This window comes from Xiphias gladius, chromosome 5 (assembly GCF_016859285.1).
Source record: "Xiphias gladius isolate SHS-SW01 ecotype Sanya breed wild chromosome 5, ASM1685928v1, whole genome shotgun sequence".
Lineage (NCBI taxonomy): Eukaryota > Metazoa > Chordata > Actinopteri > Istiophoriformes > Xiphiidae > Xiphias > Xiphias gladius.
The window spans coordinates 14,252,383-14,396,561 of NC_053404.1; the positions used below are offsets into that span (position 1 = coordinate 14,252,383).

The 144,179-nt window shown below is 39.3% G+C and overlaps 9 protein-coding genes across 12 annotated transcripts in view; 4 read left to right on the forward strand and 5 right to left on the reverse strand.

The window, feature by feature from the left end:
- csrnp1b (cysteine-serine-rich nuclear protein 1b) overlaps positions 1-1,378 on the forward strand; it is a 12,566-nt gene extending 11,188 nt beyond the window's left edge. Inside the window, exon 5 of the mRNA XM_040126684.1 lies at positions 1-1,378. This exon is cut by the window's left edge and continues 1,837 nt beyond it. The gene's annotated coding sequence lies outside the window, so the exon portion shown is untranslated.
- A 1,875-nt stretch (positions 1,379-3,253) lies between these two features.
- On the reverse strand, positions 3,254-5,622 carry LOC120790200 (chymotrypsin-like elastase family member 1). The gene is made up of 8 exons (XM_040127548.1): positions 5,539-5,622; positions 5,313-5,407; positions 4,831-4,937; positions 4,552-4,680; positions 4,092-4,228; positions 3,792-3,937; positions 3,363-3,512; positions 3,254-3,271 (listed from the first exon to the last, which is right to left on the reverse strand). Exons 1-8 carry the CDS (start codon positions 5,570-5,572, stop codon positions 3,254-3,256), a joined length of 816 nt encoding a protein of 271 aa, XP_039983482.1. The 5' UTR covers positions 5,573-5,622.
- A 1,551-nt stretch (positions 5,623-7,173) lies between these two features.
- Positions 7,174-11,942, forward strand: LOC120790260 (Golgi reassembly-stacking protein 1-like). Its single transcript, XM_040127655.1, has 9 exons — positions 7,174-7,412; positions 7,916-7,996; positions 8,942-9,145; positions 9,481-9,567; positions 9,681-9,811; positions 9,940-10,078; positions 10,177-10,294; positions 10,407-10,529; positions 10,968-11,942. The coding sequence occupies exons 1-9, from the start codon at positions 7,347-7,349 to the stop codon at positions 11,207-11,209; spliced, it is 1,191 nt and encodes a 396-aa protein (XP_039983589.1). The 5' UTR covers positions 7,174-7,346; the 3' UTR covers positions 11,210-11,942.
- A 21,465-nt stretch (positions 11,943-33,407) lies between these two features.
- slc35g2b (solute carrier family 35 member G2b) lies at positions 33,408-36,373 on the forward strand. Its single transcript, XM_040127331.1, has 2 exons — positions 33,408-33,504; positions 34,715-36,373. Exon 2 carries the CDS (start codon positions 34,742-34,744, stop codon positions 35,990-35,992), a length of 1,251 nt encoding a protein of 416 aa, XP_039983265.1. The 5' UTR covers positions 33,408-33,504; positions 34,715-34,741; the 3' UTR covers positions 35,993-36,373.
- A 2,126-nt stretch (positions 36,374-38,499) lies between these two features.
- On the forward strand, positions 38,500-65,846 carry nck1b (NCK adaptor protein 1b). 2 transcript variants are annotated; one of them, XM_040126550.1, is made up of 5 exons: positions 38,500-38,751; positions 49,909-49,961; positions 50,462-50,702; positions 61,422-62,176; positions 62,293-65,846. In XM_040126550.1, exons 3-5 carry the CDS (start codon positions 50,477-50,479, stop codon positions 62,491-62,493), a joined length of 1,182 nt encoding a protein of 393 aa, XP_039982484.1. In that variant the 5' UTR covers positions 38,500-38,751; positions 49,909-49,961; positions 50,462-50,476; the 3' UTR covers positions 62,494-65,846. The 2 variants fall into 2 exon arrangements, with proteins under 2 accessions (XP_039982484.1, XP_039982486.1); XM_040126552.1 differs by lacking the exons at positions 38,500-38,751; positions 49,909-49,961; positions 50,462-50,702 and adding an exon at positions 54,529-54,613.
- Positions 65,847-66,298: 452 nt separating this feature from the next.
- On the reverse strand, positions 66,299-70,614 carry bdh1 (3-hydroxybutyrate dehydrogenase, type 1). Its single transcript, XM_040126553.1, has 5 exons — positions 70,391-70,614; positions 69,786-69,896; positions 69,177-69,318; positions 68,910-69,062; positions 66,299-67,982 (listed from the first exon to the last, which is right to left on the reverse strand). The coding sequence occupies exons 1-5, from the start codon at positions 70,601-70,603 to the stop codon at positions 67,516-67,518; spliced, it is 1,086 nt and encodes a 361-aa protein (XP_039982487.1). The 5' UTR covers positions 70,604-70,614; the 3' UTR covers positions 66,299-67,515.
- Positions 70,615-72,217: 1,603 nt separating this feature from the next.
- Positions 72,218-85,014, reverse strand: LOC120789831 (glycogenin-1-like). Of its 3 annotated transcripts, XM_040126887.1 has the most exons (9): positions 84,902-85,014; positions 82,760-82,895; positions 82,452-82,626; positions 82,164-82,326; positions 74,934-75,060; positions 73,606-73,822; positions 73,205-73,270; positions 73,008-73,046; positions 72,218-72,735 (listed from the first exon to the last, which is right to left on the reverse strand). In XM_040126887.1, exons 1-9 carry the CDS (start codon positions 84,906-84,908, stop codon positions 72,580-72,582), a joined length of 1,086 nt encoding a protein of 361 aa, XP_039982821.1. In that variant the 5' UTR covers positions 84,909-85,014; the 3' UTR covers positions 72,218-72,579. The 3 variants fall into 3 exon arrangements, with proteins under 3 accessions (XP_039982821.1, XP_039982822.1, XP_039982823.1); XM_040126888.1 differs by lacking the exon at positions 73,008-73,046; XM_040126889.1 differs by lacking the exons at positions 73,008-73,046; positions 73,205-73,270.
- Positions 85,015-86,388: 1,374 nt separating this feature from the next.
- cpb1 (carboxypeptidase B1 (tissue)) lies at positions 86,389-91,036 on the reverse strand. The gene is made up of 11 exons (XM_040126885.1): positions 90,972-91,036; positions 89,999-90,074; positions 89,526-89,650; positions 89,293-89,392; positions 89,104-89,205; positions 88,909-89,013; positions 88,707-88,817; positions 88,484-88,574; positions 87,994-88,196; positions 87,019-87,103; positions 86,389-86,716 (listed from the first exon to the last, which is right to left on the reverse strand). Exons 1-11 carry the CDS (start codon positions 91,034-91,036, stop codon positions 86,529-86,531), a joined length of 1,251 nt encoding a protein of 416 aa, XP_039982819.1. The 3' UTR covers positions 86,389-86,528.
- A 388-nt stretch (positions 91,037-91,424) lies between these two features.
- On the reverse strand, positions 91,425-97,828 carry agtr1b (angiotensin II receptor, type 1b). Its single transcript, XM_040126886.1, has 2 exons — positions 97,669-97,828; positions 91,425-93,543 (listed from the first exon to the last, which is right to left on the reverse strand). Exon 2 carries the CDS (start codon positions 93,435-93,437, stop codon positions 92,346-92,348), a length of 1,092 nt encoding a protein of 363 aa, XP_039982820.1. The 5' UTR covers positions 93,438-93,543; positions 97,669-97,828; the 3' UTR covers positions 91,425-92,345.
- Positions 97,829-144,179: the final 46,351 nt, after the last annotated feature.

A 144,179-nucleotide genomic window follows, 5' to 3' on the forward strand; every position in this document is an offset into this window, starting at 1 on the left:
CCTACTTTCACTCAAGAAGCACTGTGGTTTGATGTTTTCACCTGAAAGTGCAATCTTCCTTCCTTTTTTTCCATATCACATTTAGGCATTGTTGTGTGAAATGGGACCACAAGTCCATCAGAAAGTATTTAATATCTATTCTCTTATACATATAACATTTTTTGGTAACTTATTATGTTGTTATTTCATTAGTTATTTAAGTTAAGACATTTTGGCAATAAAATGGGCTGTTGTGAAGTTTACTGGATGTGCCTGCTTCCCAGGGGAGCCATACCTGCCAATGGTGTGTGCACAGTGCTGCCATTTAAGCTTTGGGACTGAAAACTGTGGAATCTCCCTAATCACTGAAACTAAATTATCGGTCTATTGTATTACTGCCTATAATGTAACCATAGAAAATTACACTAATATTTTGTATCTAATTTATGTAGGTTAACAAAAGAATTCTAATCACTGAAAAATTGAATATTTTACTAAGAAAGCAAAATGAGTAATTTTCAATCTGGGACGACCTTTGTAATATATGAATTATAGAGAAATGTACTTATGAAGGTTGTCACTCTCCAGCATTCTGAAGTATTTTTCATAGGCAGTCTTATGGTTAGATATCTTAGCAAAATGCCACTAAAACTGAGTAAACTGCAAAGATCAATTTGATTGTACTCTGAATTTTTTGGAAGTCTGTGACTTGGGTTACAACATGTTATAAATTACACATGTAAAGGGATTTGTGGATAAAAACTGCATATATTATACAATTTTTATCGCACACACAAACCCTGAAAATTGAAGAGTTGCCTCATTGATTACAGAACAAGACCTTTCAAAGGTGATTGTGCTGTCACCTGTGTTGAGGGACACTAGAGAGTTGATGTACATATCTCACCCTTTCTACAACTGTTTCAACAGCCTTTCCGGACCCTTTAGAAATTATGCATGCAGGTCCTGTTTGTTAAAACTTGTTCTAATTAATTGTATACTTTGAAAAGTGCAGAGTGCACGTTGGAAATGTATTATTCGCTTTTTGCCTTTTTGATTACTTTGAAATCCATCCAATATATGTTCTAATGCCATGAAGAGGGCACTGATTTTTGCAAGCAAACATTTGTTTCTCTTGTACAAAACATCAATTCTCATGAAGAAATGGCAACAGTGAGTGTTTATCAATGTAATGTATTACAGTACAGCTTTTAAAATATTATTTTCAAAGAACGTGTCTTACTTTTTGCCTTTTGTGTTGTACATATTTCTGCTTGAATGGTCCTGCAGAGCAAACAAAGCTGCTTTATTTTTTACATATTCACACTTTAACCTGCTGTTCAAAAAACGTTTCTTTCATCTAAGCCATTTTGACAGCCTGTCCCTCCAAATAATAATTAAAAAAAAAAACATTTTCTAAATGCTTGACTTTGTTGTTTGTCATGTTTTGATTTATTATTTGCAATGGTGGAAGAAGTATTCAGATCCTTTACTTAAGCGAAAACACCAATACCACAAATGACTCAATTACAAGTCCAGGTCCTGCATTGTAAATCCCACTTAAGTAAAAGTAAATAAGTATTAAAGACTAAATATATTTTAAGTATAAAAAGTATGGTAAAACTTACCCTGTGACTTTAATAATTTCATATACAATAATAAGAGCATTACTTTTAAAAAATAATGTATAAGAAGCATTTAACTGTTGTAGGTGGAGCTAGTTTTAACCACTTTATACAGTCTGTTGTTTAGTCCAGTGACCTAGAGGTCAGTCCCCCAAAAGGCTCACAAGATACTATAAACCTGAGAGGTCACAAAATGATTAATGGAAGGAAGGAATGCAAGAAAGAAGAAAAAACAAAACAAAACACTGATTATCTAATCTTTGCTTTTTTGTGAAATATTGGATAACTTGTCCTCTTTGGGTCTTTGGAAATCCCTATTTGATGGAACTGCTAACAATTCACAGACTGTCACTGAATGTGACAAGGGGTCCCATCCAGTCACTGGTTTTTGTAAGGAGTCACAAGCCAAAAAAGTTGCAATCCACTGGTTTGATATTTTACAATGCACTGTATTTTATAAGCTTATCATTTGTTATTCATGTAAAATCTTAACCTGAAAAGTAACTAGCAGTTGGAGCTGTCAGATAAATGTAGTGGAGTATAAAGTACAATACGTCCCCCTGAAATGTAGTGGGGTAGAAGTATAAAGTAGTATAAAATGAATATTGTCAGATGAAGTACAAGTACCTTAAAATTCCAATTAAGTACAGTACTGGAGTAAATGTACATAGTTACATTCCACCACATAATAAACCTCTGCTGCATTAATGAAGTTTAGATTAAAAGGCAGAGGATAAGCAAATGTGCCCATACAGCTGCTTTCGTTGATTATCTTATGAGTATTTTATTGCAGTCTTAGCTTCCTAACTGGAAAAAAGAGAAAGGTTTCCTGGCCTAGAATACCAAAACTCTTATATTTTCTATACCACTAAAGACAAAATACAGTTCACACTGGATGCTTGGAAATGGCATTCTTTTTGTGTTTTTCGTGTAAACCACTGGAATTCATCTGTGGTTTCTGGAGAAAGAACACCCACTTTATGTGATGTCATGCTGTAGCCTCCTGACTACCACCACAAACATATGGCCAGAGATTCCAGACAAGGAGGAAATGTCGGGTCTGTGACTGCATATAGCTCACATTTGGCCACAATTAAGACATTTTGATTTCTGTCAGGGCATAGTCTTTAAGTGGATGTTTCTAGAGTTCTCTTTGGCTTTCTCTGATACATCAAAAAAAAATTACTTCCATGCTACTTAAGCCTTTTCGGCTAATGGAGGTCCAGTCCCTTTGGTGTTTGATTTAAAACATCCATAATAACATCTTTAGGAATTTTCCATCATCTGGGGTTGTATGTAACTTGAAAGGTCAGAGCAGTAGGATTGTAACCCTTCCTACTTAAATTTGTATTCACCCAGTAACCCTTTAACTGTGACCCTGTTTGCAGATATGCTGGTTGTAAGCAATGTACGATAGAGAATGCATCCAATAAGAAATACACTTATGAGAATGAGAAAGTACAGGGGTTCCAAGAAATGCATTAAAGCTTGAGTGCTGCTTAGTGTAAACATGAGGCACTTACGCCACCCTTTGGCTGAATTGAGAACTACAACCAAGCACCCACAGCTTAGTAAAAACAAATGACTGAGGCTTATATGAATTTTATTTCACAGGTTCCAGTGAGAGTTTGGGGAAAACACTGTTCCATCTAAAGACTCTGTATAACCTGAAGAAAAACATACAAAGAAAGAAAAGTCAAAAAACTGAAATATGGTGACATATTCAGAATCACATCACGGATATTACAGGAGGCTTACTGAAAAGATCCAGTCTTGGAAGGAAGAGACCCCGGTGAAGACGGTGGGTTTAGTCACTTGGTTGCAAAAGCCCGATGGACCATAGCTGACAACACCGAACACTCTCCAAGCTCCGTCAGTGAAGCAGTTCAGGGGACCTCCAGAGTCGCCCTGAGACAGGTAGCGATAAGAACAGATAAAAGAAGAGAGTATGAAAACCACGCAGTGAGAAGTAGGACATTACCTCTTACTCAGCCTCTTTTATACAGCTTTTCCTTAGCCATTTATCTCCTGGGTGGCAAGGATAATTCCTGGTAAAGTTGGTATTGTTGTCAGAATGATAAACTCTGATAAGTAAATATATGTGCTTTCAGTTTTGGGGTTGAGGCAAACTGTATTCATGACAAAACTGCTATTCACGAGGCAGATGAACAAATTTGTTTACTGTACCTGGCAACCTGATACAATTCCATCCCCTCCTGCACACACCATAGTTTTCAGAGCAATGCTGCCCCACCAGTTAGGCTGGGAGCAGACTGAATGTGATACCACATTGATGGGAGCCACCTGTAGGATGGCAGGGATGCTCCCTACGTCTGTGAAAACAGATGACAGGGAAGATAATAAATGTACAAATGTACAAATGTTAAAATCTAAACGTGTGTGTGTGTGTGTGTGTGTGTGTGTGTGTGTGTGTGTGTGTGTGTGTGTGTGTGTCTGTCTGGTGTGTGCGTGTGTGTGTCTACTCACAGTCCATAAGCCCCCAGCCGGTGATGTAACAGGTGAAACCATTAGGCAGTATCTGGCCAGGGTGGGGAAGTTCAGCGATAGCCACGTAGCCATTGTCATACACAGGATTAGCCAGTCTCAAGAGAGCAATATCATTTCTAAGAGAAATATAAAAACACATAATTGGATCATGTTTTTAGCAAAATCATGAGTGTAAAAAAAGCTTGAGTTGACTTTTTTGCTGTAATTAACATGTGGTAGCCCTGTGGCTGATGAAGCACTTTTAAAATGGACTTGGAGGTAGAAAGATACAGTAGTTCTGTTCCCATCCACTTGTGAGGGAGAGTGATAATACCAGATTTGCTCCAAGTTGTTGATGAAAATGCAGGTGATGTCCCCACCCCTGATACTATTCCCTAGGGCCAATGCTGTCAATAAAAACTAATTAAATTGGGGCTGAATAAAGAAGTGGTCCCTTTACCCTTTGGCAAGATCTCCATTCCATTTAGGATGGACAGTAATCCTCTCCACATGGATGAACTGCTCGCTGCCGTCATACTCATACAGGTTATAATCACCCACCACCACACGGTACAGACTAGCATCCATGCTGAGAGGGACATAGGAAACAAAAATACACCATGCTTACTTTCAATAATTTGTCAAGCATACATTAAGATAGACGTCTAGATGTTACATGTTCAAATGTACAAGTGATAGGTGTATACTGATGCCAATAAGGACTGTTCAGTGCCCCAACCTGAGGATACAGTGAGCTGCAGTCATGACAAAGAAACTATCAACAATTGTGCCTCCACACATGTGGTAGTATGAGCCGTCATTGTATGAGTCAAACTGCAGAGAGACCTAAGAGACAACAGGGACCAAATACATACAGATAAGGTGGAGAATTTCATGTTATTTCAGAGATTCAATATGATCCGGACTAGAAGCTCAGTGAAATTGATTTGCTCAATAAGAAATAAGAAAACTCCACAGCAAATAAAAAATTGAATAGCCTAAACATTATAAACAAAAGCATTGATGGTAGCATACTGGCATAATTTTGTTATCTTATACAGAAGTACATCAAATGCTGAATATAACTGAAATAGGCAAATGTCATCACGTTAGGTTATGTTCATTACATTTGCACATTTTTCCTTTAAGCAAAAACACCTCATTTGTACAGAATCACTGTAAAAAAAAAAAAAAAAAGGTGCAAAAGTTTACAAGGTTTACCTGCCATTTCCAGGTGTTGGGTTTAGCATCATGGCCTCCTATGACCCTCTGATTGTGGACATTATGGTTGAAGGGTGCCTCAGCACAAATCAGCCCTTTGGTTTTCACATGAACATGAACACAGAGTACAGTGGTAACATTGTTGTAATGTTTACAAAATCACCAACAGCACTTAAAAAATGTCTATTTTTTATGAAAATGTTGATGTACTTCTTAAAAAGCATACCGATGCAGGACAGGACAGCCACGAGCCAAATCATGTTGGAACAGTGAGGTCTAGATGCAGTTTGCTTTTATCTATATATATCAGTTTGAGACTGGAAGACCTCCAGCAAGTATTGGGCAACCATTAAGTTAGCTACCAATATCAGCAATCCATCTGGATTATTCCAGCCTGAATGTTAGGCTAGCCTACGTCATGTTTTCCCTGGAACAAGTTGGAGAAGTGTGAGATTTCTTTACAGGTAGTCAGCAACCATATACAATATATCTCTCAAAAAAAAAAAAAAAAAAATCCCCCCCAAAAAAAAAAAAAAAAATATATATAGTTATATGGCCTATATATTAGCATTTTTATCCAGTTGGGAATTGGATCTAAAAACAAGAGCTCACACTTCTTATCATGGTGAGAAAAGTTAATGTACATTCACGTGAAGCCAAAGTCAACAAAACCATCTGTAAAGAGCGAGGCTTGAACATAAATTTTCCCAAAGATAACTGTCTAAACTGATCAGCAGCCAATGAATAGAATAAAATACTCTACAACCTGCTAATGGTGTCCGACTTCTTTCAACCCCATATTGTGAACAACAGAAATATTCTTATTCAGTCAAAGATATAGATGTGTAATTATGTTGTACAAACCTAAATAACTATATACATACAAAGTTACATATAGAAATATCTGGAGGTAGCACTTTATAAAATCAAATAAATATAAATATCTAAAAAAATATAACCCATCTAAATGTAAAATGTTTCTAGTTATCTGCTTAACATAATTTTTAATCCTTGTTTGTGACAATTTGGCTGCATCCCATATGGTGAGTGATTTCAATGGCGGATGTGTGACTAACACTTAACCCTGACAATAAAGGTATGCCAGAATACATAAGATCTGTGTCCAGATGAGAGGGCAGTCCATATTCCTGACGGTACTTTCTCCTTCCACATATTCTAAGCAAATTAATACATTGTCATAATGTTCAGTATCTAAATGTGAAATGCTCCCTGTCCTTTGTGTTAGGCTGGGATAGGTTATTATCCTTGGAAACCAATTAAATATGGGAAATATTTTGCTTTCAGATAATGTTAAAGCAGTAACAGTAAACAATTTAAGCTAGCTAATGTTGTAGCTCTCCTTTGGAACATAATTATTCAACCCAAAAGGTGAGCTATCGCTATTTGAAAATCACTCTGAAAATCTCTGGAAACTAATTTACCAAAACAAATTACAAGTACTCCTGCAGGCTACTTGTATTAATTTTTATTAATTGTTTTTATCTTCTTCATTGTAACCTGTTAGCTATCAGGCAAATTCAAATTCAAAGCTAAATCATTCTCTATGTGAAATCGGTTTTAACAAAGCAACAGTGATTTTTTTTTTAAACAAATATGTTTGATAATCCTTCTCTATGTTAGGCTACAAACCTTCAAATCTATTTGTATGTTCAGCATTTTTTAAATTAAATATCCAAATTCATCATGCATAATGTCATTTTTTCATGAATGAGAATATTCTCATAATTGAACGTTGTCCGTTGCTAGGCAACCGCGTAGCGCATACAGTCAAGGACAGCTAATCGAACGTAGATTGCGTGATATCATCATGGAGCTCAACCCCAGATCAACATCAATTTTTCTGGGATCTCTATTTATTAGCTTTGCCTAGCCCTCCAGCGCCTGCTGTCAACCTGCCCCAGCTGTTGGCGGTAGCTAGCCTGAGTCAGCTGTGTAGCTTTTAGTAATGCCTTCTATCATTACTCTACCTCAGTGACATTTAGTCGGTGCCAGTAAAACGTATTATTAAAGGCAATGGGGCTACCGCAGAGCACGTTTTTGTCGGACGGTGGAACTAATAGTGGATATCATGTCCATGGGGTACGTTGTCGCTAGCGCAGTGCAAGGTTATACCATGGGTTATACCACAGCCCTCGGTTCGTCCCTACAGCTCATTTTTTGAATCTGGGTCACAGGTGCTAACTATGCTAGTCCTGAACAGATATGGCAGCTGTAATAGCTGGTTGGCAACTGACAGGTTGTTCTGTAACTGTTGTAACTCGTAAAACTGTGGTGAGCTGAAGCGGTGTCCACCCACGATGAGGTGGCATTTGGCAAACGCCCAAGCTAATAAGCTTTGCCAACGACTGTAATTGTTTAGTTCTCACTGCAAAAAAAATGAAACTGCTTCTAGTACTAGTACTGATACTAGTTACACATCAGCCTATTGCTATTGAAGAACACCTGCTGTGCAATATCTCACAATATCTCGCAACGATGAGCCCCAAATTCTGCCCACTGCAAAATCTTTAGTTGACACATGGGGGAGACTGTAACGGTGTACTCTATTTGAAATCAAATCAACTTAATCTCAAATGTTTCAGGTTCAAGAGGACTCACCTGCTCAGAAGGCTGGTCTGGAGCCCTTCTTTGACTTCATCCTCTCTATAGGCAATACCCGACTTGTGAGTAGAGTCCTGTGATGCTAAAGTCAAGAGTAGCTTTGGTATGTCCCCACGCCAAATCCAAACTATTACCAAATGATAAACGTTAGGTTCCCCGAATGGGTAGAAATCTTTGTGCTTACAATTATAAACTGCATTGTAAATTAAATGCACAAGTTGAGGACTAAAAGAGTAGCAGTTTAATGGCTGATTGAAAACACAGAAACTGGACACCTGGTTATATAACAAAAATGGTCATGTGATGTGATGATCTGAGCAATTTTTTGCTGAGAAAATTTGAACAATAGATATTGGTGTAAAATTTGTGAATTGCTGTCAACCATTTACATAACTACGACCTTTTCTGTGATCAGTTTTGGCTTTACAAGTTTATTCAGATGCAGAAGGCATGATCCTTTGGAAATATGCCACCAAGTAGGTATTATTTCCTAAGGTGTTTGCATAATGGTCAGTTATCATGTAAGTCCTATCCCTGAAGAGGAATTTTGAGCCCTTACCTTTAGGCCACTGTGAGTATGGTCTACCTCAGTAGCACAAGATGTTTGTCAACCTTATTAAGTCTTCCAGTAAAAAACAAAGATAAACTTATTGGCTTTTGGCCTTCTCCTATTAATTAATTTTGGACTGTTTAAATGTATATTGCAGTGAATTCCTGTAGGTTTTTTTTTTTTTTTTTTTGCTTTGATATGATTTTAGATATTTTTTAACATTGTTTAATAATGAGGCATGTGCCTCTGTGCTTTGTTTTACTGCAAACCAGACTTGACAGCTAATTTTTCACTCCTCACAATAAAATGTAAACATCACGCCTGTTATATAGCCTCAAGAAGAAGTGGCAATATGATCTGCTGCCGTAGTCTCATTTCATGTTCTTTTACATGAAATTTGGCTCGCCATCTCTGTGCTGTCACCGCTGGGCTGTTCAAAATTTCTTTGTGTCTCCAGAATAAAGAGAATGACTTGCTGAAAGACCTCCTAAAAGCCAATGTAGCAAAAGCAGTCAAACTTGAAGTGTACAACTCTAAAACCCAGCGGGTGAGGGAACTGGAGGTGACACCCAGTAACATGTGGGGTGGTCAGGGTCTGCTGGGGGCTAGTGTTCGCTTCTGTAGCTTTGAAGGAGCCAATGAGAACGTGTGGCATGTCTTGGTAAGTCAAGTCTATCTTTCTTTGTTTAAGCTGTATCTGGTAACCTTTTGCTAGCCTTGATATAAAACAGTGTACTGACAATTGTGAGGTAATAGTAAGCACATTCTCTTTTAGTATTTTGTTTTAAGTTAGAAGAAATTTGAAGACAAAGGAGTAGTAGGTTTCAAACCCAAATTTACTTAATTTTGTGCCAGATTTCTAAGGGAGAGTAGGTTGATACCATCTAATTTTTAGACTAATGAGGTGTTATATCCTCAAACATAAATTCCCAAATAACAGAGCCTTCTTAAGTATTTTAAATAAAAATGTGTTCATAACATTCTTCCCCTTTTTAGGACGTAGAAGCTAATTCTCCTGCGGCATTTGCTGGCCTTATTGCTCATGATGACTTCATTGTGGGAGCTGACCAGGTGTTACAAGATGTAAGCTTTCTTGTTTTTTGCTCTTATTCATTATAAATGGGTATTTAAAGACAGGCATTCTGAACAAAAAATTCTAAAAAATTTTTTTTTTTCCTTTTCCCTAATCCTGGCAGTCGGAGGATTTCTTTTCATTGATTGAAGCCAATGAGGGGAAACCTCTGAAGCTGCTGGTGTACAACACACAGTTTGATCAATGCAGAGAGGTAGTGGTGACTCCCAATGGAGCATGGGGAGGAGAGGGAAGGTAGGCATTTATTTTGTCCTCAATCAAAGTGTGTGTTAATAACATATGGCCATTTTTCATTATTTCACTTGCATGTATGCAGATGCAATTAACATGAATAACAATGTCTTCTTTGTGTTACATTTTAGCTTAGGCTGTGGTATCGGCTATGGTTACTTGCACAGGATCCCAACTCGTCCAGTTCAGCCTAAGAACCAGAATAAAAGTGTTCAGCAGTCCATGGTTGCTGGCAGGAGTGAAGAGCTCGTTGCAAGTGACCACTCTGAGGTACAGGTTATCACATCTTTCTTTGTTTTATTTATTAAATGTTCTTTGGTAGAGACTTTTGTTCAGTCAAGTCTGAAACATTAGTTCTCTTTGTTCAGGTGCCTTCTGTGGCTGAATGTAGCCCTTCTAGTGTCAGTGAAACACGCTTCAATCAAATCGAAGGAGCTGTCCAGGACACGTTTGTAACCTCACCAACAGAGACCGCTGTAGACTTAGGTAACCAGATCTAATTTTAAGAAGCATTCATTTGTTTTCAGTCTCTGGTCTAGGTGCTTTGCTGTATGTTTTCACACAAAATAATGGGCATTTTTTTCTATGCGAATTGCAGATATTTCCAACATACCCACAGCAAGGACTCCAGACTTATCAGACAGTGTCTCCACCAGTGACATTGGCCAGAGCTCCATGCTTGCTAATTATGGAGATGACTCTGGTGACCAGTGTAGCTTGGGTAAGTGCCTTTACACCCTCTACAAGGGACTGTGTGAATTGTGTAGCTGAATCGAGCAATTAAATGTTTTCAATGCCATCTAGCTTGAAAAGAAAAACAAAAACGGTTGGATCTAGCTATTGCCGGCATGCCTCGGATTTCTGGGTTCATTTAATCACTTAGCTAGTGCATTATTTTCAATTCCTGCAGGATATAAACAGTCAGCCAAATGAAGAAAACATTATCTGTGATGAGATGTATGCAACACAGCTAAAATAGCAACATCAGAGGATTATTAAACAACCTAATAGGGCATAAGAGAAAACTAAATCTAGTGTTTCATTATCTAGTAACCTCTACACATTATAAATTGATGGTTTAGAATTTTGTATCCTAAGGAGGATTTTTCCTTTGACTATGATTTTTTTATTTATTTATTTTTATTTATTTTTTTAACAGATAACTCATCTGTCTATCAAATACCTTCATCTCCAGAGAAGGAGGAAGAATCCGACATCCACAAAACTGACCTGATAACTGCAACTTCTCCAAAAAGAGAGGTTGCAGATGACCTTGTTGGCCTTGAAGTCACCACAGAAAACCAGTGTGACACATGTATCCCAGAGATGCAAGATGCTAATTCTGAGCCCTCACTCTCAGCCAATATTATGGCGGAGGAGCCTGCTGTGACAGACAATTAAGAGGACTCCTGTACCAGAGAATAAGTAACTTGTTTAACTCTCAAGCTGACTTGCATAAAAGATTAAGAGTACACCATGATCCAGAAAAGCTTCCCCATGTGATTGTAAGTTGCTTCACTTGCACTATTTTTAATTTAAAAGAGTTTTATTTATATACAAGTGCCATTGCTGCATGCTTAATTGCACATTTAAGAAAGATGGCACATTGAGTGGAAAGCTGGTCAGATAGTTATAACAATAGGAATGTATTCTATAATTTAGACATACTGTATGTCTCCACATCAAACAGAATGAATTGAGTCTTCATTGCTGTTAAAAGTCATCCTAGTTTGCACTAAAAAACCAAAGTTGAATGAAATACGGTTTTGTTGCTTTTAATGTTATCAACTGCTCAATAGTATGAAACACTGTTAGAAAAAGAAAGTTTGATTTCACACAGATCCATCATGTGGTTTTATTTTTTAGAATTTTGGAATTTATGTTTAGGGGGTTTATGTTTTTATTTTCCTGTAAGGTTGAGTTTTTAGTTGAGTATACAGATTTTTTAATCTCAGGCATTTACCATTTAAGCCTTTTTGCCTTATGTCTCGTTTTAACTATCCTTTCCTAATGTGTAGGTTTGACTTTTGATCGGTGTAAATGAGTGAACCACATGTGATGCGGCGCTCTGATTGACTTCTGTGTCTTCTCTTTATATAGATTATATTTGGATTATGTTTATGATTTTTATGGATGGATGTAAATATTCAAATATTTATAAAAAAAAAAAAAAGATGATCAAGAAAAACCTGCAGCAGTTTACTTGTCTTTTTTGATTCCACTAGGTGTGCATAGTTACAATGCAGAGTCTCATTATTTTCTGTGTTTTAACAACACTATTGTGAAAGCTCATACCGGTTCTTAATCAAAACACCTAATGCAATAAGTGTTTCCATTTGATATCAGTACCAGTCATTCACAGAGAAGTGAGTTCATGCTTTGAGACAGCAGGTGTCAGCAAACACCCCATAATAGATCTCAGCTGGAAAGCTTTGGTTTTTCTGCTAATGCAGCTTCAAAAATTATGTCAGATTAGGTTTTCTGTATCACATTTGGTACTTGAAGTGTTTCTACAAAATTTTCGCAAAAATCGCATCTCTTCGGACTCTTCAGTACAATTATGGGACTTGATCAAGCACAACAGTAGTATCTTGCATTAGTAGGGGAAACTTAACAACACTGATGCCATATTAATATAATTTATATAATTCAATGCTGCATATTTGGTACCTGGAAAAGGTACCATATGTCCAGAACTGACCATATATATTATACCAGACTGGGTTGGCCAACCCAGTTGGCATTAAAAACTGTCTTCAAAATGAAATCAGGAGCAAATAGGGGACGTCGAGTGTTAAATTACAGCTACATACTGATGTAAAAATGATAGTTCTTTAGCTCATTATATGGGGACCTATGTTTGTATTTGTTTTTTCTATTTGATCCAAACCCTGAGGATCCTTGTGCTCTGATACATAGGCTGTATGCAGCATCAACCATTAATCATTACATACAATACATTCTCAATCTCTCCATTTGCAAATGAGAATAACCAAAAATTTGGGGGGGGGGGGGGCAGCACAATTGAGCATGGAAGCTACGGTAGCAGAGGGGGAATATGCCTCAATTATTTACCAGGGCACTCTTCAGTTGAAGGGGGGGGATGGGCATTAAGGGAAAGAAAAGACTGTGTGGGGGAAGAAACACCAGAGGGAGATGGATTTGTCTTTATCCACTAAAGAGTGAGGCATGTTCTTAAGGAAGCTTTCCTCTGACACACCACCTGTGTGTGTGTGTGTGTGTGTGTGTGTGTGTGTGTGTGTGTGTGTGTGTGTGTGTGTGTGTGTGTGTGTGTGTGTTAAATAAGGATATTTCTAAGATGAATATGTAGTAGCTCAGGAGCTTTGGCTCTGCCTACACACTGAAATTTATTAGTAGCCATGTTGAAATTTTAGAAAAATAAAAACCTCAAGCTTGTTAAATCTACACATATTCGGTACAGCGTTGGATGGTGTTTATGGTTTTTCACTCGTGACCTCAGGGTGATGTTTCAGTGCCTCCATTATAAGTTTGCAACATCAAGATAGCATTATTTGAAGTAGCAGCCCGAGGCAAAGGCCAGCAGCTGTGTGCCAGGAGGAGCCCAGGGGTGAGGTGTAAAGGGGGCCACCTCTGGAGGAACATGCCTTGCCTTCATTTTCTCCTTTTTCTGAGAATGTTTCAAAGGACACTGTAACACAGCTGAACCCACTTGTCAGCTTAGCTTTATCTCAACCCCTGAGAGGCTCACAGGCATCAGCATAGTGCCCATTGTCTCAGCATGTCTTTGCAGCATGACAAATTTTGAAATAGCATAACTATGGAGAAAATGAGGGGGGGGGGGGGGGGGGAAGTATGAAAAAAGTATAGAAATAAGGCTTAAGAGAGCTTTGAAAAATGAGCGAGTAATTGCTTCAACCACTGTGGTCACACATCTCCACATAAAATTGCATCTTGCTTTTTATCCCTTGGCTGATGTGAATGTGCTGGGTTGATTCTATGTCACTGGAAAACAGCTAGATTGACATATGTGGGTGCTCAAGTGAAATAAAATTTAATATAGCAATTCAGTGACATTTTTATGGCATGTATGAATGAGATGAAACCCTATAAACATCCACTTTTCTGTTCATACGTGTTGGCATTAATCCACACCACACTCTCATAGTCCCAATTTCATTTTTTAACCACAGATATCTTGCCGCAAGTTGCCCTATATTGAGCTGTATTTGCATACAAGCGTTGTGCAGTGTTCTTCACAGTGTGCACACCAGGGCCTGGGAATAATCTCAGTAAGTGCCCATCTGCATTAGACCATCAATGTACAGGGTGTAATTATATTCATCCATGCAAGAGGACTGTCACTCCGCGGGGCCTGAATTCCCTACCTCCACCAAGGAGGTTATGTAATCACCCATGTCTGTTAGTTGGTTTGTTTTTTTGTTTGTCAGTAGGATTACGCAAAACGTTCTAAACCGATTTGCACCAAATGTGGTGGAGGGATGGGGCATGGGCCAGGGAAGAACCCATTAAATTTTGGGTCATATCCGGATCATTTACTATGAATTTGAATATTTTCCTCTGAAGTCTAGTGTACAGTATGTTTCCTTGACACTGGCCTTGGCGAAGGTCTGCACTCTACTGAGTGCGTTTTCTAGTTAGAAAGTTCTTTCCATCTCCTGTAGTAATTATCAGCTGGCTATATGTTTGCTTCTGTTTGTACAGGAGACAGTCATTTGCTCCCGGTAAATATTACAGTTTATTATCAAATTGATCTTGAATTATAGCACAACACATGCTGTAGATCTTTGGAATATGAAGCAGTCTTCAGTACACAAGCGGAATATTGTGCAGCCTTAGTTATCCTATACGGTGCGTATCACCTGTCTGTTAGAAAACCAACCCAAGAAAACCATTGTTGGTGGGGAGGTGAAAAAATAAAGTCCTCATAACTCGATGACAAAATAGAGTGTTTGTCAGTGTCTTACAAAATGTCCCATTTGACCACTTAAAAAAAAATTCATATGAGGATTTTTGATCTCCCTCTTCTTTGGTTGAGGTCTGGTTAAATTCAGGCGCCTAAAACTACATAGTTACGGTTAGGGAAAGATGGTTAAAGGAAACCTACACTATAGGTGGGAGAATGGATGCAAACTGTGGTCAAAATTGTCAAATAAGAAACTATATAGGCCCAACCATCCCTAGGACTTCTTCCCTAAGAGGTTTTGTGGCACTATAACACCATCAACTCCCACCTTGCTCTTGAGAGAGGACAGTCATTATTCACATAAAAAACAAAGGTCCTTTGTTGATTTTCTTAAACATTTGAACAAATGGTTAAGTCTGTTCTTTTTCTGGTAAGGACAGTCTCCCAGAAAAAATGTTGTTGTTGTTGTTGTTGATGATGATGATGATGATTCTAGGTGCCCACAGTTGAACAAGACTAAGAGACTACAGCCATGCTAGCAGCTCTGTGGGGTTATAATTAGGCACTGTTGTGCTCTGAGCTAAATGCTAACAATGGTATGGTAACATGCTCACAGTAACAATGCTCACATGCTAAAGTTTAGCAGTTATAAGGACATGTTCTCCATCTTACTTTTGCATATTATCGTGCTAACAATTCCTTATTAGCACAACTTAAAAGTCATTAGTTTTGCAGGTATTTTGTCATAAACCAAATTATTGGACAAATGTGAAGTCTGACCTAGCTGAAACGTTAAGGGGTTGCCAAGGTGATTGCAGTTCATCCTGAGGGGAACACAAATGTCCAAATCAAATTTCATTGCAATCCATCCAATAGTTGTTGAGACATTTCACTTAAAATCACAAAAGTCAGCCAGAGGTGCCAGAGGAAAAGTGATCAGGACACATCCTCTAGGAACCATGAATGTCCAAAGGAACTTTTGTTCCAATCCATTTAGTAGAAGTTGAGATAGTTTGCTAGAGGAAAGGTAAGGGGGTCACCAAAGTTGTTTCATCCTCTGGGAACCATGAATTTCTGGACAAATTTTCATTGCAATCCATCCAATAGTAGCTATTCTAGAAAGTGGAGGACTGACCAACCTACATTGCCATCCTTAGAGCCATGTCGCTAATTTTGCTAAGAACGCTACCAAAAATCTCCAACGTGATTATTTTATCTAAAAATTGGCTGTTCCAGAACTCTTGGTTCAGCCCCTATCTTACCTAATGCTCTCTAATCTAGCAGCAAAACTACAAAAAATAAAATTTAAATCTTGTACAATTGTGCTGGTTTCCAGGTGACAACGGAGCAAGAGACAGGACAAATAGGAAGCAGGACCAAATAAGAAGGCTAAATGTGGGTGCCCTGCTTTATTTCATTCAGCAGGGGTCGAAGAGCTGGCCACACAAGACCTGTTCTACTGTCAAGATGACCCTGCTGATGTCAAGTCTGCACCCATCTGCTACTGCCCCCCCTCACACCTGAAAAAGATGACTTCACTTTTATACATCCAAGGCATGTAATTTGTCAAAATCAGACTGCCTCTTTAATTAACATCGCATATCTTTCATTCCCTCAGGTACTTTCTTAATTTTTTTTATTATAGGAGGCCAATGAATTTGATGTTTAGCCATGAGCTGTTTTCTGGTGGATGCTCATTACATTTCTTTCCCAAATAGTCTGGAACCAAGGTTATGCTGTGTCCTGGAGGCATCTCTTTGAAATGATATAGTAATGTTAAAAAGAAGTATTCCTACTGAATTACTGTTGCATGGCTGCTGCTTTCATCATGGCAGAACAAAAACAAGAAAATAGGTCTGTCTCAGCAGCCTTTTCTATTTATTATATACACAATTTGCTCAAAAAAAGGTGCTACAACTTCATAGAGTCTGCTGTGTTTTTCCTCCCAATTTTCTCACTCTTTTTTGTCCGACTGATCAGGATGCCCTTTTATTTTGGTGAGAAGCAGCAGATGAGACAGAGGGATAAAGGTTTGGCTCAGCCTCTCCCGATGAATAGAGTAGATGGCTAAAAAGGACTCAGTACATTCCCAGCTGTTTTCCTGTGTCTGTGACATATTTGCTGTGACATCCCCACCACTACCCAGGCTTGGTTTTGACCCGATACGGAGCTGTCTCTTAGAGTTAACCTTATTTACCAGTTAACCATTGCCCCACAGTGCAATGGATGCCTGGCTTTGGCCCTCCTCAGTCAACATATATAAACATGCACACGATATAGCATGCTATTCACTAACGGACCCATAAAGCACAGAACACTGAATTTCGCAGGATTAACCTATATGTCAGAAATATTGGTTTATTGTTTTTTGTCATCTAGAAAATGTCAGGGTCATCGTTAAGTAAGACTGTGAAACAGTAGCAGGACACAGTGTTCATGTAGGATGTCTGCAGTTTCCTAACATTGCAGCTTCAGTGCTACAGACATATTATTATGCTCTCTTTTTGCAAAAATCCTAGTTTTGAAGTCAGTGTTCTGCAGCACATCTAACCCCATCAAAATTTTGAAATAGGAATATTGGCCACATCATGTTCAGGATGCATTCTGGCCCAGAGAAAAGCCTTAACACAAGTGTACAATTTTTCTGCTGTCGATGAGTAAAATCCTCCGTCACATGATTTATCATCGACTTACACAAACAGCTCCGGCACTTATTTCCAATTGTATCTCCTTCAATCAGCTTTGGCTCTGCTCTGCATGTGTGTGTATGTATGTTCATGAACAAATGACAGCCTGAATTTGACAACACAACATGTGCCACTCTGCTCCTGTCCGTGTCAAGACAGAAAAACACCGATCTACCTGATAGCCTGAAGAGGTGTGTTTCTGCATGGTGGCACTGTCAGTATGGTGGAGGGGAATGAACTGTGTCAGCTTTTCAGAACAAAATGGAGGCACCATCTCATGGCGCCGGAGAGAGGGGGATTAGAGCGAACGGTGGCGCAGACAGATAAAAAAAATGGAGAATAATTATCCACTAGAGCTTTAAGAGGTGTGCAGATGGGAGGGGGGAGAGAGGTTGTGAAAAAGGTTTTTTTTTTTCTGCCTGTTCTTGTGTGAATCTTTCATGTTTGAAGATCTGAAATAAACACATTTAACTAGTTCACTTCACACCCATGAAATATGTAACATTCTTAGATATTTATTTTACTACAGATTGATAGTACCTTTAATCTGGTCTACACATATGTTGAATATAATCAGAGATACCATGAATGCAAATATACTCAATATGATTGATAATCTAACTGCAAGACTGTGAATTTGCTGTGTTCTCCAGTCAGCTATGTAGAATCAAAAATCAGAATATACCAATAAAAAAACCTCATATCAGAGTCATACATGACTAATATTGGAGTATCTGAAGGCAAGTAATGGCTATGTAAGTATCTGAGGGCTGACAGAGGTAGATTTTGCTGCTGTGCCTCTGTGTACACATTACTTTGAAAAAACATCAGTCCCCCTAAGACATGGAGGGTGTAATAATATTCAAACAGAGTCAGGAGGGGTTGAAAATTGAGAGGTGACACACAAGAGAGCAAATGAAAACAATAGCCAAATTAAGAGTGACTCAATGGAAAATTATGTGTGTGTTTGGGTGAGTGGAATGTGTACTAAAGTGAAAATGTGCTGTTATCAGGTTAGGGCAGAGCCACATTCTCCAACAAAAGCTGAAATGCACAAACACTCAGCATCTCCCTTGAGATTCCCTTTTTTTTGTAATTACATTGCAGAGCAGGAGTCGGGGGAGAAGGGTGCTGTCCTTTTCTCCTGCTGTCTAAAAGCCTTATGTTCCTCTTCACCCTACTTTTAAATGGTCTGGCTTCTGTTAAGAGCTTTCCAATTCAGCCGTCATCCATGTTACTAATGCACTCTTAAATGTGGCATCAAATGAGGGGCCATTTGTAATGAAAGTCATTAAATTGCTATTAGAGTTTACGTGAAAAGCTATCAGTTGATGGCATTAAACATCTATCATAATTATAGTGATTGTATGAAAGGGCAGACTCTGCATAAGCAGATGGTGTAATTCAGGCTTGCTTTTTCCATGGGGACAAGCAGATGTGGCAATGTCTGTGTTTTAGTACAAAGCCAACACATGAAATGAAGATTTTATTTACCTAGTGAGAGGCAAACAGAGAATGCCAGGTGGGTCTGAGCTGCTGCCTCCACCTTTTAACTGCAATTACTGTGATAAATTGAGATCAGAACACTCAGGTGACTCAGATATGACTGATTTTATCTGGTGGTGAGTCATCAGTGGCTCCCACTGTCAGCACTGGTCCATCAGAGACAAGAGTTGGAGGGAGCATTGTGTATACGAATGCATTTGGACGTGTGTGTTTGTGTGTGTGTGTGTGTGTGTGTGTGTGTGTGTGTGTGTGTGTGTGTGTGTGTGTGTGTGTGTGTGTGTGTGTGTGTGTGTCTGTGTGTGTTGATCTGTGTTTGTGTGTGTGCATCTGCATGTGTGTGGGAGGCTTTCAAATTGCTGATGGCAAGTTTCCACTGCGGTCATCTAGAGTCCCCTGACAATGTGACTGTGGTCTCTTCAGTTTTCCAGCTCTGCCTGCAGACACATCATGTCACACAACCATATGGATGAGGACGCAAGGCACGGGAAGGAGCACTTCACTGATTTAGATGTTAATTTCCCTTCAGTACATGGTGTTCCCTGTATGCACTTCACCTCTGTGGGCAAAAGTCCATCACATATGGAAGGGTTTACAGTTGTACTGAGGATGGAGAGGTTAATTAATGTCTTTGTATTAACTGAAACATTATTTGTCATCTAAATGAGTCGTTCTGCCTGCCATACTTTGAAATTCATCTTGATAATGTTAAACTTCAAAAAATGAAAACGAGTGTTTTCTGCGTTTTTGATTCCAGTTTTTTAGACTAAGTGCAGCTTTCCAGTGCAAAAACACTATAATAATCCTCTTTTTTGTCATAGTAACAATGTTTTTTGCCTTTAATCTTTTAAATAATTACTTAAAATTTTTTGTCTCCTGCAGACCAACCTGTTTGGTTTAATGATTGTATTTTCTCTGTCCCCATGGCAACTGGAAATTACCATGAGGGAGATAATTACAGTGTGCAACAAATGCCTGAAAATTCATAAAATCATCTCTTTTCTTTGAACTTCCCATTTTTGTTCACCTCCTCCACTTATTATCTATTCCTGTAATTCTTGGATTGATTTATCAGTTGATTTTTGAGGGGCCAGCTATACTAAGTTACAGCTGCAAAGGGCACAGGATTCTTAAATACCAACATTGGCAGAGGGGCAGGGCTGAACCTAAAAGTGTTCCTGGTGTGCAGTGACAAATGATTGAGGCTTTTTCCCCAGTAACACCATAATGTTGCTTATCATGTAGGCGTAACTACAGCAGTGTGCCCTCAAGTTAGCCAGCTGGCAGCTGCTGATTCTTCTCTTCCTTTCCACTGTCATTTCCCCAGCCCATTATGACATTTCAGGCAACATGCAATTTCAGTAAGAAATGGGAGAAGAAAATCTGCACTCATGTTTACAGCGTAGTTAATATAACCTTCTGTAGCATTTACAGTGATAAGATATGTTCATACTTCTGTCAGACACCATCTGTTATATTTAAATTCAGAAGTGCGGTTGATTCACACATTTCAATACAAACAAAAGAGCGGATTAGCAAAAATCATTTTTCCTCTGCCATGGAAGCTGGAAAAATAACAGAAAATCCCTTTCCTCTTCCCTCAAACATAACACCTCTGTTCCACTTTTGATCCCCTCTTATGAATTCAGAAATCAAATTTAAGACAACCTCTCTTCAAAATACTGTATGTTTTCAAATTTAACCCTCCAAAGACATGGAATAATGTACAATGTAGAATATAGCTTCCACCAGAGTACCAAACTATATGTGCTGCTTTATTAGAAATAGATAGTATTGCATTTCTAATCCCATCCTTGACCACAATTGCCATTGCACTGTGGTTATCTCTCCTCCCATTCTCTGCCAACCCATTGATAACCTCTATGACCTGCCTGTGCTCCAGTCAGAAACAATCAATTGATCAGAAAGCCTCAGTAAAATCCATTTGCATCCAAGTAATGGCTTCTGTCAGATTACAGCGGTCTTAACTCTGCATGTTCCTCAGTGGTGAGATGCTTTTGTACAAGAAATGAACAGGATGAAGCTGCATCAAACCATGTGTGAAGGTAACAAAATCTTCCTTCCAGAAATGCTGAAGCTGATTAAGTAACACCTCACATCTTGTTTGTTTAATCCATAAAATTACAATTTATTGGGTTTTACACTTCAGTACAAATTATACAAACAAGATATAAACTGTTGCTTAATGAGCTTGGCTACCAGAGGTGCTGGTAGGTGGTTTTTGGTACTTTTGGACGGAGCTAGACAACAGTTTCACCCTTTTTCCAGTCTTTATGCTAGGCTAAGCTGACCAGCTACTGGCTGCTGGCTGCTTTCTATTAAACATAGAGACATGAGAGTGTTGTCAAGGCCTGAGCGTATTTTTCACAATGTTGAACTATTCCTTTAAAGTGGTTGCTTTCAAACTAGCATTCCAGCGAAAAGAGTTGAAATATTATACTACATACACAAAGAGACACACAGTCACTTTCCTTTATAAGATCCAAAAAGACATTTCTGAGCCTCAGTCAAAACAATTGGCTCTCATTTCCCTGATGATACAAATATGAAGTAAGTAACAAGTAACAAGTAATTAGATCTACTCAAAATGAGAACGTATTAAAGGCATTTTTAATACAACTGAACCATTGAGTCTGTTTTCGATATTTAATCTTTAAACACTGCAAACAGACAGAGATATTACATTCTAATCTCTAGAAGTTATGATCTTTAAAATAGGTACCTCTATCAAGCACTGAGCAGTTATATTTTTATTTACAGGTGCAAGAATATCCAGTACCATCTTTCCAGACCGAGTTATTAGTCATTTGGAACATATCAACAGCAAGATCATTAGAAATTGCTCCAGTTATGCCCAATGTGGACATTGCAAGTCGGTCAACTGTACAACCTAATTTAGAATTTGGCCATGCTCAGTCTCTTTACATTTAGATATGCACCTGGGTCAGTGCCAAAAAAACCCCCAAAAAACATCCGGACAAAAGTTATGTTTACTAGTTTATTAGTTAGTCAATAACTTTGTGTGTCTGCCATCTAGTGCTAGTAGTGTCCATGTAGTGTATAGTGGGTTTATCAAAGCTTTTCCTCTGAAAATAACTGGTGCAGCTGCTGGAAATAAGGTTGATGTACGTAGAGCTGAGGGGAACTGCTGAGTCAGAGTAATTCTCTGTTGGTTCGTACCTGCGAGTGGCTGTTTTTACAATATAAATAGAAATTTGACCCACTGTTCCTATAAAAATATTGATACGAGCAGCTTTAAGATTTTCAGTAATTGGAACTAAAAGGCCTTGCTAGGGATGTCCACGTACTTTTCTCTGGCTGCCTGCAGCCTCTGGGTCAGTGATTATATGATATGGGTGCTACTTACCTGACCCATCCATCCACGTCACATTTCAACATGACTCATGCCTCATTTTGTCGTGACTATCTATCAGTTCTCTCCCGCTCATGCTCCTCCTTTTGCTCCCTTTCTCACTCTCCCTCCCTTTCTTTTCTCATTGCGTCCCTGTGTCTCACAAACACATTTGTAAACACATTTCTGCACACATCAACACACACACATATACACTCTCTCCTCCCATTTCTTTTTCATCATACAGCCACAGAGAGCTAGGGCACAACAAAATTGTAGAAAATACTGTAGATGTACTTAAGTGAAATTATGACAACTGACACCTTCAGAGAGACAAGGTGACAGCATGACCTGATTACACATCCACTGTGCGTTTACCCTGTTCATTATGTGGCATGACTTATTCTCCACTGAGCATCATTTTTGTATTCTGTGAAGTCCTGGAAATAACATTTCACATATCAGGCTCCTCTGCAGTCTACCAGGCTGTCCTGTTGACAGCTGCCTGATCCCATAAATAGGATTCCCCAGGCCAGACCCACAGAGATGAAGAAGAGTGACAATGAGAGACAGAGAAACAGAATGAAAACAGTTGTTAGGGCGTAGATCTGTCTCAATTTAACATGTTCTCAGGTCGCTTCATGATACCAAAAGGAGGTGTGCCAGAAATAAGGGCAGGCACAAGTCCAAAAACCTCTTGAGTAAGGCCCAACACTTTTTTGTGTTGTAAGTCGGTATGAGGAGAAAAGTCTCTGCCAGAGAAGAATTTTTGGATGAAGTGTTGGACAAATCAGTAAATCCTCTCATAAACAGTAGACACTGCTATGGTGGCTCTAACAATAACTTCAGAAACAATGTTTCTTCCTGGGTTTTCCTTCTGTCAGAAGTCCTTAAACTTCTTCCTAGGTATCCATTCATATTTAAAAATCATTTTCCCAGTGATAACAGTGTCAGGCAGATAGTACTCCATCCATGATGCCCTGTGAGTAGTCTTTGCAATCAGTGGCTGATTTTATGCAAGTAGGAAGGAATCACTTTCAGAAAGGACCCCACATTGTTTGTCAGTTCATTAAGTGCACATTAAATAATAATCTAGATAACCCAGCAATAGTTTGCTGGATTATCCAATAAAATTGACACTATATGTAAAATTACCACATCCACCTATGATTTAACTATCTAAATTGAATTTAATGTGTTTCTTACACTTCTGTGTATTACAGTAATGAATATTTTCACATTCACTTCTCTTAGCTTAGGAGGTCTTTTTGTCCCTTACTTTTAGTAGGAACTTTTGGTGCCATTTAGGTGGACTCTTAGTGGTAAAATAAGATCCTTTGTGAATACGGCTCCTGATTTCTTAATACCAGCAGCTTTGTAAGGCTGTACTTAGGCAAAGTTGGTGCTTTGAGCTAAGCGCTCACGTTAGCATGCCAATGTGCTAAATAGCACTAAACAGTTTTTGGTCATAGAACATGGTATTGATAAATTCAAATTTTGGCCTGATGAGGGTGCTAGATGGAAAGAAGATCGCAAAACATCTGTACCAAATTTCATGGCAATCCATCCAATAGTTGTCAAGAGAAGACGCTAGGGAATCACCAAAGTCATTACGGTTCATTGTCAGAGAACCATGAATGTCTGTACAAAGTTTTGTGCTGGCTCATCTGGTAGAGATACAGTATTTCACTGGATAAATGAAAACTTTGACTTGCTGGTGGTGCTAAAGGTAATGTCAGGGGCTCACCAAAATCCTTAGAATAGATCCTCCGGGTACTATGCATATATGTACCAAGTCACATGGCAATCCATCCAATAGTTGTTGAGATAATTCAGTCTGGAACAAAGTGGTGGACTGTCTCACCAAACTGACCAACCGACCATCTACTTTCACTGCTATCTTAGTGGAAAATCCCAAACAATACTCCCTATATGCCTGGGTAATGTAGAGACTATCTAAACTAATCTTAAATAGACTGGACAACATACTCCCTTGAAGAATACACCTAGACTAGTTACGCTTTGTCAAGGTCATCTGCAGATAATTTGAGATGGCCTCTACATACTGTATAATATGGAGAAATATGGATAGCCCTGACCCTGCTGTAGCCCTATCACTTGTGGAGGAAGGCCTCAACAGGGCTAAATGGGGCTTCTTCTACATGTTGAAGAAGTCTGGTTTAGGCCAAATCATTTTGAGCATGGATCAAGTTATTATATACAGACCCGATAGCTTCAGTAATGAGTAATGACATCATATCTTCTCAATTTCAATTAAACAGAGGCACAAAACAAGGGTGCCTGCTCTCCACTTTTATTTTTGTGATTCCCCTTAAGCCTCTGGCTATTTTACAATATGAAACAACTTTAATATTAGGAGCATAACGTATTTACATCATTATTTATTATTATTATCTGTATTGTGTATTGGAGACAGGGATGTGTAGAGGGGGTAATGGGTGTAAAAAATTAAAAATGTTCCAAGAAATGTTGGAATTCTGTTATGATTAAACTCTTGGTAGAAATATAAACACTAAAAAGACACAGAAAACAATAAGAAACAGTAACACCGGGAGGTAGCTGTTTTGTCTGTTTCCATCACAGGAGTCAGGATGATGACAGTTCAGTGGGCCATTGTTTCGTGTCATTTTGGATGTGCACCTCCTCAGGATGTGACCCAAATCATATCAGTCCTTTTCTAAACATATAATTGCCCAATGTCTATTTTCTCCTTTTGTCATTGTGTTGCCTAGTTGCACATGGTCAGCAGGCCCCCACCCTTTAATTTCTGCATCCTCACTCCATGTGATATCACCCATCTCCTCACGGTCCATCTGTTCACACAAAGGAGGTGTATGAGGTTGTTTTGTGTGCCAATGCTGACCGACTCCATCTGGTAGCAAGGCAATAAAGATAATAGCCACCGGGAGAGGTAGTCAGTCAATAAGGGCTATAACTTGGTCTGCGTGTCGATGAGGTTTTCTGCTGTCTCTGAGACAGAGGTGTGGGAACAGTGACAAATTACTTCCATCACTGGAGGGCTCCAGTGTAAATTTATTTAGACTCATTTAATGTACAGATATTGATAAAGTCTTTCCTATGACACCTTTATTTCAAACTGCAGTTTCAAATTCACTTGCCAAAATTGCCAAGACAACCAGGAATCAATTAGTCATGGGGTAGTGTTGTTGAGACTGTCCAAAACTCACCTATTTTTTGTCCCATTAAAACATACTGGCAGATATGCTCTTCCAAGAGTTTTTATATAACATGCTGAAACTTTCTCAAATTAAATTTGCTAGTACTTTGTGTACGCTGCTATTATCTAGTGCTTTATTAGCCTACTAACATTTACTCAGTATGATTTATGTCCTTCCTCTCATGACATTATACGCTGATTGAAATGCATCAGTGCACAGTGCTATTATAATCTGTTTCAGCTTGACATAGTGATGACATTTGTGGCTGTATGTTATTACACTATGTTATGCTATCGACATCCCTGACAAAACAGATGTTACACGTTCCTGCCATGCCTGATTGAAACGTTTCTGTTTATTTTGGCTCTATTATCGCACACCCTTTACCTCCTCTTCTCATTCTCATTATCTGATTTTTGTCAACCTTTTCAGCTTTTATGTCACGGCAACTGTGTTTAATAGAGATAAATGTAATGGGGTGACCTGACTGCTCAAATCAATAATCTGTAGTATCTAGCAACAAATAAGTGTTTGAAGAAAATGTTTCATTCAGCCAAAATCAAAACAAACTGTCCTGACTCATGGTCTAATATACTGAGAGAACCTGATGATGAGCATTTCAAGGAGGAACTCTGATTGCATAATGTAAAATGCAGGCAGTCTTACATAATTCAAAAGCTGTATTGAAAATGTGTGTAGTCAGAGGTAATGAAGAAATTACATACTACAGTTGTTCTGATTGACACATTTAAAGGATAGGCCTGGCACTATTCTATGTTTTTTTTATTATCAGCAAATACCATCCCAAGCTCATTTATTCCTACTAAATCTTTAAAAATATTTCACAAATACAGTTTAATTTTTCAAGGCTCAGTTATTATCTAAAACAGCTGGGCACTATAGTTTTTTTTTGTTTTTTTTTAAACATGACTCAAATGGCTAAATAACACAATTATTGGGAGGTATTTTCAGCTGTGGGTTAATACACATGTTGTGTGCTAGGGATGGTGTACATGGAAATAAACTACAGTGCCGATGACCATGGTAATGAAACAACATTTCACCAGATGCAAAGGTGTGGCCCAGTTATGTAATTTAAGCTATGGTACTGGCATGGCTCTAGGAATGGCTATGTCAATCACTGGCCCACTGGATGCATGGAGTGCCATGAAATTTTGTACAGACTTTCATGGCCCTCAGAGGATGAAGCCCACTGATGTTGGTGATCTGCTGGCTTTTCTTCTGACACCACCATGAGGTTCACATGTGTAGTTTTGTGAAAGTGAAATGTATCAATAACTATTGTATGGATTGCCATGAAATTTTTTACAGACAGTTATGAGAATCAATGGTAATAACTTTGAAGAATCCCCTGACATTTCATCCACTATAGTGCCATTATTAGGCCCAAATTTTAGTTCCTTCAAAACTTTGGTTTATGACTGAATTGTTGTATGAATTATTTGGTTTTAAAAAGTGTACATGTTTCCATTAGCATTGGGTTTGCGTATTGGATACAGATACCCTTTCTTGAGCCACCTGCTGACTTTATGATCAATACCACTATTGATGTAGATGCATCTAGTTTGAACTGCAAGTGTGTGTGGCTGATTTACACCATCACACTACAGCCTTCGCAGCACTTACTGTGATAAAACACTTTGATCAGTGTTGTTCTTGTTCTGTGTTTCTACAGCAACACTGATCAAAGTGCTATAGCCTGCAGTGCACTCTCACACAGCAAGAGTGTGATTTATTCAGTCACAGTTCGGTTCATTTTGCACCTTGTAATTTCTCTGAAGCATCATTCATGGTCTCATTCATATAACAGTATGAATGCATCTCGACTATAAAACATGCTTTTGTACCTGCCACTGATGACAGTAACAAAACACAGCTACTTCTTGTGTTTTCATACGGTCTACAATCTTTATATGTCTCTATCTAGCTTTAAACTAGTACCGACAGCACTTACAATAAACTAGCGTCCATGGCAGCATAGTGATCCATTGAGACATTTGTATAATTGCATATGTAATAAATTGAGCAGAACATTTATTTGTGGATTGGGATCAGAGGAGGTGCAATGTTTTAATGTGCAGGCAGATGCAAAGAAAAGGGCAGTCTCATGAGAGGAGGCGTCTAGTCGAAAGCGTCAGATGCATTATGGATCAGCACACGAACACTCGCACTCACACAAAGGCTGCCGTATCAGACCTTGTGGGCGCATCTTTTTCAGAAATCTGAGCGGGTTGAGGCACAGGCTAATCAAAACCAGAAATGGCCATGTCTTAATCACAGACTGACGTAAGATTAAACCACCTGGGGCAAAACTGGATGTTTCTGTTCCAGATGGTCCTTCTCATGTTATTTTAAGATAGAGAAGAGGGCACGATTTTAGATTTCTTGTACAGTACACAGTATGTAAGGAAACATTTTGTCTCAAATGTGGTAGTTTTTCTGTGATAGATTTTATTTTATTTCATACAGCATATATAAGGGTCTCCAGTATAACAAGGGATAAATATTCACCCTGTTGAACAAGAACAGAGGTGCAGTACCCATGGTTACTGACTCACATGCTTGACTTGACTTAACAGTGTTTATTCATGGTGAAAAGTGAAGACTTTCTCATCCACTTGTATACTCTCATATGATGCTTTTCGAGCTTTATAGTTGGGTTTGTTTGGAAATTACAGCAGACTACACAGCTCACTGTCATTCCAAACCTCTCTACCTCATCTGAAAATGTCACTCAGCAGAGCCCTTTCAACTTGAATCTCAAGAAAAAAAAGTGTTGATGGCAATGTGCTACACCTGTTCATACAAACTGTCACCTATCTCATGTGGCACAGTAATGCTGGAAGACATCTGAAAATAATGATGGTCCACACCAAATTCTTCCCACATGGTGCTGTGTCTCAAAACTCCCTCAGAGAGAAATGATAAGCTTTACTAACTATTGAGTTATGAAGCGTTCTCACAGGCACAGTAAAGGCTCAGAGCAAAATAGCAAAAAAGAAAGAAAGAAAGAAAGACAATGAACAGCTGCAGGAGCTTCAGGATCCAATTATAGGTGCAAGTTTGATACATAGTGTGGAAAGGATGTTTTAAAGATGTGGAAAAGTGCTCTCCTTAATAACGAGCTTGCGACAGTCTAAGTGGATTGATGTTTTTGAGTAAGTGTAGGATAAATAATTGCTCAGTTATGTGATCATGATAATTATATTTGACTTAGAAGTACACCTTTTGATCATTCAATTAATTTTAGTGTACTTTGATTACAGAAAGCCTTGTTGATGTAGCAGAATTTAGGGCAATAATCTTCAGAGGTACACTATGTGTTCCGTCATCACTGTCTTGTCAGATTCAAATGGATGAACCATACGGTCAATTAACTTCTCCATGTGATTGTCTTCCTCTGGTGGATGTTTGGGTTCTAGTCGTGGTAATACTTGTGTGTAATAAGAGTTTATTTTGAGTCATACTTTGAGTTTATGTGATACCGTAACTATTGTAAGGACTTATGAAAGTTCATTTGCTTCAATATTCCTCATAGTTTTCCACTTAGATTTATTTGGATTATGTGTAACTGTTTAATCTTTCGTTACCTGCCTCTAATCCTGCAGCAAATGGAGGCTTTTGGATGTCTGAGTTCATAGTTTATAGTGGGTTTACTTTTGAAAACATTCATTATGGTTCACCAACAATTTTAGAGTTACTTGGTGAACTAATACATTTAGATTTAATACAATTTGTCTCTCTTCACAATATCCTTAGCCATGCTAGCAGCAGCAGTCGGACCGGCACTTCGATCCAGACAGACGGAAATATCTAATCAACTATTGGATGGTTTATGACTACCTGTACTTTGTGTTTCATGATAATTAGCAAATGTTAGCTTGCTAATGTGCCAAACTAAGCTGGTGACCATGATAAACATTATACCTGCTAAACATCAGCATATTGGCATTGTCATTGTGAGCATATTAGCATGCCAACATTAATATTTAGCTATTCTAAGAGCAATGGTTGCAGGTAGCATCATGCTGGAGAAAGTTTGGCTTGGTCTTTTACAGCTGGCCAAATATTAACTGTGTGTTCTCTCAGATAAAATAAAGTCAAAAAGCCTTCAGTTCTACCTGAATGATCCTTGATACTTTCAGTGTCAATCCACAGGAAATTACCTCTGTAAGAAAAGTATACTGTAAATCAACCTTTTAAACAACAGATACACTTACTAAAATTACTGTTAATGTGTTTATAAGTATAAAGTATATATAAATATTATGTGTTACATTAAGCATGTACATATGCACTGGTCTAGCTGGTTAATAAGAAAAATGTCATGCATGTTTGATCATATTCACTGTGGTACATGGTTTTCTCAGCCCAAAAGGTGAGTAAAAAGAAGAACACCTATTCTCTCACCACCCACACACAAATTGCCTATTTAAGCCACCATCTTCCATTTATTCCACTTTATTTACTCCATGTCTGGACACCTTCTCTAGTCTCCAAATCCTTAAATTGCTGTATAAGCCTGCCAGTCAGTCTGCTGATAGAAGGGATGGTATTTTGTCATTTTCTGCTCTCCTGCCAATGAAACGGAAATATAACTGCTTAATCAATGACAGATGGTCTAATCCCAAGGCGGAAGATAAATAAGTAAAATGTTCATCGTGGCAGCTTTTTAGAGGTACCAGACAAGTTGGGGTAAAAAACACAGGTGATCAATACAAAACACACCCAAGGCTCTCCTATTTTATCCATTATGCTCATCAAAAAGCCAGCAGGGGTAACACAGAATTCCATTTTCAGTAGAACAACTCAAGAAAATAAAGAAGATATTAAGAAACATATGAGGTAATGGTTTCAGAGACAGGTAAGCAATTACAGGTTGTACTCCTTTGAGTGACTAGGCTGCAAAGGTTTTACCACCACTGAAATATGTGAAAGAAAGAAAACAGCTTGCAGATATAGGAATGAAAGAACTTGAAATGTCAACCAAGAAAAGTCCACAAAATCCCTAAGATCACGAAATTTCTAATTTCTGTTTCCAAATGTCGCAGGCTCTGAAACAGAATTGATTAGATGACCCATTGAGCTCAACTTCTGGCTTCTGTCTTTGAATTCACGAATAGAAATTAATATATTGATGTTGCTTTTGTCAGTCAGTGCACAACTTCGTGAGTGGGATTCCTCAAAGGATAAAAATATACAAAGTTTACACACGACTTGAGATTTTTCCACTGATTAACAACATGTTAAAAGTGCAGTTGGAGTGTTGTTACTGTGCACAAAATTCTCAAATGACCAGTTATGAATGCTGAATTTCGATTTTCTTAAAATCCATTAATTAGCCTTCATTATATGATTATGTCTGTTTTAAAATGTCCTTATCCACACATCTAGCTGAATTCATTACAATCATGGGAATTTACAGGATGCTCTAAGATTAGACAATATGACATACACAAGCTACTTATATGTAAAAAGATTGCAAATATACTTTCTATACTAGCTGACTACACAATACAATCAATATGCTTTTATTATAAGGATAGCATTTGCCAGGGGAGCCTCTGCTAAAGCTGCCTGACATAAAATTAGTGTGGTCAGGATTATGGAAACTTAACGTGTTGCTATCTCCCTAGAGATATTTAATAGAGCAGATTCATCCCCGTGTTAAGTGTGATAATAAAAATCCTCCAGCATCTCTCTTCATTGAACTCCTCTTCAACAGGCTGAAATTTTCTTCAAGTAAATCATGAAAACCCTCCATGGATTTCTTATGGTGTGATTATGGCTCCTGCATGGTAAAATGAGAAGACGCTGCCCTTTTGCTCCCCAGTTTTCATTCAATCAAATGTGAGGAAGTTTAGAGTTAATGGTGTTTTTTTTTAACAATTTTTCATCCCTCAACTTGGAAGTCAGATGTTGACGTGTTCCCTTATTAGCTTTGGAAAAAAAACCAACAACTTACACCCAGCTAAAGTTAGAGAAAGGACTATTTAAGATACAGATGATACAGATTTTAAAAGAATTGTTCAAAATTTTGGGAAATTCACATAATCGCAAGTGTTAGATAAGAAGATCAGGATCAATCTCATGCCTGTCCATTAAATATGAAGATACAGCCAGGAGATACTTAGATTAGCTAAGCTAAGCATTAAGACTGAAGGCAGGGGAAACAGATAGCTTCCCTCTGTCCAAAGATTAAAAATTCTACATATGTTAATGAGATATAACATGTTAGTTAATGAGCCTTATAGATGCCGGTAGGTGGAGTGTTTAACATTTGGACAGAGCCAGGCTCTGAGCCAGGCTTTTCTCAGTCACAGCAATACATTTTGTGAGAATGGTAAACATGAATAGATGTTACTAAAACTATAATTACATAACATATAAGTATGACAAGCCCAAGTAGTTAATAAATGCCAGCAATTCTAAGATTTCCATCCATCATGATAGTCAAATGTACTTACACAATCACTTTAGCTATGTAATTTGACAATTCTTTATTCAAATGTATGTTGGAAAGCCAATGTGTCCTCAACACTGCATTATTTGCTTATATTAAAGACCCATTATCTCTTTATCTTCAGTAAATTTGACTTGCTCACTATGAATTTGTTCATACGATAATAAAATACTATAATTTTTGCACACTTAATAGGTCAAAATATCCCTTAAATTCATATTCCCTGTTGTCAGATTTATGTTGAGTAGCTAAATGTAAATGTTGACACAGAGTTAATTGCCACAGCATCACAAATCACCATCCATGGTGGTATTAGAATCACAGTCATGTTACAGAAGCAGTGGCATTTTGTGGCAGTATGATATATATCACCAACTGAGGTTCCTGTTGCTTTGCCTGGGGGGTAAACTCAACAGTCTAATTTCAGTGCTTTCAACTTCCCCCATCTTGAAGTGGCTGTAAATTTATGCCTGTCTTTCATCAACCTGCAGTCAGCATATGCCCCCCCCCTTACTTTTTTTTGACATTGTTTTACAGCAGTACTTTTGTTGATCCATTTGGGTTCCTTATCCATGTATTTAGGGTATGAAATTGATTTAAAGAGAGACAGAAATGTATTTTTCTTGGGAAAGAGACTGTCAGGAAGAAGAAGTGAAATGAGTACTGGCACATAAGCATGAGCAAACCTCATGAGAGTCTTCCTGGTGCAAATGAGAGGATTCCAGAGAGGATTAAGGGAACCCCAATCACTTCAAGCTCTGACACCAAATTAAAGAAATAGTCAGGTTCATTTAGTAGCTATTAGTATCCATAGGCTAAACAAAGATGGTGCAACCATGCCTATACATCAGAAATCTAGCAGGGATGTAATCCCTACACTTTAACCATGACTTCAGTATACCACAATAACACAGTATATGACATATAAAGTGCAATTAAACTGATGCATGATGAAGCTGGGAAACAAAACCAGAACATGGTCACAATCTTCTGTCTCATTGCAGCATAATTAATTCAGACAGGAAAATCAAATCTTCCTCCTAAAGTGGATGGATTGTAATCTTATGAACATGATGAGGATGATGATGAAAACGACTGACCGACGCACATCCCTTTCCCTTCTGAGAGATGACGAATATGAGCGGAGTCTAGGTGGGATGCAGTGTTGGGGAGGAGGAGCAAGAGGACAAATCACTGACTGTGACAGTGACAGTTGCTTCTCTCCCCGGCTGCCCCCCACCCCCCACCCCGCTTCAGCTTCATCACAGCCATCATCAACATCATCATCAGGCTCAGTAACTGCAGCTTCAGCTCCATCCTCAGCAGAAGCAAAAGCAGAAGCAGTGGCAGGAGCAGCGTCTATTGATAGCTTGGAGAACAAATAAACAGCAGACATCTTCAAGAGGCGCTCCACTCGAGGGGGAAGATGGGGAAATGGCAGTTGCACTTGACCAAATGTATGAATCAAGAAATCCAACGAGACCTTCATTTATGACAAAAACCCGGGTTTATATATCAATAGGAATTATTTAAAGAACAAAAGGTAAGATATTTGACGATATTTGCTCTATTTATCTTGCTGCACTCAGTTAATACTACAATGCAAACGCCTTAGATAGGAGCGTCCTAAAAATTATGAGTTTTTAGTTGCAATTTTACCCTAAATTAAACCGGATTTCCAATTCACACTAAATAATTATCCAAATAAAAAGCTGTTAGTTTTAATCTTTATTTTCGGGCTGAAATGCACCGTGCCTTCCTGAAAATAATCACTTTGTCTGGTCTTGTCAGCTTAAAATATTAAGCCATTGTTAAATCGGCTGTAATCGACGTTTATTATGTTTATTGTGTTTGTTATGTTTTTCTTTTACACCAATATTAATGTCGTTTATTATGAATGATCAAGTTATATTAATGTAGCTATATTTCAAAAGCGAGGAGCAACCGCATGCAAAAGGAGAGAAGGCGAATAAGATTACCTATCTGCCCCCTTGTGGTTTTGATTCATACTATGCCCTATGGGATTGACAAAATAAATGTGATTGTTGAAATAATCCTGAACATTTTTAGTAATAACAATAGTGATGTAGTTATTTTTCATAGATTTTTCAGGGTTTCTTTTAAATTATTTATTCCGTTTTAAGGAATTTTGTTAATCTCATGTTTAAACCAAATCCCATTGCTATTTAAAAGAAGCATCAGAAATATTTCACGGCAGAAGGAACCATTCAAACTATTCAACAGAATTTAACCCTTACACACAGTCCTTTTTCCAACGCTGCTAATTTATGTTGTGCAACTCAATTCATCTCTTAAGTGGCCCACATTCATGTATCATCCCCTCTGTGGTTTCCTGTTATGTAATTTCATCCCCATCAGACTGCATCAGCCTCAGAATGTGTGCTGCTTGGCTTATATGACCTAGCATGGGTTTTATGTATATATATATATATATATATGTATAGCAGTAGCTCAACACGAGTGTGAGGCTAGGCAGAGCAAAAAGGTAAGTGAGATAGGGTTGATAAGTGTGTGCTTTATCTGTGTGCATGCATGTGTGTAAATGTGGCAGCACGTGTGTATTTTAGCAGCGTGTGTGTGGATGTGGAGGGTGGATACTGAGAAAAAAAGTTAAAAAAAACCCCAATGTCTTTCTTGACTTTTTAGGAAAAAACAAAATCAGACCACAAGGCAAGAATATTTGAATGTTGTTTTAACACAACTACACTAATGATTTTCACCTAATTTTTCAGATTACCCCTTCTGACGCCTAAAGAAAAATGGATGTATCTTCATCCTCGCTCCAGTACGGATCAAAAAAGCGAGTTAAGATTCACCCAAACACAGTGACAGTGAAATATGCCACTCACTTTCCCCAGCCTGGTGATGAAGGGTATGATGATGCACCCTCTTTTGAGGACTTTGGCACCTTTGCAGAAGCTAATGTGGGGAATAGACTGGTTACAAACAGTAAAGGTGGCAGGACTTTCTTTGGAACCATGGACACCCAGTCTAAGCAGCCAAGTGTGCAAAGAGAAAAAGGGGTCGGCGGCCAGCTGGCTAGCTTCGGTGAGGCGAATGTGTTGGCCTCCAGGGTGACCTGGATGGCCTTGTTTGGGGCCGCGGTGGCTCATGGTTGTGTGGCACTGATTACTCGTTTAGCAGCCGACCGCTCTAAAGTGCCCTCCCTCGAGCTGCTCTTCATCCGCTCTGTAATCCAAGTGCTGTCCATCCTGGTAGTCTTCTACCACCACGAGGCCCCCTTTGGCCCTAAGGGCTACCGCTTGCGTCTCTTCTTCTATGGCGTCTGCAACGTAATCTCTATCACATGCGCCTACACCTCTTTTGCCATAGTACCCCCAAGTAATGGCACGATCATGTGGCGTGCCTCTACCACAGTCTTCAGTGCAATATTGGCCTTCTTGCTCCTGGATGAAAGGCTGGGCTACACAGATGTGGTCACAGTGGTGGGAAGTGTGTTTGGTCTGTGCCTGGTCATGGTGCCAAACGTAGCAGACGAGGAGAAGTCCAGGCTGGGCTTTTGGAAGGAGGCCTTTGGCTACACAATGACAGTGATGGCCGGTTTGACAGCTGCCCTCTCCATGATCGTCTACAGAGCCATTAAGGAGCGTGTCAGCATGTGGACGGCACTCTTTACCTTCGGCTGGACGGGTACAGTGTGGGGGGCCTCCACCATGTTTATCATGCAGGAGCCCATCATTCCTCTAGATGGGGAGACCTGGGGCTATTTAATTGGGATCTGTATCTGCTCCACCGTGGCATTCCTCGGAGTATACTATGCCCTAAATAAGTTTCATCCTGCCTTAGTTAGCACTGTGCAACACCTAGAGATCGTGGTGGCCATGTTCCTCCAGCTCATTGTTCTGAGGATGATCCCATCTGTTTACGATGTCGTCGGAGGCCTGGTGATCATGATCAGTGTTTTCACCCTAACAGGAGTCAAGCTGTACAGGGTGAGCAAGGCCATTCGGCAGGATTATCAAGAGATTCTAGACTCACCCATCAAATGAGTTTAGAAATGTCAGTCTATTTGTTTACAATATTGCTTGGTTGTGCAATTTAAAGAATGTTTGGATCTTCATCTGATGATTTTGTATTGTTGTGTTGTTGGAAGAGTGCCAGTTGTGTAACTAATGTCTTAATATTTGTGTGTGAAATAAAAGCCAGATATAATATGGTGAACATTTCCCCATGATAATACTACTTTAATGTCCATTTGTGTCCAAGACTGAAATGTCAGCAAAAAAATAAGAATCAGTTTTAATTTTTGTGGTTTCATTTGCTCCAACATTTAAAATCATGTTGAATCAGGTCTTGTGAGTGGCAGTGTAAGATAATTTTAATGATATGCACCTTTTATAATCATAACGAGGTGTGTCGTATCCCTCTGTTGTCACACTGCCACGCTTATCACACTGTGTAAATGTCAGCCTAGAAATCATTCATACTACATACAAGGAATGAAAGAATAAAAATAAATACCACCCACTGTTCATAAAATAACTGGTTCTGATTTTCTTAGCCTTAACCTGTTGCTTGCCAAGACCTTGCTTGCCCAGATCTGTTGATTGCCCCTATATCCTCCCATGTTCATGGAGGAACATGGGAGGATATGTGCTTTATGTGCTGGGATAGAGACCTGTCCAATACATTATATCTGAGTTTGTTCTTATTAAAATTTAACCTAAATTTACAAGTAGACTCTTCAAATCTCAGGGAGATCAAATACTTTTTTGACCACAGGAAAACAAGCAATCTGTATTATTACATATACTATTTTCTCCCATCAATATTTTGTGCACAAACTGCACCTTTCAGTGTATTTTTACTGCTTCTCAATTATGTTCTGGTCCCAGCTGCTGGTTGATATTTAACACTAGTGATTATATCCCTGGACGCTGCTTCTGCTTTCTTTCAGACACACATCAAACTAATGCCCAAAGGCAGGTGCGCTATATTGAATTAAAGTCCCCTTTAACAACATGAGACCATCTGCTTTTTCTGTAGTGGACGACTCAGTGGCTCAACGTTTTCTTTCTCTGTGGCCGATGCAGTCAGTCTCTGCGTTTTTCCTGGGGCAAAGCAACAGTGATGGAATGAAATAAGGACATAATGATGATGCAGAATGGAGGACAGAGGAAATGTTGCATGGTCAAAACGGACACAACATGTATGTTACACTAACAGCCCAGCAGGGGGCATTCACAAACCACTAAATTACTCAGACAGCAGGATTTAGGAGAAGTAATACTTTATCATGGTACATTATGAAGGTAATCAGTGGTATATAATAAATATATGTCCAATTATACAATAAAGTAACAAAGTAATTTATGATACTCTGTTGAAAGTGTAAGATATTTACACAGAAACTGGAAGTAATCAGTCTTATAACATATAACAGAGGTATTGATGAAATAAAAACAATTACTTGTAATGACAATGTTATCATTGATGTCACAGTAAATAAAATGGTGAGTAAAGTACAAGCTCCAGTCATTTACAACCAAAAGGTGAGCAACAACCGTCATAAACCAATAATAATGTGAAATTGTCTTTTACTTTGAAAAAACATTCTGTCTGTTGTGTCACATTTTCTTTTAAAACACTATGGTCAGTAGCCAGTCACTTTATCCTTAAACTAAAACGGTGAATAAACTGAGAAAAAGTAGGTTTACCTTCCACCATACATGCTGTATTATATTGTTTTGAGATGGGGTTTTGTGTGCAGAAAGCAGAATAGATGTAGAGGCCCATCTGTTCGAGCAGGAAACAGACTGCATCCTGCGGAGGGCTGCACAACCTTCCAAATTACTCTGCAACTCTCTTTACCACAGACATGTGTATTAGAAGTATCAGCATTTCCCGGGAGGGGCCTGAATGGAATTTGATGGTGAGTTATTGTATGTATTTTTGTGTGTGTCTCTCACTGTGTGTTTTGCAGATGACAGAGCACTTTTATGAAATGCTCATTAACACCAGGATAACAAGACTTCTCGTGCATTTTATAAATTCACAATTTAAGGCCATACTCGTTTAAGCATGGAACTGCACAAAATTGTTGTCAGGTACAGCCAACATTTATTATGAATTAGGACAAGTAGGTGCAATTTTGAAAATGTTTTCCGACTTAATTTTTATGTGAATGTTTTATCTGATTGTCCACACATTTTTACTTTTAAAATTATACAGTTTAGTTTACTTTTTATATTATACAGTATGAGGCCTGTGCTTAAAGTCCCACTCAGTGCTTAAGAGGCTTTTATTCTGGACAGCTGACTCTGAGACAAATTAATAAGTTATACTAAACTATACAATAAACACTAAATAATAAGACGTATATCGCTCTGTGTCTCTTCAAACACATGTTTAATTTCTAGTGGTGATGAGATTGATGCTTCGGCCTCTAAAGACGAAAAACATGATGGATGCTTTCGGGAACGCAAAACATCAGCAGCAGCAGTGTGATTGACTGACTGTCCAATCAAAAGAGAGTCGATTCATCTGCAGCCAATTGAATGCGAGCGGGAGGGACCTGGAGTCTGAACAGCCTGTGTAGCTGCTGCTAGCTAGCCTGGCTGTGCTGCTGAGCAATGACATGCTTTGACATAGAAATGCTATTCCAACGGGGCACAGCGTCTCATCAGCTAGGTTAGCTTGTTGGAGTGGAAAAATAACTGGCTGCTAGCTAGGAGTCTAGATAGTGTGACGCTTCTACAAATTAAATATTTCCCAAAGGAAATAATAAAGGGTGGCCATCAGCAATCAGGTAAGACGTGGTATGACTGAGCGGGGTATGAATCTGAGCTGCCACTGACGGTGAAGCTATGTGATCCAGGCTACTACAGTACGTCTCTCACGAGAGCTACAGGCTAGCTCTTACTATCCTTGAATTCACCGAGTAACATTAAAACTCACGTCGGCTAACAGCTAACTGTGAACGCAGACAAAACCGTCTATCTCCGTGCCAACATGGCCAATATACTGTTACACAGCTGGCCGACGGTTAGTGTGGCTATAACCGAGGTATTTTTAACGATAAAAAGCATTTTTTCTCAGTTTTTCTTAGCCAGGTTAACGTTAGCCAAGTTAGGTAGCGTGACACGCTGTCAAGCTTAAGTTAGAAGTTACACGCTCAAATAAAACTGCTGCACAACCTTTGAATGTGGCTACACTTCACTTCGTACAGTGCACCGCGTTAACGCTTTTATTTGAGACTGAAAATGGAGAGGACGCCTTAACGGTATCCACAGTAAACGGTTTACAAAGCAAATCTTCTAATCTACTGCATTCACATTGACTTATTGTATTTTCTGATGCTTGAGCTCTGGTTACACAAAAAACACAAGTTTAAGTTACTGTATGTTTTGCACTGATTGGACACAGCTTGGTAATGGTCACGATGCAGACATTCCCTAACTTACCTGTACTTGTTTTAAAGAACCATAAATGGTAATTGGTGTCAGTCTGTCACCTCGTTTGCCCACTAATATGGCCTTTTGTTGATGCATTGGCACCAGGTATCATTTTAATTATTGATTTATCTATGTATTATATTTCACAATTATTGAGCAATCATTTAGTCTATAAAATGTCAATGAAAATTTCCATCAGTTGTCAAAACTGATTTTATGATTTTAATAATTTTATAATTGCACCCTCTGTTTATCTCCTAACATTGTTTCTACCTTACACAACCAAAGCCAGACTGAATGTCATGCTTCAGTAGCACAATGGGCGATAAAGCTATATAATCATTAACTAGCGCTTGTGGCTTATGTATGTGAGACCTGTTACAAAACCTGAAACAATTGGCAGAGTAATATGACTTGAGCATTTTATCTCTCTGTTATTAAATTAAAGATATGTGGTTAGTTAAATTTGAAGGATTTTAAGAGGATAGCACGTGTGTCTTTCCGAATGCCAAAGTGGTTGTTTGCAGCTGCTGAATAGTACAGTTTCTGTAATTATTGTCACACTGACAGACCTCTTCACAGTCTATCATCAAGGTTTCAGGGAGGTGAGAGGAGGAGAGACATTTGGTTTGTTGTAGCTCTGATCTCAGTGGGAGTCAGATGGAGGGTAGCTACAGTTTGCAGGGACAGAGATGGTGGAAACCTGCTTACCAGCCTATGATTTGTTTAAAGGCTGATATTATATTTCACTTAAGCGTTAAGGCCAATTTGTGAGATGTGAAAATGGCCATTAGGAGACCTACGGAGGAAATTTGCGTCTATCAGCTTCCAGGTCATGAGCTCATGTTAAGGATTGAGGACTCCCCCTGAAGAAAAGCTTGATATGGCCCTATTTACTTCTTCTGTGTCCTATTCTTAGCTCCTGTTGAGTCAGATGCCCTCTAATAGCAACCTTGTTTTCAAAGTTATGAAAGTATAATCTTATGAATATAAAGTCACAAGTTCTTTTTGTAAAAGAGAGTGCCTGGCTGCAGCTACCAGTGGCCTCCAGCAGCCAAATCTGTCCCTACAGCCTAGAGGAAAATACCAACTGTGCATTTTCATGATAGGCAAAAAACTAATGTGGCTGAAAATTTCCCTGGTAAAATTACAAGCTCAGAAATCTAGTCTATTAAGTGGCTTTAGGCTTCTAAATAAGGTTTAGAAACAGGGATTTTTTTTTCTGCAATCTCATCTTCTTTCTTTTTATCTCCCTAATCTCAATTATTGCTCAAGCTCTTTTCCATTTCCTCATTTTCTTCTTTTTCTGTCTGACATGTTTTCCTTTGATTGCTGATGCATGTAGGCATATTTGAACAGTCAGTGACAAAGGTACTTTCTATATGTTAATTTAGGTCACCTGTTGCAGGAGACGCAACAGGTTTTTTTTACTTTACTGTTATCAGAATCAAGGAAACCTGAAAACATAAAAAGCTCTGTTCAACTGTTAATTAATGCAAAAGCAAAGTCATCAAGCAAAACACAGTTAGTGGTGTTTGATCTGATGACATTCCTCCCTGCTTCTGTAAAACTTTACAGTTTAGAGCATGTGTGGTCAAGGTATTTGCTAACATTTCTGATTAGGAGGAAGTTGGATTTCCTCATGTAGGAGAAAAGAAGTGTGCAGTTTCAGTGGTGTTTTTCTCTATTAGCTCATTATGGTTCGGGGTTTTCGTTCACTGAGTTTGGCAGAGAGAAAATGAGGATGTGTGCACTTGAAACCGCAGCTGTGATTGTGATGACTGAAGTTGTTGTGTATCCATGACTAAAAAAGCAATATTGTCAAAATGTGTTCTTAGAAATGGTAATTTTTCTCATGATGAAAGTAGACACTTACGTTTTCACTGTGATTCACTGAGGCTATAATTAGTCTCTCCACCTCTAGATACTTTGTGCGAATTTGTTGAACCAACAGTAGTGGTAGCCTACAGGTCTACTGCACTTTGCCACTTTGTGGCCTGTAATGATCAACTGACCGGCAATAACGTGGCTGCTCACATTTAACTTAACCCGGTTGGTTTTGTCCATTTATGCTTCCAGCAAAGTTTAAGACGGTCGTGTCCTCAACAATTTTGACAAAAGAGAGAAGGTATTATTACTTTGTGCAGTTCTTCTTTGAGTAGAAAGTAAGAACGAAAAAAGAAAAATGGAGCTGCAGACTGAAAGATGCAGACAGTATGGTATCTATTATTCAGTGAAGTTCAATTTTATATGTCAGCATACTCAGTCAAGACTAGAGTTTTAGCCACAACATGTAAAAACAAGCTCAACCACAGTTTATAACATTTTTTTTTGATAAAAGCCATGTGGAAAATTGGACTGTGGAACTGCTCAAACTACAAGAAAGCCGACCAAAATTTTTGACATACCAGAAATCTAACTGATCATCTAGGAGCCTGATCGCTGATTGTTCATGGATGGAACTGATCAAGCGTCATGATGCCCCTAAAGCTGTACGTCAAATGACACTCAGTCTGGGAAAATTGTAAAATTGGTAAGGATCGAGCAGTTCCGGGCTAAAATTGGCCTTAACACGTATATTGTCTTCCCAACAAACTGTCAGTTTCAAAATCATTAAGAAATTGATTCTTAAAACCAATATGTGTAGATTTTTTTAAAAGATGATTATAGCATCTTTCAGATTATTTTGATAGAAACGTTTTTTTTTTAGAAAACTGCAGCCATCTTGGTAAAAATTTGTTTTGTCTTTGCAAAGCCCTCATTCATGTCATTGTCCCTGGTTCTATCCCCTGGAGGGGTTAATAATATGCATTGTCGTTGTCATCGCTTGGGGGTGTCAAAGCTGAAAATTTTCTAGCTGTGCACATGGGGGCTTTAAGTAAAATGGCACAAGAACTAACATTATACTCTCAATACAGTATTGTAAAAGAACTCCCAGTTTCATGAAGAACACTCCTCCCAGTGTTTAAAATGTGTGTAGGCTGTCTCACTCAGGCCTCACAGAGGTGAGGGTTTCTGTGGAAAATATTTTCTTTCTTGTCTCTCTTCTATCAAACATCTTGTAGATGTTGTTGATTTGCGCAGACCCCAGATTTTTGTGGCATCACTATGCAATCTGGAATGCTTCCTGCACTCAAGATGCTCATACACAAGTTCCAACACGTGGCTCTCCCAGACTAATGTCCCAAGTGGCTTGTTAAGTCCTATTGTGACAGCACCCCATATTTGCCAGGAGGTACAATGACTAAGAGGAAGCTAGCGTATCCATTTTATGTCTCACAGACACAGGCTGTCTGGAATTATTTTTTTGTAGTTTACTGATTATCTGCTATTTTGACTGCAACTATAGCTTTTTCCAGAAGGCTGCAGTTGCAACGAGGTATACAGCCTACAATACATTGCGCATCATCTGCTTTACTGACTCCTTAATGCTACTAATAGTTTTAAATAGCCTGACAGCACACAAGACCAACCACAAACAGCTTTATCATAGTGTACTACTTGATGTTAGGAATCCCTCTGCTTTGTAAACTTGGAATAGTCATTGGGAAATCCCCTGGAGCTCTCAGACTTGGTGAGGTAACCTGAAGGTTTTTTTCGCTGTTGCCTTGAACCCAGATTGCTTGTATGTGGCCATCATTGGACCTGGTAGCTATAAGAAAATAGGCCACCCAGAACAACAACTCGCAACAGCAGGATGTGGATGTGGATGTGGATGTGTAGGCTCTACTGATGTAGGTGAAATAGATCCTTTCTTACACAGAGGTATTATGTTCTGGTGGGTATCTGTTTACACAGAGGATGTAAGTATTTTCATACTGGAAGACCTCCACCTAAGGGCAGCTGTAGACCATTAATTTACTAGAAATAATTAAAGGTAATAATTAGTTAATGTGTTAGCCTGGCTAATGTTCAGTTTATTCTTGCAAATAGTCGTGCAGTGATATTATTTCTATATTTTTACTGTTCTACAACGTTGTAGGCTTCTTACAAGCACTTTGGTTATGTAATTTACTGTAGTATATGATAAGGATGCTTTGATCAGACTATTCAGGGCTGATACAGATCAGTCATTTATTTTCCAGCAAGCACCCACATAAGAGTCCCTGTGAAAGCCACTTTTTTTTTTCCGCACGTTTGTGTCATTCCCTTTTATGTGGAAGTGTTCTCACCATTCAAGAATAGTAATATGTTTCTCTACACTATTATTTACTATAAATGTTTCATTTGGTACTGCATTTGGTACAGCCCCCTCACACTGGGGGTCTGTTTTAGCATGTTATGAACACAAAACTTTGCTTTTTCTACAGAGAAAAAGACTTTTGGATGCATGCATTAGATATTTGTAGGTCCACTGACATTTTGATAGAATTGGACTATTATCAGCCACTTCATGCTGTGTGGCATCTCATTCTGTTTTCCGGGCACAAAAATGGCAAGTCAGTTCACCAATGCCATCTCTCTGTGGGAGTGACAGTAACATTTGGCCTGAGGCTTGTGAAGTGGAGAATATGCAGTCCTAATGAACTGGGAAGTGAAAATAGGGAAGTGGAAACCCTTTTGAGTAATTTTTTATCCATTTGATGATCAGTTTTTATCATTATTTATATATAGTAATGAAAGTCCTCTGATATGTGATGGTGCTCAATCCATTAGAAGACTAAATTTGATAAAAGCTCGATTCCACAGCTTTGTATAAATAAGTCTGTAATTAAAGTTGAGTACACTTAGCTTTAGAACAATAAAGGAGGTATTAGGTTATGCATATGTTTTTGCATGAGATTCCCCTAAGCGTCATAAAAATTACTCTTGTATTTTTAAAATAATTTATCTTTATAGAAACTTAGAATGGCCTGGCTAGAGACTTTGCATTTCGTGTCTTAATTGCTATGCAACATATTTCATCAGTGACGTTTGTGTACGCTTCTCACAGATTTGTTTTGAGTGTAGAGTGAGCCTCTTGATGTGAAGTTGGCCTAAAAGAAAGCTTCAACTTTTGGTGTTATTTGTTGCTATGAGAGTATCTCTGGCAATTCTCAAAGGACATTAGGCATGGGTCTATTTTAGGCCATTCCCTACTGCCAAGGGTGATCCCGAGGGGTGGATAACCAACTGCTTTCACACAGTCATGAGCATATATGGTTGGCCCAAATCACTGGAGGCCCCTCTGTCTTTAATTAAGTTTTAATATGATACAGGAACGATATAGTTTTCTAATATAGAAAAGCGTGTGTTCTCCCAGCAATACTAGTGTTAAAGTTTAAACTGGTCCTGGACTTGATTGCTCATCTCTTAAATTAGATAGATTACATGCATCAACGCAAAGCAAAGATAAGTTATCTGAACTCATCTGATCCAAGGATTCAAGACTGCACTCTGTCAGATTGCATCACTTTCCCATCATCCGGTCACCCTTGTGTCCACACTTCCTGTCTCACAGCTGGCCTGCCAAGTCTCCCATGACCCTTTGCTGCTATGCTCCTGTTTTGTTTTGAGAGAATCTAGGACAGCTGGGATGAGTTGCAGTCTCAAGGGTTTTAGATGCCTGGTTTGATGTGAAAAAAGAGCACAAGCATGTATTCAGCGGTCCGTTGCTGTCCTGCACTGTCCGTTTGTGAAGCAGACCTGCTCTTTGGCTAAAATGTAAGTTTTGGTGTAAGTTGGAGGAAGTGCAGCCGTGCCAGAGGGGCTGAGTGAGCAGTGAGCATACAGAGCACATTCCAGAAGGCAGCAGAGCCCTGTGATTTTAGAAGGCTGTCACAGGGATTAGGTTACTCTGTCTGACTCTGTGAGCTCATGCTGTTGCTGTCCCAGTGCCTCAGCAATCCTGCAGAGCAGTGGTACATTATTTGCTCTCACAGCGAAGAGAGACGAGGATCCACGATTGTTCTCTTAGGCTTGTTTAGATTATACACTATCCAGTTGTTGTGACTTCATTCTTACCAATGTCAGTCTGGCAAATAAAGTCATGGCCATTCACAAAAATCCATGCTGAACACTAATACTATTCCAAATCTTTTCTTTTCGTGCATATCTCTAGTATAGTGTCCTTGTATCATGCATTACCAGATAGATCCAGAGCACAACCAGTGGCCTGTGTGTGTGTGTGTGTGTGTGTGTGTGTGTGTGTGTGTGTGTGTGTGTGTGTGTGTGTGTGTGTGTGTGTGTGTGTGTGTGTGTGTGTGTGTGTGTGTGTGTGTGTGTGTGTGTGTGTGTGTGTGTGTGTGTGTGTGTGTGTTTTTTTTTTTTTTTTTTTTGCAAAGACACAAGGAATTGTGGCAGCAGCTGTAGACTGCAGGATGTGGTTAACTCATGTCACTGTTGTTTCAACGTAACATAAGAACTCGCTAAGTTGCACTCTGCATCTCAGTCACACCAATGATGTGCAGTTGTTGTGGTTTGTGAGCTACAGTGTTGCTTCTTTATTAGAAATTTATTTCTGAAAATCTAAGTAGACAATCACTAACCTTTAGTTAACAGTGCTAGATTAGGGTTAGTGGTCTTCTGCTGATGGGAAACAGTTGTGACCATTGTTGACACACACAAGACATGAGTGAGTTACTGATTGTAACAGTGGTTGACCTGTAACTAGCCCAAACTGCTGCTATGGCAGTAAATAAGATGAACCCTCTTTATCAACTTGGTATTTATTCTTGTGGTATTGTTGCCACACATAGACCTCAACCTTTTGGTTGAGATAAAACATAAAAATTAGGCTCAAATGATTATTTGATCAGCAGGAAATTAATCGCCAAATCTGATTATTTTATTGATTAATTGCTTAATTTTTTTTAAGCAAAAATACATAACATTTTCAGGTTCCAGCTTCTCAAATGTGAGGATTTGCTGCTTTTCTCTGATTTTATATCATTTAAATATCATATCAATTTAAATAATTTTCGGTTTTGGACTGGTGATCAGACAAAACAAGCAATTTGAAAATATCACGTTGGGCTTGCCGAGTTAAGTTCCCCTACCATAGTGATCGGGTGGGTGGGCCACTCATTAGCCTTGTAATGCGAGTTGTAATGAAGTCTGCTGCTGCTGTTCAAACTGCTGGTGTACCACTGGAAAGTTCTTATTGTAAAGCAGCTACAGGATGCACTGCCTTAAATTACTTTCATTTTTTGTTCAGTTAAAGACAATATATTAAGAATTGACAGTATTTTGTTGCTTTTCTGTCAGCAGATCAGTTTTAAAAATTGCAAGGAAGAAATGGTTCAAGAGGTAGTAGCCACAGTGAGCCTGGAAAATCCTGCCACCAGATTTGACCACCTGTCTACCATTCCATGCAGTCCAGTCGCCCTTGTTCACAACCACAAAGCTTGTGCATACAGATCCTGTTTTTGTTTTATGTCTGGCACCCATGTTATTTTCAGAGTTTAAGTCACTTCTTCAAATTATCTATATGAGCAGTTATTATAAAGGTCATAGGCTATTTGACTGGAAGCAGCGATTCATGACATCATTACATCTGTGACAATCTAGTCCACAAAATATTTCCAAATCAGCAACAAAGTCCTGCATATCTTCAATTCTGGATATCCCCCGCCCAGTTTTCTGCATTTCTTGTTTGGTTAAAGAGAAATATTTTTACAGTGTAAAAGTGAAGACAAATGGAATTGCAAAACAATCAAGATTTTGGTCAGACTGGTAAACTGTGCTTTAAATAAGACCATAGTGTGCTGTAGGAATGATGATGGATCAGGCTACCTGTTAATTCTGACAGGCAGCAGGGTAAACCAGGATCCACAGTTTATGTGAATGTAACACCATTTGAGCAGTTTGACCTGTCTGACGTTGTGTTTAGTGCTTTGGAGTGGCAAGTGGCCATGACTAAGTGCGCAGCTGCGTGATTAGCTCAGATCATCTGTCGCCTAACTTTTTGATCCTCCCTCACATCTGCATTGTCGTAAGTCACTGCAGTGTTAATGTGCACTTAGTGCTCAGCCATCCTAGACGTGGGGGTAGATGGCAGCTAAAAGAAGTTAGACTGGCATGCGGTGTTTTTTCTGAAAATGAGAGATAACTGGGAAACGGAGAGTCCCACACTGATGATACTGTTATGCACTGTTAGTGAGAGTGGGCAAAAAGATAGTCAGGGATGTTGTAAATAGAGACAGAGCACATATACACACTACTCAGTCTCTTTGGCAGCCAGTTATCCAGCCCAGCTCAGGGAGTGGAGAGATTGTTGCCTTTGTCTTGGTGAAAGAGACAGCACTTGAGGAGAGTAAATCAGCTCTTTGTTTTTTGTGTTCCGCTCCCAAACATGTCTGCTAGTGTTCATTAAATTAATTAGAGTTGGAAAAGGAGCAGGCAATAACATGCCATAAGATAAAGCCACACCCTAATGTTTTTAGGTAAATTAAGTCAACAACACCCCACATGCAGAATTATAGCCCAGACCACAGGTGCGCCCTATCGAGATGTGGCACTGTCATTCACTAGCTATATTTGTTTTATGAAAGGACGAGCCATCTCATCAACATCTTGACTCTTCCTGAGAAGAAGCTTCTTCCCAGCTCGCAACTTATGCTCATTTATTGTTTATTCTACTCCTTTTGGTGCTTTTGAAAGGTCAGCTTGGCCTCCCTATCCTCCTCATGTTTACAAAGATCAGGTTCTGGGCCTATCTCAGGGCAAACTATAGCTGAAACCTAGACACCATCACTTCAAATACAAACTAAGAGCTCTCAATCAATGAGGTCAGTGTCTCCTCCCTAAAGTCGGGGGGGGGTTGAAACTCCATCCACTTCCATGACATCAGAGCAGCTAAGCAGTTCCTTCAGTGTAGCCTAAATGTGCTGGTGTCTAGATGGGTCATAAGACCAGTTGTTGTGAATGTGCTCATTGCTGAACATGAATGCGTATGTGTGTATGTATATGTGTGTGTGTGTGTGTCTATGTGTGTGTGTGTGTGTCTATGTCTCTGTGTCTATGTGTGTGTGTGTGTGTGTGTGTCTGTGTGTGTGTGTGTGTGTGTGTGTGTGTGTGTGTGTGTGTGTGTGTGTGTGTGTGTGTGTGTGTGTGTGTCTGTGTTTGTGTGTGTGTCTGTGTGTGTGTGTGTGTGTGTTTGTGTGTGTGTCTGTGTTTGTGTGTGTGTTTGTGTGTGTGTGTCTGTGTTTGTGTGTGTGTTTGTGTGTGTGCGTGTGTATGTTTGTGTGTTTGTGTGTGTGTGTGCGTGTGTTTGTGTGTGTGCGTGTGTATGTTTGTGTGTGTGTGTATAAATGTGTGTGTGTGTGTGTGTGTGTGTTTGTGTGTGTGTATAAATGTGTGTGTGTGTATAAATGTGTGTGTGTGTGTGCACTCGTGTGTGTGTGTGTGTGTGTGTGTATAAATGTGTTTGTGTGTGTATAAATGTGTGTGTATAAATGTGTGTGTGTGTGTTTATATGTATGTATGTATGTATGTATATGAGTGCTTATGTGTATGTATGTATGTATATATGTGTGTGTGTTTGTGTGTGTGTGTGTGTATGTGTGTTTGTGTGTGTGTGTGTGTATGTGTGTTTGTGTGTGTGTGTGTGTATGTGTGTTTGTGTGTGTGTGTGTGTGTGTGTGTGTGTATAAGTGTGTGTGCGTGTGTGCGTGCGTGTGGGTGTATAAATGTGCGTATATCTGTGTCTGTGTGTGTGCGTAAATGTTTGTGTGTGTATATGTACGTATGCATATGTACGTATGCATGTACATGTGTGTATATATGTGTACGTGTGTGTACGTGTATGTACATGTGTGCGTACGTGTATGTACATGTGTGTATACGTATGTACATGTGTGCGTACGTGTATGTACATGTGTGTGTACGTGTACATGTGTATGTGTGTACATTCATGTGTATTTGTGTATGTATTGTGTGTGTATATATATATATGTATCTTTTTTGTGTGTGTGTGTGTGTGTGTGTGTGTGTGTGTTATATCCTATATCATTAGTGCTCAGTGAGTGCTTCAATCCCTGACATAGCCACACTACTGACGCACGTTGCCCCTTTTCTTTACTTCCCTTTTACAGTAATATTTGCCATCTTGCTGACTCCCAGGTTCATTTTTGATTTTGACTACACAATAGACAATTGTTGGACTGCTGCTGAGAGGAAATCATCCCTTCTGTAAATTCAGGAAGAATGTGGATACTGAGAGATTAGCTCTATACTCTCTGGCAGCATGCAGTGTTGATGGCTGAAAAGAATAATCATTTATATCTGTTATTTCAAAAATACAATGGGTCGGGGGGGGTTATATCTGAAGAAACTAAACTGTGGAAATAGAAGCTGGCATTTGGACATAGTTCTGGCCTTGCTATATTATATTTGGAAAACACTGTCCATATCTTGGCATGAATACACTATTAGGACATTACTACATAAACAGCGGCTTGGTTGTGTTAAACAGTTAAGACACAAAAATGACAGTACAGATACAAGTTTTACGAGTATTAATGAGAAATCCTCTAGAAAATTTTGAGGAGTCAGTTTGTAATTCCCTAACATTGTCTGTGTTCTTTTTCTAGGTCAACAGAGACGTGTCAGAGACCTTGAAGTTCTCAGCTTTGATGCAGTACAGGTATCTATCTTTTTTACAAACACAGTTTCTAATTTTACTTTTGGCGTGCTTCTTACCCAATCATTGGGTCTGGAGCAAACGGGAAAGTCAAAGCTCAAAAAGTGTATGAAGGCTGTACAGACAGAGGGGATCCAGAAAGTTTTAATCCATAGTTTACTTAATTTCTTATTCATATTAGTGTAATTAGGTTTTCTGACTTGTCATTATTGCAAAACAACATGATTAAAAAATCAGCCTTGCACACCACCTACGCCAACCAGTTTCCTGTATTGTTGTACTACAGGAGAAAGTGTGCCACTGTGTTTTCTCATCATTCTAGGTGGTAGAAACTGAGGCTAACTTTATCACCACTACTAATCCTCCTCATTGGCCAACATTGGCCCAGATTTCACTGTGTAGTAGAAACTTGATGCTGATCAATTACTTGAAATTGTTTCTAGTGAAAAATGTTCACTCTAGCCTCTCTGATGTCTTTTTGTCTTCTTCTCTCTCTCCATCAGTGTACCTAGTACAAGATGACGGAAGAGGTGATTGTCATCGCCAAGTTTGACTACATGGCCCAGCAGGACCAGGAGCTGGACATCAAGAAAAACGAGCGCCTCTGGCTGCTCGATGACTCCAAGTCCTGGTGGAGGGTTCGAAATGCCACCAACAAAACAGGCTTTGTGCCGTCCAACTATGTGGAGAGGAAGAACAGTGCCAGGAAAGCTTCTATTGTCAAGAACCTCAAAGATACACTTGGTAAAAAAAAACAGTTATAGTTTCTTCAAGTTTAAAAGTTGGTATTGAATTCACTTTTGATAGTTTAATAATCATTGGCCAGAAACCATGTTAACGTTTACTCTCTCCCAAGTCCTTGTTTATTTCTATTTTAGAAGCTCACAAGATTCCAGTTAAATTACTTAAAGATATTTGCGCTCAAAACATTTATGTATCCTCATAACATCTTTTTGACCCTAGGCTGGCTGAATTTGTGTTTCATACACAAAGTAGTGTCACAGAGCATCTTTTATCTAGGCCAGTTCTACCTCAGTTTGTTTTTGACCACACTGCTGTGGTGTCTAATGTGCTGTAACAACCTTCGCCGGAAGATGGTCTCAGGCTGATGTCTGATTGGTTGAAACGTTTTAAGCTACTTTTTTTCTCACAGTGCACTCAAAGTGAAGATTTAGTGTCTGGCAGGAGTGTCTATAGTGCAGTTTCTCATATTTTTCCATTTTACCTTCAAGCATTTGATCAGGTAAGGCAGTAATATGTTTGTCTTGATTTCAAATGTTCATTTAAAGTTAAAATACAATTGTGATTTTGGTTTTACAACTGTGGTACTTAGAAAACTGGCTAATCTAAATATCTCCACTTTTTGTTTGTGTGTAAGCAATCACAACAGAGGAGTACCTCCTTTTCTCTTATCATGACCGGTTTGATACGGCACAGGTGTTGTCTCCACTATCAACACAACAGTAATATTTCTGGGCACTGCCATTTGCCAAGGGCTTTTTACTACCAGGAGCAAGCCAAACGTAACTATGTATGTAAGCCAAGGTTACCATTTGTCTTAGCTTAATTCTTCTTGATGACAGACATTCATGAAAATTTGGGATACACTCTCTGACCACTGGCATCCAGCCTGTAAAACAGCCAGATAGCTTGGCATTCGTTTTGCCTGTGATTTCACTGTTTGATTATTTCTCTTAACTGTTTGTATAAAATGTGAAGGTCTTGTTTTTAGTTTCTGATTTTTGTCATACTGTAATCTCCAACCTGTCCTCTTCTACAGGGCATCAGTGTCTCAATTAAGAGCATGATAGAATAACGATGTTTGTTTGTTTACATCAGCCACGTTTGTTTGGTCTGGATCTCATTAAATTCGGTTAAATGTTGTACACCAGCATTTGCCACTGTGGAGACTTAAGGCAGACTAAAACAGGCCTGTATTATATTGACAGTAAATTGTGTTGACCTGTGTTAGAAACGCAATGGGTTGTTATTGTTATTGTAGTTTTATCTAATTTATTGTAAAGCTGAAAGATAAAAAGCCAAAGCCAGCATCTGCCGTTTATGGGCCCATTTGACAACAACATAACATCAAACCTCATCTGTGAGATGGAAAAAAGAGGTAGCCTTATGTCCTTTGCTCATCTTTGATTTAGTGATCACGATACGCTCCTGCATAGGGTGACCTCTGCGAGGAAGCCCTTGGCCCAGACGTGGCTTTTCCCTTCAGACACGACTGAAAGAATGGGGTGTTCTGGGTACTGCTAACCAGAAGTGTTTCATGAATTTATAACTGTATCACAAACTGCAGTGTTAAGTAACACTTATCTGTTGGACCCGGGAACTGTGTCTTCCTGTTAGCTGCACATAGTTTTTTTTCTGTGTGTGTGTGTGCGCTATTGTTGTGGTTAGAAGAGACTGGTTACATTCAGGCAGCGCTGTGTGCTGAAATCCTCTGATGAAAAATGATATTAGACAAGGAAGAGGTCTCATGATGGTTTTTATACAAAGCTCATCAATGCTTTTCACTTTGTCATGTCTCTGATAAAGCTGACATTAATTTACAAGTAGGGATGGGCGATCTGACGATTTTATATCGTGATCATTCTTGAAGATGTCCACAATCTACTTTTCAAGCGAATTGTAGAGTTTGTGACATTTTAGCATTGTATCAATTGTACTTGGTCTGCCATCATAACATGAATCCACACTACGTTCACAAACTAACAGAATGATTGCCTACTAGATGGCTGTGCTGATTGGTAATTTATTTCACGTGTCTCTAACATAGGGTCTCTTTCATGTGTGACGTATTGGAAGAACAATTCAACGTGAGCTAGCAGCATGGCAGGTTAGGAGCTGGTGCCAAAAAATGACTTTACGTCAATAGTATGGCAGTGGTTTCAGCTATGCACAGTCAGATATTTCTCAAAGCAAAGTTATCTGTAAACTTTGTCGGGCAATGTTCACCACTTCCAGAGGAAATACAACAAATCCATTCAACCACCTTAAAAGATAGCATCCAAAGGTACATGCCAAGAGCGTTTCAGGTCGGTACAAGCCCCCTCATCTGTATCTCACGAGCTTCCAAAACATAAATGCGTATCATTGACCGACGCATTAGGGCAGTTGAAAAAATACAATAAAAGCAGCAGATGATGGGAAGAGGTGACTGAGGCGGTCATTTTCTATCTTGCTAAGGATATGGTGCTGTTCAAAGCTGTAGACAACGTGGGCTTTAAGACACTGATGCACATTACAATTTTTGAAAACAATACTGTGTTTTAAATGGTACAAATCATACCATCCATAGGCTGGGTCGAGTCTGGATACTCCTGACTGTACATTTCAAAACTAGGAAGAAAGATCATAATTCAGATCATGATTGTGTGTTTAAAAAGATTGTGATATGATTTTTTGAGAAGATAGCCCACCCTTATTTACAAGACTTGTCATATTTATCAATCTACTCAAGCATATAAAGCTGCACTTTAAGTCTTTTTTGCCGTCAAGTGTGTAAGTTTGTGTCTTTCCATTATGTGTATTGTGTATGTATGTGTGTGTGTTTGTGGTTAGTAGGGAGCGTGTGTGGTCATGCACCACAGCCATGAGCCTCCCAACAACTTCCCACCTGTCACTACATACATGATCAAATAACCTCAGGTGGACAGCTGCATGAATGACACGCACACACCCTCACACACAAACACAAACGCAAGCACAAAGGCTCAGGTCTCACTCATACATATCCAATAAAACACAGACTAATGTAAAACATGATTTAAGGCAAAACCAAGCCTTGTTAAACACTAATACAATCATAGAATACTTGTAAATAGTTCACCTTCATGTATTGTGGTTTATGATCTATAAGTAGGTTTAGGACATTTTAACTGGGAGAATATGGATGGTTAGGTTTTTCTTGTGTATATATATGAAGAGCAATAACAAAAGCAGCTTTATGACCACACTGACATATGTTATGTGGGAGGAAAAATCTGTCTTTTTAAACAAGCCTGTTGCTGGGCGTGGGAGTGGTGTCATCATTTGAAAGAATGTGAAAGGGTATGATCTGTCTGCAGATGACTGTATTTTGCTGTGTGAGTGCTTGTGCGTTTCTCAAACATGAGTTTGAGGACTCATGTTTCCTGTGTTTGTTGTAAAGTTATGTGTGTGTCTCTACAAACAACTGCAGTCATGTGACACTGAGCACTCACTCAGGCTTTGCAGCATCCCCACCGATTGATGTTTCTAAAAAAAAAAAACCCCTCTTACGAATATCAATCTGACACTTTGTTCTGATAAAATAGCTCCTTCACTTTCCTTATTTCTCCCTTCTTTCATATCTTTTCTTTCTCTTTCTTTTAGTCTAAGCTTCAATCCCCCTCCCCTTCTTCTTTCCCTCTCCATGAGGCCTCTGTACTCTGCCTTCCAGAGCTGGACTGGAGGCCTCTTTATCCCGCACTCTCATTGGCTAAGCCTGACCACATGGTCAAAGAGTGGGCCGCCCTGCTCCGCTGTCCGCCCAGCTCTCTGGGTGTTCCAATGGAATAACTCTACAGCTGCAGTGGGAAGAGAGCAGGGGCCGGGAAAGAGACAGAGAGGGAGAAACAGCGAGCCCAAAATGGACATGGCTAACCTATTCAAACATTTCTTTCGTGAGTTTTCAACTTTCTTGGTCTTCCGTAGCAGCTTAAAGTTGTTCTGACTTGTGTGTTGTTTTCAAGTGTTAAAAAGAGCTTTGGTTTGAAGTTTGAGCAGTTCTTCTTTTTTCTCTCTGTGGCTTTGCTGGAGCAGTTGTTTTTTTTTTTTCTTTCTTTTCTTTTCCGTCTTCCCTCTGATTTTTTGCCAAGGTTGTTAGTTGGTTTCAGCTTTAGGTTAGCCAAATGATGTGTCATATCTAGAACAGGCGGAAACTGATTTTTGTGCTAACATGTTGTGCTGGCAGAGACAGAGAGAGGGAGTCTTAACAGCTTTTGAGGCTGTGTCTGTGTGAGTGGCTGCAAAGACTGGATGGATATGCTTTTGAAAAGCCTTTTGCTGAGATGAAGCCTGTAATTGACTCAGCAATCCTTCTCTGTCTCTGTCTTTTAAACATACATACACATACTATAATCCTACTTAATTTTTTCTAGCATTTTGTCCTAGTAAGTGGGCTGCAACTCAGTGAATTACATTATCATGCTTGAATACCCCCTCTCCACCCTGTTTAGGAATATCTCAAGACATTGTCAAAGTCTGTTTTCCTTTAGGCTACCCTCAGGGCGAGCTCGCACATTCTGGGAGGGTCCCCCCACCACCAGTCATGAGCTACAGTTGAAGGGACGCGGGGTGCTCATGTAGAACACTGTAGTCATTGTGCTGAGAGGAGGAAGGGGTCTCTGCTGATTGATGGGACCTGGGCTCCCATCTCCTGCACCTCGCTCGGTTATCAGAAGAATGTCATTACCCAGGCAGCGCTGTGGGCTGTGGATACTTTACAGCCACACTGACACACTTTTTCAAAAGGCCCTGACGCTCACCCATGCTGTAATCTCACCTTGTAACTGTTGAGTGTTATCTCCTGTCTCTGTCTATCTACCCTACTTGTGTGTGTGTGTGTGTGTGTGTGTGTGTGTGTGTGTGTGTGTGTGTGTGTGTGTGTGTGTCCACCGACTGGCCTGTTTTGCCGTATAAAGGATTCAGAGAGTGAGAAGAACACAGAGATGAGCTAACAAACCCTTTGCTTGTGTAAACTGAGAGCTATTAGTCTCCGCTATCTGTCTCTCTCTTTCCCCTCCCTCTGTTTTCCTGTTTCTCAGCCTCTCCAGTGAGCGGAAACTCTAATTTGAGCCACATTTCTCCCAGAGCTTTGGAGGAGTGCAGGCCAGAGAGGAAGCGAGAAGTTAGGAGGAAGTTGAATCATTGTGCAGGGTCTGTCTCTTGGACTTTCTGGCAGTCTCTGTCCCTTGCTCCCTCTTTTCCAACTCCTGCTTCTTTTCTCAAAACTATTGCTGACTGTTCCCTGCCCAAAAAAGCAAAAGACATGATCATAATTAAGAGATTGGCGAGAGAGTTGTCAACATCAATTAAGATGTTTTTATCTTTGTAAAGCTGTCCACTCATCTTTGTTTTTCTGTGTCTTCTGCCGTTAAGAGTTGCTTAAGAGGAACTGAGCAGTGGTCTGGGCTTGCTGAAGTAAAGCCAGCACTGTAAACATGTTAGTAGAAGAGAACAGGGGGAACATCCACAGCACAGCTCTCATTGTCTATTGAATTGAATGGTCTGTAGGGTGCAAATAGTTACTTTCAATATTTATTAATATACAGATTATTTTCTCAATTGATAGATAAATTGTTCAGTCTACAGAATGTCAGCAAATACTGTACCAAAACACCATCACATGATCCCAGAGTCCCATGTTCCCATGGTCACATGTTAAAATGTTTTGAATTTATCGGAACAACAATCCAAAAATATTTAGTTTGCTGTCATAAGGAAAAACCAAAAAATATTCCCATTTGACAAGCTGGAAACAGTAAATTTTTGCCATTTTTGCTGAAAAAATTACTGAAATGATTAATGATCATCAAAACAGTTGTTAACTGATTAATGGATTAATCTAAAGTTTCAGTTTTGGTAGCCCTCTGCAAGTTAATATTTCTGTAAAGAACAGAATTAGTTTGTGTTGGGTTTAGCAATACCTAAATTTTTTTTTTTCATGTGATGAGTAGGGCTGGGTATCAAACCTCAATGCATTTTTGGCACTGAACATAATGTGTCCATTATGCCAAGAACTTGAAAACAGTCAACTACCGAAAACTTCCATCGCATTTTTGGTCAGCTTAGTATTTTTGTTTACTTAGTTTTTGAGCACTTAATTTCTGATGTAAATTCTTTCCAGTTTTTGACTTTTTTTAATTTAGCAAAAGTTGATATATGGCAGTTTTTGTTTAAACAACATTTAACATTCAAGAAATCTGGTGTATTTTGTTAATGAAAAATGGTTTTGTAGGAAAAAATGTTGATATTCTTTAACGTTAAGTTTCATTTTGGTTCTGATACCCGAAACTCAGGTGTGGTATTGGCATTACTATTGAAAAATTAAATAATTTTCAAGTATAACTTTCTTGCTGTTGCATTTGCTTCCACAAATAATTATTACTTTTAAGTATACACTCTACAGTACTGAAAAATGAAAAATATCAGCGTCGTGACATGTTACTTCACTGCTTTATCACAAAAGTACAGTCATAAAAACAAAGTTATGGAAATCATTTGGTGTTGAACGGAGGTATCGGTATTGATTTGAGGGGAATCCCAGCCACATTGACCAGTGCTTTGCCAAAATGTACTTTAAATTTGGGTCACCAGAGTAGAGGTTAAGAAAAAATGGATCAGTAAAGTGTGTAATTGCTGTCAGCAAAGACACTCTTATTGGTATTAAATGCTGGAGTGGGACTTTGAGAGTGAGCTAATCATTCCAGTGTTTCTGCAGTGACGTACAGGTACACATATATCGATAGCCTGCCGGAACTACTTCAGCCACCTCCTGTTTGTTTTACTATCAGGACAGGTTCTACTTGGTGTAGCCTCTGACAGAAAACCTGCACTGTCCAGAGCAGTAAAAACCAAATGGAGCGCACTCTCCTTCAGCTCTGCTCCGCTTCATCAACAAGACCAATGGCTGCCTGCTTTTTGCACTACTTATTGCACTCTCGTGTACGTTCCCCTTTCGTTTGTTTGACTCACTCTTTCTGATGGCATGTGTTGTCACAACATTTAATGTGTAAGTCTCATACTAGACCATATGTCTGAATACGAGTGGCACAGTCTTGTCAGACGTGAGGTTACACACTCACCAGTGACATAGTGATTGTACTACATATTATTTACATATTTTAGGCAACTTGGGTAAAATTGCAATTAGGATATGATGGTGACATGTATTTTTATATTGGTTTTCCTTAGTCAGCTAGCAAGCTATTTCGCTGCTGTTGCGAACATGTTCCAGTAATCATGTTCTGTTCAAGTAGGGGGATGTTCAGGCACTGTCAGACAGCCTGACGCGGGGTGTTGTCGTCCACAGAGGAAGAGCCCTGGAATGGAGGGAAGTCGAGGGGTCGAAAGGGCCCTGGCAGACAATGGACAGCCAGCTAGCGTAGGGAGGCCAGAGTTAAAAAACAAAACCAGTTCCTGTCTGTCACTGGTAACTGAGCAAACTCCCCAGCACTTTCTTGTCGTCCTCCTGCTGCGCTTCATCTGTAAACAAAAAGGGAAGTTTTTCTTTTTTCAAAGGGGTTTAACATATGTGTCTTCAGGTCTTCGTCATTGTTTGCAGTGATTTACTGGTATCTGAAGTAACACGATTTCCTTCTTCTGAATTTTTCTCTTAGGAAATGCACAGGAAAAAGCATGTGACTTTGATAGAGAAAAAAATTTCCAGTGCACAGTACTTTTTAATTTCTCTTCCTGTCTCATAACCCTTTAGAAGGTAATAATCGAGTAGTGGCATGGTGTGTGGGTTTCAGAGGAAGGGGTGTGCAGCCGCATCTGTATATACTCATGTAAACTGTATGCAGTTGGTAGTATTTAGGGTTAACTTCAGGTGGATAGAGCACGTATGTGCAGGACGAGAATTGTGCTTCCCTTAGCTATTGAGGAGTTTGGGGAGCTGTCAGGGTTGGGGGCAAAGTGGTGCATATTTTTAGTTTATTGTCTTGTACAAACCACTGTTACTTCCCTTTTCTTGGTACAGTATCTGGGCACAAATTGGCACATTCTGCTAGTTATTGACTAGTTACTGTATTCACATTTGAATCAAATTTTGCTCGTTCCTACATGGTCATGTTGCAGTAAAGGTGGCAAGTCAGTTCTCATAACAAGCAGCGATGTCTTCGGCACAACAGCTATGTCCTGTCAGTCTGCTCAGTCTTTGCCAGAAATTTCTTCCCCTCTTCTTGTTTGCAGGCAAACCTTCAGTCTCTTGTCAAAACCAGAATGCCACTGGCCAGGGCATGGCCTTGTAGAGGTCAGCATATTTTAAAGTTCCAACGATTGTCCCATAAGTACAGCGTCACTGAACTCAAAGACTTGGCAGAAAAAACTTAGCAGAATATCAAAGAAGTGCTCACCAAAAGCAGTTACCATCAGTTGAGCGGAATGCACCTGTGTTCAATACTGCAAACAGTGGCCTTTACTCTAAGCAGTGCAGTGATTGTTTCTTTGGTGTGAAACAACCCAAGATAAGAGCCTCAGCTAAATTGTAAAAGGAAGCGCAAACTCACAGTTCTTCTTCTTGGCCATACAAGTGAATTCTCAGCAATTAACCTACAGCAGCATGACAGATGGACCCTCAGAGAAGCAGATGCCCTCAATAACAACCCCTTATCTTCTCCCAGTATCATCTGCCTATAGCTGTACAGGCAAATCCAAACTGCCCTTTATTACCTTGGCTTAGATTGAGCGTCTAGTCAAATGCAGTGGTCTTATCCTCTGTGCTTTTTTAATGCAAAGCTTTCGTGTGACTGGAACAGGAAGCAACAACTAAAATCCCTGACAGGGTCACTGATAAGGGCTGCTTTACCTGGCCAGCGCGATAAATTATAACCTCTCAGTTGTCTCCATTCTCAGCTGGAGCTAAAAGAGATTTTATTTATGCAGGGTTGACCTCTAACCTTTGTTTGAAGCTAACTAGGTCATTTCCAACTGTGCACAAGACACATCCTAGGGCTTGCACCTGCACGAATATGGTTGTTTTTTTTGTTTGTTTTTTTTTTTTTTGGTCTGTGTAACTTTTGTATCATTTTAAACATTGGAGAGGAGTGAGGTTTGTGTTGGTATATGTGCTTTTATGAAACTTTAAACCAAGGTTTTGTGGGCTTCTCTAATCAAAATGTTTCATCTTGTAATTTAAAATATGTATATTCATAAATATATTTACAGATATATAAATGTTTGTTTTTTCAACTTCTTTTTGCAGTTCTCCTTTTGAGTTACTAAGGCTTCACAGAGGCATAACTAGACATCACCTCCACCTCCAGACTTCAGCTCTTAACACCCTGTCTGGAGTCTGTAGTTATGTACAGTGGTGTGACTAATAACAGGGTCTACCTGGAAGCAATTTGAAGTTGGACTCTCAGCACTACCATGAAATTTGTCTGCACTCCTTGAGTCACGGACACCTTTCAGTAACAATTTATCAGTGGTAAAACAGATTTAGTATGGCACTGTGATACAGTAGTCATGCTCCACGCCAGAAAACACACACACGATCCTCCCAGCACTGTACTGAGGACTACACCCTGCCTTCATGTATAATTTCACCCCGCTGACTTTTGATTATTCAAGCAATAGCCTTGCAAACATAATCAGAAATAGAAACACTACTTTCCTCTGCTTACTGTGTCTGGTATCAGTGTCTGACTGGTCTCAGCCTCAGTCTGGTTTGCCTACATGATCAGTAAGACCATAGGCTTGGGATGATAACAGTAATGTCATATTAGCATTACAAGAACTAGCAGAGTAGTTGACTGTTGCTTTCCTTGTTTCCACAGAACAAGGTACTGTATAGATAGACTGTGAGTATTAGAGCTGCTTTCTGGTCTCTTCGAAAGTAGGAAGAAGGTGTGATCTCACCACTGCATCCACTGGTAGCTATGCATGTGTTTCATACAACTGTTAGCATGCCAGGCTGCCAAGTGGAAATTCTTGCCCAGTAAGATGATGACCAAAGACCTGCCAAAGCTCGGCCTCAGGGCTCCATAACCCAGGAAAAGGCAAAAGGGCCTGGTAATCCCCCCTTCAGTTTAGATATGGTGCCACTGAGTGCACAGTATCCAGCTGCGGTGCAAGCAAGGTCACAGATGTCAGGGCAACTGCAGTGATTACTGCAGTGTGATTAGATGTTGAATAAACTTTTTTTTTTTTTTTTTTTAACCATTAATTTTTTGTTTCCTCAGCACCTAGACCTAATCCCCAACAATGTATTTGGATTTGGAATGTGGGGGGTTGGGGCACTGTAATGTGGAAAAGGAATGATATTTAGCCGTGCTTGCCCACCCTCCCTGTATTTCAGCACAACCCCTGATGCTTATTATCGCTGCCTGGTATTTTTCTGGGATTTTTTTCCTCCTCCCTTAAATTTTCAGAAGTGTGTTTTTTCTGTTTTTTTTTTTTTTTCCTTCTGTTTAGACCTCTTCCACAGACGGGGAAGGTTGAAAAAAAAAAATCAGGGGACTTGTTTTTTAAGTAGTATGACGGGGAAGGTTGTGAAAATTGAAATTCCAGGGACTTGTGTTTTAGTAAAGTGATGACTTTTAAGTTTTAATTTACAAAAAAACACCTATGTTAAATCAAAATGTCAGGTGCCTTGTAATAAAGTTCCTGATCTTATTCATTGGACTTAATTTCAGTAAAGATGACTATGATTACATTCTTTCAGTAAACTTTTCCTTAATTTTTTTTTTTTTTTTTTTTTTTCTCTAGGAATTGGGAAGGTGAAGAGCAGAAAGGGTGGGATGAGAGACACAGCATCCAACGCCGACACAGACATGTATGCAGATAACGGCGAGCGGCTGTACGACCTCAACTTGCCCGCCCTGGTCAAGTTCAGCTACTCAGCTGAGCGTGAGGACGAGCTGTCTCTGGTAAAAGGCACACGAGTGGTGGTGATGGAGAAGTGCAGTGACGGGTGGTGGCGCGGCAGCTACAATGGACGATCGGGCTGGTTTCCATCTAACTATGTGACGGAGGATGTGGATGGGACGGCAGGGGGAGGGGGAATTGGTGGCCTCGGTGACCCGGTCGGCTCACTAACAGAGAAGCTAGCGGCTGTGGTGAACAGCACCACGAATGGGAACAGGGTGCTGCACACGGTTCAGGCACTCTACCCTTTCAGCTCAGGCAACGACGAGGAGCTGAATTTTGAGAAGGGTGAGGTGATGGAGGTCGTGGAGAAGCCAGAGAACGACCCGGAGTGGTGGAAGTGCCGCAAAGCAGATGGACAGCTGGGCTTGGTGCCTAAGAACTACGTCACTGTGCTGGACTCCACCTCACATAAACCCACAGCAGGGCTTGCTGGGCCACCCACACCTGACTGTGACTACATCTCACCTTCAGGCAGTGGGCGCTTCGCGGGGAAGGAATGGTACTACGGAAAGGTGACGCGCCACCAGGCAGAGGTGGCCCTCAACCAGAGAGGCTCAGAGGGAGACTTTCTCATCCGAGACAGCGAGTCATCAGTCAGTAGCCTACATCTGGTCATGCAACAACCATTGCTGCGATTTGTTACCTGTAGTTGCTTTGAAACACTGTCTGAACACTGATAATAACCTTGAATTTCCTTTTCTTTTTACAGCCAAACGACTTTTCCATCTCCCTGAAGGCTCAGAGCAAGAACAAGCATTTCAAAGTACAGCTGAAGGAAAACCTTTACTGCATTGGACAGCGCAAGTTCAACTCTATGGAAGAGCTTGTTGAACACTACAAAAAAGCCCCCATCTTCACCAGTGAGCAGGGAGACAAACTGTACCTGATCAAGGCCCTGGCTGCATCCTGATCCCTCTCTGTTACACACACACACACGCACTCACATACACAGACACACACACACCTACACATTGTTAACTGCATCCGTATATACTGTATACATACAGATACTTACACCAGGACACTCACTAACATTTCAACTCTAAGCCTGAGGACTTAACACATCATCAGGACTTAAATGCCCAATTTGTGAGCATTCCAAGTGGAGGTATGGCAGCAAAAGCATGGGAGAGACTCAGAGGAATGGAGGGGGGAGACAAAAAGACTATGGACTCCTGAAAGTTGACTACAGACCTTTTGGTCATCTATTTTAAATTATCAAGATGTGCTAGGTCATAGGCAGTGCCACGTATTTCCATCTTGATATCTATTAGAGTTGCATTTAGTTTCCTTTTTTGTTTTTGTTGATAATATATAATCTTTTAACTGTTTCTTTTTAAAATGTGATGATTTTTTAACTATATCCAATACACAACAACAACCCGTATGAGGCATTTTTTGGATGTTAGCAAATTAAGAATCTATCCTAGACAGGTCTACATTTTAACTCATATTTGTGTTGTCTGTCTTAACTCGTTCTTTATGGTTGTGGATGCACTAATCCACAACTTCTGCTAAATGCTAACCATGAATAAAAATTAAGTGACCAAAATATATTTATTGATACAATTCTATTAGGATCATCGTTGTAGAGATTGGAATATCACACTTTGCATATATGTGTTATGTGAAGATTCCTCCTCTTGTGCAAGGTCAAACCACATATTCAACTTCCTTTTTGTACTACAGAACTGCTTGTCTCACACATTGCTGTATCCATATCATGTGAATGTTACAAAGCCGAGGCACCAGAGACAGTGGGGGCTCAAAAATCCCATAACTTTGCATGTAGACAGAATATTGTCCTCACACCTTCACTGGAAGAGAGAGACTGACGGAGCTTGTCTGAGTGTCTGAAGGTCATGTGAAGAGTCAAAAAGTAGTTTCCCTCACAGTGTGGAGACTTTCTTAGTGCAGAGCAGACCCCCACCCCCATGGAGTGTGACTGACAGCTGATGCATCGTCCCAGTGTTGCCAAAGGCGACGTCTCTCTGGAGATTAGGAGGAAGGAGGGCAATGGGGGGAGGTACACTGACCAGTTTTGAACTGGGGGGAAAAATTAAGGGCCAGTCCAGAGGATGATGTCATTGCTCCTGAATTAGTGATCACTGGAGGGAATGGAGGAGTAAAAGGTCACGAAGGGGTCACGTTTGTGTGGTTGCAGAGCATATACATCAAGCTAGGAGACGCCCTCTTCCTTAAGCGTACCCAAAGGATTTTCAGAAAACAATTCCTTATGGCCAAGTACTGCTAGGAGAAAAGAAAACTAGTTTAAATTAGTTGATATTTTCTTTGACATCTGGGCATTTATTTCTGTGACTAATGTATAAGAGCAAGTTTTTTAAGTGTCTGTAAAGCCTCCTAGTTTGGGGAACACAGCTTGTTTTTCCCAATGTGTGGCCAGTGTCAAGTTAGAATACATGTTTTCAGCACAACACATGGTTTATATTAACAGTAAAGGTCTCTAGTGAATGGGTATTTGTTAGGCAAAAATGGAACAAGTAGTGTTTGAATGTCGAAGGGCAGCTAGTACCAGTCCCTGCAATCAAAGCTGCAGCGGCGTTGGCAGGGAGCCGCTACAGCAGTGGGCTCAGGGAGACGACGACAACAATGATGATCACGATGCCTGCGATGATGAGTTCTCCAGCTGTGGCCAGTGGGACCCGAGCACAGAGAGAGAGAAAGAGAGGGCGAGAGTGGAGGAGGAATGGAAAAATGAACCCTAAAAAAACCAAAGGAGTGAATTAGGATCAAGGGAGGAGACTTGGAGAATCTGTTCCACTGGATAAGAGTATCTGGAAAACCGCTCCCAGTCATATTTGGGTGGGGAAAATGAACAGGCGAGGCCAACGCTGATCATAGTAGAGAATAAAAGATTTTGGATGGGAGTAGTTTAGAAGGGCTTTTAAGGTCTAGTCAATCCAAGCATTAAAAAAAACAGTCATGCCACACAGAGCACAAAACATGGTTGTGAACCTTTTTTCTCTCCATTCCCCAGGTGATTGACAGAGCTACTCATGCAAGAGCTGTGTGACGACAGTGTTTTCTGTTTTGGAGCTGCGAAAGATGAATTATAAACAATTACGTTTCAGTTTGATTTATAATGGCTTAAAAGGGCAGGCTCTAATTTTACATCTACAGCACTGGTCAAAATCTTAATTTAACTGTAATTACACCGTATTTTACAAGTGAAACAGTCTATATATTAAAAACAAAAAAACATTCCAAGATGAAAGCTTCTGTCAGGATTGAACAGATTTGTGACTACATGCCTTTAAGTGGAATTAACAGGATTGTTTATCATATGACTTGAGTTATTTTTGTTGATTTTAGGTCCAAAATCTATAAAGATATATTTCAATTTCACATATAACCATTATTTCAACATGTGTAGGATAATTGTGCCTGTATTCCCGCTTCATGTACTGTGTTACCAGTATGTGTCACTTATTAAACCCAATCTCTAGCTGTTGTATTGGTGCCATGTTGCTGACACTCTGTGCAAGACAGTTTTTGCATGTCAGCAACCCTTTTTTTTTTTTTTTTGGTCAAATTTGCTCCTCCCTGACTTCCATTTCTACAGAATCTGCATTGCGCAGCATTAAAGTGACAAACGCCAATGTAACGTGCCCCAGTTTGAAGGATTTAGGAGGAGATTTTAATGTGCCTTCACAGCTTTCTGTCAACCAAAGGTTTAGCGTCCCTTTTTTTTTGCTTTTTTCCTTTATCCAGTTCTTCCCACTTGTCACCGCTGCGTGGTATTTGGTTAAAGCTTTGCATGTGTATCAGTTGAGTCTGATTAGTGAGCGATGTGTTGGGGTGTCTGAGAACATCCTTATAGAGAAGGTATTTCCTCATTTAGCGCTCACTACGTTTATGTAGGCTGAAAATGTCATTGTTCAATGTTTTGTGTCAATCATAAAATGCCCATTAGTTGATATTGTGTGTAGTTTCAAGTGACCTTACTGTAGCTGATCTCATCAAGTATAACTTCTTCATGTACAGTATAAAAAATATGTGCTGATGTTCATTCAGAAACATAACCCCAGGTGTGATGTAATCATGACCTGAATCTCATATATGAGCACCTCAAGTAACGGTATCACATATTGTTGGTTGTGAAGAAACTGTCATGGTTTTCAACGAAATAGTTTTTTTATGTCTGTATGTATTTCATATAAGACTAGTTTAAAACGTTCACTTTTGCAGTTTAGCCACTTAAATATGTAAAAAAAAAAAAAAAAAAAAAAACCATCCTCAATACTTAAATGTGTTACTTGATATACAAATACGGAACTACAGTATCTCCCTGCATAGATATTGTTATAAACTGGGATCTTTTTCATTTTACAACAATGAAGGCCGCATGAGCAGAGCCTTGTAGCTGTACAGAAATGGTTTTAAATCTGCTTAAAAGACATCGAAGTCAGTTGTGACAGATATTATCAAGAGATTGTTTATCAAACTATTTTTCACGATCAAAAACTACAGTGCAGCTGGAACTCTTTCTTGACTGCTAAAGAAGCCTGAGATCATCTTGAATCCTGAGACTGATTTTTTGATAATATTCAGATCAAATGGCCCATGTTTTTAACTTTGGTGCTTTTGTGCTGCTTACATTTCTATGGTGTTCTTTGTCTGACAAAGCTTTGTTCTGTAAGAGAGAGAGAGAGAGTGAAGAAAACAGATCCATGCTGTGGAATGATAAAGGCAGTGCTGTGAAATTTTAATGTCATGCTCTTAATACTGTTCTTATGGAGGGGAGATTGTCTTCAGGTGTAATAATTTAGAAGAGTTTATTAGAGTGTTCAAAAGACGTAATAAACAACATAAAAATGATGTCTGTTCTTTTTATGTCACAATGTTTGAATGCGTTCAGAAGGAATTGTTAAATGTTGGTACTTCCAATTTCATTTTTTCTTCTTCTATACTTAGTATTTAACATTCTCTGATAGACAGCAGATGATTCATGCATATAGTAGCAATAGTAGGTTTATATGATGCTTGTGCACCACCTGGTGGCAACTTATATCATTACATTTGCTGGCGCCACCCAGCCCAATCTCAAATGAGACCTTCAACAAAACACAAATCATATTTTGGTTACTTTATTTCAAATCATTCTTGAAAAATGATACTTTGATTGTTATATTGTCAAAATAAAATGCTCTATTCATTCACATCATTCTAAATACAAAATACTTCTCCACCAAGGAGGAGGGGGGGCGGACGGACAAGCTTTTTGTTCAAGCATGCCCATTAATCACATCAATCAACCCCACTGTCCAAGTAGCACGCAGGGTCTAATGGAGCATGTGAGACAAAGTGGGCTTGTGTTGTTGTTATGTAACTTTGGGGTGAATCGAGCCAAATCTCACCACAGTCTTACAGTAGCAGACCTTGGTTTGTTCCGGCAGCAGCCACAACAGAACAGCAGGAGCCTTCTCTTGAGCTCTACCAGCTTTGGTCCTCATGCAAGCAGGGCCCCAGAAGATTCCAATAAGGCATAAAAGGTATCATGGGAAAAAATATATATAGAAATATATATAGAAGGGACAAACAAGAACTTTTTTGTAAAGATAATACCACAGCAAGCAATAAAGATGCAGTGTTTATAGGTACGAGTATGTCATAGCCCTGCTGATATCCAACACAAAGTAGTTACTACTTATCACGGAATATATCTGTATAGATAAAGTTGTGGTTTTCGTAAGATATACAAAAAGCAAAGTGCAATAATTTACTTACAGTTTAAAAAACCATTAAGTTTCAAGGCTTGATCAGTGAATGCCTTCAAGTGCTCAGGAATACATAGCAGAAAGCCCTCTTCAGGATAAGTCTGTAGATCTGCGTAGCACTATATAGTTGAAAAATATTCAGCTATCTGTGATCTGAGTATGAAAGGGAGGGAGCTAACACAGGAACACCTCTTTTAGAAATAAAGTAAGTCGGATATGGCGCCAGGCAAGTGGGTCACCAGCTGCATTCTGATCCACCAGTGTGGCTCCATGGGGTTGTATCGCGTGTAAGGACGCCTGGACATGATGGCGTCGGTGATGTCATCCATAACAGGGGCCACGTCCTTGTGTCCGCAGCTGCAATAAGAGCGCATCAGAGCCATGTGTCGCTCAAAGTGGGCTTTCCCATAATCCTCCTTCACATTCGAGGGTGCCTCATTCCACAGCTTGTTAGCCATGCTGGCCACACTGTCACGGGTCAGGATGCTGGTGGCCGCAATGAAGTTCCCCGGTTCGATTATGGACACTTTTACTCCCCAAGCCTTCATCTCATAACGTAGGCAGTCAGAAAAAGCTTCCACACCGTATTTAGATACACAGTAAGGGGACCGCAAGACATTTCCAATCCTCCCATACATGCTGGCCACGTTGACAACACGGCCTGCAGTCAGAGGTATAAGGCAACAGAAATGTGCAAAGATTTTAAACTCCTCTGCAACCAATGCTCTAAGGATATCTCTCTTTTTAAAACAAATGTTGTTTCATGTAAATAGTATATGATAATTCATTTGCAGTTAGTGTGGCACAACCAGTAATAAAAAATGTTTTAAAATGAAATAAAGGGATTTAAGTGCAGCTTCAAACTCTAAGCCGGTTAAACCTCCAGGTCCATAGTTCAAGAGTGTCGAGAGACAATCTTAACCTATTAAAAGCAGTGCATCACACAGCAGTTCTGTTGGCTACTGATCTGCTTTTCCCAAGAAAACTTCTTTGACATTTGCATATTTTGAAGCAAGCATTCAAGTTTTCTACTGGCTTTCTACACCACTTTAAAACATCATATCTCCAGGTATTATTGCACCGAAGCTGTGGAATAAAATACCGATTCACAGCCACCACCACTTCTTTTTAGTATATGTCATGTACAAAGCTCTATCTTGTTTTACTTTTCATTGTATAATTAACTTACTGTATATTATGTTTTTTGTTTAAGCAATTTGTTACTATGCTGAGAAAACTGCTACATATATAAAGATATTTTCATAGAGTATACAATATAAATATCAAAAGTTTCATTTCACATTATGGGGAGGCTTTAAATTTGTCTTTCAAATATAGGCTTGTTTGCATTGTTAGCATTCCTTACAGATATCATGGGACACAACTTATCGGTTGGCTGCACCGTTTTCTTTCAAATAGGAATTCTAACAATGTTTATAATCCATCACTAAAAAAAAACTTGGAAAAAAGTTAAAGTAATTTTTGCAGTCTGGAACTACAATTTTGTAAACTAATTAACTTGCATCATGTTTATATGTCACAAATTGATAATGTATACATTATAAAGTGTGATTATCCAGCTGCTGACCTTTGGCCCTGCGGATTAATGGTAGAACAGCTTTGGTGATCCTGATGGTGCCCCACAGGTTGACCTCTGAGACCTGTTTGTAGGAATCCATGGAGGTAAACTCCACTTCTCCAAACATTGACACACTGGCGTTGTTCACCACAGCCCACAGACCTGGCTCATGAACAGTGACACAAAATCACAGAGGGTTAAGTCCTTGAATGAGCACACACTGATCTTCTTTTATCTAAGTCAGTGAAGACAGGCTGATGCATTATTGTTATTTACCTCTTTCAGAGTCCTCTAGGTTGTCTTTGATATATTGCGCAGCCTGGTTCACCTGCTCCTCACTGCAGACATCCAGCTGGACTACCTTCATGCGATCTGAATGAAATTCCTCCAGCTCCTTTGCCCCCTCTCCACCTTTATCCTGCAAAGAGGACAGGTCTTCTCGGTTACACCAACTCATGTTAACATTAAATGTCATCGAAGCAGCACACTGTGCACTCAGTTGCTAGCTTATTAAGTAGCTTAAGCTAATGCAGTTGTATACAACAGTCCTGCAATAAATTCTACATGCATAAAAATGATGGTACTGGTCTTTTTTGGAAAATGGGAGTTTGTGGTGCTGTTTAACTGATATCCATTACATTGAAATGTGTTTTTAATACTTTGTCCAAAAAAATTATAACAATAAGGGTAGACTCAATTTTAGAGATGCCCCTCATTATAATAGAGTTCAACACCACCACAAACAACAGCCTCCAAAATGACCATTATGTTGGATCAACACCTCTCTGAGACAAAACCTGACCATCATAGCCTTCCTGGTAGGACCTCTTGCAGTGCTGTTTTTTTAAGAGTGCATTAGTTTTATGTGGGATATTTAATCCATACCTTCAGAAGACATCCAGCAAAGACAGTGAAGCCCAGCTTGTGCAGATGTTTGGCAAGTGCATGGCCAAATCCACTGTCGCAACCTGTGATAAACACAGCTTTCCCCTTCACCTGCAGAGAGGGGCAAAATACAGAGAGGCTTTTGTCATTTTCCCCCAGTCAAACACATTAATATAGTGTGTACAAGAGAAGCATGAAAAAGCTTACACAATGCCTGCAGTGATTTCATACATTAAAAAGATAATACAACGAAGTATTAAAGGTAAAATGTATGTCTTGTCTAAATATATATTACAAAGTGTGCAAACGTTAACGGGACGGCATTCAAGTAATCATTCGTCAAAATGGAAAAAACAGCTCTATTTCACTATTTACAGCAAGATTTATAATGCTAATTCTCATGATTAGCATTATTAAATGTAACAGTATCGCTTCTCCTACAGTCTTTCTGTAGGATTTCCTCTAGGTAATTTGTCTTATTAAGTCTTCCCCTTAAGGATCTGTGTGATATATTACAATGATGCGGTAGTATCTGTATCCTTATTAAATGTGTTATTGGATTAGGTATTTGGTGTTGGAAATAATAGTCCATGCTGTTGCATTACCTCCACCAATCCTCGGGGAATTCGGGGTGTCGCAACACACAACACAAAAACTAAATACAGCAAGACTATGCACTCGGTAACACTCGTCTCCGGTAACCCCAACATCGTCATCGCTGCGTTCAGTAGAGCAGGCAGTCCAAAACCCAACACAACTGTCAGGAAAACTGAAAACGACACGAGAAGTGCCACTCGGAACACGGAGACCGGGGCCATCTTGACGGAATGGCGTGGTAACTTTCCGGGCGAAGCGGTCTACATCAGCCACCGCGGGGTCACGCCCCCTGTGTCAGATCCTCAACAGTCCCAAAGCTGCGTTTATATTAACGGAATATGACAAATTCGGCTTTGTAATTACTTTTATTTGAAAATAAAACTTGTACGAGCTCGGCTGCTGCTTATGAGCGTGTTATTACTACACTTGGCAGCTCGCTACCCCACTATATAGTTTGTTGGTTTTGGTAAAGCTTTTAACAGTTAAGCTAGTTAACCGTTAATGGTCATCCGTTCATCCGTAACGTTCCACAAAAACGCACGTAGTCTATCCTAAACTACTGTTAACTAACGCTAGCAGTGTCCAACCATCATGTTTAAGGAGTTAGCTTCTATTGCAAAATAAGAGGTATGATTAAACTATCTTTGTGATTTTCTTTTTTAGACATTAATAGACGTTATTAATTATTTACTCCTTGGCTCTTGACACACCAGCTCAAATCCGGTCTGGCTCTGAATGGGATTGAAGCGAAACCGGAAATAGCCTGGAGTGAACCCTCTTGACGCAAACGCATTGGTTTTGAAAGACATTTCAAAATTCAGGTAACATTCTCTCTGAAATTGACTAAAATAAGGCAGCTCCGTCAAGCTGAAGTACTTTCTATTCGAATAAACATGTACACGTGTATGTACTCGTTCACCAATTAATAGAATGAGCTGCCTTTACTTTAAAACACATTTACAAATACTGGTATCATTAATTTTAATAGATATTTGCAACCTGAAAGAATGAACAAACTCACTGACACACAGCATGGACAGGTATTCTACTGCCCCTCATCTCGGGAGAGTAGCTGGGCCAGTGTTGGAATTCGTTTGAAAACTGTCAACTGAAACCAAAGGGATTGGCTGGATACATGATTGTACTTTATTCAGCCATCCCTGAATGTGGAAATGTAGCCAAGGGGCTGGATGGGTATGCATGCTAAATGCGTTAAATAGATACCTCTAAATCGTTTTAACCTAATTTTACACACAAATATAAATGAACATATTCCAGTAGTATCAGTTCCACCAAGACCTTACAGATGTTTAAGAAACACCACCTGAGCAAATCCAAAACTTTGCATGTTTTTAATATTTTCAGATGAAAGATTTTGTGGTACAGCCAACATCCTGGTCAAGTAAAACGCAAGAAAGTTAAAAACCTAATCACCTATTGTGAAGCTGCTAGTCAACAACAGATAGGATGATGGCAGTAGAGAGAGCAAGACACTAAGGCACTGAGGATCTAGTGTATATATATGGCTACTAAATGACCATACTATGGCCTTTAGAAGTGCTGTAAACATGTTTTTATATCTATGTTAAACAGAGGCTGTTCAATTCACAAGCAAGGGAAATAAACTTCTGAGAAAAGAAAATATCCATGCTCAGAAGACTGCTAGATAATGACTGTATTGTAAAAAAAAAAAAAAAAAAAAAAAAAAAAAAGGAAAAAGGAAAAAAAAGAAAAGAAGAATTTACATGTAAGAGACTGCAATGCTAAGTAAGAAATACATAAGGCCCAGTTCAACTTTTGTTGCCACTTCATTAAAAAAAAAAAAAAAAGAGCACTGAGGTGAAATAGGCAAACTTTTAATGCAAGTACCTCCAAAAAAGTGAATTAATTTTAACATAAATTTTTCCTGACTTTCTTCACAGTGTAGAACAACAGATAACGGGGGCAGGATAAACTGAATAATGACAGACTTGCATAGACAATCAAAGCCATTCATAATAGTTAACTTTTAATTGCCCATTTAAATGGTGCTGCCTTTGGAGTATGGAGAGGGTATTGCTGGTAGGGAGAGAGACTCAATTCATTTCTAGTTGAGAAACAGGTAGGAAGGAAAAATACAACCTGTTTTACAGTATTTTGTTGAAAGACCTGGGGTGAGATTGTTAGTGCTCTGTTGATATCCTGCTTCATTCCTTCTTTATTTGAGAAAGGTATCAAGCTTTCTCTTGATATTGTCAAATGAGTCCATCCCCATGTAGTCTGCCTGACCTTGCTCCCATTTCTCCTTCCGTTCCTCTGAAGACAGCTGGGGTTGGACTGCTTGTTCATGTTCAAGTGAAGAGAAGCTTTCACCCTGAGAAAAAATATAAAATTATACACAACAGTGAAACAAAAAAGGAAAACAGAAAATGACAGACTGCAGCAAACACATCCTTTGCACTCATTGCTTTTTGAAAGCACTGAACTCGCCATACGTAGCCTTTCCAAATTAATGGCCACAGGCAAACACAAGCAGAAGCTTTTGATTTTAGCAGAAGAGTAGTAATAGCATTAAACTAGGTGCCGAAAAACTGTTATTGACTGCCAAGCTATAGTTAAAACAAAAACAAATAATTTTCTCCATACCTGTCCACTCTCATAAGTGACCTTGTCACTATACTGGAACTTTTTGAGATAAATACGAAGACAGAAAAAGGGCATATCATCCAGATTCGGAGCAAAATGAAATAAAGAAAATGTAAAAAAGTAAATAAAAAATATACAGAACAACCCATTTCAAAACATATTTTCTAGTGCAAGCACCACAATGAACAAATCCTTACATTTTTTATGGAGCTGTACAACCAGGAAACCTTCGTGAGTGTGTCGATGGTCAACAAAGTTGTATGCTGTAAAAAGTCGGTTATGTTACACTTTGGAAATCCCGAGGAAGCTTTTTGATTGGCTGAGAGTTTCCATTAGCTGGTATACTTGACTGTGATTCTGACATGTTTAAGCTATAGTGAAGTAACACTTTTTTTTTTTTTCCCAAAGCAAGCCATGTAAATCCACACCATAAAGTGATGGCAGAGTTGTAGATTACAAATGTTTAAAACAGTCAAATTATGTATTCTTTGGAGGATTTTCCAGCAATATGCCAATTATCGGTTTGAATAAACTGATACAGCAAGTTGTTTGCAGTGTAAATGCAGGGCTGCAGGTCCAATAAAACATGTTCACCCACCTCCGCACATCCAGAGTGAAAAGGCTTTTCTCCACATTGCTCCTGCAGCATGGGCACCACAGCACGGGAGTACAGGGTCCACCAGTCCAGCAGGAAGGTGGGATGTGTGGTGGCCTCATGCGTACTCCCTGTGATCTGTTTGGCTTTGGGGTCAAATGTGTAACTCCATGGCTTGGTCTTCCCTAGGAAATGGACCACCTTAGCGTTGCCACCATATCTGAAATGAGTAATATAGTAAATGAGGATTAGAATGTAAACACCCAAACATTTTAATTGTAGATGTTTCATTATGGTTCAATTTAGTGAGTTAAGTTTTTATGAATTATTTGACTCCTAATTATAGTTTGTTAAGACCCTAACCCTTGATCAGGTCGCTACTTTAGAATTTTGAATTTAATTGGCTCTATTAAAAACAAAAAATTAGCGATCGACATTAGGAAAAATTGGCGTCTACATGTTGCTGACAAGAAGAAGTACAATGACCATGTTTATGTAAGTTTGAAAACATTGCAACTTTGTAGAACTTTGAAAAAAGTTGTTAGCGCTGGAAAACTGGCTTAGTATGGATGAATTCAAATTTATGTATACTGTAAGACTTATTTTGTGAAGTTTCTTTCAGAACATGTTTATTGACCTCCATTGTAATGTCTTTGGGTGTACTTTGTGTTTAGTAGTGGCACACTGCATTTGTACGTAAATAAACCTGAATCTGGCCCTGTGGGGTTTGTTTTAGCAGACCTCTAAGGACTATTGCTGACAACTACCAACAACTAAATACATGTTTATTACCCATGTCATTCTGATTTGGTTGCCAGGAAATGCCAAACCTAAGACCTTGTTGATGAAGTTTGTTTCTATGAGGAGGTTTAGAGGCAGAGAGTGGAGGGGAGCTTAAGACGCAGTGCACAATGACCAGTCCTAGAGACGAACATAAAAGGTCTTTAAATAAACCACTCTATTTTAGGATTTGGTATCAGCTGTTGGGAGCTCAGGGTGGTTATCCAAACCAGAGCTGAGGCCTGGGGGACTCTCGGGCAGAGCCGCTGGAATCTTACTGCTCATCTCACTCGTAACCTGATGTCATGTCACGATGTGACTACACGTTCATGTGATCGAGTGTCTGCTTACACTTTGGCTTTGCATCCCATACACAAGTTGTCAGTCACATTGACTGGCTCTCTGTTCTAGTATAATACAACTGTCTTGTGGAAGTATATGCTCTAGTAACTTCAACAGTAGAAACCACCAAAATTAAATGGTTGAAATCATACCTCTAACTACAGTGTGGATGTTTTTCAAAATCATGACCTTGGCAGACAGACACTTACTGCTTGAATGCTGGAAGGTAAGTGTAGATGGCTATGCTGCTGAGGTTGTAGATGAAGGGGAGGTGTTTTGATATGTCAGCTGTTGCCCAGTTGCTGAAGAAGCCATTCAAAACACCTTGGTCTCCTCCTGCAACAGAGATGGCGGGGGAAAAAAAAAAGCTCATTATGATTTAGTAATCTGGGGGTAAAGTATGGCTAATTCAGACAGCATATTAAACAACATACCGTACTTATCAGGAATAATCTGTACAAATCTGAAATTTCAGAAAAATTTAATCAGGTAATGGTATACTCTGAAACCAATTAGATTGGATAGTCTCTCACAACCTCTGCAAAGCTTTCACAGTCCAAATTCTGTATCATCTGTACATAGATTACAGAAACAATTTTATATCTAACTGGATGTTCATAGTACATAGTGGCACAACCATCTTTTCCAGCTCAGATATTTTTCTTCATTTATGCAAAACAGCATTATAGTGTTGATCGCAAATTGAACATTAGCTTTGATTTGTTTCACAAATATATAAATTGGTTAAATCAGATATAGGGCCGCAGATGGAGCTTGTACTTGTGCAGGATCCCAGTGAACAAAACTATAAGATCGGCATTTTAAAAATCACTCTAAAAGCCATTTTCAAAAAATTAAAAGTTTTCAGGAATGGAAAGCCTCAGGTAACTTTTAAGTGTCAATATAAAGTCAAAAAAAAGAGTAGAAGTGCTTTTATCTCTTATTTGCATTAGTTGTGTGAACTTGTGAGGAACTTTGAATGGTGGCGCAAACAGCCAACTTAGTTTACAAAAATGCAGCTTACGAAATGCTTTGACTGTATGGCTTCGGTGACAGAAAGAGAAAGAGCTGAGTGAGAGTGCAGTCAAATGATCTACACACGTCGGACAGCCTGATTAATTAATCTTTCCGCATACACTGGTCTGCATTAATCAGCAGAAGACTGAAATCAGTCCAGACAAACTGGTAGAGAATGTTCAACCACACATTCATAACATGGAACCAGATTTCCTTCTTTTAAAAACTGCTATGGTTATTTGAAACAGGATTAAAAGACTTGGTAGATCTGAATAAGTTTCTTTCACTGGGTTTTCTAAATCATATTCATATGAAATCATGCATGTGCACAGCGTATATTTATAATGATCACAGTGAAAAGAAGGTCAAAGAGACAGGATGCAAACTGCCTCTGTCACTTTTTCATTACTTCTGACACCCTACTCTCCACTGGTGCCAAAATATCAAAGATCAGTGTGTTGTAGAAAGGCCCAGGAGTGCACACACCCACACCCACACACACACACACACCCACACCCACACCCACACCCACACACACACACACACACACACGTAAAGGAAGGCAGGATTCATGTGACTGATCCACCACATTGCTGAGGATTTATTCGACTGATATACAAAAGGTTGACTTCCTGCTCTTACTCTGCTCAGTTCAAATTCAGAATCTGAAACACTAGAAACCTTTCTGGGGTGGCATTGTGCACTCCACTTACATCCGTCACATTGTTGTCACTCAATAGAGCTAAATGATTGAATTCCTCACTTGAGCATAAAAATGTAGAAAAATGTCAGTGTAAGAGATACAGTGGAGCTGGACATCAAATGCAATACTATACATCATGTCATCTTGTAACTTCTACACCAAAGCAATATTGAAATATCTAAAAGAAATAACTGAATTCCACTGGAAGTAAAAAAACGTTGCAAAAGTTACTCCAACTAGTCATTTGAATGTGGACAGGCAAAGAAGCAATTAGAAATGTGGGAAAGTGAACAACCATAATTTACTTTTAAAAAACACATGCAAGAAAATGAAGCACCCCCTCAGACTTAAAGCAGTATTATTAAATTTTGTTCAGCCACTTAGGGATAGTGGAACATGCTTTAAACAAATTAATGTCATATTATCATCACCAAATAGAGTTGATAGGGCAAATATGTTAGCAAACATTAGCTATTTACACATTCAGTAGAACGGAGAAACATTAACATTCATTTAGAGTCATGTTTTATGGCCTCTTCACAAATTTTAGTCCAATATTAACTCTCCTTTTAAAATTTGTTTTAGTCTCCACCAACTCCAGAGAAAATAACTGTCAATACAGCTGGTAAATGGCCTACTATATTCACAAGCCAATCGCTAACTTTATCCTCCACCTGTTTAGTGCTTTGCAGGGAGCGTACAGTGAATATTGGAGGTTTCTGGTTGAAAACAGCTGCCTGCTGCATCTGGAAAACAATGCTGAGGAGAGTGGCAAAGCTGAAACAAAAAACAGTAAAGTAGCGAGCCCCAATGAGATGCTAAAATGCTCTTTACAGCTAAGGAGAAATGCTGAGTCTCTGGGTTCATCATTAGATCCATTGTTAATACAGAAATATTGATTTGTGCAGCTTTAACCCTGATCAGTCAAATTCAAAATTCAAGCCCAGTGGAATGTTTATTTTCCCTCTGACATTTCATATCCATCACTTTTATATTATCCTGTGTGGGTGCATCGTGGATGTATAGAAACTATTTTGGATCGGCTTTTACAAATCTTCACATATTTGTTTTACTGTAAATTTGCTTTACTTTTTGTAATTGTCTTATGAGCAATATGAAGTACTTTGTAACACATACGGCCAAAAGATGATTTGATGACGAATAAGAATATGTTTAAAAGTTCTGCACATTTAAATGGATTTAATGTACCGACCAAGTATGTGAACAGTGTCAAAATATCATATCAAAAGAGCTCTGTGTTAAATGCCAGTAGGGGCACATCATACAGCACAAGTATACAGTATATCATACAACATTTGCACCTGTGGCACAGAACTGCTTAGAGTCTAAAGTGTTGTACAATATGTTCATGACAAAGGCAGAGTATTGAACCTCAATACTTTTCTGGTAGTGACACACCATGTACCAAAAACTGCCAAGTACCTTGAGTTAGCATCAAATATCTGGCCAGATTCATACTTTGTTATATACTTTTTGAGCAGACAATTTCTGATTTAAAATTATTTTACCAATTGTTTACTCTTTTATTTAGGCAAAGTTCAGTTGCTTGTGTTTTGTCAACCTTTACCATTTAAGAAATAGTTTTTTTTATTACATTATAAAAGTTTGTTTATTAATAAATATTTTTATATTTCTCAAAAGGTATCAAAAAAGATATCATTTTGGTATTGGTACTGAAACTCAGGTATTGTACTTGCACTAGTATTGAAAATTTTCGAACGATACCCATCCCTATTCATGACTACTGAACTTTAAATCATACAACTAGACATGTATTTAAATCTTTTTCTCTCTCTCTGTGTTCTGGTGACGTGAATTAACATTGCCCTCTGGGTTAACACTTGTTTTATAGTTTGCACTTGAGTTGCCTCCAGTCCTAGAGGCCCGATTGGAGGGTTGGACAGCCACTCGCCCTCGCTCAATTTGGCTAATTTAGAACTGGGGCAGGCCTTGTCACTGTGGTGGATTACGTAAACTCTGAACAGTTTTGGGTGCAGGGACACATTTGATGTCAAATAGGTCAGTTATACTTAAAGTGTACAACAAGATTGGAGTTGAACCTTTACGAAATCTTTTTTTTTTCCCCTAGTGAACATCTCTGTTACATTACCAAATCTGCAACTGACGAGCCAGAACACCAAATTTTGAAGCCAAGCAAAAACATTACACAAGCTCATTGAGTATTCATGCTGAATTGCATCAAATACTAGGCATATAGTAAGTCTTTGGACTGACACTGGCACAAGCTGAGATGTCGGCCGTTACTGGAACTTTCACATGTAGCTCCTAAAAAGATCAGGACTGTACAGTTTGTGAAACTGCAGACTGTGTACAGTTTGTGAAACTGCAGACTGCTGCAGTGTAAAATAACACACATAGCTGCTGTTTGTCAAAATCCCCAACCTCCACTGGGGATTTCAAAACTTAATATGGGGCTGAGTATCTTCATTTTGAGGGGATGAGCAGAGCTCAGCAAGAATGTGCATCAAACTCTGCCAGTTTGTCTTGGCAGCAGACAACACTGGAAGCACAGATGCAGAGATAGAGCCACTAGGCTCAAAACCCAGAAAATATTTTCTCATCGTCTTTCCTCAGACATTTTTCAATATCATCCATGATCTGCAGAGAGACAGAAAGGTGCAGTGTACATCATGTATTCCTTACGGTAGAGAGGAACTGAAATGCTAAAGGTCAAAGCAACTTCAACTCATGCCCCAGTATACAGGAAAAGACCATCCACGGCTATAAATAAGACAGCTTCACTCATTAGCCATACAGATGCTGGCATCACATTGGAATATTGGATATAAAAATATTAAAATCAGATGACACTTATAATTACATGAATTTTTTATGACAAAGAGCAGTCTTTCCTGGAAAAGTTAACATAATTGTGTCTTGTCTGTGGATGTGACTGTGATGGGAAAATTCTTGCCAGCAAACACTTGTGGCAGAGAGAATGAGTCGGCACTTGAAAGCATTGGCCACTATTAAGCAAACTAATTGGTTTTCCAATGAACTCTGCCTGATGGAATTTCTTTCACAGTATCACAAGGGAAAACAGCTTGTTATTTAATGTTAAAAAAGGTTCACTGCTACGAAAGGACATGCCCTGGCTCTTCCAAGCTAGTTATTTCACAACTGTTTTCTTTATTGTGGCATTTCTGAGTTCAGAAACACCCTGGGGAAACTATAAGTTTGTTTGGAGCCCAACCAACACATTCGATTTTAGGGCTAATTCAAAGCTGATTTTAGATTATCAAAAGATACATTATGAGAGCAATACATGTAGGTCATCCTTGGCCTTGGAAATACAGTAGTACTTTGATAAAAAAGCCTTATTTCAACCACACCTCATGGCCTTTAATACTGAATGGAGTTATTTGAGTTTTCATGGAGGTGTCTTCATGTGACCCAACTTCAGACATGTGGTAACAGGTGGTCATATATGGTCCTAGGTCTGGTGAGACAACAACTGAGACAGCTCCCTTTGCGGATCAAGACCATGAGATGTGGTTGGAAAAAAAAAAAAAAAAAAAAACAACAACTCAAAAAAGCTAGCAAAAATTACCTTGAGTAAAGATGAATTTGTCAAAACACAGATATATCAGCAATGTATCAGCATATATGTTGTTCTATAAAGTAACAAGCAGTTGTAGTACATAAATATCGAAGATCCGTTTAAAGTAATTTAGTAACTTTCAATTTTGTTTCATTAGCTGAAAAATGCCAAACTCAGTAAATATTATATCTTGGTTACAATTTGTTCCCAAAACCTAACTAAATTTAAGCAACCTCTTTCAAATGTGTTTCTTTATATTATATGTTTACGTTAAAAAATAAAGAAATAATGTCCCAACCAAAATACTGGATATCAAAATTTTTAAACATATATTATTGATATTAGTTCAGTATAAAAAAAAAGCTAATAAAATCGGTCCGGTTCTAATTTTGCTAATAAGCAAGAGCTTGTACATACTGCAGTTGAATATGCCTTGAAAATGTTTTAGTATATTTATTATACATGAAAATATATATTAATTACTGTACTCTATGTGTGAGTTATCAAGTCCCAGATTCTGGTTTTACTTTTGCTAATAGGTAAAAGCTGCTAGCTGAATGCTAGCTCAACGTAGGATTACACAAGACTTGTATGTATGTATGTATGTATGTATGTATGTATGTATGTATGACTTGTATGGATGTGAAGCTTGACTGAGGTGACAATTGTATATTTGAGCATGTTCAAGTGTTTATTTATTTATTTATTAATAAAGCTTACCATGAATGCCTTGTCATGGTAAAATGTTTACTGGATACCTCTGGAATGTTTTTTTTTTTTTTTTAAATGTCAATGTCTGGTTCAAGTATTAGTATTTCAAAAGTTTTATGTTATGTTCATAAAAACAGCTGAGCAAAAGGTGGTAAACCTGCAGTGTATGAGAAACCACATTCCCCTACAAATGTGGACTAAAGATATATTCAGCCGCTGATTTGAGAGGTGCTGCTCAGTAAACCTGATATGGAGCCAAACTGACGACCACAATTCAGTTACAGTACAGTGCACCTCACAGAAAAGACTTATTGAATGTCAACCAGGGCTCTGTGCAAAACAGGGCCTCTCAAATTTAACCTTCACCCCACCCCAGTGAGCCCCTGAGAATAACTCAGCAGAGCTAAACTGTGTGTGACAGGAGGTCCTTGTGTCCGGGTACTGGGCTCGATAAAGGCCTTACTTAGAGCAAAAGGTAAACAAGCTCAATTTAACATCATGTTACGAAGAACTTTATGATACTACAACCAGGTCAAAGCCAGCCTAATGTTTGAGTGTGACTAAAAAAAAAAAAAAAAAGACTAATGACATCAAAATTCCTCTAGGTGGTAAACCAGAAATTCTCGACATATTAAATTCTTTCTTGTAATGCATTTGGAAATGACATGTGAAAAGTGTATTTTGAGGGAAAGTTGTAAAATGAAATCAATTAATTTTATCTAATACCAACATGTATAACTAAGTTCAAAGGATAGGTATGTTGACCTAAAAGGAACAGTTGAGAAATATTTTGAGAAATATGTTAATTGCTTTCTTGTTGAGAGTTAGATAAGAAAATTGATACTATTTTCTTCTGTCTGTTAAATATGAAAGGAGGGGAGGGGGCCCCTAAAGCACATGACAAGTTTTGGTTTTACTGAGGGTTGCATGTAATCGATCTTCTTATCTAACTATTTGTGACAAAAGCAAATAAGCAAATTTCCCAAAATCTCGAACTCCCAAAATGTTGCCTCCAATTAGTGACTATTATTAATTAAACTATCAAGTATTCTCAATTTATGGTTAAGTGTGTCAAATTTAAAGGGAAAAAAAAACAATGCCCATCACAAGTTCCCAGAGCCCAAGGTGACATTTTCAAATTGTCTGTTTTATCCAACTAACAAACCAAAATCCAAAAAGGTATTCAGTTTATACTGACATAATATAGAAAATCAACAAACCGCATTTCAAAAGCTGGGATAGATAATATCCAACATGTAGCATGATAAACGACTCAGTCAATGAATTGTCTTTTGATCAACTAAATAGCACAAAAGTTTCAGCTCAAAAACAAAAGCGGCACGCACACAAACACACACACACACACACACACACACACAAAGCAGTGAATATGAAATAAGGATACGTGTGTCCCTCTCAGCTTACCGTCAAAGCTCCCGTGTTCTGTACAATACTGAAGCAGTTTGCCGTAAGTATCCATAGAAGGGTGAAAAACAAACACCCCGGAATTGAAGCAGTCAGGCCAGCCAGGGTCAGGAGCAGCTGACAATTCTTCTCTGTCAAACAGCTCATCTATATTTGAAAGCACCTAAGATGTGGACACAAACAAATACAGACAGACAATCATTTCTACACACCTATGGTTAGAGTACAACAATAAGGTACAGCATCTTGAAGTTCTCCTGCTAAAGAAAAATGCTTAGGTAGTCTCACCAATGTATCTGCATCCATGAAAACACATTTGGAGTAATGTGTGAGGGTCCAGCAGTGGAGTTTTGTGAAGGTGACACCCAGGTCAGGCCTCTTCATCATGGCCAGGTGTGCTGTGTCGCCACTGTCCAGCACGTCCACTATCTTCACCTCATCAAAGATCCTCTTCAGCACGGACCTAATGATTCACAATACTATGAAATGAATCACCATTAACCATCCAGCTGGAAAACAAGACATGACATGACCGGAGTGCTACCGCTGTGATTCAGAAATGTTGAAATACCACTGGCATGGGTAAAGTTTCTTACTGGCAAAGCTCTGACACTTGAGGACCAATGAGTGCCACCAGCTTCTTGGACGTGTTGTGGTTGCGCAGGGACTTGCCCAAAACCATGGCTCCCCGAGCATAGTTGTCATTGGTAGCCAATGTCACAAAAGCCTGGTCTGTAAAGGAAACAAACAGGATTACACTTAAACAACTTCAAGGACAAATTTACCCTTGCACGCTCTTGCATAGTATCGTCGTTGACTGGTGAATTTAAAAATGTGTCAGGACTTACTTTGTGATGAGGTAACAATTTATATTTTTTTGTTGTACAAAACTCAATGCGTTTGCTGCTAATCTGGCTAAATGCTTTACTACAGCAGAAGAGAAAAGACTGTTTGCACACAAATATTATATAAAGTAGGTTTTTGACAATAGACATCATCATGACTTTTTTTTTTTTCCTTTATTTTTGAATCAGGTGGTCTACTACGTCACTTAGAGAAATCATACATTACTCCCCAAAAAAACAAAAACAAAAACAAAACAGAAAACAGGTTTTAGCGCAGAAGTAAAATATGCCTGTCCAATAATACCGTTATGTCCAATAATACCAGTGCAAAGCAGTGATCTCCAGTTGAGATAAAGCGTAAATGTTGAGTCAAACAAGTAGCCATTGTCTTGAAATGATGTCACATCTTTCAGGTTTGGCCAGTTATCTACAGGATTATAAAACATAGACTAAATAACAAAATTACCCAAAATGCAAAACAACAACAACAACAACAACAACAACAACACCACCACCCTTTAGGTAACAGTACTTCTGGTTGGATCCCTTGAAGTCTGAAACAACAGTAACTTAATGTTCCACTCAGTCCATAAGCTTAAAAACAACTTATTTTAATAGCTTAAAAAACCCTGTATTTCCACAAGCGATATGGTCTGGCCTTAATAGAGGATTTCTCGCTTGTTTCAAGAAAAATAAGAGTTTAGTAGTATGTACCAGATTTAATGTCTCATTAAGGTGCATTTTATTTGCAGTGTGGTGCGTACTTTGTACCACCACCTCTCATGGCAGGGAGGAAAATCTGTCAGCTACCTGCCAAGTCATGTCTCAGAACAATAACTTGCCTGTGAGAGGACATATAAATTGAGATGATGAAATCGGCATGGCAGCTGGGGAGGCTGTGTGACTGTAGCATGTGGGCCAACATGAATCCCACTTGGATTGTATATTAACACCTTGGTACTGTACTACCAATAATGGGCAAATAAAGTACAACAATGAGTATAGTCAGAGTGCAGTGTTAACCATCTGAGCCGCCAGGAAAAGTTGTTCAGTCTCACTGCTTCTACACAGCACCACACCTACTCTACCTCACGCCCCCTTTTCAGCTGGTACAACCAGTGCTGTAGTATTTATGCATGCAGCCTAACATGAAACAGAAAAATTACATTAAAAAAAAAGGCAATAAGTTCAACTACATTTAAGTTATGGAGAATCATGACATACAGTAGCACAGTGGTTCTCAAACTTAGTTCCAGGGACCTGAAAGAGGTCCAAAAGGTCCTGTGCAAAATTATTTAATCTCGCTTTTATTTCATTCATTAGAAGTGGTAACCAGCGGAGAATATGTGGCTATTTTATACAGGGTTTAAAAAAAAAAAATGTAACAACTACACAATTCATATGACAAGGATGGCATTTCTCAGCCCCCCTCTACATTACAAATGGAGTGGACCACACAGTTAGACTACCTGGTGGACAAGTGACAAGTTACACAATTATTTAATCCTGTCATATATTGTAATCATGTTTCAGACGTGGCTGACAGCTTTATGCTCTGATGTTAGCTGGTAACTCTGATAGACAGCAAAACACAGATGGAGACAGAATGTACTTTTACATAGTATGCCTTGGAGCACTCTCTGCTCACCACAGGAGTCTGCTGCTGTGCAAACATTATTACCCAACAGACAGACTCGGCGCAAGCAACTATAACGACAGACTGCCATCTTCAAAATATTAGCTAAACACGATATTTATCACTGCCAGAGTCCCCGAGACTTTACACTTTTAAAACTTTACAGAAGGCACGTTTCAGCACGCAGGTAGCTTCTCGGTGAAAACGACCACGCAGTATCGAGGTCTGAAATGTCAAAATGTCAAAATGTAACATACCAGCCATGACTGAAGAAGAAGTCGAAGCTACTTTGTAGCCTGGACTTGAAGACACGGCAGCTTTGCTTGGAGAAAAGGACTGACTAAATATATAGAGGTGGCTTTATACCAGTATGAAAGTAGCCAGACGCAGCGTCATGTGACGGTCTCCACACACCCACCTGCTCCCAACACGAGCCTCCACACTCCGAGCAGTTCAGGGAGTTCAACTTTTCGCAGATCTGAGAGTATATAGCGTAATTGCAGAGGCAAAGGTAGCATTTGGTATCTCTCGACATACTTTTCTACATACTTTACTTTTGTTCATGTACTTGTTTTGTAAAGTTACATATTGTTTACAAGTGACGTCGGGGGGGCTTATCCTGAGTCTGACATACATTTACATTCCCAGGACATCATCGTGCAGCCCTGACCCTTCGTACATGTGCCATGTAGCTCCCCTGCCTGGTGCCATCTGTACTCACGATAACAACGTAGAGATGATGATGCTGCTGTACTGAGGCGCTGACATCAGGAACAAGATGTTCCATAATTTACAGGTGGCTCTTTGTCGCCATCTTGTGGAATAAAGAACTTAAAGCCGGACAGTAACAGGACAGACGGAGGCAGTTGTGGAGGCCACTGGTCTTCTAACTGTATTGCACAACAGTTCATTATTTCTAGTGGTCTCAGTAGAGCTCTTGAATAAATTCTCACATCAAGTAGTGTAGTGGTACTTTTCGAGATGGGTCATATACTGAGGGGAAGGGAGAAACTGGGCCCTAGAGTTTTTATATTTGAATTTAATTAGGGTTACTATTTGAGTATACGTTAAATGCACATAAAATGGGTATTTGTAAGAACATTCCATACAAACATTCCTACTTTACTGACTGTTAAAGAAAATGTAAACACCGGTTGGCCAAATGTCATGAAAAATTTCAAATGTCTTGCCAAATTATACAAAATTGCATTTCTCATAATATTAAAAAGGCAATCACTGAAGTTTAACTTTCTACCTTCTGCTACAGAAATATGTGCCAGTGCAGTTAAATTCCCTGCTGATCTTTGGCTCCTTTATTTTCTCCACTCAGGCAGATGCTTGGTAGAGTCGATACGCTGCCAAGGAGTGCTCTGTGGTTGTCACGTACTGTGCTGCTTGACTAAAATTCTGAATTGAATGAACACTGAATTGTTCAGGGCAACACACTGCATGGTTAAATTTCAGTGTCTCACCATGTTTTCTTGGACCATGAAAGATTTTTTTAAAGTAAATTATTCTTATAATTTGCAATAAATGCAGCAGAGAGGTTTTCTGGCCTATTAGTCATGGGGTGTAAAGTGTAAGCATTATTTTATTCACCATACATCACTGTTTTGTTGTATATTTTCATACAAATGAGAAAAGACCCAGTCCACCAGAGACTGTATTATCATATACACATAAAAAAAAAAAAGATTCAGCATGTGGGGATGGATCATTGATTTTATTGTTTGCACTCATCTTGACATTGTGTCAAGCACAGCAAGGAAACATGGCGGGTGGTGCCCGTATCCATGGATACCGGCTGGAAATGGCTGAGAGGTTGGAAAGGCTGGGGCTGGTACAGAGGAGCCGAGTTGGCAGGGGTCTTGGCAGTTCCACTCTCTAATAGAGGTTCTTCTGCACATAGGACGCGATGTACTTGACGGCCAGCATGGTCTCCTCACATGTGGGCTTGATCTGAGACTCAGGCAGCAGGAAGCCATAACGACCAGTGTCGCGCAACTCGAAGGTGTAGGAATATTTCACTCCCAGGTCGTAGGCCCAGTCGTCAGAGCCTCCAGCAGCGGGGTCTGAGGGCAAATAAATTGAGGGGGATTATTCAGAGTGGGATATGCTGAGGAACTGGTACAGTCAGGATGTGTTTTCATATAAATACTGCTTCCGGGGGCCAAATAAAATCCTTTGTTTGCTCAAAATAGCCTTGGCTCCTGATAAGTAATTTCCTTTTGTTGCCTCTAGAGGCAATAAAAAGTTTGTATTGTGAACACATCAGAATGCATAATATTAGAGGCAAAAATAGACTATCAAGCTTCCTCTCAATACACTATTTCTCCATGGAGAGCAATGCAGCCGCACTATTTACTGTACTTACAGATTGTTGTAGCACCGGGTCCACTGGTGTAGCGAGTGCCATACAGACTACGCAGAGCAGCAGAAGCTCCCTCAGCAACCTTCAGCTACAGTACAGAGAGGAAACAAAAATCAGATGTGTAAAAGAACCAATCAGTAGATTTCTGACCGTATAAAATAGAGATATAATAATATATATTACTGAGCACTTTGATAAATCTTGGCCTGTTATAATCCTAACTTTATGTCTATCATAGTTACCAGCTAACTTCAGAGCATTAATTCTTACTCCTAAATGCTCCTAAATAAAAGGCTTCAGTGAGTTCCAGCAGAAAATGAAACCCACAGAGAAATGCACAAGCAGCAAATTATATTTATGGATGGAAAGGGGAGTTATGACAGATCCCCAGAATTCTTTTGTTCTGTGAAGTGTCAGAAGAGATCTTAAATTACAAGCGAGTAATAAAGAGGCAGAGGCATGTGATCTGCCTCAGTTAGTGTGAGAGCAGGGGTGTGAGTGTTAACTACACAGCCCTTGGACACCCCAGTGAGAGGTAAAAGAGCCATGAGAATGAGGCATGTGAGCAGGGAGTAAATGATTTGCAGACACTAAATGTGTCCTTTAGATAAGAGTCATAGTTGGGCTGGGCTGAATTCTTGCTTAAGCTTTTGGAAACACCTTTAGAGGTATTATACAAATTTTCCATTATATTCATATTATATAAGACCCTTTGTTATGAAAGTTTTGATTGGCTGATATTTTTTTAATTGAAATGCACACCTTACTGGACACACTCCCCATGATAAAGACATTTTCCGTGATCTATATAATCTGTTTGTATTGCCCTCCAAATGTAAACAATTCCAGCAAGTGACACAGTCATGATGATTAATTATATAATCATTGTGACTGACCAAGCATATTAGTTAACATAGTCACTATCTTTTTTCAGTTGTATGTACAATGTGTCTTTTGTGGCAAATAATGAAGGCTTACCAGCTCACTGTGGTCTGCGGCCAGCTCATAGGTGTAGGAGTAGGGGAAGAGCAGCAGCTGGGAGTAGGAGTGGATGGTGATGTAGGCCTTGATGATGGACTTGTTCTTGCGGATGAAGTTGGCAACATTCTTGACCTCGATCTCAGACTCAGGCGTGTACCCACAGAAGGTGTCGCTGCATGGTTTGCTGGAGGCTCCAATGGCTGAAATTTAAAAATATAATATGCGCTACAAACTGGAAGTGTGGAGTTTGAAAGATGTGGGTGTTTATCAGGATGGAAGGGTCTAATGAAAGATGCTACCAATTTTTGCATTATGGGAAATTTAGGATCCAATTTTTTGGAGTGTAACTCATATTAGGAAATATAAGTAAGAGATTTTGACCATTTTTTAAACCTGTTTCTTACAAGCCCTCCAAATTTTATGGGAGTGCAATATTAACTCCCTGGAGTATCCCATTAAGATATACCTCTGTGTATGTTAAACTTACTGCACCAGCCAGCGTTGAAGTTCCTGTTGGGATCAGCTCCAATGCAGCTGGATCCAGATTTCCTGGAGCGAGTTTTCCTCCACATCCTATTCTAAAGTTCCCAAGTGGATAAAACGCCCATGTCAGGCATGCTTGTAAAAAATCAACAAATTCTTTAAGAGAACAATACAGAATGGTCTCTATAAGGATGAACTGTAAACTTAAGGTTGAAATTGTAACATACGCTCTTGTGGGTGTAGTCGTAGCCATCGATATTAAAGACAGGCAAAACAAAAACATCCATCTGGTTGAGCAGGCTGGTCATCTGAGAATCACTGCCATAAGTGGACAGAGCCTGAGGAAGATTTCAAAAAAAAATTCTGTGCTGTAATCAGCGGATGCCTCTGTATAAATGCTAGCCATGCCTATCCAGGTGTCATTCTTACCTCCTTAACAAACCACTGGCAGAAAGCAGGAGAGATCCACTCTCTAGCATGGATACCACAGTCCATGAAAATTGCGGGCTTTGTGGAGTCGGACTTCTTGCCAAGCTGCAATTGATAAAGGGTAATCATAAAACATGTATTAGATGTAACTGTACAAAGAGTTACAAACATATCGTTGTGTAAGTCCTGAAATACCTTGAGGACAGTCATGGGGCGCCCCTCATAGGTGTTTCCAATCACCTGCTTACTGATCAGACTAGGATTGGAGGAGGAAATAGAGGCGATCCAGGACTGGATCTGAAATCAAAACAAGGATGAGTAAGAAGAAGAAATAACAGTTCAATCAGGGTTGAGACTGTGACTGATAATGTTTCTGCCTCTCACTTTGTCCCAGCTATTGTACTTAGTGTAGCTGTGGGTTCTGGGAGAGGCCTTCTTGTCAGCCTGGGCATCAACAGCGGTCTGCAGATCCTCAATAAGGACCCTGGAGAGGGATTCATTAAAACTCTGTCAAAACATATTATGTAAATCAAGAACAAAACCTAAGGTCTGAGATGTTTTAAATTCATGTTTGTTGATTATATTTTTATATTTTAGATCTTTGTCTTGTGACCTACTCGTGCTCCATGTCGTTCTGCTGCAGGATGGTTTCCACCATATTGAGGTAGATGGCAGGCACGCGGATGTCCACATCAATGTCGATAGTCACCAGTTCAGGGCTCTCGGGCCTCCAGAAGTCGACCTGCAGATGGCACCAAAGTCAAACACTTGAGCACAATGAAACATTCAGATACAAAATCCAAATACAGCACATCAGCCTCTTATTGACAAGCTGAAAGAAATGTTTAATGTGAAATGAATATGAGATGTCAAAATACCAAAAGATATATTTGATCTAAGCATTCATGAAAGAAAAGGGTGGGGTTAGAGATAATTTGCACATCTGAATAGGTACTGAGTAAATTCACATAATGACTCCAAAAAATAGGTCCAGTTTAGCCTCTTCCACCATTAGCAAACCAGTGAAACCCTTGTAGTGAGTGAAGATAGCACTGTTAAGGTGGGGGTGCGTGTGAAAGCAGATAGTTACCTCGATGCTCTTAGCCAGCTCCTTAATGAGGGTCACATGCTCATCAAGCAAAGGCTTCAGACGGAAGACTTTCTCTCTAGTGAAAAAAGGGAGAGATCACAAATACAGTGCAACAGACAAAAAAAAATGTGCTTCACATTACAAGACAGTCTCTTTACTGCACGGTAAAGGACTACTCTTCTTGTGAGCCACAAACATACATAAAATGTATACAAGTGCAAAAATTTGACACCAGTGAAATGGGTTCTGATGATTTATTGTATTATTTCATGACACTCCAGCACAGTTTTTTTTCATGGTGCCATGTTGCATTAGCTTGGTGGTAACTTTAAACAGCCTCCATAAATCTTCAAACCACCTTGCTGTATCATTTTTTTCCTTCGTAATCTATAGGAGGACATACCCAATACCTCTTTTTATTTCTGTTTTAAACATGATAAATTCTACCTCTTAACTGAACATAAAGAAGTGCTAAAGAATTGGATTGTACCAATATAAACTTACAGTCGTCAGAGGTTTTTTTCGACAGCCTCCTAACAGTTGACGGGTCTGGGCTGAGCCATGTTAACAACAATTCACAATACTGCAGAGGCGCCTTTGAGCAAAGGCTTAGCATTTCGTCTGAAGAAAAATGTTATAAAATACCTGCTTCATAAACGTGAACATCTTGCTTAGCAACAGATTATTAAGTGCACAAATGTTGACATTTATGTAAGTTAAATTGGTGTGAGGTAACTACAATGAACCACAATGCTGGCCTATACAGTTGGTTCACTAGTAAACATTGGCTAAATAGAATAGGATGATCCATAGTAAGCAGGTGATGAGTCACATTATGTCATTATGCTTGCATTAGTCCATAGTGCAATGCAAAGTCCTAATCAGCAGTGCAAATTTGATCTTTACAGCCACAGTGTTTCACATAAGTGAGAGAAATGCAATATTTTTGCTTCAATGAAGATTCAAAATTTACCCCTCGTAGCGAGTGATGTCACCCAGGGCAACAGCCACCAATCCAAAAAGCAGGAGGACCTTCATGTTGGAAGTGAGGCTGATCTCGCTCCTGGACAGCACTTATAACCCCTGACATGATGCACATCCGCCAATCCCCATCTGGGATCCAGCAACATGTCATATGTCCTCCCTAAAAGATCCTGTGTTGGGCAACTGTTATTTTTAGGTGTTACGTGGAGGAACAGGGCCCTACATGATGCATGTCAATGATTAATAGATGCTAGAGTTGCTTGGGGAAACTTTGAGCCAAGGTCATTTATTTTGATTCCTGATAGTTACTTAATTGTAGATCAACTGTTATTTCTGGATGTTTTGGTAACTAATGACACATTTTGCTGATGAATAAGGAGGATTTGTAACACACGAGGTTAAAAAAAAAAAAAAAAAAAATCAAGTTAGGACTGTAGATTTTTTCATTTTATTCATGTTTTCAGATATTCGCAAACTGTACACTTAGAGAGTAGAAAAAAAAAATCTATCAACATGTTTAAATACCACAAATACAACCACCATAGATATTGACAATGATCACCCAACCGGGAGTGTTTGTGTAGCACTCTTATTTATACAATGTGTTACTCCCAGATTTGGAAACATCTCAGCATTACAGTCTTAATATGAAAACACTTCTTATACATTTTCACATGGAACACATAATTTGACAATACTATGTAACATATAGGCACTAGTTGTCCTAGTGATATGTTAATAACTGACAAATTTACATCATATTTTTGCTACACATTTCCAATTTTTCCATGTATTCAGCTTCAGGCAGGGCATGCATGAGGGGTTTATGATTTTTTATTTTTTTTATTTTTTTTCAGCTTTGGCATCTTTGCTGAGCACTTGATAAATGTTCCACCTGGTGAAAGACCTGCTGAGCCCATAGAACGGTTATTACTGGACAATAATGGTATAATGGTGACAAACCTCTGCAGTACATGCATATCTTGTATAAATAATGGAAAAAGTGATCTGTAAGCATGTATAGCCTTCTCTAGCGGGGAAACACTCCATTAACATAGTTAATTCCTCTTTTGTTTTGTTTTTTTACTTTGAGACACTGACAGAAACTTTTGCCAGCATGAATGTGACAGGCATGACTGTGGTGTGATGGTTTACAAATAATTCTTCTGCAGATTGTGTAAGGTAGTGAATATCTCTTTGACTTACTCACAGAGGGACATGAATACAACTTTACAGCCATTTTCCATGGTTCAGTGCTTAGTAATACAGTTGGGGGTTTTAAAAGCATGGAATGTCTCCATCCCTGGACTCTTTACCACAGGCCAAAAGAGGAGGGGGAGTGAATTTATACCCTTTTTTTTTTTTACTTAACGTCAGAAGAGCCCTTACTTTTGGATGTCAGACTCAGTGCCTCTGAGGCACGGAAGGACAGGGTGCTCATCTTGGAGCTGATGCTCGGGTGAGGCCCAGTAGTTCCACGTGGCGAGCAGCGCAACAGCCGTAATAAGTTTTTGCGAAAGTTGTGCCCCACAAAACCGTACACAATAGGGTTAACACAGCTGTTGAAGTAGGCGATGCAGATGGTGAAGGGCATGGCGGTGTCAATGATTTCCAGGATGGCACAGTTCTCCACCAGTATCATCTGGGTGAGCACCTGCATAAAGTGGAAAACCTGATGGGGCACCCAGCACAGGAAGAAGGCCAGGACAGCTGCTGCAAGCATACGTAGTACCTCGTCATCCCGGGAACGGGAGCTTTTCTGGATGTGTCTCGCCCCCAGCAGCGCCCGTCCGATGAGGCAGTAACAGGTGATGATAATGATGAAGGGCACCAAGAAGCCCAGCAAGCTTTTCATCAGGCTGATGACCAGCAGGAGCTCTTTCAACCTCATGGCATTTTCAATGTTCGGGTGCAGAATGCCACACACTGTAGTGTTAGAGTTTGTGATGTTGTGGACATCCCTGGTCAGTGCTGTAGGCACACTAAGCACAAAGGCAAAAAGCCAGATCACTACACAGGTGATACGTGCGTACGCCACGGTGCGGAACCTGCGTGATCGCACTGGGTGCACAATGGCGAGGTACCGGTCAATGCTGAGTGCTGTGAGAAAGAAGATGCTGGTGTAGAGGTTAAAAATCACCAGCCCTGCACTGGCCTTGCACAAGAATCCTCCAAAGGGCCAGTGATAGCCTGTAGCAGTGAAGGTCGCCCACATGGGCAGAGTGATGAGGAAGGTGAGGTCAGATACAGCAAGATTGAGGACAAAAATGTTGGCCACCGTCTTGAGCTTCATGTAGCAGTAGATGACAGCCACCACCATACTATTTCCAACAATGCCGATGACAAAGTTACAGCCATAAACGATTGGTACCAGGGTGAAGATGAATTCATGGCTTCCAGACATGCCGCATGTCAGAGCTATCCCTTCTGTCGCTCCTGCCGTTATATTCTGCATTTTCCCTTTTTAGTACCAAATCCTGGGACTTTTAAACAGGGGGCCCTGTCAGCAGGGTGCGTCTGTGGTGACTGATACAGGCCTTGGGTGAGGGCCTCAGCAAGTCCTATAAAAGAAACACAACAAAAATATCACAGGCAGTCTAGGGGTAGAGCAATCGTACCACTGGCATGGCTCATAAACACTAGTCCACATGAGCACCAATGAAAGTGCTCACCCTACACCAGCTCATTAAAGACCTGCACATTAAAGCTATCCTGATGCTTTATGTTATTTTTGTAAAATAAGAAGCCATGAAAAACAGATGTTGTATGTTATTCAATATTCCAAAAATGCGCTTTGAAACATCATTATTCAAGACAGTGTGCACTCTGCCATCTTCTTTAAATCATCTGTCAGCTAATGAATGGTAACAGTAAAACTGTACAGTGTTTATTAAATGGCCAGTCCATCTGGGTAGACTGTCAGCACCCGGAAGGAGAACATTTATGCCTTGTGTTATGACCTGTGTTAATGAAGACTGCATGGCAGAGTGCAAGCTTGGAAAACAACACCATTAAACACTGAGGTACTGAGAGAGCAGGACGGAAAGAGAAAGAGAGGGCTGAGGCTCCAGTCACCTTAAAAGACATGTCACGTTTCAAACCCTTGGTGTGCAGAGATACATTGCACCCAGCATGAGAACTTCCAATCAGCACACACCTAAACAAACAGGACAGCAGGGATTCGGCTCTGCGGAAACTTTGCTCTGTGAGAAAATCAAACCTGCGTGCTGCGAAAATTTGCCTCGGGGCTAGTTTTTGCTTCATTTGTATGAGCAGAATGTGAAATGGGGGGAAAAAAAATTGTCCCCTTTATTTAGAGTCTTTATGTTTAATAGAACAGCTTAGTGAGCATCATTAGTGGGGCTGATGTAATAATATTAGCATAAGCCTCCTGTATACTATTACTATAGCTGTGAAGATAGTTTTTGTTACTAATAACAAGACAGTGACAACATGTTTGTGCTTACATTGAAACCAAACAGATGCTAGAGGAAAACATGCTCTGAATTTGGAGCAAAGAAAAGGGCAAACAGCATATACACATTATAAAACAACAATTTTATTGGCTGTTTTTAGATTAGGAAGTCGGTTACTTTATATGTAATTTTTGTATATTATTTTCTTTGCATAGAAATAGAAATCCTCTGGTTACCAGTTTGACTAAACTAAGCAGGTGTCTGGCCACAAGATGGCATGCTAGCTTCAAGATTTTACTCTCTTTACATCTGACATCTGATACAGTACAGTGATGTCATGATTGGAAACTTGTCAGCTAGTCCAGATACATCTTTATTCAGAAAGTATTGAGAAAGTTGCAATTAGCAGAAATACAGTTGCTACTGTTGCTGTTACAGCTACTTTCGACTACTTACTGAATGCACTTTCAAAACCTTCCCTATCAGCATTCCTGCCGCCCTCTGGTTGGCTTTAAGACAGTCTGAACCCCTCCAGTAGAACTATTTTATATCCTAGTAAAGATCTCCCCATTTTCCACCAAGTTTCAGTTGATGAATTCCATTTTTTTTTAAAAACCCTCAGTGTACTAAAGCAAACAACCGTGTCGGTTGCAAATGTGGGGATTGTTGAGAGTAGAAGATGTGGGTGCCAAAGGCAACAGAATAATGAAATATCTCTGATTTTCCTGCACAGACTCAAGTGTAGTAGGTAGGGGTAAAGTACCAACACAGATTTCACTATTTAAATTTGCTATACACATGTTTTCTTTCTTTAATAATTATAACAGTGGGTGGCTATAAATTTAAACTACACTGAAGAGAGTTACAAAACACAATTTGAAGATTTAAAACAGTTTACGAAAATCTCTTGAGGCGAAGAACATTTCTTGTGACCACAAATGGAAATATGGCAGAAAATCAATACCATATGCCTTTTACTATTATTGGAAGGGTTGGCATTTTCACCAACAGTATTTTTCCATGAGGGAGATGGTCAAGGCACACACATGTGTGATGAGTGAATATAAACAAAGCTGACAGTTATTGCTGCCTATATATGTAAGTGAGCCTGATAATAAAGGTGAGTTGGCACAGGCAGAAGGTGACTCGGAGACAGGTGAGTTAGTGTGGCTGTGTCCAGGGAGCTATAGCTTGCAGTGAGATTAGGGACATTACTAAATGACAGCCATAAACCCTGGGTGACCACAAACAGGAAGGTAAACACATACTTCACAAATTCTAAGAACAAGCTGCATCCTCTTGGACGAAACAATGGACTGTGAGGCCCTGCACTGTTTGCGAACACAAAGCTGCTTACAATGAACGTTTAAAAGGAAATTTAGGGCCATTTTGCTCCACAGTGCAGGAGCTGACTCCTGAATGACACTTCAGTATCAACATTCTATTTATAATTCTACTTCAGGGTATTTAAACACAGCCTCTTCCTTGGATCATAGGGATTTCTTAAAGAGCTAAACCTAGAAAAGTTAAAATCACAGCTTGGGCTAGCTGAGTTGGACTGAGTTCCCATCAACAGAGCTATCTGCAGCTGCCCTCGGCCTGAGCACCTGTCTGCTCTGACATGAGCACCACCATCTGGCTGACCATAGAGAAAGACACTAAAATGTCTGGTTGATGGAGTTAATGATTTATATCAGGCCATTATGAAGTGAGATTCATCTTACTGGGAACACACCACCTCAGCCCCCCACCTCATGATCATCCACTCATGTAGGCCTTTTGGTCAACACAGCGTCCCGCAACAACTGGTGCTTCCCATTGTTGTAAAATCAACCTTTAGTTTCCTGTATCCTCTAACATGGTACAGAAATACAAATTTAACACCAATCTACCCACCATCAACAAATACCAGTCATAAAACTGCACTACAGCTTAATTTGTCACTATTATACCTTGTAGAGTTATAATATGGGTGTCTAAAAGTGTAGTGCACTTCACCTGTAGCCTCCTACAACTCACTTCCTCCTGTCTCAACTTATAGGGAGTCACTTCAGCTGAAGAGTTTTTGAAGTAGGAAACCTGACCACCAGCAGCCTCACCGACCGCTAAAGAAACTCTTCAGGTGGTGCCTTGTAGTGGTGCCTTGCAATTAGGCTGACCCATCACACTCCTCACTTAAAATATGTGCATTTTATACATATTTATACATATACATTCAGTAAGAGAACAGAAGATTTTCATTAAGTGTGTGTGTGTGTGTGTGTGTGTGTGTGTGTTTGTGTGTGTTCTAGCTGCAGGAGAAGAGCTAATGGAAAAATTGGCTTCAGAAACTATGTCTGCATTTTTCTGTATACAAAACTGTGCTTCATGTGACTGCCTGTGAAACTGTCCCCTCACTTCCCATACTATCTTTTAGGAAATATGCCACCAGCACTTGCACTTACAATACCATAAGAGATTATAAATCATTCTCTCTCCATTTTATTTCCAGTCAGTGGTTTGTTAGGACATTATTTCACTGGAGAACATGAGATTATATTAAATAACACACCTATAAAAGGTGAAAAGGTAAACTCTTGGTTTAAGAGCATGATGACTGCAGCGGTTTCTTTCCTCTCTTCTCAACATGTTCAATCTCCAGTACCACTTCAATCCTCTTTTCTTCAAGTTACAGCTGTCTCTCTCACTGACAAGGCAGAAAATTAAATTTCATCTTTTCTTCTGTTCTTTTCTTCAGTTACCCTTCCCTGTTATTCCACAGCCACTTGGCCTTCCTTACCTTCACCCCTTTTTCCTGTCTGTCTTGGGGATTAAATTCTTCATAAGTGAGGATTTTCAAAGAGCGCAGAGCTACTGTTTATCAGGACGCAGATCCAATTCTCAATGAGGATATGAGACCTGGTATGTCAGAATAAACTTTAGCATAGACTCCATCCGTCTCCTTGTATAGTTTTTATTATGCAGTTCTGGATTCTTCTCACCCCTACTGCACAGCTACAGTAGTTGTTTTAAAGGCTCTGCACACACAGGACTTTCACCTGAACAACTTGAACAAACAGCAATAACAGGTGGCAGCAGTCAAGTCGATGAATACATCTAACATGTCGTTTTGCATTCATTCGCTACATGTGTGGGTTCCCAAGGTAATATCAGCGAAAACAAAATCTATGAACAAACAAAAGAATTTGAGTCTAAAAGCATCCAAAAATTAAATTTTTTAAAAAACTTGGTAAAAATATATTCCCGAGAATGTGGTAATGTGTGTCTTACCCGTGGTGCTGAACCAGGAGGCTGTTGATGCTTTCAGAGCGGGACAGTCAGAGAGTGAGAGAGACCACCGCAGTGTACCAGTGACTGCCTCTGATTTAACTTAACTGGTGGAGCGAGACGAGCAGGAATACCGTCTGACACACAAACACACACACACACACACACACACACACACACACACACACACCCCCCACCACTCTCTTCCTTACACACACACACACACACACACACACACACACACACACACACACACACACACACACACACACACACACACACACACACACAAACAATAATGACTGAATGTATTTTGGAGCCAGTCAGCTGCGTATTGTCCTAGCCCATCTCTCTCTGGCCAAGAGTCTGTGTACACACACGAACAAACACACACAAGATCTTACACAATAGCACCTCTCCTCTCCTCCTCCTCTTCTTTCCCTCCTACTCCCCGGAGCACCGTCTTCCCTTTCTCACTCTTAATGTCTGCTCTTAATCATTCACTTTCTCTTTCATATGAAATGTATTGCTGCTTTTGACAGGTAAAGCTGATATAAGTGCCAAATCTAGGCCTGATACACAAACTTTTGAAGGCATTTAATTCAGCATTAGAGTATAATCAACCAGACACACACACACACACACACACACACACACACACACACACACACACACACACACACAAACAAACGTAGACAGCACTTTGGTTAATCTTACTTTATTTTGTCTCTTCTTCCACAAATATAATCCCATGACAGTCCCCTATCCCTTGTCCTCTGCATGAAAGGAATGGCCAGACTGTGATTGTGATTGGACCTGTCGCCACACTGTATTAATAGCTGCCACAAACTCGCTCTTGGCTTGGATCAGGATGTATCGGGGGGGGGGGGGGTTTGGAGCCAGTAAGATGGGTTACCACTTTTCTGTCAGTCCTTGCTGGGCTTCCTAAGAACATTTCTCTTTTTCCAGAGTGTGATTCAGTCGTCACTCACTTGCCAAACTTTTGTCAAAGAGGTGGATGTATTGTTGGTACTGTGTGAATGTGGAAATGATTGAGGAAATTACTGATGAAAGTGACTACGATAATGGTAATACAAAGAATAATTACATGTGTGATTTATGAATTTGATTGGTGAGAAATGGAGGTCTTTGAAGCCTGCACACTTAATGGGTGTATAAACCAGCTGTAATAAGAAGGGATCTCTATTTTTAGCAATCGCAAACATCCATCACACCCAGGTTGGTGCTCAAGTTATTTGTCTCTCACTATTCTTTTCTTTCTCAAGGTCCTGACAGGTGTTGAGAAGTGGGTCACATCCTCACCTCTGCTGCTGTCTTTTGCAACTGTCATGGAGATGGATAGTGTTTCAGTGTCTGCAGTGTTGATGGTGAATAAAGCCATCACTTAGGAAAAAGACAAACGAGGAAAGAAAGGAAAAACAAACACTTTGGGCTAAGTAGAGGTCCTGTTTGGTGGCTTTTGCTCACTCATGTGTGACCTAGTCATTTAAGAATCATCGCATTTACTGAGCTTTCTATGGCTCACAGCCTCCTGGAGGTCACAAGGGGTCAAAGGCAACAGGTACAAAGATCTGGAAAACTTTTTGAAAATACACGGCATACACAATAGTGCACTTCAGTCTTTATTCCTGTCATTTTTCAGGAGGGGCAGGTTGAGGAGTAGAGTAACTCACTTTACAACAGAGCCATTTACACCTCCAGGGGATTATGATCAGGCTCCATTATGTCTTCAGTTACTGTGAATGATAAGAATCATCCATTAGGCAAATGTTTTCTTATTGCATATCCTGTCACAGCAATGAGAATCCATATGCTATCAAATCGTCCGCAGGTTTCCAGTCTCGCTGCCACAAGAATTATCAGCAATCTATATCTGACCAACAAGACCTTGCATCTCTTAGTGAGGAGGGTGAGGGGAGGAGATTAGTGAGGAGAGATGTGAGGAGAGAGTTATGTATCAAGCTTCGAATATCTGTTTTCTACAAAACAAATAATTCTCAGTAGGGACAGGATGTTGTTGCAACACCCCTCACCACAACATTGATTTACAATGCTCGAGTACAAGCAGAAACAGATGCTGATGCTTTAAAAATGGGGGGAAGACGATTAAGTGGGAAATTCAGTTTCCTATGGGACTGTACAGTTTTAGAATGGAAAGCAAAACTCCAAGTCCTGAAAATGAACTCACTCAAAAAAAAAAACAAAAAAAAAACTTAATAGTTATTCCAAGAGTATTTCTAAATTCATGTTGTGCAACATTTTGGAATCTGATGTAACTATAGTAAAATCCAAGGACTATGGTAATTTGTCATCTATTGGGTAATATGTCATTTCTGGGTGAGTAAGGCCAGAAAGAGGACAAGGCTTCATCTGAAGGGCTCATACCCTGGAGGTGTGATAGTGGGTGATGTTCTGGCTAATCAAATCCCTCTAACAAGATTAGCTGTGTTAGCACCTAAGCTATAGTAGAATGAATTGATGACTGAGGTAATTACTGGTAGCACACAGCACTGCAGGGAAGGATGGACCTTTTACACCAGAACGGTACAAGCACTAAAATGCCAAACCAAAACATAGCCACCTGCTAAAGAAAGACAATACTCGGTGAGATCTGGAGATTGAGCTCAAACTGTAAAGTACTCCCCAGTATTGTATGACAGATATATTAATCATCTTATATGTCTATAAATGTATTTTTACATGCTTACTGGTCAGTGCTGCATGGTTTCCATCAAAAATCCCATGTGTGAATTCATTGCATTTTAACAACGAGCCGAGTGGAATTTCATTCAAATGAAATGATCAAGAACATGAAATGGACTTTTTCTTCCCTCACATGTTGCTCGTTAGTTTCTGTTAAAAAAAAAAAGCAAGTTCAACCTCGCCCAGACTGCCTAGGAAAAGCACAGGTGGACCTAATAACATTAACCATGGCTTCTTTCCAGCTATCACTGCAATGGTATGAAGCAATTATAAATGTTATTAGATACACCTGTGTTTGACAGGTCATAATGTATGCAGTGAAAAGGGTCTGTTCAACTTTACCTTTTAAGGTATTGCCGAGGTTCTGATTGAACCATAGGGATTTATCTTTCAGGAAAACACATGCTAGCTCTAGGTATTGTAACGACAATACCTAAGTCTCTTAGGTATTGTCACGGGTTCTTGCGAAGAAATGATAGTAAGTTGATACTGGGTTACGAAATAATGCTAGTTAGCTATCTAGTTTGGGCAGACAACTAGCATTGCTGCACAAGTCACAGGTGACAGCTTACTTGCCACAATATACACTGAGCGCACCCTTGTTTAGTGAGGCAGTCTATATAAACTGTCGTTCCGCCCTGACTCTTGCCAGGGCAGTAATATGAAAGCAAAGATGCTAACTCTGCCCTAAAAATGTCACAAACAGTTTCTAGCTAGCTGCTTTTGTTGCCAATGTAGCATTTCAGACGCTAACTCACCTGGCTCCATTCCTGTCTCCGTTGCTTCAGGACGTCTTTGCTAGTTATTATTTCCCTTTGCTAGGGAAATAAGAACTATGTTTGGTGCTCCCTCCCTTACCATTCCCCGGCTGGCCTCTAACCTGAACTTCAAACCTGAGGCGGACTTTCCTGCACCTGCACTGGAGGTTTGCTTCTGCTGCTACTGTTCCCTAAGTCTGCTGAGATGCTATAGAGATCACTGCTTCACTTCATCAAAGTAGGGGCTCGCTGTTTTGATAACATGTATGTTGCGATTTGATTCCTTGCCTCCGCTCAGTTGGTGTCTGTGTGCTTGGCTGACTATGCTGGTGGGATTTAATTTCTCTCTCACAGATCTGTTTTGGCCTATGTCTTGGTGCTTTTAATGTTTAGTGTCAATTCTTTATATGTAATTTTAGTATTTATGGTGTCTTTTTTTCTTTTTTTTTTGGCAGGTTTTTGTTTGGAGGATAAACCGATGATTTCATGCTGTTCCTTTGGATAATGGTGAAATATGAATACTCATATTTGAGTTGGCTGTTGTGTTATTTGCTGAATTGGTATTGCATCATATTTCCTAATGGTTTTTGCTGCTGTTTTGTGATGGTTTCTTTCTGTATGTCTCACTATAAGCTTAAATCTCTAGGAGATGCTAATATGTATTGTACTTGGGCTGGTACTGTGGTCTGTCTTGCAAACAGGTTTGTAATGTTGGTTTCAGTGGGAACTAAACATGACCTTTAAGTAGCACACACTCCATATTCAGCTAAGAATCAGAAATATTTCAAGTCTTTTTTTTTTTTTTTTTTTTACTGCTGAGCCCCTGTCTTGTGGTTTAAGCTGCTGCTACACTATGTATCACTTTCTTAATCTTACATTGATGTCCTAGTGGTTATGTGCTGGTTATTGGGGTTGAAGAAGATTTCTTAAGTGATCGTATGCTCCATTGCTCTGCCCACTGTTTTGCTCTGCTTATTTAGAAGCTCTGCTCAGAAGCTACTGCAAAAAAATTTCTGCTGCTGTTTCTGTTCATATATACTGTGTGTTGCTGTTCATATAAACTTTATGTTGCATTTCATGAACTCCACCTCCACCATAGCATTCACATGTAGACGGAGTCTAGATTCCCCTGTGAGGAGGAAAGTTTATTATCATAGCTCCCCATTCCCTGCTGTGCTGAACTTGGTGAATACTTGCGGTGAGTGATGAGGTCAGAGTCTAGATACCAAATATGAACTATGTATTCACATAAATTCATGTCGTGTCAGTTGGCTATGGAACTTCTCAATTCTGCCAATCTTAATGTCCCAAAACCATGATACATGGTGTGCAGGACATTGTTATTATAGTACTGTTTGTCTGTTTGTGTGTGGACATATTCTTGTATGCCAAGGAGTACATTTTGGAGCACCTTGCCATATAAATCTGTGTTTATTGAGGAGAAACCAATTATTAAAAAAAAAGAAACATAAAAAAACTTATCAATAACTTGAAATCAAGAGCATATATTGAGACACCCTTGTTATGTGAAGAACAACAAGCTGACATGGAAATAGATGTTAAGACATTTATTGGCTTAATTAGCCAACTAATTAACAAATAATGTTTTAAACTACTGCAGTGATTATGGTGTTACGATAGAACGTAAGACCCTTGTGTTTTTTTGACTGTTCATTGGAGGAGCCAAGTCGTTTAGTCGACAATGGCAAATACTATAACTGATATACATCTGGTCTAGGATGTTAAAGGTTGTAAAATAAATTCTCTAAAAGGATGTGTTTTGGTGTTTTTGGCTTGTAGTGTAGAGGATGGGGGCCAGACTCCAGTATGCTACCAGAGCACCTTTTTTATCATTTTGTTTAATGGACGCTCGACACTCACTTGCTTTGTATAGACATAGCAAACTCCATCTGTACAAAACTAATTTCCAGGCTCTTGACATCCCCAAATATCCAGCACTACATAAGTCAACCTGTGGTGGACCATAAGGGACCTGTCCCATGTGACTTTAACAAGCCTTTTATTTTCTCAGTGTGCTATGTAGGTGTCAAGGACAGCTCAAGCCCCATCCCTCTGGTGCAGTCAAGGCTCAGAAAATATTTACTGCATCTCGCACACTGAATGGACTTGCCTTGTTAACGTTGTTGCCCGCATGAGCCTGACTCAAAAAAACTGCTTGTGTGGGAGGACGAGAGGGATGTGGACAACGAGTAACAGAACAGAAAATGTGTTTTTTGTCATTAGCTGTATAAATAATACATGTATAATACACGAATAACCTGTAAACATTGGTTTTGGATTGACCTTTTGCACTGAGTTTCAGTTCCTGCTTAACGTCACGGAAATCAATGACCCAGAGGTGACCGTGGAGATGTAAAATTATGTGGCTGCCACACTCCTCTTGATTGGAGCAAAAGAACAGATATGTCAAAGGCAACAAATCTGTTACACAAACAGGAAGTGTCCCAGAGATTGCGGGAGAAAGTGGTGGGAAGGCCTCTAACAGGCCTCTAAGAGTCACATTGTTTAGGTCCTTTTTACATCCATACACACAGAGGGAGGGATGGGAAAATTTGTGTGTGTGTGTGTGGGGGGGGCTGAGGGAGGTTTGCTACTTCTCATTTTAATGTAACCTCTCCTATGAATATTTTAAGCTCTTTATTAGATCTGTAGAAGATTTTTTTAAAAAAAGAAAAAAAAAAAAGCCATTTTTACTTCCTTCCAGTCCTGTAAGGCTTATCAGTCGGATGACATCTAAATTTAATAAAACAGTGAGCTGTCATTCAGATGTATTTTGCTTCCTTAAGGTACGATCTGTTGAGCCAAAGGAGCATTATAGAGTAAGATAATGGAGGAAGAGGCAGTCTTGCCTTCAAGCAAGGAAGTGTGTATGCCGCTCTCAAGGTTTGATTGTGTTTATTAAAGCGATTTGTCATTACGTTCATACATCTCAGACACAGACTGGAAGAGTGTAAACAAATAGTTTCTCTGTTTTTTAATTCTTAATAGTTCCTTATTTACTTTCTTCGCAAGTCAAATACTCAGCTTCAGTACTTCTGTTGTATTCACTTTAAAGTTAAGTGACAATTTTTTTATTTTTTTCTTTGTTTTTTTGCGTGTCGATATGAGGCTATGGCTGTTAATGTATGTGTTCCTGCAGTAGAATCCGTGTGTGTTGGTGTTGGCATTAGCGTTGGCACATAAAGTTTGTGTGTGTATGCATGCTTGCATGTGAACATGTGTGCGCAAGACAGAAGTTTCTCACACACTGGTGTATTAGGAGTCTGGAACCTGTTCTTATCCCTAGCCAGGCTTTCCTTAGGTAAACAGAATGTGAACAGCATTGAATTTTCTTTCTCACTCATGACCCTCTGTCTTGTAACAGAGATCCATTACCACGTAGGTGACCATTACCAAGGAGTTGTGCAGTAAATTCATCCCAAGTCAACCAAATTACACTTTTAAGATGCATCTGTGTGTGAATACATCAATGATTTTATGTACAGTATCTCAGCTTTTACCCACTAGCCTTTTAAACTACCTCCTGCCAAACTGTTTCTCTCCGGGGCTGCTGTGGAGTTTGGGCTCAGCTGAGTCAATAGCCCTGGGGCCCTCCAGACCGTATAAACACCCCCATGCTCTGGGATTCGCGCCATGCTGGCCATGTTTTGTCATGTCCTCATCTCTGTAGTAACAAACAGATTAGCCTTTGACAGATGCATTTGGAGGAAATGGTTCGGTCTTTGACAACCCTATCGTATAACAACTGAACAGAGATTCTTTGTTATAGCATGATTTTAAATGGGAACAGGGTATTATGCACTGAAAACGAATCTTGGTATACTTTAATACCGCTGCTGGACAGCCCAGATCATGGTTCTTTAACAAGAAACACAAAATAATCCACTCAAAATCTGTTTTAGAAACCCACCCCCCCCTATAGGTTTAAAACATGGCTCTAAAGGTTTGTAGAGAACTGTCGAACTGCTGGAATTACATACAACAACAACAACAACAACAACAACAAATAAAAATGGCGACAAGTTCTCATGTCAGTGGAGGAATGATCAAAACCTATATAAAAGCCACTTTACTGAATGCATTTGTCTGTAGTTTGGAAAACAATTCAGGAAGGAATCTTAATTCTGTTAAACTCTGAATCGACAACTATTATTGATATGTAAAAGAAATCTAATTACACTGCATTTATAAAAAAAATATCCTGTCAGCATTGTGGTTTATTCAGTGCATAACACATCCTGTGTAATTTTGATCCCCTATATGAAATGAATGTTAATGTGAATGTTAGGTAAGTATGATGATCATTTAGATTATAATCATAATTAGCATTATGGTCATAACACTTTTTGTTGTTGCTAACAAAACCGATGGCGTCTACGGGCACCTACTAGTTAACATTTCACAATTCGTAGAATAGATATGTGCTTTTCTGGGAAATATCTCCAAACTTGGGTAGGTAGTTCAAATGATGTGAGAAACTGAGAAGTTGCTAACATTTAATGAATGTGTGTAGTTTCCGGTCAAAACTTTCTGGTAATCTCACCAAGCAGGGAATTCATTGTGTGATGATGCAAGTGGCTATATAAGACAAGTCCTAGGGATGTGATCACAAAGTCAAAGTGCTGTGGTGAGGTAACGACTCTGGATGAGTGTCGGATGTTCTGAATAAATTCAAAAAACTTTTAAGAAGTCAAATCATTTGTTTCAGTTATAATGCCAATTGAACAAAGCTTGGTTACTGAGGACCCATCAGGGTCAAGTTTTTTTTTTTTCTTCTTTTTTTTTAATAGACAAAAAGAGAACAAGCAGCCTCATGAGACAATGAGAGATATCATAATGTCTGTTATTAACATCCAGTGATGGACGTGTTCATATGGGCCATATGGTTATTGCATTAAAAGGAGACCTAAAGATTATGATTCCAGTTAATTCTTTGCTTTTATACACTCTGTATGGCAATAAACCCCATAGAACTGCTACCAGTATATTTTCCTGTTATTCCTCTTCAGAACCTTATCCAGTGAGTGTTATAAGAGCCATGACTCAGTAAATGGAAGCATTAACATTTTACAAGAACATCCTGTATTGCTGTAACATAGCGTAATTCATAGCCTGGCTTTACTGCTGACATATTGAGCAAACAACAACATATAATCACAAAACCAGACTCTAAATGGTCTGAACTCACATCTTTCAGTCAGCTCTCTGTTCGTCATCAGGTTCCTGCAAGTTTGTTGCATATTCTGGGACGCTGAGTTCACTTGACCTAAAATAAGCAACAGGTCAAGAACTTTGTTCCAGCCAACTCGAACGGTCTTCTGTCCATCCCTCCATGCCTGTTTCATGCAGTGATCTGTAGATAAAAGGCACATTAGAAAATACAGTATATTTGTTAAGTCATGGATCCATTTCTCTGTGAAAATTAGTCTTAATTCATTTGATGGAGATGCAGATGTGATTCTATTGCCTGCCTACCTTTCTACTGAAGACAGTAGTTTTGAATATTTTGTCTGCCTTCCGATTCCCAGCATTTTCAGCTGAGGTGGCCATGCATAAGCAGTTTGTTTTGGCTCTGTTTGAAGGAGTGCCAGTTAGTGGATGGCACCAAGGTCTTGTAATCAGCACATTTTCCCTGGGATAACTTCAGGAGGGATCAGAGCACACTGTTCAGGGAATTCATTTGGTTGCATGAAAGTTGGCGTTCCATAGGGAACATGCATCCCTAGAGAACCAAGTCTTTCAGAGCTTGTCAAAATCATCTGTCCAGTTGTTGAGGACTGCTAGCCTCCACCTACAACTCCTTTTACCTGGGGAGGGAAATGAATAAATTCCAGCCACTTAGACCACAACCACTACACTTCTGGTAATTTAAACAAGTTGTTTTTTTTTTTTTGTTTTTTTTTTGCAAACTGAAATCTAAATATATTATGGACAGTAATGTTCCCAACTAACCAAACCCCTTTTCAGACTTAAAATATGTAACACTTTTTTTTTTTTTTTGCATTGGTAGGGTCTGCATCTGACAATTTTTGTAAAATGAAACCATCACACCCCCTTCACAGCAATTTGCCAGATGTGTGGTGATGAGAAAATAAGCAGGGTTTATTTTCATGTCTTTAAATGTTTAAATATAACAGCCCACGCTTACCAATCTGTACTAAAACATTCAATCACAAGACAGAAGAATAAAATGATGGTCTCAAAATGTAAATACTTAACACATACATATTGTTTAAATTAGTAAAGCCCCTTAGTTGCTGAGCATGTTGGACTATGCCCCCTCCTTTCAATGAACAACTTGGTCAAAGTTTTAGGAAGCAAGCCAAGGAATTCCCCAACTAGAGCCAAGGTAGCCCATAGTGTTTTTCAGTGGCGACAACCATATTTTCTCCCATATGACAAATACATTATAACACTTCAAAGAACAAACATGGAAAATATTTGTAATTTTAATACATTACATAGTTGTTTTCTTCGTTTGTTTTTTTTGTTTGTTTGTTTTTTGTTTTTAAATAGAGATTTAGTAACAAATGGAATCGTATTGTTTTTCATCCATGTATTTCAGTGTGTCAGTTTTAACTAACAATTGGTAACTAACAATCGTAGATGCTACCACAGTAGCTCAGAGAAATATTTGCTTTCATACTTGATACTTTTATTATGCATTGGAATCCAAGGCTAATAAAATTGGTCATAAGATGCATGTACTTTGTGATTATCAGGGGAAAATAACAGAGGCATTCATTTGCCCCATGGGTAATCGTACTGTGTGTTTCTGAGGACAGTTAACCCCTGCTGAGAGAGCTAGAGTGGATGGGAGGAGGAGTAGAGCTAGAGGAAATAACACAGCAGCGGGATATCTCATGCCAATCAGCATATAGCAAAGTGAGAAACATTAGCCAAAAGACGAATGCTTACTGATTTTTTTTTTTTTTTCCCCAACACTGTATGGGCTGATGTTTTTACCCTTGAAATGAAAGTGGTTAATGTGCCTATTATAGCTTGAATCCTGTTGTCTCAGTGGGGTTACGCTTTGGTTCCTTAGATATTTTATACCATATACTATACTTTCGCCCTTCATGATCTGAGGCAGTTTAATTTCCATCACTGTATGTGCTTTGTTTGACTCCCCTCACATTTGTCAGGATTAAATCTATAAGTAAATGATCATCTTATTTTCTGCCTGATGTCTGTATTGTCGCTGTCGATGGCATTTAACATGGTTACCACGTGACTTGACATTCAGGGTCAAGTTTCAGAGTACTCCCACTCTGTGTCGGCATGAAGAGACAGGAGGCGACTCACCAAGAGGCAACTCCTAATGAAATCCCTTCCTGCTTTGTAAATATTTTCATCCTCTCCCCCAGCCTGTTGATAGACTTAATACCACTCACTTTACTAATTAATTACTGAGGAGTGGAGAGAGGCTGAGATGGGAGGAACTGGATAAGTGAACACATGGCTGTTGTTGGAAACTGTCCACAGTAACACCCTGTTTGCCACTCCATCCTCTCCTATACTCAGATACACATCTTAACACGTGTGCACAGACAGGTAAAAATAACCTGTACTGTAGAACAATACTGTTGGCAAAGCATTTTTTTATGTAAATGTAATGCAGAAATTTTTACCTAGAGCTGAAATGATTATAAAAATTTTTTTGATAAAATGCATCACATCACCTGGTTCCAGCTTGTGAGGATTTGCTGCTTTTCTTTCTTATGTTATAGTACATTGAATATCTTTGGTTTTTGGACTGTTGCTTGAACAAAATGAGCAATTTTAAAAGACATAACTTTAGGGTTTATATAGTTGTCTTGGGCATTACTTTTTCTTGATATTTCATAGAACAGATGATTAATCAAGAAAATAATTGGTAGATTGATAAATGACAATAACTGTTAGTTGGAGCTTTAATTTCACCTTTTTTGTCAGAGTTTTTTTATAAATGGAAAATATTGCCATCTCTTCCAGCAGCCTCAGAATAAATATAAACTTAATGTGTAAAGATCTTTTTGGATTAAATCTTCAATTAGTTAAATGTCCTAAATTAAAACATGTCAGATTAATATGTCTTTATCCTTGTTAATTAAGTAGTGACTTTAAAGTGCAGGTAAACATTGGTCAACACTTTTGCAGTATGCAAGCATCATGTGTGATTAAAAGTATTTTCAGCAGTTGATGGAACGGGTGAGTAATATGGATTGAATCTCTCACTGCATAGGAAACTTTATATTATCATCATCATAAATTGTGTGATTTTTAGGGTTAGGTGTAAAATTGCCCATAAATTTTCTGGAAATTGAATTGCATGACTATTTTTAGATTACATAACCTCTCTGGTTATGTAATCTAAAAATAGTCATGCAATTCAATTCACTGTGTCTGGTCAATCCACTGCATTTAATACCTAAAAAGTCAGAATCCTCATCAGATTTGCTGCAAAAAAAACCTGTAAATTCGGCATTTCCATAAGGCAGTCCTGCTCTCTGATTTGCAGCATTGACCTAATTTAACAATAGATAATAAAAGGATAGCTGCCTTAGTATAAATGGTACAGAAAAATCTCTGAGCGTTTGAGCTTTCCATCCTCTCTTAATACTCATATCTCTCAACTTTAGTGAGTCTGTTTTACACCCTGTCGTCACATTGTGTCTTATCATGCAGTGAATATTAAGCACATGCTGTTTCGTGAATCAAAATTTTGTTTTAGTTTCTCTCCCAAACAGGCATTTATAATATTTAATCGTTTCAATAGCAACAGTTATCCCCTAATAAGCTACTATTAGCCTCACATAGGGGAAATACTACCTTCTATTACAAGATGATGATGATGATTTTCTTGAATAAAGATTATCCGTGTTGGGGGATGGGGTAGAACTAAGATAAGTATTGAAAAACGGCACACTGAAACTCAGTATTTCCAGAATTTATTGCTAAAGATGAATCATTGCACTTGTAATTGAAATAATACACTGACTTTGTTATGGATATCTACTTCTTCCACTTGCACACATAATCTGTCTTTGACAGGTGAGATCCACCACTCATGCTGAGGAAACCGAATCTCTCCTTCTTCCAAACTTTTGTGGAGCCTAAACTCCTCCAGTCATCCTGGTTATTTGAAAAGCATGACTTACTGATGGTAGTAATACTGACTGGTGAAGTTGAGTTTCCACATTCCTGTCAGTTACTTGGAACCAAACCAGAGATGGATACAATTCGGATCTTCATCATACCTTTAAGGAAATTGCTCATCTTATTTTCATACTTTTCAGTCTCCTCTATATTGTATCATAGTTATTTAGCCTGTGAACAGTATCCATATTTCATATTTTAAGAGTAAGTAAGTAACCCTTGAAAAGGCGTGAGCAAGGGTCAAACCTTCAGTAATAGGATATACTTGTTTATACAAATGCATGCTAAACAGACGTCACAGTTAATAGGTTTTCAGAAAACTGTCCATCATCTTTATTTAATCACTACTTATGGGTTTTGGGTGATGCAGGGAGATATTGGTCTCAGAGCTAGCGCAGTGCAAATCAGGTTAGCTCTTACACTGAACGTGGAGGAGGCCTGCAAATCTGGCCCCTTTTCCATTTCCCCTGGCTGCATTACCCACTTCTAACAAAGTTACAGTACACTTCTCATTTTTCATTGGATTAAAAGGGCTATATAGATTTGGACATGAGACACCGTGGTACATTAATCCCCGAGTGCATCTGCCCTACTTTTGAGATTGTCGCACGCACGCACGCACGCACGCGCGCACACACACACACACACACACACACACACACACCTCTCCCCTCTATCTCTCTTTCACAAACACCTTCTCACTTTTTCCTAATATCTGGGTCTAGTTAGATTCTGACCCCCCCCCACACAACAGATGCTGCTCTTTATCCTTTTGTCTGTGTCACTTGCTTAATTACATCAGAGAAGGACAACAGCGCTAATAATGGTTTACAATGACTCAGACCCATTGAAAGCTATAACAAGGCAGACAATGTAAAGTAAGGCCCCTGATAACTGCGTACATTATTTTGTATTTTTTTTCTCAAGTTTGGCTGGGCATTGTGGATTGTCCATCAGCTAAGCATGTTGATTAAACACTGACAAATCTCAAAGACAGAATGAAAATGTTCCACATACTGAACCATGTGTGACATGACTGCGGAATGAGTTACTATTCAAAATTTACTGTATGATGTCACTAAGTTCTGTTGTCCCTCCTCCAGGTACCTCCCTTCTCTACTGATGGAAGAAAGCCAACAATTTATTTGGCAAACATTTACATATTTCTGCTTTTCAACTGGTTCCAACTATTTTTTTTATTTTTTTTAAACATCTTCATCCAAGGCGTTTCAGTCAAGGTTTCTATAAATGACTAGTCACTCACTGTCATCATTTATGATTGCTTTGCTGAGGGGCAGCCTGTTGGACTGAGACAAAAGTTCATCAATTCAAAAAATATGGGTATAAAACATGGTCAAAACTGAGTTTTTGAAAAAAAAGGGCTATATAGATTTGGACATGAGACACCGTGGTACATTAATCCCCGAGTGCATCTGCCCTACTTTTGAGATTGTCGCACGCACGCACGCACGCACGCACACACACACACACACACACACACACACACACACCTCTCCCCTCTATCTCTCTTTCACAAACACCTTCTCACTTTTTCCGAATATCTGGGTCTAGTTAGATTCTGACCCCCCCCCACACAACAGATGCTGCTCTTTATCCTTTTGTCTGTGTCACTTGCTTAATTACATCAGAGAAGGACAACAGCGCTAATAATGGTTTACAATGACTCAGACCCATTAAAAGCTATAACAAGGCAGACAATGTAAAGTAAGGCCCCTGATAACTGCGTACATTATTTTGTATTTTTTTTCTCAAGTTTGGCTGGGCATTGTGGATTGTCCATCAGCTAAGCATGTTGATTAAACACTGACAAATCTCAAAGACAGAATGAAAATGTTCCACATACTGAACCATGTGTGACATGACTGCGGAATGAGTACCTATTCAAAATTTACTGTATGATGTCGCTAAGTTCTGTTGTCCCTCCTCCAGGTACCTCCCTTCTCTACTGATGGAAGAAAGCAAACAATTTATTTGGCAAACATTTACATATTTCTGCTTTTCAACTGGTTCCAACTATTTTTTTTATTTTTTTTAAACATCTTCATCCAAGGCGTTTCAGTCAAGGTTTCTATAAATGACTAGTCACTCACTGTCATCATTTATGATTGCTTTGCTGAGGGGCAGCCTGTTGGACTGAGACAAAAGTTCATCAATTCAAAAAATATGGGTATAAAACATGGTCAAAACTGAGTTTTTGAAAAAAAAGGGCTATGTATCAAACTCCATTAGCGTCAAACTTAAATTTTCCAGAAAATTTACACACTCTGGATACACATTCAAACAAACTTAGCAAGCTCATTTCCTTTACTGTACATCTGTTTCATATTATGTATAGCATAAGTTACACTCCCCAGGGCAAATTACTTTGAGGGAACCCTCAATAATTGTGTTCAACTGACATTTGAGGGACATCTTCCCATATTCCCCTCAGCAACTTATGTTTTTTAGATTTTGTTATCATAACCCCTGAATTTAGTCAAGGACATATGTTAACCATTCAGCAGAAACTGTTTCCCTCCACAGCAACCTTGGGCTCCCTGGCCATCGGTTTGCAAAGTTCAGCATGTTTGAAAGAGGCAGTTTCCCATGTCTGTTTCTCATATAGATTGTGCAATACAATTTGTACAAAGGAAATATGTACGGTTTGGAGATGGGCTTCTTGTGCTTCCAGCAGGTTGCTTGACAGACTGTGAAATGCAGAAAAGTCAGAAGCTCAAGTCAGTAAGTTTAAAGATGAGATGTGAGTTTAATGATTCGATGAGGATCAATTATTATACCTCAGGTAGCTCTTATTAGGCAGGTTCCATTTTTTTATTTGCTTTGTTCCTGATCCTCCTGCCATTGCCTAAAGCCAAAAACACAGTGCATGATATAAAAACTGATCATCATGACAGATTTACAAGATCCTGGCAAATCTTCACGTGTTTTATGTTGTTTCTGAGGAAGGTCACCATGGACAGTTCCACACTGTCTTGTAGTTTGCCTCCAACCAACTGGACTTGTCATGATTATAGCAAACTTGCTTGATTGTTAGGAGTGGAAAAGAGGACCATCTGAGAACAAATAAGAAAAGAGGGAATGTATTAAGGGAGGAACACTTAAGAAAGGGAGGAATTAAAAAAAAATAAGATAGGAATCAAGGAAGGATGGAATCAAGGATGAAACTAAAGGAAGGAATTAAGGAAGAACATGAGGAAGGAAGAAAGGAATTAGGAAAGGACAGAATGAAGGGATTAAGCAAGAATAACATCTTGAAAATCAGAGAGGAAAGAAACAAAGATGGGATTGAGGAAGGAAGGTATGGAGGAAGGAATTACAGGGAGAATGAAGGAATTAATTGAGGAAGGAAAGACTGAAGGAATTAAAGACTAAGGAAAGAAGGAAATAAAACAGGGGAAAAAAAATAAGGAATCAGACAAGGAATTGAGTAATTAGGAATGGAGTCGAGGAATTGAGTTAAAGAAGGAAGAAAATAAAACCAATGTATGTGATACACCTCAGTTCATTCTCTTTGGGCTCATTATCACTTTGATTTAGGGCCATGTCCTAATACATGATTATTAGATTGTACAGAAAGGGTGTCATACGTGTTGATTAATGGGCTCTTTGAGTACACTGACTTAGTTTCGATAACATACATTATTGTGCCATTTTGGGGTTATTTTGTCATAGCTACAGCTAAATATTTAAATTGCAGTGTCAAAAAATGTCAAACAGTGTTGTCGGATCATACGTTTTGTCGTGATAGTGCCACTGAGGCCATTTGCTCAGGCCATGCACACAATAACCAAAAGGACTGTGCTGACGTAATCTAAAGGCCTTTAAAGTCTGGCACATGAAAGGGCCATACTGTGTTTTTTTTTTTTTTAAGCTTTACATCCATTAAGCCCACTCATCTGGAGCCCACTGACACACAGAAAAACAAAGGCGTCACCAGGCAGGTTGTTAACTGGGCATAACCAGGCTGTGCTGATGTCACCGCAGAGGATGTATACTGTACTGCAGCTCATCGACACAAAAACACTGTCCCTAGAGAAAGCAGGTTCTGTACTGTTTTTATAGGCAGGCAGCAGGCCACTAGATAACTTCCAGTCACAGCTGGTACTCTGTTGTGCTTGCTTCCCCTGATAAGATTTGTAATTTTCCACACTGTTTACAATATGCCCAGTTTTATTTGGGAGACTTGAATGTTTTGTGCTGCTATAAAGAAAGACAACTTTTGTGGTCTATGTCCTTCTCTTTTAAATAATACAGCTTAGATTGATAAAATGTGTTTTCACTTCATATACATGATATTTTTTTTTTGTATTGTTTTATTTTGTTTTAAAAAAAAAAGGGATTTAGCTTTTTTTTGTCCAGCACAGTGATATATATATATATATAAAATGGTGAAGTAAAATGAACCAGTTCTACTCTTTTCCGCTTGATCACCTCTTGTATGCAGTCTTTCCCATGTATCAACTCTGCCCCATGGTGGTCATATGAATGAACAACTGAGAGCCTTTTGATTTTGATGCTTATAATGGATTCTCTGAAGTCTTTATCAATTCACTCAAGTTAGAAATAGAAATCCACAATTTCTGAGAGTCTTTTATTGCTATTTCCCTTTTGAAATGAGTAAAAAGGGTTGTAAAAACTAAAACTTACAATACAGTATGAAAATCCCTTAAGGTTACTTACAAAGGATATTGGAATTTGGGATCAGTAAGTGCAGCCATAAACCTTTGGCACAAGTAAACCTAGAGTTTTTTCTGCGACTCTAAAAATCAATGAAAAAACAACACGAGTTCTCACAAGGGAATTAATATCTTTTATCCAAAGTTACAACATCACAGCAGATTGTTATTCAATACGGCGCAAAGTAGACATTGGATTTAAGATGTGAATTGGATGGGTGCCATCTTGTGGTCTGCAATCTCTATTACACAAAAAGACCCACTGAGTGAAAGACATTTTATGAACTGAAGTAACAGAATCTACAGTGGTGTATTGAACTAATGTAACTATTTTTACGTATACTTTAAGTTAACACTTTGCTTTCATTTGATGGTTAGCAGAATAAAGACAGGGAACACTGGAGACATGCAAGATCCTGTAAACAAAATGTGACTTCAGTGTCGCAGGTATGCAATTCATCTTAACCACCAGGACGCCATTATTTATATCCTTTTTAAATATAGAGATTTTTATCACAGGTTGTTCAGACACTGTTTTTTGATTTTTATCTTGTTTATAATTTATATCCTAATCTTTACTTACATTATGACATTATGAATCATACATTTCTCCACAGTGATTTTTTTTTTTTTTGGTAATAGACTGAGAGAAATGAGAGAATTCTGTCCCACGTTCTTCACAGTGCCCCACACCCCAGACACACACACACACACACACACACACACACACACACACACACACACACACACACACACACACACACACACACACATTAAGCTGCTTTCTACTTTTCTGCTTCATGAAATTTCTCTGCAACTGAGATTCTTGAAATGATGGTTACACACAAATGACATCCTCCTTTATCTATTCAGTTTACGGTGCTCAGCAATAAAATAGCAGCTAAATCACTGGAAGTGTACACAGTGATAACCATTAAGTTTGACCACACCACTGGAGTTCAGCTGATGCGTTGTAGCATGCAGTAAGCAGCTGAATGTTTGCAAGTCCCATGGTGAGAAGTTAGGGATGCTAACTCTGTATCCGCACACCAAGCACATCAACTGGCTAGCCTTGGGCAAAGGAAGCAAACATGCTGGAGTATTTGAGTCAGTTTGCATCCCTAATGTCAGAACAAAACGGTAGCCCCGGCGGTAACACTCAACGCTTTACTTGTTTTATTTATTTCTGTATTTTTGCCCCCTTCTAATCTCCTGTTCCTGAAATAATTACTCTATTAGCATAGTAAATTAGCGAAACAATTATGATGCATGGAAAACTTCCAGCACACACCATCACAGCCAGTCTGGATACATTTAGTGAAGTGAGCAGGGGGAAAAAAGAGGAATGAAAGCAGGCGGGGTGTCTTGGAAACTAAAAGCAGAGAATTAGCGTTTGTAGCAAAATAAAACATTTTAACAAACAGTCCTGCCAAATGAAATGTGATACCCTCTTCTCAGTGTGATATGTAATAAAAATAGCAGTACAAATTTATTAGCAATGTATAAAAGAAACGATGAATTAATTCTACATGCTTCCTAGAAGGTTGCATGGAGTGCAGAAAGAATTAATATAAATTTTAAGCCAATGCTCACACACAGAACAGAAATGGTGGAGGTGTCAGGTGAAACTAACAAAAAAAGAAAAGGTTGAGAAAAGAGAGGGTTTCTCTTAATTCCTCCACTTTTACATGTACAGTAAATGTTTGTGTGTGCTTTAAAACATAAATCAGTCATTGGTACTGGCCACTGAATAATTACTGTTCTTAGGTCTTGGAAGAATCCCGGCGTCTCACACCTAGAATAAGAGAGATGATCTGGACCCTTGTCTCCAGCAGCAAGTCATGCACAGGACACTCACACTGCCTGCACCACACCTTCCTCTGAGACAGCACTGGACCAGTACCGGCCTGCTGGGAAGGTGGTGGAAAGGACTGACGTGTGCACCCACACCTTTTATCTTCTGCTACAGACCTCACTGCTGTGTCCCTCAAAGTTTTATCAGGGTTGGAAGCATTGCTACATGCTCACACACTACAACTGGGTACACTGTGTGCCAGTTTTATTTACTGACGCATGTTCTCTTAGGTGGAGATAGAGGTGGAGAATTTGTACTGATGAGACACGGTTTGCACCAGCCTTGTGTGGCACAAGTGCAGTCACACACACACACACACACACACATGGCTTATAGGGTGATTTAGTGTAAAAGCTTTATGATTGAGATCCAGAATGTGTGTGTCTGTGTTATGGGAAGGCTTAGACCTCTGACTAGGACGCAAAAAGTGCTCAACTGTAGGGTGCTTGGACTCTTGGACACAGGAAGTGCAGACCTATACACAGAGATTCAACTTTAATTAAATTGAGATTAAAGCTAAATTGAAATTGTATTTTTTATTTGTGTTCTGCTTATGAAAACTTCAATTAACTGCTTAAGGCAGTGACTGAAAGTCCACCCACAATACAAAAAGTGTTACATTCTGACAGTTTTGCTATTCTAAGACATTATTAGTGGTTGGGTTAAAAAGTAGATGATATGGGAACGGCACTATTACAAAGGCCATGGGATCATTAAAATCTAAAAGGTTGCACCAATTCATGATCCTCAATGTTTTCAATCTATACACAGAAATTCTATACGCTTTTGGATACAGAGTGTTTGAGCCTGTTCTCCCCTCCAACAGGCCAGTAAGAGCAGATTAAACAAATTACCGATTATTCAAATAGTTCCGAAAAAGCATATTGTATTTTCACTGAATATGTGAGTTTCAGGCAGGTGTGGAATGGTGGCATCACAAATTTCCATCGGCAGGCTCCCAGTGGCATAAGTTCCTTGTGAATATCACATACCTCATTACATTCCACTCAGTTTTGGTTCAATGTGTAATTAGTTTAATGACTATAGTCCACTGAGAGTACTGTGGAGGGACGCATCTCCTAAACGAATGTATTTGCATGACAATATGAGAAGCGAACAGATTGCACATCATAGCCTAACAGTAGGCTACTCTCCTATGTATAATAAAAGATCAAAATGTCACTGATGGTTTAAGTGAGTGGACTAACGTTACATACTTGACAGCGCTCTCCTTTTTAATTGCATTACATAGTTTGGCAAATATCTGCTTTAATTTGTCCAAGTTTTTTTTTTTTTTTTTCTCCTTTCATTTATCTTTACCAAGGCCAATGCAATCTGTTCAGTCTTGTCATGTAAATAAAAGCTGCATCTTGAATAGAGGAAATTAAATTCAAAGCATCCCAGTGGCTGCCTGGCAGCTACATCAAATGGCTCTAACAAGAACCTCTGTTATACTTTCACTGTTGTTGTGTTCTGCTTAAGAGCTTAAAGACACTGCAGGGACAAAAGAGTTTGGTGGAAGTCCGAGGCCGAAGTGAAGGAAGATAAAAGCAAATGATTTTGATGAAGCAATTTGATTAATGTAGCAAGTGTGATACAAACTGCACATTTCGCCACAATGTCCAGTATAATCAAATGTTTTCATTTCAAGGCTTTAATGCACCTATTGTGATGTGACTGACAGCAGACAATAGTAGGATGTATTATATAGGAATTATTACAATGTCTTTTTGTACCTACCTAGTCAAGTCACAGAAATCTTGTAGTGGTATACCTTTACATTCATGTACAGAAATAAGTCCAAAACAGTATGGCAAGTTGTGTTTATTTAAAAACTCAATTAGAAATTACTAAAGTCCTTTTAGATGGAAAGAGACAGCCTGTTAAACTTGAATTCAAAATCCATCTATCTCTCTAAACTGTATTTTCCGCTTAAGATTGCAAATACAATGGTCTCCATCTCCTCTTTATTTTTTTTCTGGAGGAAAGTCAGCAGTCGGAACGTCACCAGTCTTCGCCTGTCGAGGCTGTCACAGCTGGACTCCGCTTGTGAGTTGATTAAAATAAGAGAGTCCATAGCTAATTAAAAAACTCTTCCCTTTTAATGCGGGATTGTTAAATAAAGGAGCGGGAGAGGGGATGTAAACAGCCTCCTGACAGATCGTTCATTTGCAGAAACTCCAGGCTCCCTGTTGCCTTTAGCAGAGTGTGTGTGTGAGGAGAATAATTTAGGGTGGAAATGCAGTGTCAAAGGTCACCTTTATGGCGCCATGACAACGTGCCATCCTTTAATTGAGTGTCTGTCCTGGGTGTCTCAAGTGCGTAAAAGTTTTATTTTGTGATTTCATTTCAGGTTTTGACATCATAATATTCTTTTTATGTTATTGTTTCCCTACCTGCTGTGAAGATGGGAGAAGAGGTAAAAAGCAGCCTTCCTGTCTGTATTTCCTCTTTCTGCTCAAAGGACAAGTAAAGTCTTCAGCCTGGATTTTGTGTATATTTTACGAGCAACCCCCACTGCTGCTGCTGCTGCTGGCTAGAGCTCCCCCTGGAGGTGCAGATGATGGGGGTAGGTAGGGAGGGGCAGGCAGGGAATGTTTTCCGGTATAGAGTTGCAGTAATATTTGACCCTGGTCTTAGTTTTATACTGAAATTCCTCCCTCATGCACTGTAAGAACTATTGTGAAATGATGCCCTAATGATATCCAGACCATCTAGGAAAAAAAATGATAAAGGTTAAAAAAGGTGCTTCGCTTCTTATATTTCTTTAACCCCATTTTTTGATGCTACATTCTCCACATTGGCGACATTTCATTCACAGGAATCCATGCTCAAACAGAAATAGAAATATACTGTAGCTTGTTTAAATTTCCAAATGCCTCCTTCCCTAGAAAAAGTGAATATGATACATGGCTTAGCTGGCCATGAACTTTGTCATTTTCAACACCCAAGCGCTAGTCACCCAAGAGGCTGAGGGTAACTGGTGGACCCCGAGCGTTGAGATCATTATTCAGTGCAGTGGTTGTTTTTTCCATTGCTCACATACTGTAGAGGTTAGCAGTTCTACATTGTCCTACGTTGAAGATTGATTTTTGTTGTGATGATGGTACAAAAAAGCTGCTGTTATTTATGTGCAAATGGAATAGACTTACGTGATTTCTAAAAATGGAACAAGCGAATGTTTTAGACATGTTTTTCAGCTTATTGTGTCTTCCAGGTGATGGTAGCCTGCAGGAGACTGCCACGTTGCACACGCCTGCTGTGTAGTGTTGTGTGGCTGGATTCATACCAGTGGTCCAAAAAAATAAACAATACACTGTAGAAAAAATAGGTAAAAAAAAACATGAGCATTACTCAGTGACGATGGCAACAGTAAAGAAATATTTTTGAAGTCATAAATCTTATCAAGTCATTACAGCTACAAAGCTTTGCAAGAAAGGAAATATTGTTTTGAACGAAAGAAAAAGCGGATAACTTGACTTCAGCCTGCAGTTGCATAAATAAAGCCAGCCGTACAAAACAGCGGTCCATGAGAGCTTTTGTGTGGCCGTCGAGTTTTATGATCCTAATTCTTTCGCATAGATTGCCAACATAAATATGGCACTTCACCGTGGGATGCTCCACAGAGGGTCATTAAGACCAAGGCACCGCAGCAACAGGTTCGGAAACACAACTTTTACCACAGGCCCTATGAATTTTTCCCATCAGCGCCTTCTCGGCTTGTTTGGATTGTGAGCAGAGGCCGCATGCTGTGTGCAAAAAAAAAAAAAATGGATTTCTGTTGCTGATAAGAGATTATTTAGAGTTTAAACACAGGGGAGAATATTTAAATCTCTAGAACAATGCATTTGGAGTGAGAAAATTTCTTGATTCAACCTGGAGAACCATTCAGTGCTAAACAATTTATTGTGCAAACACACTACATATAATCAAAAAGAGGTTTTTCTCCTTGTAATTTTTGCCACAATATAGGGATCTAAAGCTAGTACATTATGATAAATAAAGCTTAAAAAAAACAACCTTTAACTACAAATGGATTTATTTGGCAGGCAACAGGAGGGTAGAAAAATTTCTTTTCAGGACACTCTATTAAGACTGTCGCTCAGTGCATGCTATAAACAAGTAATATTGCCAGGAAAGTAGAAAAAAGAAAAACTTTTGCAAAAAAAAGTAATATTCCGCACCATCCAACATGTTGAAGATGTTGGGCTTTGAGAAAACAGAATATGAGAACCTTAAAGGCTATGATGCGCAACAGGAAAAGAGCAGCTGACTATATCATCATAACCCTTTGGCAACAACACTGTGGTGGGTGATTCAGAAACATGTGCTGCCATTTTATCATGCCGAGGGCCAAGTTTTGGAGCCTTAAACACCCCGCCAAGGCTTGATAAATCTGGCTTGAAAAATCTCATTTGCAGAGAGTTCGGCATCTGCAACAATATTTATCTTCTTCCCTGTCCAAGGGTAATGGGTTAGGCAGGATGGATGAGGGCATAGTCCTCTTGCCTTCAGGTGCAACGATCTCACAGAGGACCCGTAGACAGGCTGCTTATGACGAAGCAAAAGGAAACACATCAACTCCCTCAGTAAACATATCACCATGGTTGAACAATTGGCTATTAGCATAATTAGCCAGCCTGATCTTACACTTTTTATGTGTGTGTGTGAGTGTGTATGTGTGTGCGTGCGTGAGTTTGGAAGGGGGTGGGTGTTTTCCTGTTGTTCCACAGCAATTAAACCCATCTAATTTCAGGAAGAACAAACATTCTTTGGTGGCTGGGGGAAAGCTTCGGGGGCGCAGAAACTTCAGGAAAAAAGTCCTTGGTAGCACCAATTCTTGTCTGATGATGTTTGCTAATTATGCAGCCAGGCTCTTCCCAGGAAAACACAGAAAGTAATAGGCAAGGGTCTGCGCCTGAAGCTTATCAAGAAACAAGCAGGCAACTCCATCTGGATATGGCCTTTTGTGTGTTATACAGAAAAGATTAAGGAGGACGGAGAAAGAAAAAGAGCTAGAAAACATAAAATCTAAAGGTCAGTTTCCAGTGAAGGACTCTGTCTCAGATGTAATTAACCTTTTGATTTAGGACATACAGCCTCGTAAATAAGCTGGCAATTAGTTCATTTGGCTATCATGTGATAGTAATGACTCTCATTAGCATGATGTGACCTCCCCTAATCTGTTGCCTCTTAGACTCTTTACTGGATTTCTTGTCTGGCATCTTAAACTAGCCTGACTGCTGATATGTTCCCACTGATGGAACACACGAGTCTAATGTAAAAGAAAGTGTTGCTGTGAAGTCAGCACTTCTCTCATCATTTTATTTCTGCCTCATTCAATGTTATTTTCTGTCCGTCACTCTCTTCGCTCTGAGATTGTCTCTTATCTACAGAAAGAGGGAGGTCAGACTTTGGTATTTGGCATGTTCTTTCATAGGAAACACTTGAGCAATCAAATGCTATCCAAATTAGCTCTGAGATAACAGTCAGTTCTTTTATTCTCACTAAGCATGATATCCAGCCTGGTATCACCAAATGGCGTATGAATAAGACACCAATTTCCTTAGTCATTTTGCATGTTATCACTACGCATTTTTTGCTTTTCGCGTTTCATTTCATGCCACGTCATTTCTCTACTGACTAACCCCTAACACTAACCAAAACAGTGTTAAATGAATCGTGAAAAGCTTAAAATGCATAGACATGACACACAAAATGTCCTTAAGAGGGGCCTGCTATTTATATGCAATCCCACGATATTTTGTAGTGATATCACCTGGTAAAGACAACTTGGGTTCTGTAATTTGTTTTTCTTTCTGAAAAAGTAAATTGGGGAAACAAAGTTGGACGGATAACAATCAAGAACAACGGAGCGAAATGTCTTTTCACACTATCAGGTCTGAGTAAGAGGTAACGAGGCAGAGCATACAGGAAAATGTGTAGAACATGGACTCAGACTGTAAGCCAGCAAACCACGGGGTAGTAAGATGTGCGAAATGGTCTTCCCTGTGCAGCCTCACTCAGCAAGGGCCACCGATTTAAAAAATATGGCCTGTTTTTTGCAGCACACTGACTTTATTGGTGAATTTTGATGTAAATGGCAGCAATTGCCTTACTTGGAACTTGTAGACTTTTCTCGGGGATGAAAAGCTTTTATGCCGTTGCTCGCTTTGATTTTCTGCAAAACTACGACCCTGGGCATGATTTGGTGTCTGTCACGCTAAATGATATAAGCCTTCCTATTAAAATTCCGCTGATTTAATATGATTATACCTATTTAAATTACTGAACAGGTAATAATGACTGTATATACATATGAAAACACTGTGTCAAGCATAGACGTAATATAAAAGTCATACACTGAAAACAAAAACTCTCTGCTGTGTGTGTGCAATATATCACTGAATGCTTTAGGGTGACAAGCTGCAATTAACCGTGGATTAAGAAGATTTATAATCATTTCCTATCTCATTAAATACATTTATTTATTTTGCATGTAAGGGTGTTTACAGGGTTTATTTCTTTTGCAACAGACAGACTGATAATTTAAAATTCTCACAAGTTTTTGTTGCAGATGTTGTAGAAGATTAGATCATTTTAAAAAATAAGATGTGAATAAATTAATAACAATGTATGTTCATGCTTGTAAGGGCAGATAAGAATGGAAGATTTACCTTAAAGATACCTTTTGATCCCTTGAGAAAGTGAAGGATCAGTGTAAAATAATATTGGGGATTCTTACATTCAGATTTCCTCCAAGACAGACACTGGGCAGATGAAAAAAATTCCCCATACACTATTTCTGTCAGTGGTAATCTCTTTCTTTTCCAGTTTCTCTGTCCATATCAGCTGTGTTATCTCTGAGATAGTCGTTTATATACAATTTAAAAAAAAAAAAAAAAAAGCAGCAGTAGAGAAAACGGCTGGACGAGGAGCAGAAGGTGGTGGCATAAAACCGGTGCTAAAGTAAATGTCAGTGCTACTGAAAGGCCAGGATTAAAGGCCTAGAGCAAGCCCCCCCCCCCCCCAAGCAACATTGAAATGACAATGGTCATAAAACCTGAAGAGGTTCCCTATCTCCGCTTAAAAGCTTCCATCATCAGATCATAAACTCACTGACAAGTCCCAAAGAGACACTGATGGACAAGCAATTTCTTGTACTTAGTCAGTACGAGGAGGTGGGCATTTCTAACACGTCCTCTTGGTACAGAAAATAAACAGTTAATAAATACCTGCATTTATTCTTCTAATTGTATTCCACTTGATTGCTGTTTTGATTCAAAGAATGTTAGCTGAGGGAAAGATTATATTTCATATCCCTCAGACACCCTCAGGCTGACTCACGCTGTCAAAGAGGCCTGATCAGTTCAAACACTACAAGGAGATGATTTTCCACAAGAATGACAATATGTACTGCACTTATACAGAGGTTGCACCAACAAAGTCTATTTCTAAGAAACCATGAAACATAAATGCCCAGCAAGAAAGATCAGTATGTACTACCTTTATACCACTTTGCAAAAAAAAGTATTGAGGCTCTGTAATAAAAGAACAAATAAATTGCTGATTGGAAACAGTTGATCCAAAAACAAAGGTGTCTTTATGTGTTACTTCAGAATATCCTGCTTGGGCATGTTTGCATTGGCTCCGGCTTGGTGTCCAGATCATCATCCTTAAACATCAAAGACGTCTAGCTCCAGCTGAGATGTTTATCTGTGTCCAAGTCTTGAAGCCACCCAGCCAAAAAGAACAATAGTGTTTTCTCACCACCTCAGAGTTCCATGCTCGCCTACTATACCGCTAATATGGTCAATATCCCAGAGTTCATAGCTAGTGCAGCCATTAAACATCCCTGCTCTGAGAAAGTCGTGTCAACTGTGTTGCAGAAAAAACTTAAAAGCTTGTCTTCCATAACCACTCTGAGCGAAGCGAAAAGAAAACTTCCTCATGTTTGAGTCCAACTATGTTTCCAGATGTGCCAGGGGTCATGGGTTAAAGATAAAAGTACCAGGATGTGGCGTACCCCAACTAGAAACTGGTTTGCAGTGTGTGCATTCCTAACTGGAGGGGGGCGGTGAGCAGAGTGCCTTGTGTTTCTTCTTTCCACCGCTCCCAGTAAGCGGCCTCATTTTGCGGTGGTGAATTATGACACCGCAACTTTCGTGCTTGCTACTTTTGCAATGTTTACCAATGGCACCAAGGCAAAATGTCAGGCGTGTTAAACATTAGCGGCAAAAAACAAAGTGGGGAAGTTGTTTTTCATCGTAGCTGGAGTAGAGGTCTCAGACATGCCTCTGACCCTCTCCGCAGGGAGTCGCTAGAACTGTTAAAATATTCCATATCTTTCTTTCCAGAGCAAATTAAATCATTTAGCACCGCCTCCTTTGATTAGAAATTTAAAAAAGGAACTTAGAGTGTAGTACATAGCAGGCCAAGCATAGAGTGGGGTTTGACTGATAGCTCTGACTGAAGCCAGGTCTTTCCACCCCCTGCCTGGTGCTGAGCAGCAATAGAGACATCACAAGTTATGTGTAAGAGTCTATTACGTCGATTCAAGAATGTCTCCCAGAAATTGGGCTAATTTCACAAAAAACTCTAATACGATTATTTCAAGTGTGTCAGAGGCTTAATAAGTGTGGAAATTGGCCTGTCATATAAGACCTGAGAGTGGTGGTAAATTGTGTGATTACATTCGCAAAGCCATGGCCTTGCTTATTGTTTCTTTACATTTAGTAATCTGCTAAATGAAAATGGACTGGACCACTTCATTAGAATTCTTAAAAAAAAAAGAAAAAAAGTGGGTAACATTTAATACGACAGAGACAACTTTATTGTGGTATTATGGCTATAATGAGCTTTAGAGGATGTGCAAAGATTACATGTCCCTTGAGATGGCTTCTTTTATTATTAGGCTCTGAGTGTTGGCTCCAAAAAATTGTTTTATTACCCCAAGCCTCTGGAGGACTGCTCCTGCAAAAGCCCAACCACAGTGGCCCCACTTATTTATAAGGAAAAAAGACACAGGATATTCAGTAAAAACGTTATGAAGATGCGGAGAACTCTAGATTGCAGGTTCTGTGAGGTTAAATATATTTTTGAAATTGTTTAGAGGATCTAGCATACAAAGTAATATGTACACAGCTATAGGTTGAGTCTGGTTTAGAGTAGCTGGCATGCTGAAGAGAGCCTGCATGGCCACTAGATGGAGTTAGATCCTACAGAAGAGCTTTGGGACCTTGGCAGAAACAAGACAATAACAGCAGAAGTGAAGCAATGGACACAACGTCCCTTCATGTTCTCAGACATTTGCAAGGGAGAATGCATAGTTTCCTGCCCAGAGACCTCAGCACAATCTTCCAGTGGCCTGGTCTTATTTATTATCCACGTGATTCATAAATAGACTATAGACATACATACCATGGGAGCAGCTACTTTTTTTTTAATTAAAATGGAATTGATAATCACCTTGAACGCATCCCCCAGTTTAAAACCTGTCATACAGTAAGCTCATTACCTATGGTAGTGTTTGGATTGTCCATACAGCTATGTGTAAGTAGGCTCTGTGTGACTAGAATAGAATTATGTGTTTTCTTAGTGTAAATTTTAGAAAATGAAAAGTAACAATGTTTTTACACCTACCTTACTGTCTTTTTAAGTGTGAAACTGCTGAAAAACACTGTCACATCTAAAATCTTTAAGTTTTAAGTTTTTTAATGTGACAAAAGTGTGTAAAATCTACACGTTCTTGCCGTCTTGTAAGTTGTAACGCTTTTTTTAATTTTTCAGGGTTTTCTGGGAGATGAATATTGTGGTTCATCATTATCAGGACTCAAGTGACTGATTTTTTTTTTTTTCCTTTGGGAGGGACAGAGCAAAGGAGGGAAAAAATGGAATCAAATGCATCATGAAATTGGCTGATGCCAAGCCTTACTGTGTCTTCTGATAATGCTGATTCAGAAGCATGTCCCAGTCTCTAATGGAGAGAAAATTATATAGTTTGATACAATGATAAGGGGAAAATGACATGGTATTCTTTTTTAAAAAATCCTCTTTCCCTCTGCTCTGAATCCAAGAGTGGCATATTAGTGTTAATGGTAGATAAAAGCAGAAAAAATGACTGTAATTGGAGACATTACAGTACAATCTGTTCCAAAAAAAATAATAAAATTGAAAAACTGCCAAAGTCGTATTGGTTTAGGTACCAAAAAAAGACATCTTTTAGCAGCACTACATCTATTTTAATATTATGTACATTCTGTCTGGGGCTTCATATGTCACTGCACTTCAGATGAAGATTCAGTGACATACATTTACTTGACAAAATGTATGTAAGATTGAAGGAAAACAAATTTAAGCACTAGTCCCACAGGAGTAAACCTGATCTCTGTCAGCAAATGTGTGTAATGCTGTGAAAAGACAAAAAAAAAAAAAAAAAAAAAAAAGAATTCACCATTTTTCTCTTGGTCCCTCACGTGAATTGCACCATTTAGCATGTAGCAGTTGGGACAGGTAATTCAGAATCTAATGAGGAATATTTATGTCATGGTAAATGATGCATTTTTTCAGAGCCTTTATGAATATTCATAGTTCATTTTGATTGAGAGACATTAAACAAATGCTTTTATATATATTTATATATTCATGTTTGTTTTTCTACCAGTTACAAGATCATACTGACTGAAAAGAGATTGTCTCCGCACAAAAACAAATTTCAGAACATCCCTTTTTCAGTTGAGCTGGCGTGTCTGTTCCCTAGAAAGCCAGCTTCAGCAGCTGATATATTTAAAATACTCCAATGAATTAACTACTGTTTTTGGATGATCTAATTTACGTACTGCTTTGAGATCAAACTTCTAATTCTCTTTATATTCTGAAATATTAAAAGCCTAATATGTCATTTGTCATGACTGTCATTTATCATCTTAGCTGCAGCATGTGCTGTGCGCCTGTAGAGATTTCCTTCAAATTACTTTTTATTAAATTGCCAGCGTTTGTTCCTGTTTATATGCCTGTCCTTCCATTTCATTTCCAACTTGGCTCCATTAGCAGCTGTCGATCTGCATCTTGAGGTTTGCCCCTCCATGCCTTCATTTACCAAATGACCCAACAATCCCCATTTCTGTCTGGCTTAGACAGCTGAGCTGATTAAGAAGTTGCCTTTTGAACACTAATTTATTCCACTCCACCATTTTGTTATATGGCCATTATTTCATTTAAAGTTTACCCTGCTTCTCCTTAGATGGAAGTCACGCCAATTCTGGTTTCCTTTTGGAAAAGCTATTTAGTCTTACAATGTATGATGGATCTGATTAGTCATTCAGGCTGGCCTCTGCTTTTATGCTTACATTAACTAACACAAAGAGCCCCCCTACAGGTTAAAGTTTAAATGTGGATTAACAGATAAAGGAACTCCTGATTAGGTTACTGTGGGGCTTAGAGGGAAAAAATGGATTTTCTCTGCACATTATTTCACAAACATCTTCACTCTGCCTTGTTTCTCTCCCTTTCTTTTCTTTCCAGCCTCATCCTCTCACACTCACTCCCAGCATGGATATCTGTTTTGGCGCAAAATCTTTGAACAATTATGCAAATGCTTGTAAGGCAATGCACAATACAGTATGGAAATGGCTTGGAGAGAAAATTGACTCATTAAGGACAGATGGCATGAGTGCTAAAAGCTATTTGTTATGGATATAGGAAGACATTTCAGACAATGTCAGAACCTGAGAGACATCAGATATGTTTTTCACACCAAGCCCTATTTGTTGTGGTGGTGTAGTTCTTGATTATTTCAGCATGTTGATGATTATAAATGAGGTACTACCAAAACAAGATGCGGCAAAGACTTCTCTTCATGTGATATGATTGTGGCGTATAGATCTACATTTCTCAGAGTACACGTTTTCTTTTTTCTTTAAGCAATGATAGACACACATTTCCTTTTTTACTGTTGTGTTGAGCATCTTTGATCACTAGAAGACCTTTAACAAAATTATGTATGTTTGAGGAAAGCAGCTATATATCAAATATGGAAGCATGTGTTATGGTAAGATCACTGAGGCCAAAATTAATAAGGATGTAGAAACAGTTGTGATGTAAGCTTGTGAAATTACATGCACCATTTGCATGACTTCTGCACTGATAATACATACATTTCATTGTCACTTTGTACGACATGAATCAAACTGCATATAAAAGAAGAATCTAAACGCAAGAGATTACAGTTTCCATATACTGAAACGTGCTTTGAAATGGCAATGCAGGCGAGACACACAAAGTGAACAGTGGGGTTTTTCACAATTAAGAAAATTAAGTCTATCTTTTTGTCTGGTAAAGGATAAGATGTTTCATTATCACTGAGGCCAGTGTTAACCCCGGGTGGGAGAAAATTATTTGTAGCAAAGACTAAGCTTTTGCAGATGGCAGTATAAACACAACAGCATGGATACAGGATTCTGTGCGAAGACCTGCAACAGTAACGTGTCTGAAGGGGGAGTTCTAGGTGGAGAAATGTGGGCTTTGACATAGCCATTGTTTATTTTGTCTTTGGCCCTCTGTGGGCTTCCCCTGTACCACTGTCTGGGCCTTTGATGTCACTGAGGTTATTGTTGACTATTCTCTCCTGTCTGCCTCAATATTCATCTGAGCTTCACATGGGACACAGAGGAGAGAGGCAAAGACCGCCATTTATTTCTACACTAATTTTCCTTTGTGATGGATGGCTTTCTTATTGTGTCATTTGCGCCTTTGAAAAATGCTCCTTGGAGCAGAAGAAATTATCTGCTTCCAAATCATACAATCAGGCACATTTCCTCTTCTGAAAGAAGAAGAGAAAAAAAAGCTTGTGTGTAGGACACAAAAGACTATCCAAAATGATGTAAATTACGGGAGAAATTATACTGGTACTTTGGGTTTAAAAGTGCATTTATTGTTTTGGATTAACTAATTACAAATCTCTGTAAAAATAAAACATAGAAAACTTAGAAAACACAGGCTCTTAAAGAACAGTTATAGGTAAAATTATTCTGACAAGATTTAAGTCGTGATTAAAATATATAAATGTTGGATTAACTTAACATTGAAAGAAGTTTCATAATATTACAGATATCAATAACAGGACACAATCTTTGTGGCTTCGTGGCTCTGTGTCACATATACTTAATGTGCTGTACAGTTCCATATATGATAAAATAATAATGTACATCCATGATACAAATAGTACAGTCTGAACACATAATATAAATTAAAACACATTTCAGATAGAGGTTAAAATTTCCTTTTCTGAACTTTTTTTCTACTCTCATCCAAATTGAAAACGTGATTGACACTCACATAACCAAGTATTAAGCTGCAAATCAAAATATTTCAGCACGAAAGTCGGTCATGAAAAATAAATTCTACAAAAAGTCACAGAACAAATAAATTAAGACTATCAAAGGCTTTCATATTCAGGACTTTCTTTTTGTTGTTTTCAGGTTGTCCTTTGTCCGTCTTCTGACTATTGTGACAGAACATAGAGACTTTTAAAGGCCAAAGTTTCTTATTAAATTATTTCTGGGTGTGATGAACAGAAGCTGAATAGAATCATTAAACTTCACCAGTTATAGGAATGCATGCGCCGCGCTGCTCTCTGCTGCAAGATGAAAAGCTGTGCATTTTCATGCTCCTTCAAAACCTTTAACTTGCCATGAAAAGATATGACATCAATCCTGGCAAAAACACAGGGGAGAAATGAATGATGCCATTGTGGTCTCTAAACATCAATCATGTTCAATACTTTGGAAAAACAATGCATTTTTGTTTGCATTTCAGAGGTGACAAACAACACTTGTGACTGGCTTAACATTGTCAATTCCCATTACTCAGAACCTGAAGCAAATCAGAATTAAACTGTGGCCCTGTTGCTAGGCAGCTGAGTTCTCTTGACATGGTGGTTAGTTTTTCTTTCACTGCTTGACAAGAGCGCAGTGAAAGGAGTTTAGAAAAACTTGCTTAAGGCGCTCAGAGGAAGGGGATAATTGGAGTCTATGGATTGTGTAGTGGCCCTTGTGTGGAAACTTCCAGAGCTGGAGACAGAGAGAGTCTCCAAACTTGACCCCGGGACTACTGTGGGGGTTTCCACACTTGATTTGCAGAGGGTTTGCCCCAGTGTGGCCCAGGGCCCAGCGTCAACAGCACAGTGCATAGGGAAACAGGTTAGGGGGCAATGCTGGAGGGCAAGTCATGACAACAATGACAGTACTTCAGTTTTATCCACATTTTGGAGTGCAGAGAAAGTGTTAAAAGTAGAAGAAGTAGTAGTTAGAGGGCTAAAGACCATTTTTACAGAATGTTTGGGTGCTGTGAGAAAAAACAAATATTAAAGCTCAGATTTTACACTTTATCTTTCAGACAAAACACAATAAAGTCGGGTCATCTTGATACTGTAACCGGGGTCAATTTTATTAGTCTTTCTCTTGAAATATAGAAGAAGCTCATTAAGTAAACAATGAGAAGGGGTCTATGCCTTAAATGACCCGCGGAGGAGCCAGTCCTGTGAAAGTGCGCATCCAGTTTAAGAGGGAACCAATTAATGCTGGATTAACATTCATGGTTATTTACAGTTGCTTTTGTGCTTGTTTCTGCACTCCGACTTCCACCCAGAGGAGAGGCAGAGCGAGAGAGGGAGGGAGGGAGAGAGCAAGAGAGAGAGTGAGAGAGAGAGAGCGCTGAGAGGCTCGGAGAATGGGGGGTTGTTTGGACGCAAGAGGTGCAGCGAGGTGGCTGGGTCCATTGTGAGGACACCACCTCTCTCATTATGCCCTCTCAATCAACACTCCTGCTCACAGGAAGCCCCTGTAAAGCCCATCTGCCATAGCTAATCTACAGGCAGCCCCGCGCTTGCGTCTGGGCCTGCTACCCTCAGCCGCATTATTCTCAGATCCAAGGCTTCGCTAGGGATCAGCCAAAGCCCATTAAAGTAAATAATAGCCAGAAATGACAGGCTTAGTGAGGATTGGGGAGGAAGTTGAAGACCAGTTTGAGCTCTGAGCTCTGATTAATAGAGAAAAGCATTTTGGGGGAGAGAGGGGGTTAGATGGAGAAAGTGAGGGAGAGAAGGGGGGAGAGAATGAAGGCAAAAAAAAATGACCTTAGCCTGCTGCAAAGAATTCCTCAACCTCAGGGTTGTTAGGACTAGTGCTACCATCTGAAGCATTAGCAATCCTTGAGCTACTTTTGCTTTGATGAAGCTCAAACAGGATGGGGTTGAAGGGGGGAGAGGAAGGGAAGGGGAGGATGGGTGATGAGGCATGGGGTGGGAAGCATGCCACGGTCCGCTGAGGGCCCAATACTGAGAAACGTCAAAAGTCAGTCTCAGAAGTAAAAAAAAATAAAGTTTGAGGGTGTACATAGCATTAATAACACAAACACCCCTGGTAATTTTTTACAGTTGCAGTTTAATTCTCTGTTATACTGCAAGTTGCTATAATTTGATTTCTGTCAAATGTCAGTGTTAAAGATCAGTAATGAAAGGATTAATCAGTTGATGGAAAATTAATGACTACAGTTTTGATGCTCAGGTAATCATTCAAGTCAGTTATCAAGCAAGAATGTTCTTCTTTGTTATATCATTGTAAATTGAATATCTCCTTGGGGCCTGGACTGCTGGTTGAATAAAACATGCAATCTGAGGACATCCCATTGTACCCTGGGAAATTGTGATGGGCATTTTATTTTAATTATTTTCTGAAATTTTATAGATGATAGAAACAATTTAACCGATTATCTTAAAAAAAAAAAAAGGTAAGAAATAGGATAATCAGTAATAAAAATAACCATTAGTTTGCAAAGAAATCTAGCTTAGCAGGACGTGCATAGAAATTAATACAAGGATGAATGACTGACACAATGAGATGTACAGAATGACAAAACAATAAATTCAACACAAATCCAAAAAGATGCATATATTTTTCTTTTATTTTGAAAACATTTCAGTCTGCACTAGGTGTAGAATCACATATGTGATCTTTTCAGTGTCCTGTCACCGTGCTTCATATAATTGTGTGTTGTGGGTATTTTCTGGAATGTTTTTCTCACCATAACAATTTTATTTGTGGTGGAAGTAAGCCTGCTGGCTAGTTTGAAAGGTCTACTTTGTCATGGTCAGCTTAAGGTTAAACAATTAAAGCTGCTCCCTAGAGTCAAGTTAGTGTCAAGTTAGGCATGGAGACCAATGGTTAAGTTAGTAATAGAGGTGAAAAAGGAACCCGACTTGGTTAATAGTTAACTGACCTGCTGACACCCTCAGGCATCACACCAAACATGACCCCTGATCGCTTGAGATCATTGATCATCAACATCATTGATCAAATCCAGTGCTACATAACCGTAAATGCTGTCAGAACATGCTGTTTTAGCTATGAATTATAGTTTGGTTACATTTGAATAAGTCACAGTGAGTCCAGCGAAAACATCCAGTATCACATATTGTGACTTGCTGGGTAGATAATATTTTGGTGTACTGAAAGGATGGATATCACTGATCGCAGGAGTGTTTGCGCTGTCCGCACTCTGTGATGTTTATTGCCACAAAAAAGCTTATTCCACTTTGTGCTTGAGCTCAGCCCGGGATTTAACATGATTTGTCACTGGGCCGACAGTGGAGACGGTCTAAGTGAGATTATGTGAAGCAGTTCCACCTCTGCTTAACTACTGTAAAAATTGCTTATACGCCTGTGAAGGAATTGGAATGCATTCAGGAAACGAATGATCAGGCTTGCGGTCGGCTGGCCCTCTTATGGGATCCTCTGAGTGGACCGACGCCCCAGACAGCCAGGGCGCGGGAAGAAACAGGTTAGCGATGCATGAAAGGTACACTCACTCCTCTAAGAACATTGTCTATTGATCTATCAGTTACCTGAATCTTCAAAACACTGGAGATGGGGAGAAAAAAAGATGCGTGGAGACCTCTGCCTCCGAGATGTAATGAAGAATTTAAGATCCTCCCTGTCTTTTATTGACAAGAGACTGTAAAAAAATATGATACATAGAAACCGACAAGACCTCTAGGGAAACACTTAAGGTTCCTTAAAGAAGTGTTTAATGGTATCGATTTTTATTGTTCAGTGAACAGTGTGAAGCCTTTGACTGTTTTATTGAACGGATTTAGACACATGCTCTTAAACAGAGAGAGGAAGAAGACTTTTCAGATCTTAGATTTAATCCATCAAACAATGTGTGCATTGAATTTTAATAAGCTTTCTGATAAGCCACACTATACACAGCTGCGCTTGGATTTCGGATGTTGCTGTTCTGTTTATTTTACAGTAGCTGGTTTCTCCAAATACCTCTTATGTCATTGTCCCCTGTGTAGGATGTGGTTTGTTTCCCACTAATGCGACAGATGTTAGGACATCAGCAGCCAGTAGAGGCCTCTCATGTCATATACAACCCTTGATACAAATTGGAAAATTGCATGAGTAAAAGCTACGGTAAATAGCCATTTTTGGTATCATGTAAGTTCCCCCGTAATATTGCCACTAAATATTTGGGAATAAGGAAGTAAAACATAAGGATTTTTGTGTTTTTACAGACGCTAAGACAAGCCTTACCTTTTGACAGGCTTGTTGGCTATTTTAGGAATAAATTAATCAGTCACCTTTCTCTTTCTGCCTGGTGAATTCAGTGGTTGGAGCTGCATCACAGCTCTTTAACCAAGCCAAAAGCTCCCAGCCCCACCCCTACCCTGTCCAGCCTGATCTTTCCTCTTCAGAGGGCTGAACATCATTGACCAGCTTGCCTAAACGAACCCTAGTCTCCTCATGTACCACAAAAGTGCCACATTGTGGTGTCACCCAGGCTTTCTTCCTAGGAGACAGTGTGGTTTCTATATCCGTTGTCATGGTGATTTGGCAAGAAGGGAGGAAAATGGAGCTCTAACCTCTGGCTTTAGCTGGCTACCAGGCCAGACGGTTAATTTGGTGAGAGCAGGAAACAGCTCTCTGCCTGTTTGTTTGTATGCTGACAATAGTAGCACTTGAAAAGGTGAAACAGGGACATAGTGGTGCTATCTGTCAAACATTATGTTGTGATCATGAGGCCATATGGGAGGAATATGTGATATTGTAAATGGCAATAAAGAATAAATAATGGACAAATATTAAGTAGGTCTTATTAAAACCAGTCATGAAACCAAAACATTGCAGACCTTTATCATAACAAAGAGAAAGGACCTCATCACAGTGTGGAGAGAGGTTCCTTCTATTTCAACACCCCCTCAGTGAAAGCAAACTCTATTTGATGGAAGCTAATACAATTCCTCAATTTCAGAGGATTGCTTTCAAACACTCCTGCCAGATACACCTGATACTCCTCGAGCAGGAAATGAAAAGAACTGAGAGGTGGTCTTAGGAGAAGGAGGGGCTGTTTTACACCCTCCCCCCTCGAAAAAAAGAAAAAAAAATCATTTAAGGCTGGGAGGTAAAATGAAGACATTGGCATTATTAAAATCGAATCTGAAATGGTTCACGTGCACTCCCCTCATAATGGTGAAGGAGTGCCAGTCGAGAAGAAGAAGAACACCATTTTCTATTCATTTGGCAGCGTGCCCAGATCTCATTCAACCAAAAAGTCTTCCCAATCCAAACTTAATCCCAGCCAATTAAAAGATGGCGTTGCTTTTCCTCCTCCATCGTTATACTGATGAGACTGCAGTTCACCAGGAAGGTAGAGGTTTGTTTTATTGGGGAAGAACATATGGAATGATTTTACAAAGCTTAGAAATATTTATCTTTTGAACATTTGTGTCAAAATGGTCATCACTCTGGCCTTATAAACCCTAATGTGTTGCAATGTAATGACAAACTTAAAAAGGGATTGATCTGAGAGGAAAATGAATATTTATTGATGTAGAAAAGTATGCTTTGTGTTTTTCCCTGGCTCCTAGGGGGAAGGTGTGAAATCTAATAAAGCCACTCTCCAGAGAGGCGGCTTTCATCAGAGATTCTCTAAACAAGCAGCAAGTCCCATGTGAACATAAAATCTATACGCTCCAACATGTGCTGTCTTTACATCTCGACTTCTGTTTTTGCTAAAAGAGAGCTGTTGTATTGGAAACAGCTGTACCATTTCAATTTCAGCCCGAGGCAATATTCTCCTCCCAAAGAAGTGTCTTTTTTTGCAATATAGCTTCTCAAGGTGCAAATGCGTTAGTTTTCAGAAAACATGCTTTTATGTTAATGAACTCAGATTTTTATTTGAATTGTATTCTATTTTAAACAACCAAATCTGTAGAAAGTATAAAAGTATTGTTTACTTTTGAAACTGTGTCAAATATTGTGTCTCTGTGGAGATTATGAAAAAAGTTTAAACATGTATATATGGTGCATTTTTTCACACATGGTTCACATACTAATGACTGAAAATGTGTCTGTAGAAAAACAATAACAGATGTGAAAATGATAAAGATGATGCCCTGCTCACTATACTGAGCTCTAAAATATAGGCCAAAAATCCTGTTCCCTCAGCACTTTCATATCTGCCTAGTGACAAATTATGTTGGCACTGATCATTTACATAAGTTGCCACAACTATTAGAGAGGGAAAAAGTGCAGCGGTAGGACCATCAGGGTTAAAATAGCATACAGAAATAGCCAAACAATGTGGTGAGGATGATGCAGCAGAAGTGGAGTGATATGCAGATGCAGACTGGGCAGTGTTGGCTAGTGCTCCATGCAGAGTAGGTGTATGTCTTACTGTGGCTCCTCTCACAGTCCAGAAGGTCACACAGGAAGCTGCTTGCACATATGCGCACACACAGGCACGCACATTTTTGGGCCAACTTCTTAAAATAGCCATAGAGGTCTCATGCTACTAGTTAGAACACCCTATACCAAATTAATATCTGCTACACAGTATAACTAGCCCTGATTAAAGCGTCAAACAATTGTTTTCATTATCGATTTAAGATCTTAGCATTCAGTCTACAATACACTACAAAATATACACACGGAAATAAAGCTAGAAAAAGTGACTGAGAAAATACCATAGCAGCCAGAGAAAATTTTTCATGGGATAGCCATGCAGGCGTGTGACAGGGCAAACACACTTAACTAACAACTTCCTTCACATTGGATACACTTTGACAAACAGTCCTGCTCCTAAGCACTTACGCCATGTGCCTCAGCATTAATGCTAACGCCCTGTGGTATGGTCGGCTGGACAGGCACTTGACTGATGGCTCTATTAGAGCCCCCCACCACGGCACCATACCTATATCCTGGGCCTTTCTACTGACTGGACGTGCTGCTGACAATGCACTGATGGGCTAAGAGGAAGACTAAATGGAGGGTCTAAACACACCAACAACCACATTCAGAGACCTGCCAATAGACCAACACACATAAAAACAGACCCAGATACATGTGTGTGATGGGAGATACATGGACGCAGCTGTGCGCACACGCGCACACACGCGCGCGCACACACACGCGCACACACACACAAACACACACAAGAACCACACAAGGAAGTAGAAAGGATTTAGCCATGCTTCACCTTTTTGTATTTGCTTGGAACAATGGCTTACACAAATGCAACACACAGCTGATGTGCACCCCTCTGATTCCTCCTCTTTGGTGGCTTGTTCCTGAGACCACCATGAAACATGGAGGCCACTGAAAGGCTGGCTCACGATAATCAGCTCTGAAGGGGGTGGAAAATACAATTCATATCTCCACTCTTCTTGGGAAAGCAACCACTGGAGCAGGAAATGACAGTGGATGTTTTAATCTTCAAACGGTGAGTACCACGCTCCCTCAGGCTAGATGGAAGAATCTGCTCAAATGTGACGGAGCTGCCTACCAATTTAAGCAGCCTGCTCACCACAATAGCTCACACCGCTTTTTTTTAAATGTTTCCAAAAATAAGATGTCTTCCTAATAAATCTATACTCAACAATAAATGTTTTTTTTCACAACATTCCTCAAACCTCCATGGCATTCATGAGCTTCCCTGTATGGAGTGTCTGAGGCTGTAATGTGAGGTAGAGCTCTTTTGGCTAAGACAGGCAGACGGCACTGTCTCTCGAGGCCCAGGCCGACGCTACTCTCCTGGGCAACACTATAAACACCTAGCCCCCCTGGCACCTGTCATCCACGGCTGCCTGCTCCCTTCCAAGAGGACTCGCAGGGAATTTGCAAGGTGGAGAAATGACATGACAAACAATTATATCCCAACACCTCTCGATGAGTATGTTGCTCTTTTCGCGAGTTTACAACCCTAAAAATGATTCAGATGTTAAAGATTTAATTTCTACTGTAAAAAGCCTGAAGATAATGGAAAACAAAGAAAAAATTGAGTGGAGAAAAAGTATAACAGGTGACATTCAACCAAATGGAGTGTCTCTGTTCCAAATTCGAATCGAAATGAGCTCAATTTATCAATGTCAATAACAGCAGCAATCCCAGGATAGAGAGACATGCATATTAATTGAAAATAACGAGATTAAGCCACTAGAATCTGACATTTTGAAATGGGCACTTTATCTTCAGGGCTGGAGAGATACAAGATTGCCTACGCACAAATCAGAGAACACTGCTTAATTGCATGTTATCACCCTATGATTGCCTTGCCAATATATAAAACAGTATGTTAATTACTCCAAAGATAGTGATGTAAATAGCCTCAGGCTGCTGCTCCCATAAGAGGAAGTGCAGATAGGGCACAGGGCTGAACATCTGGGCGAAGAGGTAGCACAATTAGAAGTGTATAGACAGGTGATTAGCTACATCACTGAGCCTTTAGCAGAAGTTTATATTTGACAGCAACATTCACACACACTGTGAACACTTGACTCTGAGCCTTAAACAGTTTCGGTCTCAGGAGATCCTTAAATGTACACAAACAGGAGTTAAAAACTGGAATCTATAAGAATATGTGTGTGTGCGTGTGTGCGTGTGTGCGTGTGTGTGTCTGTGTTGTGTGTGTGTGTGTGTGTGTGTGTGTGTGTGTGTGTGTGAGTGTGTGTGTGTGTGTGTGTGTGTGTGAAAGCTTGATGGAGAAGAATGTAAGTGGCCCTCATGGTGTCACTGCTGCCCAGCCCAGTGAACAGATGCACAACAGGCCAGCTGGAGGTCCCCTCCCCTCAGGCCCCCTAGCCCCAGAGGAAACACAGCTCTGAGGGCTGCCGTCATATGTTTTCAACGTTTGTACAACGCCTGATAAATGTAATGTAAAAGCGGCTTTGTGTGCGGGGGGCAGTGGGGGTTTACTGTGATTGCTGGTAATAACTGACTAATAGAATAAAGCAATAATGCACAGCCTCAGGGCGAGAGCCCTGTACCGACAATTTCATACTGCAGATTTATCATTGTGTGGAAATTAGCATTTCAGTCTGTTCACTTTCCCATCTGAAGGCGCTCCGTCATGAGACCATGTGCCCTGAAAAGATCTGTCGACTTCAGGTCTCCTTCGTCACGACACTCCATAACTCCCATAACACCCCAAGGAGAAAGACATCTCTAAGTTGATGGGGAACAATAATGATGGAGATTTGCAGCATGGTTTTTTAGGCACTTCATACACAAAAGACTATTAAAATACAATTACAATATTGGGCAGCAATACAAAAAATGAAATAGGTTGATCTATGTGCTTTAATGCAACAATGTACGTATATCACTGGCTCTCTCTGTTACGATGAGAGATTTATAAAAGGATGAGATTATATGAAATTATTTATTCATCTATCTTTCAAATCAAAGGGGCTGGTCTGTTTTCTTTTGGCTACTTCCAAAAGGTTTGAAGACTTGTAAGAAACTTATAATTCTTGATTTAATGAGATATTTTGAAGGTACTAATGCATGTAGCTCTTTAACAAGGCTGCTTATCTAAACATACACATTGAAGTAAGATTTGTTAATAACAGATAACAGGAGTTTTGCCCTTTATTGTTCATTTGAGCTTGATTAGGTAGGATAAGTGACATATCAAGCCAAAAATCCACTGTATTTGTTCCTTTGAACCCCATTTAGTGTAAAAGTAATTAGTATTAAATATTTATTTCCTTACGTTTTATGCACTTTCTACTCATGTCACCGCAGAGATGCAAAGAGAAATTTTGTTTATGAAAAGACATTGTGCTTGTCTTTAAGTTAGCCTATACTTGTATTAATTTTCCCCAGAGTCGTTCTTTCTCACTAACAGAGTCAACTGAATAAGGAAATGGTACTCAGCGGATAATTTTGCTTACAATGTTCCAGTGGCCTATGATTAGAATATTAATTAGACCCATCTATGACAGTCAGATAATAACAATGTCAGTAGGCTGAATGGATTCTGTGACCTGTAAAAGGCCTATTCACAATCTCCAGTCTGCCATAGTTCATTCTTTTGGCCACAGGCAGCAGACTTTTTTCACACCCTTTCTAAACGTTCTGATTGTCCCTTGCTGAAACACTGTGGAGGAAGGATTTTAAGAAATACAAATGTTAAAAAAAAAATTTAAAAAAGTGCATGTTTTATGTCAAAGTTGAAGCCAGTACTTTTGGAACTTTTTTTTTTCTGGTTGACATACATTTTCTGAGAATGTTGTCAATTAATGTGTATCCTCCCTGTGAAAGAGTTGACTTGGTATGTTAGGGCTTTAATTACATGACATGGATCACAAACCCCAAAGCAGAGGAAACTTCATACGACACCCACAGCTGATGGACACATGTCCCTATAATGAATTAGTGATGCCTTTTCTGAAACTCTCAAATCTTAGACTTAATAAAAATTGAAAATTAATTTTGTTTCATTTATTGTAACTTTTATTGTAGTAACATCACGTTAGATCCATCATAACGTGCGGCCAGAACACTGCAGGATCTTCAAATTTATAACTTTGATGTAAAGAGTATCACTTGTGTGCCCTATTAATATTAAAACATTACTCAAGTTGTGTCTCCTGGGATGTTAGTGGGATGCCTCTATTTAGATAACGGGATGCCTCAGTTTGGGTGGCCGAAGACATTTTCTGTACAGGCTACTTACAACAGTCGGAGCACTTAAGAAACACAGCCAATAATAACCATCATCCTCATGCTGAATAAAAAGAAAGGTTTCAAGGGTCAATAGGTTCATTGTCTGTATTATTGTTAAGTGTATTAGGAAAAGGCAGGATAAGCTTTTGTTTTTTTTCTTGAGCTCAGTGACAACATCCCGTGAAACGAGTTACGTAAGCCATCTTTATCCGTGCGCAATTAGTCAGTTTTCCGACAATAAAAGTTGATTTTGTTGTAATGATTTATGATAAGTGAAGTCCAGTTACACACTTCTATATCTGGATTTTATTTCTAGATATTTGAATGAAAAGTATGGTTACTCATATTTTCTAACACTTAACTGACAGAGTATAAATAAACACCTGTCATGACATTGTGGATAAATACAGTGTGGGACTGAATTTTCACAAGTTGAATTTTGCCAAAGCCAACGGATGATGATAGTCAGGCTTAAACAATACAGTGTATATTGTAATAAGTAACCATTATTCATTCATGTATTCATTCATGTAATCACAGCAGTGTGCTAGTTTTAATGTAGTCAATACTAATGCATGTTTGTCAGAATTGCAAAGCTGTGCAATAGAAAGCATTAATGCAACAGGTGATAATGGCAACACCATAATGTGTTGTACCCTTGTATATCATTACACCACAAACAGCAGAAGTACTAAATCATTGTTTTCTAGCAATGTAAGAAAAGTGTGTTCATACAAATGATCAAGATCTTAACCTTCTCTGTTGCTTCATCAAGGCCCAGGTGGCAACACCATATCTACAAAGCTGAGAAAAGCCCATAAAGCAACAACTTTCAGGTAGGGGTCAGCGGATCCAATATTCAGCATTTTTACGAATACCGGAATCATTTTTTAAAAATCCAATTGCTGATAAACTTAATTAATTTGAAAAGTGCTTTACTTTGGCTCTGATGATGCTGCGCCTCCCTGTCTGCAGTCACTACTCTGTGGTCTTGAGAAACGTCCCACCCACTGGTTACACGTCACGAATAATAGCCTATCAACACTGAAGGCTATTTCCACAGGCGGTCACAAAGGTATGCATCTGCAGACTCGAGCAGCTCTGGTGAGCAAGCAAAGGCAGCAGATATTGCCAAAGTTGCAATAAACATCGCAATCCTCTATGCTGAAATTCCAAAAATGATTAACAGGTTCATTTGCTGATCCAAGAGACACTGAGCAAGAGAGAGCAGGAGAGTGAGAGGGAGAGATAGAAGCCATCCCTAAATGCTAAGCTAAAGCTACTAGCAGACCTGAATAGTGTGTGAACAACGTAGGAATTAGTGGGAAAGTTGCTAAAAGGAGAGCGCTATGAGTGCTTGAGCAGAACTTGTGTAAGTTTAAATGTACATGTAATTAGCCAATGTAATGTAGAAAATAGCAAAATTATCTGGGTTGAGTAGAAGAAATCCTATTTAAAAACAGGAGATTGTGGTCTTGCAACAGTGGTAAGAAAATATATATTTAGGGAGGATTTCTTTGGGCATATCATGATCTATTTACTTGCTTTAATTTATTTTGGATTTAGATGTGGATCCTTTAGTCAGGTTTTTAAGTACAAGCAATAAGAGAAAAAAGCAGTAAGAATGCAACTAACAATTTCAGTGTTGATTCTTCTTTAGTTCACTTGTTTTATCTATGAAATATCAGAAGATATTAAATAATGCAGATCACAACTTCCTATGAAGTTGTCCCAAAATGACATCTTCAAATTTCTTGTTTTGTCTGACCAATCATCCAAAACCCAGTTTTACTCTCACATAATTCTAAAATACACAGAAAATCCTGTCGAAATTTTTGCTTGAAAAATAACTTAAACCATCAATTATCAAAATACAGTAGTTGCTGATTAATGTATTTTCAATCAACTAAGCCTTTCAGCTTTAAAAAGCATTACAGTACAAATATATTCACCAAAATATTATATATAATATAATTACACAGTCAAATCTAATTTAAGGAAAACCCAAATAAGACAAAGTGTAAGACACACATTTACTGTTGCTACAGGCATGATCTCAAAGTGCTCGGAGCTAAATTTCTTAAAGATTAACTCACTGGGGAGCATTAAGCGTAAATCAGCCGCCCCCCCCCCAAAAAAAAAAAAAAAAATTCAATCTTTGTGAATCGAGTCAAAGAGGCATTTTATCTTCTAATTTCAGGAACACTTAGTGTTGTCTTAGAATTACTGGGCTGGCAGGCATGTGGCTAGTGGCAGTGGACTGCGGTGAATGAGTTAAATCAGCCCCTTGTGAACTCAACCCTGTGTCGTCACGAGAAGAAAGAGGCCAAAGACTCACGCAATGAGGGTAATCCAACAGTGAGCTGGTGTGGCAGCGCTGCTTCCCGCTGGTCCCAGGAAGGCTCAAATAACTCCCATGTGCACCCAAGGAGAGCAGAGGACAGGCATACATCAGAGGGGGAGCTGGAGGTTGAAGGAGTGTGGATTTATCCTGGAGTTTGAGGTAGATGTTCCAATTGCAGCCTCCACCCAGATGCTTAAGTGTAATCAATTGTGCCAATAGTGGATCGTTGACTGTTGAGGTGATGGCTCTGTGTACTGCCTACTGTCACAAAGATTGTTACCATGAAGCTATGGTCTGGCCAATTTTTTTTTTTTATACACTATAACCCTCAATACTGATTTTAACTGTGTTTTGAGTCTGTATGACTGGTGTAATGACAGTGGACAACAGTGCATAATAGTGGAAACCATTTGATTATTTTATATGTATGTCAACAATAAGAAGGTTAATGAAGACAAAAAGAAAGTAACACATAACTTATAACACATAACACTGAATCCTTGGTAAAAAAAACATTTTTCCTGCTGAGGTTTTCAAAATTTGGAAATTGGGAGTAGTAACAAGGTTGGCGGCTACATGAAAGTTGGTGGTGCATATCTTGCATCAGTTCCAGCTAAAGTGGTACAAAACGATAGTGTTAAAAATTGCTGTTTGAGATTAAAAAATATATTTTTACATAAACACACATTCAAACTTTTGATAAAATTGCCTCAAATTTAAAGAATTCTGACCAAGATATGTACTGTACAAGACAGTAGTAAAGTTAGTTGTGCTCGTTACAAACTATGTAATGGCAACACTCTCAACAGTCTCTCAAACAAATCTTTGGCTTTTCTGTGCTATATTTTCTTGTTATTTATCAGCCGACGTATATGCCAATACAGATTTATCTGTAATAAGCTAACATTGACAGGCCAATAAATTGGTCAGGCTCTAATGTCATGCAAACTAACTCCCAAAATGTTTCAC

Excerpts from the sequence above, each read along its gene's own strand:
- LOC120790200 (XM_040127548.1), bottom strand. The coding sequence starts at position 5,572 with ATGATTTGGCTCGTGGCTGTCCTGTCCTGCATCG. Across the intron at positions 3,938-4,091 it reads CGGCTGGGGGCTTATGGACT|ACGTAGGGAGCATCCCTGCC; the intron begins GTGAGTAGACAC and ends CTGTTTTCACAG. Across the intron at positions 3,513-3,791 it reads GAATTGTATCAGGTTGCCAG|GGCGACTCTGGAGGTCCCCT; the intron begins GTACAGTAAACA and ends TACCTGTCTCAG.
- LOC120790260 (XM_040127655.1), top strand. The coding sequence starts at position 7,347 with ATGGGGCTACCGCAGAGCACGTTTTTGTCGGACGGTGGAACTAATAGT. Across the intron at positions 7,413-7,915 it reads GTGGATATCATGTCCATGGG|GTTCAAGAGGACTCACCTGC; the intron begins GTACGTTGTCGC and ends CAAATGTTTCAG. Across the intron at positions 10,530-10,967 it reads TGGTGACCAGTGTAGCTTGG|ATAACTCATCTGTCTATCAA; the intron begins GTAAGTGCCTTT and ends TTTTTTTAACAG.
- slc35g2b (XM_040127331.1), top strand. The coding sequence starts at position 34,742 with ATGGATGTATCTTCATCCTCGCTCCAGTACGGATCAAAAAAGCGAGTT.
- nck1b (XM_040126550.1), top strand. The coding sequence starts at position 50,477 with ATGACGGAAGAGGTGATTGTCATCGCCAAGTTTGACTACATGGCCCAG. Across the intron at positions 50,703-61,421 it reads GAACCTCAAAGATACACTTG|GAATTGGGAAGGTGAAGAGC; the intron begins GTAAAAAAAAAC and ends TTTTTTCTCTAG. Across the intron at positions 62,177-62,292 it reads TCCGAGACAGCGAGTCATCA|CCAAACGACTTTTCCATCTC; the intron begins GTCAGTAGCCTA and ends TTCTTTTTACAG.
- bdh1 (XM_040126553.1), bottom strand. The coding sequence starts at position 70,603 with ATGGCCCCGGTCTCCGTGTTCCGAGTGGCACTTCTCGTGTCGTTTTCA. Across the intron at positions 69,319-69,785 it reads TTGCTGGATGTCTTCTGAAG|GATAAAGGTGGAGAGGGGGC; the intron begins GTATGGATTAAA and ends TCCTCTTTGCAG. Across the intron at positions 69,063-69,176 it reads CCTAGAGGACTCTGAAAGAG|GTCTGTGGGCTGTGGTGAAC; the intron begins GTAAATAACAAT and ends TTCATGAGCCAG.
- LOC120789831 (XM_040126887.1), bottom strand. Across the intron at positions 82,327-82,451 it reads TCATGGATGCAGATACATTG|GTGCTTTCAAATATAGATGA; the intron begins GTGAGACTACCT and ends TCCACATCTTAG. Across the intron at positions 75,061-82,163 it reads AGAACACGGGAGCTTTGACG|GAGGAGACCAAGGTGTTTTG; the intron begins GTAAGCTGAGAG and ends TCTCTGTTGCAG.
- cpb1 (XM_040126885.1), bottom strand. The coding sequence starts at position 91,036 with ATGAAGGTCCTCCTGCTTTTTGGATTGGTGGCTGTTGCCCTGGGTGAC. Across the intron at positions 89,393-89,525 it reads CAGAACGACATGGAGCACGA|GGTCCTTATTGAGGATCTGC; the intron begins GTAGGTCACAAG and ends ATCCCTCTCCAG. Across the intron at positions 88,818-88,908 it reads GCCAGTGGTTTGTTAAGGAG|GCTCTGTCCACTTATGGCAG; the intron begins GTAAGAATGACA and ends AATCTTCCTCAG.
- agtr1b (XM_040126886.1), bottom strand. The coding sequence starts at position 93,437 with ATGCAGAATATAACGGCAGGAGCGACAGAAGGGATAGCTCTGACATGC.